A 143,859-nucleotide genomic window follows, 5' to 3' on the forward strand; every position below is an offset into this window, starting at 1 on the left:
GCGTATTGGTTGGAACACTTGCCTTGCAAGCGAAAGGACCTAGGTTCAACTCCCGCGTGCGCTGAAACCTTAGGCAAATTTCCTCACTCCACACACCTCTGTTTACCTGACAGTAAGTCAGAACCCAGTTATTAGTCGATTAGGGGATCGCTTTTCCGGGGGTAATAATCCCTTCGAAAAAAACATAATTAAATAACAACAACAAGATTGCATTTGTATAGCGCCTTTCACGTCGGGAGTCGTATAATAAATTGGGCACTCAATCCACGATTGTTTGTGGACGCTGCTGTGAGTAATTGGCTGTCACTTTTCGGTCACAAATACACAGTCAGTTCACCTTACAGTATATTTTGTGAAGTGCTTTGAGACATCTCAAAGATGTTTTATCGACTTATTTTCTTGACCTCAAATAGAATGTTTCAAACCACCCCACTGGATGTAAAATCTATTAATAACCATATTCAGTATTTTTACGGGCCTTTTTTTGAACTGACTATTTTTGTTGTGTAATTGGGAATGATGTGTTATTGTTAACAGGAGAGTTTGCAGTCTCGCACTTTTGTGGTTGAGCAGCCACTGCCGCCCCCTCCAGTTCCGAACGAAACTCAAGGTGAGGCCTGCTGCTTTGGTGTTTAATCTGTGTTGACATGTAAAGTGTCAGAGTGGTTTGGATGTCAATTTAGACCTAGCATTGTCACCACGTGACGGGTTCTAGGTCCAGCTCTGGATCATACTCTTAGCAGATAAGTGGACTGGTTTAATTGAGCTATTTTGCTGCATTTTTGTTCAGAAACAATGTTGTGAGAATCACCTGTTTTTGCTAACAGTGTCTGTGTAAAACCATTAATAGTGGACTGGCCGACCGGGGGAGGGTCTGTTTGTCTTGAAACATTCTGTGCAATGACTAGCTATTATTTTGCCCACAAAATACACAGTCCCTCCACGTTACAGTATATCCTGTGATGCGCTTTGAGACGTCTCAACTACGTGATAAGGCACTGGATAAAATGAAAGGATTATTATTATTAATTAATGACTGCTTTACTCTTCAGAGGTAACGAAAGTCAGAAGAAATCTGTTTAATCAGGAAATGCTGTCCCCACGGAAAAAATCCAAGATGCGGAGAACACAATCTGTGTCAGCGGTGGAGGGAAGGAATCATCAGCACAGGAAGGAGAAAGCTAGTAACGGTAACCTTTCTTAATGTAGGAGCTAGGGCTGTTAACCAAGGCAGGCTGAAGCTGCTGAATATATATCCACTGACAGCTGGACAGAAGGTGTATATGAATACAACAGCAGTCGCTACTTCAACATTATAGAATCATAGAGAATCATAGAATTATACAGCACGTAAGGAGGCCGTTCGGTCTATCGTGTCAATGCCGGCTTTTTGAAAGAGCTGTCCAAATTAATCTCATTCCCCCGCACTCTCCACAATACTCTGCAGATTTATCCTCCCCAAATATATATCTACTTTTCTCTTGAAAGTTGTTATTGAATTATAGATGCTGTCATCAAATGAAAAGATAATTATCTCATGAGGGAAATTCATCCCATTTCTGAAGACATTGGCCTAGGATTGGTTAAGGAACCACTTGGTCTTTTAAGCTAGAGGGTTGACTGCTCCCAAGTGTTGGTTCTAAAGCCGGGAGCTCTCAATGTACTCTGCTTAAACCCGCTATACTGTCAGGTTTTACAGTTGATTCCCACCATTGGCGGGAGAGCCTTCAGCCACTCTGCCCCCAACCTCTAGAACTCCATCCCCCAATCACTCCGCTTCGCCCCCTCCTTAGCCTCCTTCAAGTCCCACCTCAAAACCCTCCTTCAAGTCCCACCTCAAAACCCTCCTCTTCGACCATGCCATCGGTGACCCCCTTCCCCTCCCCTCCCTTCTCCCCCCTGATCCCAGCTCGGGTCTGAAATGCTGTATACTGTCCAGCATCTTGAGATGTGTCCTCCCGATGTGAAAAGCGCTATACAAATGTAACTTTGCTGTTGTGTTATTGAGCTCAAGTCCAGAGAGGGAAGAGGGTATAAATAATTATTTATACTCTCCAATAATTATTGTTATGTTTTGTTTCTTAGTTCATCGTAAGTTACTGACAAAGAAGGTGTGTGAAACACCTCTCCACAAACAAGTGTCGCATCGGCTCCTGCACAGGCAGATACGAGGGAGGTGAGCAACCACGTTTAACACTGAAACCAAATTACTCAACCTATAGCCGTGACATTAATCCAGGAAGAGATGGATATCCTGTGTGAGAGTAACCTCAAGCAACTGTTCCTCTGCAGGTGTTCTGAGTCGGGCTCTGATATCAGTGTAGTGGAGGAATCACCGGAAAAATCTCTGTCTACTGGTGAGTCTGCTGATGGCTTCTGTACTGTTGTTGCTTGTTTCAGTTTCATCTGCCAATGTATTTTCCTTTAACATTTCTGGGGACTAAGATTTTTAAATGTGTTTTCCCCACATATACTTTGAGGCTGAAGTTTTTTCTGATGCCACCTGGCAACTGAAGTACAAAGTAGGATTCATCGAGTTACTGCAGATGTCAACCAAACACCTTCTTTACCACTGTGCTGAATTTACTGATTGTTTTTTTTCCATAGAACCCATCCTGCGGAGGAGCCCACGCTTCCAAAAGGCGTCTCTCACAAAGAGACATTCCATTTCCTTCTATGGCGGGTCACAGCCGACTCCTCACTCGGGAGCAGAATCGCGCACACAGGGTGCCGAGGAGCCGGGTAAAGGAGTTTGATAAACGCTGCTCATTCCTGCTTGCATATTTATAGGATCATATAAAATGATAGCACAGAAGGAGGCCAGGCATTGAGGAAATCAATTTTGGATTGTTTTTGTTGAAATAATTGATATAAAAAAATGTGTCTGTGGATTTGAGTGGGCATGTTATTATATACAGTGTCTAGCCATGTGTTAGTAGCCTGAAGCTGCACAGGTATACCTCTGTTTCCGGTGCATTACAGGCCAGAGGCTGGTGAAGTATCATCCTGCATGCAGAGCCAGCACACACTGTGATTGTTGTGAGACTTGTACTCACTCAATAAATTTCTCTTTGCAGGTGGCCGAACACTCCGCTCCCCACGCCCGCTCTTTGACTCTGACCTTGTGCCTCCACCGGGGAGGCAGAGGCTGTGGAGAAGCTGCTCAGGCTCCGATTCATGTCAGGTGCGATGGTACATCCATTCATGTTTGATTGTAAAGTTAATATGAGGAATGTTTTAAGAAGAAGAAAACATGTTGATGTGTTGCTCAAACAAAAAGTAGTGCTAGTCACTCTGTACGCTGTTCTAGGGTTATTTCATATGAATCTTACTCTACAATTTAAAGAGGATTTTCCTTTGCGTGAATACAAAGCGTGAAAGGGATTTAATGCTAAAATGCTACTGTTTCTCTGGCATCTACAGTGATTTGGTCATTGTGTCCAACATGTCTGACTGGGATGAGGAGTAGCCAGACATTGGAACTCCATTTTACTAACCTCTCTTTCATACTTTCAGCCTGCGAAAACACTGAAACAGCTGAGATCTCCACCAAGGAGCAAAACTCCTCAAAAATCCCCTCGCGCCCTTCACAATTCACCTTTAACTCCAGGCAAGAGTGTGAAAGCCTCAAAGAGCCCAATGGTAGGAAAGGTTCCAGTCCGACGACTAGATAAACGGACCTCATCTTGGGAAACGGGAAGTGATTGCCAATTTCAGGCTCCTCAACGAAGAGAGCACATAAATACAGCGGCAGCTCCTAACCGAAAGAATTCAGTATTGCAACTTGGGATCTGCTCCCCGTCTAGCGCTGGGGGAAACGAGCACGTCAGTCTGGCATCTCCTCACAAGGTCCATTTCCTGCCCAGGCGCAGCCTGCGCCTTGCCTCTCCGTGCAGAGACAGCTCTGCTGTAGATATCTCTGCTGTGTCTTCAGAGACACTGAATTTTGCTTCCCCTGTAAAAACACAGAGGAAAGGCAGATTTGTGCTCAGTAGTCCAGCGCCCAAATCAAAAGAGATACCCAGCTCTGTCTCAATGGACAGTTCATTGAGTATCAGTCCAGCAATGCTTTCTACATCAGTTAAAGCGGGCCAATGGAAATCCAAATTGCAAGTGTCTTCAACACCTCACATGCCAGCTAACAGTTTCACATCTCCACAAAAAAGACCCTGTACTCCCAGAACATTGCAGAGCAGCCCCGAGGAGCTTGGAGTTTCACCAGAACGGAAGGAGATGCTTCAAATATCGCATGGTGTTCACGTGAAGAGCCTCTGGAACATCAGTCCTCCATCACTTAGGAAACTCCAGGTCAGAACAAGATCCATGCTCATGAAAACCTCGTGTAAAGCTAATGCAGAATCTCCAAAGCAGGTCAACCCACCCCAAACTAGATCTTCATCTCGCATTACCCCGTCAGAGGCTGCTATAAAGACACCATCTAAATTTAATACAACTCCATCTCAGAGCTCAGTGAGGACACTCTCTATATTTACTGTTACACCTTCAAAAGATGCCCCTAGGCCACCGCGATGCATAACAACCCCTCCGCAGCTGAAAGCGCCAGTCAGGACCAGGTCTTGGTGTGAGGTGGCTTCATCTTCTGAGGCTGATGTGAGGACTTGGGACAGAGCCAGGCCAACAGCTCGGGCTCCGTTGAGGCCAAAAGTTAGAATGTCGGGAAGTGAGAAGCTTGTCGTATCTGTGCAAGCGCCAGTGACACCTGCAGCCTATACATCTTCCAGGTCAGAGCAAAGCTTAGTGACCTCGTTACACAGGAGATGTGGGAAGTGTAATGTACAGAGCTCTCAAGAGCCCTCTGCCACAAGTGAAGTGAAAGCCGAGGGAGCCAGTGGAATTGTGAAAGACTCGTGTTTTGGGAACGTTGTACCGGGAGAAACGGCTGCAGAAAGTCTTCATTGTGGTGAAACCAAGCCAACAGCTTGTAAACGTTGGCCAAAGGAGATGAGTGGTCGCTCAAAGCATCTGGGTAAGAGTTGCTTTCATGCCGCTTCAGTCCTGGACACTTCCTACTCTGGGTTACTTTCTCAGACGGCAGTGGGTGACCTGATGTCTGATGTCAGTTTGGTATCTGAGAGGTTGGATTCCTCGTCCCTGGCCAGCACAACAGACTCTGGGGCTGCCAGCTCTCAGGCTGAAGAGAGCAGCGACATCTTAGATGCACAACTGGCGCTGGATGAATGCGCTGACTTGCAAATCAGATTTACTGAACTGCTCAACACAGACACTTCCGATTCTGTGCCGTCTGCACATCCGCACACACATACCTCACCAACACCCTACGAGTTCCGCTGGACTCCAGACAGGAGGCAGAGACTGGCCGCAGCAATGCAACGCACATCCGAAGTCCCCAGGAAAATCCATCCTTCTCAAACCCCCATGGCACAACATTTGCTGCCGATCCCTACGTATAAGGTTGAGCTGGAGATGCAGGACTCGGGGCTTCCTAAACTCCGCTTCAAGAGGACCAATAGTGTGTGTGTCCCACAGGAGGAGAGCTCCGTCCCCAAAGACAGTGAGACTGGGTTCTGTGTGAGGAAGAGTGGCTGTCAGAGCCCCCCAGCTGATGGCACTCCAGGGTGTGCCAAGCATGCTGGCCATATATCACCGTCAATCTGTTTGCACTCTTCACACAGCACTCCAGCAAAGGCCACGCCAGGAAAAGGTGGCGTGCAAACCTTTATCTGCCAGTCCTACACTCCCACCCGATGCTCATCCACCACATCCTCCCCTTCACAAGCTGAGCCTGGCACTGTCCCGTGGACACCTTCACCCACGCAGAAATCCAAACCTTCCCAGACACCAGATGCCATCAAGAATTGGCCGCGAAAGAAGAAAGCTGCCCACACGCCATGGAGTGGGGATAAAGGAGAGTACATTGCTTCTGAGAATGACGTCGAGAGCCATTCAGAGCATTACAGCAACAAGACAATGCCTTTGGAGGAGATTGGCATGGAAGGAGTGAGCAGGTTACCAGACCAGTCTCCAGGTGCAGAACGAGAGTGGAGGTCTCAGGAAGGTTCTTCACAGAGCTTTGGCCTTCGGTCTAGAAAGCGTGGGCGATCATCTCCTGGAGGAGAGCTGGACAGGCCAGCCAAAACACAGCGGGTAGACCTCACTGCCGTCTCCTCTATGGACGTGGGGAGTGTGTTACAGGGAAAAGCCAAGGAGCACGGTGCCAACGCTCCCTTCCCCAAGCCGTTCCTGAGGCAGGGTTCAGGTGAAGAGGAGGATTTCTTCCATAGTCCAGGTTATTCTTGTGTTTTACTTAATTTGTTGGAGGATCTTAGTGTAGATCTGGTACATGTCCCTTAACAATAAGGTAGAGCGTGAGATCTGCCAGTGTGGCTATTGGCTCTGATGGAGAATGGCTGTCAAGCTTGAAAAGAGGTGACTCATGAGGGGGGCATTAAAGGTGTGTAAGATGCTAAATGTGATTGAGACAGTAAACCAGTAACTGAGCAAAATATATTTGTATGCTGGCATGGCGTAGTAGTAGCACTCTCGTCTATGAGTCAGAAACCTGTGGGTTCAAGCCCCACGTCGGGATTTGTATAGTCTAAGATGACACTGCAATACAGTACTGGGTGGGTGGGTGGGTGGGTGGGGGAGTGCAATGTTGGAGGTGCCATCCTTCAGATGAGACCAAGTCCCGTCTACTTGTTCAGGTGCAAGTTAAAGATCTCATGGTGCTATTCGGAAAGAGAAGGGCTCTTCACTGAGTTTCTCCCAGTGTCCTGGCCAACAATTCCCCCAAATAAAATTAGTCATTCACTCCATGGTTGTTTGTGGGACATTGCTGTGCACAGCTGGCTGCCGAGTTTTGGCCGCACAATATAGTAAAACAACAACAAAATTACATTTGCGTGGTGCATCATTGAAGTGCTTTGAGACATCTCAAAAGTGTGATGAGGCGCTATATCAAATGCAAGGATTATTATTATATTCTGGCCGCTTGCTCTCAGCCTGCTGACAGGGCAGTAATTGAAGTATGAGGCTTGCTATTGCATCAGTTATTAGTGAGGTGGGGAAACACTAACAGCAGTGGGGTGGAGGGTGTGGACCTGCTGAAATCCTATTGCATTGTTTCTCAGCTGTAACACCACCTGCCGGCAAAGTGAGAACGGGGCTGTCTGTCTCCAGCCTGCTGGCACTGACTCAGTCTCCAATGCTGTATCAAGGAAGAACATCTTCAGCCAAGAAAAGGTCCTGTGCACCAGGTAACTTGTAGCCTTTTTATCGTTCTTTATTCTTTGCGTTGCTGACTAACGTGTAGAGGCAAGGATCAAAAATTGAGGTACCAATTATTTTACGCTGAGCTGCACATCTGTTGCACTCCGGCCAGCTGTTACGCACTGGGTTAGCTGTGCTGGGTAACTGTCTGATGGTGTGTTTCTTGAAAGAGAGATTTTATCTGGGAATCTTTTGCAGATGGCACAGGTGAAGAGTCTGATCCTGAGAACTGTCCAGGGAGGAGACCAGCTCTGACGGACTGTGCTTCCCCTTTCACTGAAATCTCTGCACGTCGTTGTATCACCAAAACCTACTCTCGTAAGAAACTGCTCCACTGACCCTGATCCAAGTGCACAGCCACAATCACAGACACATTGGGTTTAATAGTGGGGGACATAAAGACGCTGGTTTAATGGGAGGATTCGAGGGGAGGCAACCGAAAGGGTGGGTTTGTTAAGTCAGGTGCTTTTGTGATGTTTGCATTCAATAGAAGTGGCCACGTCAAACCGCATGATGCTTGATTCCAGGGATCTCAATGCTGCGAAACAGCGTGCCTCATCTCACAAAATAACCCTGGACAATGACATTTCGAACTAATGGAGCCAAATGCAAATGTTGCACTGCACTGAATGATGTTTACATGCATTAAGGATCAAGTTCTGTTACTATTTAAAGTTTGTTTATTGTGGATGTGCTTTCATTGCTGACCCTTTTTTCCACTTACCTCTCCCTCCATCTTAAATCTTCATTGTGATCCTTTTGTATATTACAAGTAGACAGGTAACTAGTTTTAGATGTTAGGAATGACCTTATTGGGGGGTAAGAAAATAGTTTCCTGAACCAATGTTATCCACAATATTTAAATTTTTTTTTTAAAGTCTAAGGTTCTGAACGAGGGTCTCTGGTTCACTGTTGCCATTTATCACTAGTTTCGTGTTTTGCTTAAAATTTTGGACTTTATTTATTTCAATTAGGAAAAGCTGTGGGATTTGGAAGTGGCTGTCGAGTCTGAGATAGCACAATCACAGACACATAGCTATCCACACAACATAGCTTCAGAAACTGGGGATTTAGAACTCGAGTGCTTAACTAACCCATTAGGTTATGTACTTTTGGAGCACAGGCAGTGTTGACCTTTTCATTGATTCTGGTTTTTCAGATTTCTAGTGTGTAAAGTGCATCACAGGAAGCTGTACCCTGACTGCTTTTATCTGTTTTTAGACTCTTCCCAGTGTGTGTGGCAAACAATGCAGCCTGGTGTAATGAAGTTCTACTACTTAGAACAGACCTGTGTAATGATTTGCCTTTACTTCGTGTTGTACAGCAAATTGTGTATAAACAGATTTAATAAAAATGTGTTTGTAGGGAGACAGAATAGGTGTAAATGCTATTTAATGTTCTTAAAATGAAAATTGTTGGGATTTTACCATTATTTAGTACAATAATAAACAGAAGAACCTAATTGTGTTGTGTAGCACATTATGTATCCTCACGCACCCCATTTCCCCTCCACCATAAATTTCTAAAAATAACCGACTTCAAATGTGACCCTGTCATTGCCAACAGCCACAGTTGACAATAATGGTGCTGTTTCTTTTTACCCTCTGCCCCTTTCCCCATTAACATCCTTACTTTCCCAAGTATTTATCTCCCAGTTTACAATCCTCCGCGGAATTTTTTTCCCCATCTCTTAATTATTACAAGGACTGCAGTAATCTTAGAAGACAACATCAAAAGATTCATGCACGCATTTACTGTAAAGTATTTCAACATGTTAGCTTTGCACCCTTCTGAATAAGGAAGCAGAGTATATGTTGCATGAATCCTTGTTCCAATGTGCACACCTCTAACGCGTCGCTTCTCCGATGCCAGCTTCATGCTTCGGACTTCATTTGATGTCATTCCCACTCTTGCCAGCAGATGGCACCACTTACCTATTGCTGCCAGTGCACTCGGCTTCGGCCTTTTTAAACTTTCCATTCATAAATATATCAGAAGCCAATCTGCAACTGTTCAAACAATTGCTTATGTCACATGCATCTTAGCTTTGAATTAATAATTTTAAGAGTTCAAGGTAGTAAATTGAATAGGATGAGGACAATGAGGGAGTCTGGAGCACTAAGTGCAAACTATTTTCTAAATAGTCTGACCAAGTAAAGTGCTGAACTTGTTTGTTGAGGCTTTGCTGTAAATGTTTGATTTCAAAATCAATCGCAAAGACTGCTACACTCAACAGACTAAACCTGTCTCCCAGTCCTCTGCTGATCAACCTCTACTGCAGCACCTGGATATTTGCCAGCTGGGTGGGCTGAGGTGCCCTGGATTTGGGAGGGGAAATCGGCCAGTATCCCCACTCTAGTGTGCAAACAATGCTGTGTGCTGAGTTTGTAGCTAAAGGGGGAAGACTACTCGGTAAATGAATGTCACAGTCCAGCCTGTCACTCAACACCTCCGCGTCCTCTGTATTAATGGACATTTATAGGAATGCTGGCATCCGAGGCGATAAGATAGAGTAAGATGGGGGTGGGGGGGCGGACTGACTGTCTGCACACTGTCACCGGTGATTAGTGAGGAGAGATCCTCCTGCTAGGTCTTTGCTTCAGAAATGGACAGACTGCCAGTCACTTGCTGAGTGGCATTCGCTGACATCCTAATGCACGGGAGCGCTGCATTGTCAGAAGTGCAATTCTTCAGATGAAAAATTAAACCCAGGTCCCGTCTGCCTGTTCAGGTGGATGTTAAAGATCTCATTGACACTATTGGAAAAGAGAAGAGTTTTGTCTGGTGATCTGGTCAACAATTCCCCCAAATAAAATTAGGCATTCACTTCACAGCTACCACACCCCTAATCTCTGGAACTCTGCCTCAATCCCTGTCTCGCCCCCTCCCTCCCCATCTTCAAATCACACCTGAAGAGTTTACTCTTCAACTCTCCCCCCCGCCACCCCGCCCCACCCCCCTACACACACACTCTTTGAGATATCTTGACAACGTAATAAGGTGCCATATCACAAGGGATGATGCAAGGATTGTTAATGACAGTTTCTGTCCCCGACACCAGCACATAAATCCCATTCCTGCTCCCTGAACTACCTCTCCACTTAGCGCCATCCCCTCTCCACCCATATTCCCATTATATATTTTGTCAAACATTTCTCCAATGCAAATAGATTAGATATAAAGAGGTGTGGGCAGTCTGCTATCATATTGGTCCTGACTGAAGCCTAAACCCGCACAAGTACCATGGTAATGCAGGCTGACAGCTGAGTTTTCACCGTCTCCAGCCACAAGGCTACCTCTCATTTTATAAATAAATCCTAAAATAAGGAGCGCTTGGGCAGTGGAGGGAGTGAATCAGCCCTTGTAGTGCCTGCTTTAGTTCACCTTCCTTCCCGTGGATGCTGGAATAACCCAGCTTTGTGTTCGCTTCAGCGGCTGGCTGGCATTACGCTTCCAGGAATGGTCGTTTTTACAGCTTGCTTGAATTTCCTCCCGAACAAAGTCAAAGCCTGGATTGTGTGTGAAATCAGTGAGTGCCGTGTAGAGCACAAGCCCCTCAGTGCAGCAGAGAGTGGATTCTCACAGCAATAACACGGCAAGCAGGTTAGCAGCGCGAGTTCTGCAACATCACAATTCGCAGGGGCTGGCTGGTGGGGGCTGGGTGGGTGGGATGGGGGAGATTACCCTTTGGCCGGTGATCGCTGCCTACTTTCGACCTGCTGTGAAACTTGGGTGTCCAGGTGAGGTTCAGCGGACTTGGAGTTAAGCTACAGAAAGTGCTAAGGGGCTCTAAGCACTGTGGGCGGACAGACAGTTCCTGCAGGATGTGAGCGTGTAATTTACTTGGGGACCCTATCACCCCCATCCTCAACTGACTCCACTGGTTTCCCATCACACAGCGGATACAGTTCAAGATCCTGGTCCTCACCTTCAAAACCCTCCATGGCCTTGCTCCCTCCTATGTCTGCGACCTCCTAATCCCCTACCATCCTGCTCGCTTCCTCTGCTCAGCGAGCTCCGGCATGCTTCACGTCCCCCACCTCGCCCGCCCCACCATTGGCGGGCAGGCCTTCTTCCACTCTGCCCCCATCCTGTGGAACTCCATCCCACAGTCCCTCCGCCATGTTCCCTCCCTTGCCTCCTTCAAGACCCATTTCAAGAACCTACTCTTCGACCATGATTTTGATCTCCCTGCTTTCCCCCTGCCCTCCATCCTCCTGAATCCCAACCCCCAGTTTGGGTCCGAAACACTGATTGTCAAGAAAAGGCTCCACTTTTTGTAGTCTGTTGGCTCAGCTTTTACCATCTGTGCCAGGAATCCTCTCCCCAGTCAAAATGTCAGCACCTAATCAGTTTCCACACTGCCATGTATTGTCTGCCCTTCCCTCCTGCAGGAGGTAACCAGAGCCCAGCGCTGAACACACTGAAGTTTGGGAAAGGTTTTCTTGCTAATAAAATAAGGGTAACGTTCTGAAATGTTTTTACTTTGGACAATAGTTAAATTGTGGCTGAGCAATAAGTGGAGAAAAGGGTGCCTGTGTCCACAGAAAGCTACTCACAGCCGTAAATCCACCCAGTGAATGGGTTGCCATTGTCCAGCAACTAAGCTGAGAGGCAGAACCTGAACTTCGACCAACACAAATACTGTATGCACCGGTAACACACTGACAGATGTGGCCGGAGGGATAAGCCCTCAGCTTTACCCTCAGCCTCAATGCTGTTATCAAACTCAGCTTGGCCGGTTCCTCACTCCGTCACTCTTTTATTCCTTTAACCCTTCCTGTGCTACAACAAATTACATTTGTATAGTGCCTTTCACGTCAGGACGTCCCAAGGCACTGGATAGTCAGGGATTTGGACCCAAGCAGAGGGTTGGGATCAGGAAGGATGGTGGGCAGGGATAAGAGGGTTGTAAGTGCAGTCAAAGAAGAGGGTCTTGAGACATGCCTTGGAGACAAGGGAGGGAGCCAGGTGGAGGAACTGTGGAACAGAATTCCAAAGGTTGGGTGCAGAGATGCTGAAGGCCCAATTGCTGATGATGGGGCGAGCTGAGCAAACGGTTCAATATGGTGTTAGCAGGTCAGAGGAGGAAGGAGCAAGGCCGTGAAGGGTTACAGGGGACTTCTCTCTGGCCAGGAAAGAGGTTGGGGGAGGGTGCTGTGGCTGAGAATGTAACAACTGATGGGGGAGCAAAAGGACTCGAGAGCCAGCAATAGTGGCCCCAGCACCTCACTCGAGTGTATGTTCACCTGTGATCTCAGATGCTGAGTGTTAATAGATTAAGAAAATCTTTAAAAGCAATTGTTTTCATGAGACACTTTAACAGTAACCTGTTTAAATAGTTCCCGTCACATGCGGTAGCATCTCGGAGCGCCATGCCCCACACGTCCTGGGAAACGCTGTGGATCGGAGGGAACAGTGAAGGATGGTTCTTACAGTGAAGCTTTGTCCTCACGCAGTGAAGTTGAAGCTTTGCTTTAGATGGTTAGATAGCTTGCTGCCCTCACTAATGAGCACGAGAGCTCCCTGCGGTATGATAATAGCTTATTGGGTGTAGCACAGAGCTCTTTTTGTGTGGCAGAGGGAAGTAACTGGCAGTTCAGTGGTGCCCCGAGGAAGAGCATTCTAAGGCTGGTGTGTGAGATGTTGCTGAACACTGCTTTGCTGCCGTGTTCGCCTGCATAACAATATTCACTTCATTTCTAATTAATCTCGTTCTGTGAAACGCTTTGAAAGGTTTCTTTTTAAACATGAAAAGCGCTGTATGAAGGAATGTTGCTGTCTGTGAATCACTTTGAGACGTCCTCTCAATGTGAAAAGCACTGCATAAATGTAAGTCATTGTGTGTACCAACTCAATTGCAAAGTTCTGTGAACATATTAGCCTTGCATTGTAGTGGGAGTTACAGCAGAAAAACTCACTTCCTGAGCCCCTGAACAAGCAACTGTGACCCACAGAATCACAGCTGAGAAACAGGCCATTCAGCCCATCTCACACACCTTGGCCTGGGGCTGTTGTACACTTTTGGCAGATATTATGCAATTCCTTACCAAGCTATTCCTTACCTCTCACCTACTTCACCTCATATCCAGTTGCTACTCAATTCATTATGTAAAACATGAATCTGAGATTTTCTTTTACTTTAGTAAGGTGCTTATCACTGCTAATCCAATCACAGGCAGGCCAAACTCTTGGCAGCCATCACCCAGTGTGAGGAGACATTCTGTCCATAACAACATGCCCTTAAATCACTGTCTATTAAGCAGGACTGGACTGGGCTGGGCCGGGCACTTGCTTGTGAACAGATGGCACAATTACAGGCACTGAGTATAATTAACGCACCCCATCAATGTGGCCTACTCCTTGTACTCTCATCCCCCCCTCCTCTCTCCCTTGGACTCTCCCCCTTTTTGCCCTTGTTTAACAATAACTCTGGTCAATGGCCTTCTTCTGTCTTCCTACATGTTCCTCCTCCCTGCATTAAAAACAACCCATTGAAACCTCACCTCCTCTAACTCATTCTTTCTCAGAGACTGGGGCACTCTTCCCTCACTCTACCAGACTCCTCACCTCGCTCTTCCGTCCTCCCTCACTCTTTCCTTCCTCCTCCTGGCATTGTTGTTGCTGAAACACACTTCCTGATGTATCGCATCTCTCCTACTCTTCAACCTTGGTACCCTGCCCTGTGGCCTTTGGCTGTTGGTATTGGGGATATTATTGATGAAAGAATCAATATTAGTTTTCCTGCACGAGGTGGCGAGTTGGCAGCCACAGGGCTGATGTGATTGTCAAGCCTGGGTCAGATATGACCTTCTGTGTTGGTAGCCCAGCCTGGAGTGGGTACAGTGGGCTGGTTGTGCTCTACCAGAGGCCAGTGTAACCAGGCACAGATTAAGACAATTCTGACACAATCTGTTTGCGGTGCATTTAAAGACTCGTCAAGTGGAGAAATGGATCCCTCTGGTTCTTAATGGCTTCCTTGTTCTCCTCGCTGGCCGAAGCCCCATGGAGTAACAGAGTGACAGCAGCTCAATGTGACTGAACGCTCAGTTCAAGAGGCCCCATTTCCCAGAACTTCGCTGAGTGCACTGAGGGTGAGAGCGAGTGTGTGTGCAGGCTTTCAGCAGTGCAGTGAGTTTTTGTCAGGAAACACGGCGGCCACTGGGCCAGCAGAGTCCTAAATGAAGCGTGAGGTGAATGGCTGATTTATATGGAGGATCTCTGGACCATATCCTGGGAAAACCTCCTCCCTTTTCCAATAATGTAGCAGATTCTGAAACATCTCCTTGAACACTGATCTGGTCTGGTTCACATGGCCTGGCACTGTCCACCCTGGAGGCTACGCCTGGACTCTGAGCTCAAAATCCTGAAGCGGAGTAAAGGTTTGGTTTATACATCATGAAACATATCTGAATCAGAGATTGGAGCTGTAATAATAATAAACATCATAATGATCCTTGCACTGATACAGCATCATCACATTGTTAACTGCTTCACAGAATATACTGTAAAGTGAATTGACAATATACTTTGTCTCCTCATATTCTGAACTCCTCACTGTCTCCTCACAAGCTCCTATTCAAGCACAGAATGAATCGCCCCTCTTCCCTGACCTTTTACCTCAGTGCTTATACAAACACTTGGCGCTCAGTGCCCCCAAAATAAGGCAATCTGCGAAGGATTCTTCCCATCAGAGAGTGCTCACAGCCCACCTACTTTTCTGTTTGCATTCAGTCAGATATTGCTGTGGTTTGTAACACTGTAACACGAGGAATGTGGTTAGGGTCATCTGAAGCGATGACTGGTTTCCCCCGGGTACACACAGGCTGCCAGGCAGGCGGGCAGGGTCCAACCTCTCTTTCTCTCTCATTCCCATTGTTGGTTACAAACTCTCAGCCCCCGAGTTGGCAGCAATGTTTGATAATAAGCCTTGGAATCTCTGACATAACATATAACCCCCTCCCCCTACTTGCAGCTCACTAATGGGGGACTTGCTATTTTATGCAAACTCAATTAAAATCTGCTGTGAGTAATGTCTTGTGACAGGCTAATCTACATCAACTGACCCTACAAAGCCTGGTGCTCTGCCTCCCTGCTTTCCACTTGTCTCTGACCTGCTCAAGTGATTGCAAAACCAGCTAACTGTTCCCTGTGGATCTCTGCTCACCTCAGGCCGGCTCCTGGACTATCCCGTCACGCTCCCCTCCGCCTGACACAGACGTTGCATCCAAGGTGAGGGAACTGGCCCAGCCTTACAGTTACCTGCTTTCAGAAAGTTGTGTAATACTCATTTTGCTGTCAGATCTTTTAATGCTTGACTTTAGTGCTGTTTGCTGCTGGCATCCTCTGCCCCTTACAGTCTGGCTCCCTTTAAGTGTTGCTAAAGTTTGAGCACTCGTGAAGTTCTTATCAGGATGAATTCCTGGCGGTAACTGTTGTAACTGCTGTTCTCCGTGGGTTTGATTCATTCTGGGGGTGAGACACAATTTACTAAGCTCATCAGTGGGATCGGCATTGCTCCGGGGTAATAAGCCCTTCAAAAATAAAAATAAAATTCATGACTGTTTGTGGGATGCTGCTGTGCGCAATTGGCTGCTGCATTTTGTCCACAAAATATACAGTCAATTCACTTTATAGTATATTTTGTGAAGCACTTTGAGACGTCTCGAAGATGTAATAAGGTGCTATATTACATGCAAGGATTATTATTATGTTTGATATGTCCTGTAGCTCAGAGGTTAGAGCACTCGCTTTGCAAGTGAGAGACCTGAGTTCAATCCCCGGGGGGTCAGGGCCAAACCTCGGGCAAGTTTCCTTACTCCACACAGAGCCTAATAATAATCCTCCAAAACAAAGCAATAATAAATTGGTCATTTTCAATCCATGACTGTTTGTGGGACATTGCTGTGCGCAATTGGCTGCCGCGTTCGCCCACAAATATACAGTCAATTCACTTTATAGCATATTTTGTGAAGCGCTTTGAGACGTCGAGAAGACGTGAAAAGCGCTATATAAAATGCAAGGATTATAATTATTATATTGGGATTAAAAGATCTGCTGACATCTAATGAACTGTTAGAATGGGCTCGATGGACTAAATGGCCTCCACCTATTCTTGTTTTCCTCTATTTCCTTTCTTGCCTTTGAGTCACAAAGTTGTGGTTTCAAGCCCCACATTGGGGACTTTGAGCTCCCAGTCCAGGCTGATGCTCCAGGGCAATGCTGGGTGGGGGGTGGGGGCTGACACGCAGGGCAGTGCACGATCAGTTCACATTGCAGTATCTAAATCTCTTCTGGTTTTGTTGCAGATTTTACAAGGAGACATCGAAGATGGATATGATAGTAAGTGACAGATCCAGTGCTCGATTTTATGTCATGTGATCATAGTTTGCGAGTTTCTCTGTGTCACCCCCCCCACACACACACACACACACACCCTTTGCTCCTGAAGTGCTTCTGGTTGACATTCCCCCCCTCCGATAAAATCAGCTGATGTCAGGGCTGTTTGCGGGACAGAGCTGTGCACAAATTGGCTGTTGCATTCACCCAGAAAATACACAATCACTGCACATCACAGTGTGTCCTGAGAAGTACTTTGAGACATCTTCTGATGTGAGAGGCGCCATATAAACACAAGGGTTTATAACTTGAGTACCCCTATGACGGGCTGTGTGTGTTTGGTCTCAGCCCGGAACCTTCCGTAATGTCTCGGAGGAGGAGCAGGCACTCCGCAACAAACTTGAGCACCTCACCACCAGTGACCACGGCCCCGTGTTTGGCAAGTGTCAGAGCCTCCCAGCACACACCGTGCAGAAGGTAGGTCGGGGAGGTGAGTGCGGTGGGAGATTGCGGGGGAGGAGAGTTTGGTGGTAGGGGTGGGGGTTAGCGTGGGAGGGAGGGGAGTTGACCACTCACAGTGTTTCACTGACAGGCAAAGGATGAGCTGAACGAGGTGGTGGAGATGCGGGCAAACTATGTGCAGGAGCTGCGCAATCTGGTGCAGGAGAGCGGTGACCCCGCAATGCAGAAAAGCCGAGACAAAGACGATGGCTTTTTCCTGCGCTTCATCAGAGCCCGGAAATTCGACGTGGGCCGAGCTTTCGACCTGTTGAAAGGTGAGGCCGTGGGGACACTGTGTACCGTAAGGCTTTGCACATTTGTGAGACCCCAACCTTCAGTTGAAATGTTAATCTGAGCTTCCCGTCTGTCTGCGCGCTGTTCAGGTGGATATTTAACAACAAAAAACAGCAAAATTACATTTGTAAAATGCCTTTCACGTTGGGAGGACGTCCCAAGGCGTTGGAGACCCCGCGTGGGAAGGAGTTGGTGGGCAGAGACAGACACACTAAGCCGCGGGCGGGGGGAGACACACTGAGCCAGGGGAGATGGGCACTCTCTGGACTGCCTGTGGCTGACGCGCTACCCTCGTTGACAGGCTACCTGCGGTTCCGTGACGTCTATCCCGAGCTGTTTGAGAAGCTGACGCCGGAGGCCGTGCGCAGCACTATCGAGGCGGGTTACCCTGGCGTGCTGACCAGCCGTGACAAGCATGGCCGTGTGGTGCTGCTCTTCAACATCGAGAACTGGGACTACGAGGAGATCACATTTGATGAGGTGAAAACCTGCCCCTCCCCAGCACAGCGAGTTACCAGCTCCCAACATTTGCCGGCTGCCCCTCAACACTCGCAGGCTGCCCCCCAGCAATATTCACCCACTGCCCCCCAGCAACGCAACTGCTGCCCCCTGCCTCTCGCCCTCTCACCCGCTCTGATCTGGACCAGAGTCTCCACATTAGATAAAGGAAGCGACAGTGTCTCTTACTGGGCTTTTGGTTTTGACCTGAGCCATTTCTTCCTTGGATCAGATCCTTCGTGCTTACTGCGTTATCCTGGAGAAGCTTCTAGAAAATGAGGAGACGCAGATCAATGGATTCTGTATCATTGAGAACTTTAAGGGATTCACAGTCCAGCAGGCGTCCGGCATCAAAGCTTCTGAGCTCAGGAAAATGGTGGATATGCTGCAGGTGGGTGTTGGGAGCCAATGAGAGACAAGGATCCATGGCTATTTGTGGGACGTTGCTGTGCGCATTATGGCTGCTGCATTTCGCCCACAAAACACACAATCAATCCTGTGAAGCGCTCTGAGATATCCTCTTGAGGTGAAAGGTGCTGAATCAAATGCCAGAATTCTTATTATCATTTTTCCCCCAGGACTCATTCCCAGCCCGCTTTAAAGCGGTTCATTTCATCCATCAACCATGGTACTTCACCACCACCTACAACATGGTCAAACCTTTCCTCAAGAGTAAGCTATTGGAGCGGGTGAGTGTGAGCTCTCTTGTACGAGGGGGAATAATAAGTGTGAGTACACGAGGGGAACAGCGAGTGTGAGAGGAGGCAGTGAATGTGAGAACTTGGCGTGAGATGACAGTGGAAGTGACTGTTATTGGGAACGGTGAATGTGTGAGTGAGTGTTATTGGGGATGGTGAGTGTGAGAGTGACTGTTGTAATATTATTATTGTGGCTGTTATTGGACACCACTGTTGCTGTAACCTGGCTTCTGTTAGGTCCACATTCACGGTGACGAGCTGGAGCCGTTCTTCACCGAGATTAGCTCCGACATCCTGCCCTCGGACTTCGGGGGCTCGCTCCCCAAATACAATGGCAAAGACATTGCCGACAAGCTCTTCGGCCCCAGCACGGACTCAGAAGACACAGCACTTTAACTGGAGGTGGAAGAGATAGCCTTATGTGGTGGTGGGGTGGGGGTGTTATTTAGAGATTAGCTTAATGTCAGTCAATGTCACACACTGGAGGTCACCAATTCCCGCGGCACTTTACTGGGTGGATTGGAATTGTCTGACGTCCCGAGTGCAGCCCCTGTGGTGACTGAGTTTCTGTGTTAGTATAAATATTGATGGTTTAGGTTGTCTATTGCCCACAGGCAATGTTTGCAGACTGCACTGAGCTAAAACAACAACTTGCATTTATATAGTGCCTCTCACACAGGGTCAGGTCCCAATTGTTTAAACTAATAGCGCACAACGTGTCCCCATGGACAGCATCGTTTAGAAGCCGTCAGAGCCGAGGGTGAGGGTAACTTTGTGTAACTGGGGCTGGTGTAGTCCAATCCAGCAGCGAACTCAGTGTGGAGGCTACTTCCTATTCGGGGCAGGTCAGTGAGAGGGTTGGACCCCATTCTGTGTCACCTCCGTCTGTGAAAGCGACTTCGGTCACCAATAAATGTTGGTTATTGGGAGAAAAGTGTTTGAGCGGCAAATTCTTTCCAGTCTTGATAATGACATGTTAGAGTCCGGCGGGGAGCTGGGACCCTGCTTTAAGGGGCATTTGAATTTGTGTTGGGTTTTCCTGGCAGCTGAGATTTCCAGTAAGAAAATTCACTGGATTGGTGACTGTCAGGGAATGACCGGGATGCCACTGACGTTATAATATTGGCAGCCACTTGGGGGCGCTGCAATGCTGCTCAGGGCGGCTGAGAGGCCAGTGAGCAGTTTATTGGGGAAACCTCTACATCTGCCCCCAGACAGCAGCAACCGCAACCCAGAGATGGAGGCAGTAAATACATCTGAATTGACCCCTCACTCACCATAAATCACTGCAGCAATCTCCAGCTCCAGTGCACTGAGTACTGCTGGTGTGGGAGCCGCAGGGGAGGAGAAACACCTGAGCTATCTCTGCCCTGAAAACAGACCAGGCTCGGCTGGTGAGATGTCCAGAGACGAATGAAAGATTTTTGTACATTTTCGGTTAGCATGGAGTGGGCGACGGCAGCAGAATAAACGGCTGTGACGGGTTAATGCCTGATGCAGATATCACCAGTATCTGGAGATCGTTATATATTATAATCACAGCAGCTGATACCATCAGAATGTCTCGAAACGCACGCAGGGAATACCTATAAAACGCAGTGGCAAAGGCAGTCGCTGATTAATAATAATACTGCACTTGATATAGCACTTTGTCACATCAGTTGAGACATCTCAAAGCGCTTCACAGATTTTACTGTAAAGTGGATTTACTGTGTATTTTGTGGGGGAATGCGGAAGCCAATTGCGCACAGCACACTCCCACAAACAGTGGTGGATTGAGTGATTTTTTTTGTTAGCACCGTGTTATCTTCAATATCTATCTGAACATAAATAAATCATCATAATTGCAACTCGAGAGAGAAAATACTTACATTTGGTACAGTGCCTTTTCACTTCAGAAGGACATCCCAAAGCACTTCACAGGGTTTGCAACAACATTTATATTGCGCCCCTCACGCAGGGTAGAATCCCAGAGCGCTTAAAGTTTACTGTAAAGTGGAGTAATTGTGTTTAGGCGAACGTTTTAGATTCACAACCTTTATTTCAACAATTCAAAACTTAATTCCATGAAGTCAGAAAACAAGTCCATAAAATATCACAACAGTTGTAATAATGCGACACAAAAAGAGTAAAACAAATTGCACAATTTCCACTCTGTAGGTCAACAACACCCAATTTTTTTTAAAAAAGAAAAAATTAAATTCAAAAAGGTAAACATTGTGATGTTCATTGCATTGCTAGTTGCTTTTCACTGCAATTTACTAACTGGAAACCTGTGAGACCCGCAGAGAGTGCGGCCTGGGACAGAGACCGGGAGGGGTGTCAGCAGACACCGGGAACTGAGCACAAGTGCAGACGTGGGGTGTGGTAAGTCAGTACCGTGTCCCAAACAACGTGAGGACCGATTGCAGCTTTCCCAGCCAGGCCCTGACATACAGTAGCATAGGGTCAATGCTCCGCAAACGTGTGTCCTGTCCAGCACGGACTTCGGCCTCATTGCACAGACGTGAATCTCGCTAACAGCAGCTCTGGCCCGTGCCGAGCACGTGTGCAGGACACTGACTGCTGGACACTAAGGTGAGGAAGGTTTACACGACAGCTACAGTAGCAAGTCTGATCCACACAAGTCTCGAAGAAAGAATTGTACAAACTGTGACAAAGACGAGGCAGCCTTTAAACAGCAGCCTTTCATCCAGATGATATGAATCTGCCAACTCACAGGAGCTGGTGTGAGCAGCACTGAGAGCACGACATGAACACAGCCAGGAGAATAGCTCAGCCTCTTCTTAACTATAGGTTGATGTGACAGGCTGGTATTGCAGCGCAGAATAACAGCGCTACAACACTTCACCTGAGTTAAGACCTTTCACTCTCCAAAGGCAGAGTGGGTTTTATTCTCGTTTTAAAAAAAACTAATCTCAGAAGGTATATAACTGGCAGCGATGTGCAAGGCTGCCTCACTGTCCCACCACACGCCGCCTGCAGAATCTGCTGTCAATAGGCTGGCTGAAGCTCCTGGTCTTATAACAAAGCGCTTCACAGGCAATTGCTGCCTCTTGTGGTGACTGTATTTGCAAGCCCACAAACAGCCTGGAGCTGAAGTGAGTTACTGGGGGACTGATAGCTACCATGAGCCAAATGGCCTTTGCTGTGCTGTTAACAATGTCTAGGACACTGGGAGAAACTGCTTTCTCTTTTCCAATAACATTGTGGTCAACAGTCTTCTCCTGAACAGGGAATGCTCCTCTCATTAATACCTCATCCAATTAGACTAAGAGCACACGGAGCGGGACTGGGTTTTGCCTTGAAAACACAACCAGGAAAAAGACTATGTTGGCACTGCCCAATGGCTGGGCCATTCGGGTCTCACACCAGCACCCCAGGCTGAGGCACTGCTGCTGGCCTCCAGGCTGATATGCAAGTGACCATTGGCTGAAGCAGCTGCACAAACCAGCCATGAGTTTATCCTGACCACGGCCACACTGACAAAATAAACACAAACAGTGAAAAGTGCAAAGGATAAAATATTCCAAAAGATCCTCATTCCCCTGAAGGCAATGAGCAGAGTTCAGGTTGATTTGATGTTGCTGAGAGTGAAGAGAATGAAGAGAGTGGAGGGAATATTTCATCAGAAGCTTCTCAGAGCAGCGTAACGCACTGCTCCACATCCAGCCTCTCAGGATAGGTACATTACATAGGGCTGCCTCGCCCACACCCGAGCGATCACCTCGCCCACACCCGAGCGATCACCTCGCCCACACCCGAGCGATCACCTCGCCCACACCCGAGCGATCACCTCGCCCACACCCGAGCGAGCACCAGTGGCAGGGTTCATGGGTCCACTCTTGCCAGAGTTTTCAGTGAACCTTTGCTCTTAGCTTGTCTGAGCCAAAAGGATATGGAATTTGAAAGGAAGCCACACTAATTATAGGAAAAAAACATTTTAAATACACATGGAAAAAGGCAAACTGGAATTATACGAAAATAAATTAGTTCACTGGAATTGTGTGTCTTTCATTTCAACTCAGCTACTGAACACAACACATATTTCTACAACAGTGTCAGGCTGTGCACAACTGCTGCACAAAAGCCAGCCAGGAGAACAACCATTTATTTGGTGATCAGTAAAAGCAGCCTGGCTAAATAACTAGTTATCAGTGTTCTTGACATTGAAGGCAACTGCTTTGGTCGACTGGGAATGTGAAAGGCTAAAGGACTTGTGGAGGTGAAGAGCCCCCCAGAGGGCAAATCCTGCCATGTTTTTCCTCCCTCAAAAACTCAAGTCAACTCCATGACCAAGTAACATGTATCCAACATGGTCCAACGTGATTTTGCTAGAAATCTTCCACAGCGGACACTAGCCTGGCACAGGCTTAGCACAACTGGCGACAGGAGGTAGACTAACGCTCCAGCCATGTGCCAGTGCCCAACACTGCTCCTGCTCACAACACAGAACACAGAAACCCTCCGCACAGCACTACTTGCTGCCCACGTGTCTGCATTACTCTACACTTAAGTATTTGAGCGGAACAGTCATACAGAACAATTGTTTTACAGAGTCTGACAGAAATTATTATAAAAATCATACCCACCCGCAAACACAAACACACTCGTTCTCCTCAATTAGGGACAGGTCTCCCCCAATTTGTTTGGGGAGTGGGGGGGGAGGCAATCACACTCTCCAGCAAGACTTGGTAGAAACGGGGGGAGGGGGAGCTGAAACAAGGTACAGTTGTTTTAGAAACTCAGAAAGTGGAAGCATTTTGAAATGTGATCGGCAAATAGTTTCAAGCATTATTCAGACCTCTCACCTAAAGTAGAATTAGGCAATCAGGAGTTTATTCTGATTCCATCCCGATCAGACAATCAGTGACAAAAAGCAAACGTCACAGAGTGCCAGGTGCCAGAAGTGCTTTCAGTCAGGAACCTCCTGGTGTTGTGACCAGTTAGTAAATTCATCTAAAAGTTCTGCCGAAGCCCTCAACCTGAGTAAGAGTAAAATTTGATGGTCACAACTTGAATGGGCAGCAGTAGCTTTGACAGCAGAGAAACCAGTAGCGCATTAAACATCTCAACAACCCCCTTCCATTTGGTTTTCACCTCCCAAGGACAAGGTTCCACTATCTCAGGCATCACCTCAGTCTGGCCGGCTACCTGTCCCTTTACACTAAAGCCACACACACACACGTTCCCAACTGCCAGCAGCTAGAAACAGCAGCCTGCCCTGCCCGGGAAGATAGAGAAGCAGAACCTTCAGCAAGAGCCCATTTCACAAACACACCCTCACTCCCCATGGTTTAATTCTCACTGCAATAACTACATCTCACCATCCAATAATCAAGTACATCTTTTCTTTGGTCTTCAAAGAGTAAGAGAAAGTGGGTGGGAATGGGCTAGGCCAGCCGGGAATGAGGCACCCAAAATAAAGCTGTGAAAATGAACAAGTGCAAAAGGAAATGAAGGGAAGATAGCAAAGCTCAGATAGAACAGGATTGAAGATAAATGGAGTCACGCACAATTACTCAACTCCACTCACTGACGACAACTGGAACAGTATGGTATGAGCACAAGTACACGGAAAAACAGCGGCTTCGAAACCATTTAAACACCAGACCATTTGTCAAAACTAAGTGCTTTCTGTGTGTGTCCGCTCTTCACACAGCTTTGCGATCAATGCATTAGTTACCTGAACAAAGCAAGGTTTACAGTGGGACAGAAATTAGAGTAACGCTTTAAACTGACCAAAAGTCGGTGGCTCTAGAAACACCTATTTACAGGTATCTGCTACCTGGTTTTGAAGTCACCTGGCAGCTGTGAGCAGCAACCCTAAACCCTTGTGTTAACATCTAGAGATGAATGAGGACTGGACATAGCCAATAATGTACTCTGCTCGGCCTCTCCAGACTCGCTCAGGCAGATTGCTGCCATTGCTACTCGGACACAAAGCACACACACACACACAGTCTGGCTCAATGTCAGGGACCCGCCGATCGCATGGCACAGTGTGAATGAGCTGTGCTCTGTTCTGTGCCTGGGTTACACAGCTGAAGCGTTTGTGATGAGCTGCACAGACCCGAAGATTTCAGCATCGTAATATTCACATTTCCAAATCAGTCAAAAAGCTGGCGAGCAGCCAGGCCGGTTACAAGGCTGAATGTGCTACAGCTCTGGGTTTGACGACAGATAGTTAAACTGCTGAAGCTCCGAACTGACCTGTGGTCCCACCCTGGCCTCACTGCCCAGTCACGAAGGCAGGAAGCATGGGAAACTGTGACATCTGCAACGTTTCATAACTATACAATTATCACAAGAAGAAGTTATGAAACGCTTCAAATTTCACAGTTTATTAGGTTCAGGCAGATGAGGAGAGAACATGAAGGATTTAATGGAGGTCAAATGCTTTTCTTTTAAGACTTGGGATGCGATAGAGGTTCTGACAGACAGAGCGTTGCTGGCGACAGGAGCCAACTGGTATGAATTGTCTGAAACCGTGGCTTTTATGTTACACCAATAAATCTATTCCTGGAGAGCCTCAACCAGTAATGCTTGCACTAGCCATTAAAGCGTGGGACTTGAAGCCACAAGAGCTCGCAAACTCTAAACCATCCTCAATTAAATAAAAATACTGGTGAAGACTGATCCATCACCTCTAGGCAGTACAGGGCAGAGATGTGAGAGTGGATTGGGGAGGTGTGGGGGAATAAGAGACCACACAACAGAATGTCAGAAAGTTTCAGAGATAGACAACATGTGAGCTCTTGCTTACTGAAAGGTGGTGTGGGCACCATCACTGGATGCCATGGCAACGGGCTGCAATTCCCACCACTCTTTCCGTGTGACCAGCATGAGCTTGTGCAAAGTGAGGCGAATGGTGGTGACGGTACGGTGCAATCAACAAGGAGGATTTGTGGCCAAGATCAGACCTTGTGATAATTAAGAGTTCGTCAGGCCTCCCAGTGGAATGCTGAAAGGGAATACTCACTGGGCAGCTCAACCTCTGTATAACCCAGTTTCCGTGGTCATTACTTTTGTGTTGATTAAACGTGACGTGAAAAACAAAATTAAATAAAAGCTTCCCTCTAATGTGATGGGTAAGGTTGATACTCAACAACTGCAGGAAAACACAAGGAGAGTTCTATGGGGCTGAGGTCAATGTGAATCCCATCAAAGAACCAAAGCTCAGACCCCCAGCGACAGGAGAGAGTATGGTGGGGGCTGGAAGCCACAGGGCGAGGCTTTGGTGAAGTGTTTTACATAATGTGTTGCCGACCTAACGCTGCAGTAAGTGCTGTTAAATATAAACACTGGAGCTCCGGAGAGATCGATCGCACAGGCCAGCTGTGGATAGGACAGATCAGTGAGCTCCAGTCTGAGAAAGGCCAAACACAAAGGAATCGGTTTGCCAGGTTCTTCCCTGGAGAGGCGGAGGGGCACATTCTGTCCCCCTCCCCGGTAAAGAGCCACGTCCGGCTCTTCACTGCTACAGTGTCTGCAGCCACTCGGGAACAGGGGTACCCGTCCGTCAGGAACACGGCGAGGATCTGCCTGGGAAAAACAGCTCACTTGCTCGCTTCATGTCCGACTGCTCCGCTCCAGCTTCTCGAACTTCTGGGAACAGCTTCTGGGAAGAGAGTTCTGCCGTACCAGGTCTTTGATTAGAGAAAGGCAAAGAGGGCTCAATAATTGTACTTAACTGGCTGCAGGCAGAGCACTTCTGCTGGTTCAACCACATTAATAGCAGGGAAAGAGTTTTTAAGGTCCAAACCCAGGCCAGGAATGTGCTAAAGGAAAGGGTGGTGAGCGAGGAGTTTGGCAATGGGCGGCGAGGGCTGGCTAATCGCTCTGGTCTGAGCACGACTGCTCTGCGGCTGCCGCACAGTGTGACTTGTTCTTCTGCCACTGGCAGACAGCGTTGGTGTACTCCACAATCAACTTATCCATCCACGTCAGCGGCTCTGGGAACAGCACCGCACCTTCAAAGAAGCCCAGGTGCCCTCCATGCAGAGTCAGCACAAACATAACGTTCTCCTTTTTCTCTGTGGAACAACAGAGAGAACAAGGTCAGAATCCCCCACACAGCTCAGCCTCCAGGGACATCAGGCACAACACTATCCCTAATCCTGGCAATTCATACAGTGCTGATATCACCAAAACATCTCAAAGCGCTTCACAGGGAATTGGTGTCCAGGGTCATGATGTTGGGTCAGATAAAAACATAAGAATTCGCTGGCCAAAGAAAACCAAGGTCTATCTAGTTCGCCTTCATGGCAGTCACTTGACATGTGTCCCAAACCATATACTGTATTCCCAGATATTATTTTCTAGCAGAAATCTATCTAATTTGATGTCGAGACAGGCCGGTTACTTCACTCATGGTTATAGAAAAGTCATCTTTCAACCACTTAGACTGCTGAAATTCTGGAGCAGTTTATGGGTGAAGAAGCAGGATTGTGAATGGAAACTCCCTGAATTTACACAACACATTTGTTTATCACCAACTATAAACCTTTTAAACAGTTAGCCTGCCTCAGGGTGACACTGCCCCTTCCTGGAATGTATCACACACAGCACCCAAACCAGGGTGCTGTGTGCGACACATTCCAGGGCTTAATTACAGGGTTCCAAAGCCATGAATACTCTTAGTTTAAAAGATGCAGATAAAGAACAATGATGTCCCTCAGGGCACTGTGTTTGTCCAGCACACTGTTTATCTGCAGCACCTGTGGCTCTGCTCATTAACCCCAACACATTTCATACTCAATCTCTGAACTGTGGCTGCAGGTGGAGGCACACGTTACAACAACATCAGAGCTGCTGAGCGGTTTCTCGCTCTAGACTCAGGGCAGCCTGTACGTAACAGGGAATCCAGCAAACAAGAGTGGCCGCTGCATTCACTCCACAGGCCCTGGGCTGAGGGCAGCTCTCTGGTTGCACACAAACATCGCCAGGTCAAGAGGAATAATACTTTTTAAACACAGAGATGAACTTGCAGATGTTTTAAATAATACGGTAACACTTGGAAAATGGGAACAACTTTCCCCTTTGTCAAATCACCATCCTGTCCTCCACTGAGCATCACCTATCTGGGATTGTCTGGATAGACAAGAAACATTGGACATAATAGTGTATGTATTGATGTATGTAATGCACCATGGCTGTTAGTTGGACATTGCTGTGGGCAAATTGGCTACTGTGTTCCTCTACAGTCGCTGCACCTGATGGTATTTACTGTGAAGCACTTTGAGAAGTTGGGGTGTGGGCTGTATCAAATGCCAGGGTTATTATTATTATTAATAATCTGTTAATTGCAATGGAAACTCATGACCCCTAAAACAGCCATGAATTGAATAACCAATTTTATTTAGCCACTACAGCTCAGGTCTCTCTCAGGCTACGTAATGTGAACACAGGTGTTCCAGAGGTCAACACTGGGGAGTGCGGTTGGCACATTGTGTCTCCAGATCAAAGCAAATCTCAGTGAGCACCTCCCAAGTCCCTAAGTTCCAACTTGGTCTTAGCCTGGAATTTGTTTTAAAAATGTCCAATTGTGCAGAATTGTGGAAGTTCAATTTGAAGCCGGATGGTTTTGTTTCAGCAGTTAAGACCTTGGCTTCCAAATTAATGCTGCATTTGAAGCATTTTCCACAATCCTGAATCATAATAATAATCCTTGCATTTGATATAGGACCTTATCATGTCTTCGAGATGTCCCAAAGCACTTCACAGAATATACTGCAAAGTGTATCTTAAACTTTTGGTCCCACAGGCTGAGACTGGGTGGAATTTTCCACCCACCGGTGCCTAAACGTGCCTAAAGCAAGAGCAAGCCCACCACCGGCACTCAGCAGCCCCCTACCCCCATTGACCACTGAGCGCCCCCACCACCAAGCCCCCGCCCCTGGGAGGGAGGCGAGTGATCTCTTACTGCTGAGATAAAAGAACTATCTACAAATTGAAGTGAAAGGATTAAAGCTGCTAAAAATGTCTGTGTAAAGTGAGTGTCGCGAGATAGGAGCCCAGGACTGAGCGAGCTTACGTACAAAGGGATTAGGCTGCAGCACTGTGAATTCTCCAAGACACAGGCAGCAAGAACGACAGGCTAACACTGTACAGTAAAGTAGAAGCACAGTGAGATGGCGGCTTCTGAGCTAATCCACCTCAATGTTCTTGCCTTACAACCTACACTCTGCTTGTGACAACCATAACCAGATCCATGATACTCCCTAACTCAAAGGTTCAGTTTGCTTATGAACCATCTCATGTCAGGCCTTGGGCCCCGCCTGACCTGCTGCCCATCACCCCACTTCTCGCCGCCATCCGACCCCCCCACCACATGAACGATAGGGAGGGATCTGCAGCTAGGCGATTCCTGCACAAACGCAGCTCGTTCACTGTGAATCGTCCCCTATTACAAACACATTTTCCCTCTCCCCGCACTGCCTCGCTCCAGGTACCACACAATATAATCCCTCCGCTCCCCCACCCACACAATTCAGGTCAGAGTTCACGGTTATGAGACGCTCACTCCCACGTGTGCAACCCATTTCAACTATGACAGAAGTGTTTCATCCCGATGTGAAGCTTCCCCAACACTCAGTTTAGGAACTAATCTGTTAAAAGCGATTGCTGTAACTTTATACTGTGCATCTTATATGTAACTGAACACAGCAGTGCTTAGTGTGTGGCAGTGCCTTACCTCATGCTCAGTGTGTGACAGTGCCAGCACAATGTGTACAAGTCTATCTTCAGAGAGTTTCTCAATCAGCTCACCTGCCAGCGACCGAGGAATAGTCAGTAAGCTTTCATGCACTAGAGGGTCATCCATAGCATTCACCAGCAGAAGAGGGACGTGGATCTGTGGCAACAGTTAACAACCAGTCATTATACAAGGTCCTGAGGCTGTGAGGAGACCCAAGCCCAGGCTACTTGCCTCCACCCATCAGCTTTTTATATAATCCCTTTGACCTGGTTTAGAAACCAGGGCGAATCAATGTAAACAGGTGCACGGGAGTGGAGCTGGACTGACAAGGGGAGGTTATAGAGTGGATGATATAAGAGACAGTGACACTAATTTACAAAACAGAGATGATACTTTACATGCTATCCTTTACAACAAGGACATTTCCTAAATTGTGAGCAAGGATCAGATTAGCAACCATTCCTTGCTTGAAGCGGGGGGTGGGTGGGTGAAGTGGGTGGAAGAGCAGGAAAGAGAAACAGGAACTCGGGAGATGGCACACAGAGTATGTGCTCCGACACTGTTGGCTATAACATGATCTGTGCTTTACGTGTGCTTTGTTGTGACAACTGGCACATCAGAGCGCTTTGATTGTATTACAGCTTTGGAACCCAATGCCACTCAATGGTCGTTTTATATTTACCCACGAACAGACAAAGAATTGATGTACATCCATTGTACGGGAATGACGACTGCTGATAAGCTATGTCCTTAAGCCATTCAAAGCCTCAGGGACTCTCTCGCTGATCTGTATCCTGTTGGTTCACATTCCAGGAACAGAAGGGCAGCTCACCTCACACACAGGCTGAATGACACTTCCTGCACTTTCAACCATTCCCGCTTCCACCAATGTGAAAAGGAACAAGTCCTAAACCGACGAGCATTGCTGCTGGGCCCTTTTACACCCAAATTAAATTTGTATGAACAACGTAGGGCTATGACAAGTCCGATCGGAGCAGTGAGAGATGGAAATGGGGGTTGATGCAGATATCACACACTGCAGCGGGGAGGGTAAGAGGAAAAACAGCAGTAGAGAGAAAAGAAGCCAGAGTCATCCATTTCCACATTTACTCCCCGACACCAGACAGATCTGAATGCTCACTGTCTGACCTCCAGCAAAACACCTTTCAGAAATAAAATTCAAAAATTCTTTTTAAAGCGATTTTTTTTGGGGGTCAGCCGGGTGTCTGACACATGTGGGAGCCCATCACCGTTGCTTAAGAGTATTCAAACCAAGCTGAGAATTCCATGCAGCCCATCTACACATGGAAATCCCAGAGATAGATTATTGTAAAGACACTAGAAGATAATGTAAGTATAAGACTTTGTTCAAAGGCACGGATCAGGTTACAATTGAAATCAAGACACTTACATTGTGAAGATAGCGCATACAGCTCTCTCTTTCATAATACTCCTTCAGCGTGCTATAGCCATGGAATTTTCTACAATGAAAATACAAAATAATTAGAAGGAAGCACGTTGTGACTGCACTCATGCGATTACAAGCAAAACCATTTAGCTGGCACTCTGTGATAGTGTTCAGTATTTACTATAAAACAAGGCAAAATAACTAGATTGGTATCAAATGTGGGGTAAAGGCTTTTAGCTATTTAATGCTCAGATAATTAGTCCATTGGGAAACAACACAAGAGCTTTGTGAAAATGGACTAGTCTCCAACACAGCCACTTACCTCATAATGTTATCATCAATGTGCATCAGGGAGGTCGCTGTGTACAGTCTGCTCAGGTCCACATCCGCCAAAGAGCTGCACGTTTTATAGCCATTTTCTCCAAACAAAATTTGTCTACAACGCACAAAAGGCATATTTAAGCACAAAATTTCTCAGCCAACACCCCGTCCACCCCCAACAGGCAACATCCCATCCCCCCAACAGGCAAGCCCCCCGCTCCCCCAACAGCAAACCCCCCTGTCCCCCCAACAGGCAAGCCCCCCTGTCCCCCGAACAGGCAAGGCCCCCGTCCCCCGAACAGGCAAAGCCCCCGTCCCCCGACAGGCAAGCCCCCCGTCCCCCGAACAGGCAAGCCCCCCGTCCCCCGACAGGCAAGCCCCCCGTCCCCCGACAGGCAACCCATCCCCCTACACAACAGGCAACCCAACCCCCCCCCCCACACAACAGGCAACCCCCCCCCACCCCACACAATAGGCAACACTCCCCCCCACACCCCCCAACAGGCAACACTCCCCCCCACCCCCCCAACAGGCAAAACTCCTCCCCTCCCAAGCTGCAACACACCAAATCGCAATTGGCAACACGGCACACACGTGACTGAAGATGTGAATGAGCGACACAATTAACATCACCTGTGAGACAAAATAATCTTTTTCATATTGTCTGCCATCAGGAAGTTGTAAAACCTCCGGCATTGGTCCCATTGTAGGAAGGTTTCCTGTGCCCTGAACAGAAACAGAACAAAAACAAGTTGATCTGGGTTTGTCACATGCCAGCACGATACCAGGTCTTCCTGCGAGGAGACAGACAACACACATAAATCAGTGCATTGACATTTCATCTGCACTTCACCTTAAAGGCAGAGCTAGCGTGTTTTCTACAGAGCTAAAAGTGATGTGCATTTAGGACTGAATTGTCACAAAGATCAATGGAAAAATCAAAGAAATTCTTTCGTAATCATATATCTACAGCTTCCAAATTCATACTGCATGCAACAGCTTCTAACTTCACATGGTCAAAAACACAGCATCACCCTTTAGTTTACTGCACAATAATACTAATAATAATCCTTGCATTTGATATTGCGCTTTATTAAGTCTTCAAGTCGCCTCAAAGCGCTTCACAGAATATACTCTAAAGTGGATTGACTGCATGTTTTGTAAGCAAAACAATCTCCTTTGTGAACAAGGTTAAATTGTCACGGTGACCACATCTCAGGACAGCTTCACTGCAAACAGCATCTTCTCAGGAACAGGCCCCATGAATGAATGAATGAACGAACGAACGACTGACTGACTGCAAGAAAGAAAGCTTTAGCAAGAGGCCCTTTGTTACACCACGATTCTAATCCAAGCTGAAATTTCCACTTAACATGACTATTTAGCCACAGCACTCCAACTTCATGATCCAACACAGATCAACTTGTTCCACTACTTAGGTCAGTTTTCAAAGTTCACACAACAGGATGTACATAGAAGCTAATCTCTGGGAGCGTGGCCCTCCGCCGACAGGAATGAAAATCCATTGTGTTTCCCCTCAGTCCTGCCTGTCACCCTGCCCCTCGCAGCCTCTCCTCCACATCCAACTAATTCACTACATAAGAGGCAAACTACACATGCCAGCATTCTGTGCAGTTAACCCACATCTAAACAATTTTAAATTAATCTTCAGACAGAGGCATGAAAGGGTTAATTTCCCCCATCTGTATTTTGTTGCAGCATCGACCTCAGTCTTTACCCCAATTTTAAACGGGCAATTTCCGCAGCTCGTATCTTCCTTGTGGCAATAAAGAGGATTTGAAAGCAACCAGATGTTTTTTTTCCTGTAAATAACTTCTGGCCGTTAATGATAGGAAGTGGAGTTACAAACCGGCTTGATAGCCGAGTATTTAGGCGACACAAGGTGCAGGTGGAGACAGCACTACAGCTCAGCAAACAAGGCAAATCTATTAGTTCCCAGAGCCTTGTTGAGACAAGGAAGAATCCAATCACTGCCGGTGTGGCTGTGATGCTTTCCTCTCCCTAACACAGGTGTGAGTGCTCCTTCACACACCTCTGCTGCTCACATTAGCTCTCCAATTACCTCTCAATCTCCTGCCACTTAAATCTCTCTCCCTAACATTCACCTGCTCACTCCAGCCATTCCCTCTAACCATTCCAACCTGTACAGCTTCAGAACTGGAGCAAAAGTAAAGCCACTGCTCTGCCCTCGATGTCAGTCTGAACCACTTCACACCAACTTGGCCCGGAACATCCTCCTGATCACAGGATGGCAAGAAGGGCACTGAGGGGTGGCAGGGAGGGCACCGAGGGGTGGCAGGGAGGGCACCGGGGGGTGGCAGGGAGGGCACCGAGGGGTGGCAGGGAGGGCACCGAGGGGTGGCAGGGAGGGCACCGAGGGGTGGCAGGGAGGGCACCGAGGGGTGGCAGGGAGGGCACCGAGGGGTGGCAGGGAGGGCACCGAGGGGTGGCAGGGAGGGCACTTTTGCCTCACATCCAGGCCAACCTCACAGCTCAATCCTCACTCAAACAGCACCAATAATTGTATTAAATGTAACTAAGCAGAACTCCAGAACTGAAACTTGCATAAAAACTGCTCACACAAGTTTTCTTTTTAAAAAAAAATCAGTTTGATTGTTGGCCGACTGTGTGGAGGCTCCTCTCCCCCGAGACTGGGGACGTCACACAGGCTGTTCCCTGGGTGGCCAGTAAGTGTAAGGTCAATGGCTACAAATGGGAGGCCATGCCATCTGTTTACAATGCATGACCTTTATTGTGTAAAACAAGGCTGCAGTCCCTCACAGGCAGCACGGAATTGCCGTCAGGACACACAAGGAACCAGCAAGGAGAATATAAGGAATGAGGGACTCACAAAAACAGTGCATGTTGCACATGGCCCAGAGGATTTAATTATCTTCCCCTACGGGGCAAGCTGACAAGTTGGACAGTCTGTTTATACAAGCAATTCCCCAGACTGGGGGGAGACAGACATCCGACCATGTTCTGGGATGAGGGTATGCAGTACCCACGAGCCACCACGAGAGGCCCATCTCAGACTTTGCCAGAGATGGGGTTTACGGTATCACATGTGGAGCTGAGCCTTACACCACAGAGGAGGCTCTCCTCCTGCACCTCAGCACAATCTACATGCAGTGATCACACACACTGGCACTCACAACTGCTCTTATTTATGGTCTAACAGCATATACCTTTAAGAGAATAACGTAAAGTTTTAGATAGCATTAGTTTTAGTTTAAGATTGCCACCGATACTGAATTTGTTGAATAACCCAATGTAAAGGACGCAGGTTATTGTTCAAGAAATGCCCATAACGACCGAGGTAGCGGGGATTAGGATCTGGTGCAAATTAAATTTGGAATTCTCAGCTAATTGAGCATCTCAGGCTGGTCTAATAAAGTGCTATTGTTAACGGAGAATGAAACCATGGAGTCCTGTAGCTCAGTAGTTAAGCACTCGCCTCACAAGCGAGAAGACCTGGGATTGAATCCTGGGCAGGGCAAAACTTTGGGCAAGTTTCCTTACTCTACACGCCTCTATTTACCAAGCAGCAAGTAGGAATCCGATTGTTAGTCAACTGGCAGATCACTTTTCCGGGGTAATAATCCGTTTAAAAAAAACAAATAATAATACATCTCATCACTCAATCCACCAGTTTGTGGGACACTGCTATGCACAATTCTCTGCTGCATTTCCTTTCATAAATATAGTCAATTCACTTGCATAAGGTATATTCTGTGAAGTGCTTTGAGACATTTCGAAGATGTGATAAGGCGCTATATCAAAAGCAAGAATTATTATTCCCTGGCCTTTATCAGACTTACCGTAATGCGCTGTAGCCTTGGCAAACGCTGACACAGCACAACACAGCTTCCTGGTTCACACGATTCTCCCCCAGATACTTGCAAACAATGTTTCCGCCCAGACTGAAACCCACCACGATCAGCTGGGTCTGAGGAAAGCTTTTCTTAATGTAGTTTACCATCGCTGCAAACTCCCACGTGCACCCTGGAAAACACAAGGCAGACATTGTTCCATGACAGGGGCATCGATACCCAGTGACAGCAGCGAGGCTTGTTCAGTCCCAGCACCGATCATCACCCCAGCGGGCAGCAGGGGCATTCTATTTCGGGCAGCAGGGGCTTCTACTCCGGGTATGATTAGCTTAACTGCTCTACCACAGCAGCACAGCACTTACTACGCGGAGGAGAAATGTGGGATCACTTGCAAAAGGAAACATTCCTTCAGCCGGCTACTCCCCCCCAACATGCAAACTTTAATGCAGCCGCACTGCCTCAGTCTGGCCCACAATGAGGGACAGACTGCTGTTGTCTCTTTACTGTTCATCACATTTACTGCTGTTCATGCAGAGCTTATTTTCACATTGCCATGTTAATAATGAATATAAGTGTGTATTGTTTTGATAGTGAATATAAGTGTGTATTGTTTTGATGGTGAATATGTGTGTATTGTTTTGATGGTGAATATAAGTGTGTATTGTTTTGATGGTGAATATAAGTGTGTATTGTTTTGATAGTGAATATAAGTGTGTATTGTTTTGATAGTGAACATAAGTGTGTATTGTTTTGATAGTGAACATAAGTGTGTATTGTGCTTACATTAATTTGTGTTAACACGAATCTCAGGACAATGTCAGTACAGAAAAAACATTTCAAAACACATTTTAACCGGAACATTTTTCGGAACATTTGCTCCCAATTTCACTGCCAGAATAAACGTCAGCAGCTGACTCAATGCTCCATCCGCATTGTATTGCAGTACAATAGAAGTGAGGAACATCACAGACACTTAGAAGTACAAACAGGGTGTTTGAGAGGGTTGGTTAACAGACCTACAACTAGTACAAAAATAATTTGCTTCATAACTCCAGATCTCACTCTCCCCACTCCCTCCTGCCTCCTGTCTCCTGCACCCCACCTCCTGCTCCCACAAATATCACCCACTATTGTACAGTGACAAAAGCATTCCCCCGTCATTAGAGAGAGTTCGTTAGCATTCCTTCAGTTGTTGTGGACAGAGTGGAAAGCCTATTGAAACGCAAAGCTTTTAAAAGAAAAAGAGTTGCGGAGCACGGGAACCTGCCGCCTTTGAAATGCGGAAGGATTAAAGAACAAAGTTGGAATTAATGATGTTGCAAACATAAAAGATATTCATGGCATTTTTCTTGCACCCAGACACTACATGTCTTTAGATTAGTTTGAAGGTCATTTCAGAGGCAGCAGTTAAAGGCTCATTAACTTACTAAACAGTAACACAGCTGAATTTTAATCTTAAGGGCTATATAATTACACAGGCATTCAGCAGTTTCAGGTGGTGTTTGAACATGCAGTGCCCGGCACACCTAAGCAAACACAAATATTGTTCCTCACAGTAACCTCTCAATTCAGAGCCAGGCGTGGGCCTGACTTCCCCTTCAGCCACCCTCTCAATCACACTGTGACCTCAGCACCACACACTGCAGCATAGCTGCAGCATTTTAGGGGTTTAAAATGTCATTTTCCAGGGTTTATTTTTTAGAGTTCTAAATCATTGGGGTTTTCAGGCTTTCAAATGAGAAGGTTCAGAATCACTTGCACACACTGAGGGGAGAGGGAGAGGCAGAGGAAGAGAGTAACACAGGCACAGCCGGCAACAGAACAGGTAACTGTTTATGGTGTTTTCCGGGGTTTATTGGATAAAATAATTTTTTTGTATTGGGATTTTTCGGTTAAAGCCGAAAGCCAAAAGGTCTATTTACACTGCTGTGTGACTTATTTCAACCTCACACCAAACGAGCATCCTGGCCAACAATCCTCTAGAAAACAACACTGGCTAGTCACCTCATGGCACATTATTGACGCAGAAAGGCTGCAGCGTTTGCATACTGAAGCAGTCACTGCACAAACCAGTAATGGCTTGGGAAGAGCTTTAGAAACACACTAGCCGACCCCCCCAGTACTCTCTCCAGTTCGGATGTGACCAGCCCCCGCCCCCCACCCAGGTGAAGGCTTGCTTACCATAGGTGAACATGCGAGGAGAGGTGAGCTCGATGTCCGGCAGAGCCCCCAGGTGGTTCAGCACCGCACACCGGTACCCGCGCCGCTGGGCACAGTCCACAAATGTGCGGATGTATTGCTTTTCACTGTGATTCGCGATGCCAGGGCAAATCACCATCGTCACATCCTCTGGTGGTGGTAAGAAAACATCAGTTAGTAAAGCCCTCAGTGAATCAGCCAGCAAACCAGCAGCTTCGCTGACTGACAGCCATTTCTAACCTATGCTCATGCTTTCACTTCCACTTTTTCAAAACAATCATACCTTATTACTTATGTCTTTGATTCAATAGTCATGTGAGTTTAATCTCCGCTTATAGTATTGTTAGTGTGTCTAACACAACTGTGGCTAACATTACAGGAAGCCGCTATTCGGTCAACGATCACGCCATCACCCAGTTTCCCAAACTCGCTCTGGGATTACCAGCCTCACACACACCATGAACCTGCTGGAAATTTAAATTAATTTGACTACAATCACTAATTTATGTAGAAATAATTCATAAACTTCACTATTTCTCAATGCACAATGGTTACAATTCACATTCCCACGCTTAGTTTTTTCGGAGCTCTGACACCAGTGACCTTTAAGCTTAAAGTTACAAGTTCCTTCACCCACTGCCTGCCACCCACCCACTCATCCCAGCCACGTCTCTTACCTCCGGTGCTGTGCTCTGATAAAGGCTCAAAGAGATCAAAGGAGGCGGTGGCCCCGTCAGGCATAGAGAGATACTTGCGCAGTCCGTACGGATGGGGGGAGCTGACTCGGCCCATTTTACCGTACAACGCTGTCTGAATGTGACCACTCTTCCCCCAGATCAAGGGCGGAATGTATCTATTCCAACAAAAACACAACATACACCCACATAATTAACACTTCATGAGCATCTCATTCCCCCCCTTGACCTCTGCAGCCGAGCGATGGAACAGCAAAGCTGCTTGCTGATGGACCATTAATACAGCTCGTCAACCACAGACCATGATCTAGCTTCTCCTTCTCCACCCTGTACCATGTGGCAGCGTAGCTCAGTTGGTAGCACTCTCGCAGAAGGTTGTTCAGTCAGAAGGTTTTGGGTTCAAACTACACATCGGGGACATTGCACTCACAGTCTAGGCTGTCCTTCGGATGAGACATTAAACCAGTCTCTGCCTGTTCAGATGGACTTTAAAATTCCTGTGGCACTAATCACAAAAAGGGAGTTTAAACCCCCCCAATAAAATTGGTCAGTCACTCCATGACTGTTTGTGGGACACTGCTGTGCAAATTGGATGCCGCGTTTGCCTACAAAACAGAGTTACTACATGTTACAGTGTATCCTGTGAAGCGTTCAGAGACATATTTTTTATGTGAAAGGTACTATATCAAATGCAAAATTATTATTATTCTACCCCCAGAAGGCAACTACAGTCAGAATACTCACAGCAGCAAGAAATAACAACTGACAGCGAGACTGAGTATTTAGCAGAGTGGTCTCAGCCTTCTCTTTAGTATTACAAGTTAGGTGGAGAATTAGCACTCAGTTCACATTTTTTCAGATATACTAGTCCACAATACGAGCAGTTAGATTTGCAACAGAAATCCTCATTTTAACAACTAAAAACCTACACGATGCTCATACATATACTCAATGTTTCTCCCATGTACACACACACACACACACACCAGGAAAAGGATGTTAAGAAACAACATTGAAACTGCAAAGGGAATTTGTTAAATCCTCAGAACTAAAATGCACCCAAAACCTGTCCTGCCTGAGTATCTGCCTCACTTGTCTTTATACTTGAAATGCTCCATTGATGCTCAGAGCGACTCTAAGAGGTGGATTGTACGCAGATTTGCTGTGTAAATGGAGCTGTGTATATCTCAAATTGAGCTATGGAAAGGGAATGAAAAGGTAGTTGGAGGGAGGTCAGGAGCTCTCTGTGCCCCGTGCCCCAGGCAGTCACACACGGGCAATGGTTAAGACGAGCGACAGCAGGAATGCAAACCACTGGGCTGGCTCTCACTTTCCTCATTTTTTCTTCTCTCGGAACGATTGATGTGCGAGACGCAGGAATTTTGGACACATGACAGGGCATTTCCCCCCCAGAACAGGATTCATTTCCCAATAACCTTGCTCTCAACAGGAATTCTCATTTATCTGGTTCAGTGGTGGCCACCCTTTTGTTCGGGCAACAAAATAAATTTTCTTGACTGAATATTTCTTGTTTTATGTCATAAATCAATCAAGAAAAAAAAGGAAATAAAACATTGATATAAAACAGTCTTGCCTAGACAGTCTCACGTGCAAATGTTCAGTGGGCTTAATGGATTGGCCACCACTGATCTAGGTAATAACACATTACTGGAGAAAAGCACCTGCACAGTCAGTTATATAAAACTAAACCTGGTTACAGGCCAGGAGCTGCACAAATCAACTGCAACCTAAATAAGGCAAAGATTGGGAGCTGGCAGATAGGTCAAGGTCTATCCCATTCCATGAAGTAATTGCACCGCCTATTTTACATCCTATAGGCTGGTCCTTCCATTTTTCTATATTGTATTTCATTGCCCATCATCAACCCTTGTGCACACCATCGAACGCCTTCCAATCCCATAGTCCTCCTCAACTTAGCGACATCTACAAATGTAACAACAACAAAATAGAGCCTTTCATGTCAGGAGGACGCCAACTGCTTTACACTGGGTGTGCAAATCCACGTCATCAATATATACAAGGAACACAATTAAGTCAAACCTGCTGCGGAAATCTAGACATCTTATTGGGGAAATACTAGCCACAAGAGCCAATAAAATACAGTGGATTACTTTACCATTAAGATACATCAGAATTGAACTGGTTTCCCCAGTGCAGGGCGCTAGGTCACTAACAATTCACAATGTTTGAGGGTAACACATTCCCTCACCTTTAATCATTGGGTGTAGTGCAGCTGAATGTAATGACAGCATTATTGTGGCCATCAATGGGGGTGGGAGGGTGGAGAGCTTTCTTTGTCGCTCAGATCAAAAAGACGTCAGAAGTTTGATGGACATTGAACAGCAACTTATGAACTGAATGGGTAGCCTGACAGAAGTAGAGGTACTGTTTGTGTGCTAATTACAGTGTCCCATAGGAGAGTTTACTCAGCCTGATGAGAATGCCAGAGTTATACCACGGGAAAAACACTAAGTACAAAACCCAAAGGTTTGACTTGAAAGAGAAATGCTTTGTGCGTAGTTAGGTTTCAGTAACTTCAGAGAAGCCTCTCCCTCATTACACAGGTCTCCACAGCCCCTCCCTCATCACACAGGTCTCCACGGCCCCCACTTCATCACACAGGTCTCTTCAGCTTGGGGTTGGAGCTGTAACCTACACGCTTGGCTAGCAGTAGGAAAGCTTGTGAGGCGGTGGAGCAGGAAAAGACAAAGCCTGTTCAGTGCGTTTCAAAAAGGGCAGCTGCTTAAACAAACCACCTTCATGTTCACACTAATACATTGTGAGTTTATAATTTAGCATATTTATTTAGTCTGTAAACTACTAGTAGGTGTGAAACCTGCTTTGTGAAGAGTTGGGTAGCGTGACCCAGAATTGTAATAAAACAGGCCTCGGAGTATGCAGCTCAAGAGCAGTGATTATGGAAGCTTCCGAGTGGCCAACAGGACTAATCTTCAGTGCTCCAGGGGAATGGTGTCTGAGGTTTGTTCAGCTTTACCTTCTGAAAGCTCAAACCTCAAGCAGAATCTGCACGGGAACAGCAGTTTTTTTTAAAGAATTGCCTATATTAGCTCGTCACCAATTCTTTCTTATTCAGATCCAGAATTACACAGAAAATCACTTACAGATGTTCGGTGAAAAGAATGTGCAGACTGAATCTTCAATGCTCCAAAGGTTAAGCACTCACAGCCTGAACATCAAGCGCGAGCCTGGAATTGCAGGCTACTTTGAAGAAAATGTTAAACGTTCAGATTTACTTTTCCTGCCCTATAATGGCAGATTAGCTGCTTTGAGTTTCCAAATGACACAGGGGCTGATTTAACATTTGGGAACTCACCGACCGAACAGTTCACATCTGTTTAAAAAAGGGCTGGAGTGGCCCTGCACGAAAGGTGCAGACACGTTTCATCTTCATCAATCTGATTAAAGGCAGAGGGCAAAAGCATTCTTATCTTGACACTTCACTTAGCAAGACAGCAATTTCATGCTTTCCAGTTAACATATAAAGGTATTTAGGACAGCTATCAAAAGCTTGTACAAGAACACCCAGATGGAGGGGAGTGAATGCAGAACTAGGGTCAGCCAGTCAAAACATAGGTTTTCTCTAACAACCCGGCCAAGGGTGAAACGACAAAATGGTCATTTTGTGCTAATGACAGGAAATAGTTTGCTGACACTGAAAAAAACATACAATTAACAAGAATAGAAAGCTAACAGGAAAGGATATTAAACACTCAGTCATGTGTGTGTGGCACTGTGGGGACAAGCCTCACAAAGCACTTTGACCTCTTTCCTCATACAGTATAAATAAAACGCTGGGGCGTGAAGAGAAGAGCACAATTTAAGAAGGTTTAATAAATTACAAGGTAACATAACCTTTACACAAAAACTGAAGTCGCTGGGAACGCTCAGCAAGTCAGGCAGCAAGTCAGGAAAGTGAGTCAACGTTTCGTGTCCACAACTCTTCGTCAGAACTGGGACATGTTGGGAGGGAGAGGCTTTTAAGGACTAACAGAGAGGGGAGAGGCAGAGCAAGGAAGACAAAGTAGAAACTGGGGTAGAGGACAGGGGATGATGGGTTAAAGAGTTGGGTTTTTGTTTCAGATTTCCAGCATTTGCAGTATTTTGCATTTTGTTTATAACCTTTACACAAACTGAGACCAAAGGCAATTTACAAGATGTCACAAGTGAGGATTTAACAGTGGTGAGGAGAAGGGGAAGGGAGCTGGTAAAAACGAGTTAGCTTTAGAAAACGATCACGTACATCCCTTTTTAAGAATGTCCAAGGCAAACCAAATTCTGTGCATTTAACTGTGATACAATCAGGAAGCATCAAGACTTGGAGACTCGAAAGAGTTCCTCATGCCACTACCCACCTCCTTCCTCTCAAACACACAAACATTCAGACATCAATCTGGCGGCTTGTGCGTTATGCTCTTGTCAATCAGTCATCTGTTTAGGGTGTCAGTGAGAGTAACCCTCTGCAGCCCCACTCTCCTCCAGTCCACCATGATCCCCAGTCTCCTCCAGTCCGCACTGATTCCTCTCCTGTTCTGGCTTCAGCTGCACAGACATTTGTGGTTCGCTGTCCCATATTCCAACAACCCTCAGTTTAAATTATTTTCTTCTAATCTTTTTTTCTCCTCTGGGAATAATCCTCAAATTAATGGCAGGAATGATTAGTTTGAGGTTATTAGTATTTAACATTCAGTGTCCTGTACTCACTATATCCTTTATTTAACAATTACAGTGACAAAAAAACTCCCAGCTGCAATTACAGTTACTCAGAGGGATTTTACTCAGGACATGGTGGGTTACACTCACTCCCTAATCTGTACCCAGTGAGGATTATGTATCAAACATGTCAAAACTGCAGCAAATTCAGATAACGGAATAGCCTGGGTACATGCGCCTCATTACCTTTGTGTTTCGTGCCTTTAGCCGTGAATCTAAGGCTCTGGTACTTCTCATAACAATACTGGTTTGTCTTTGTTCAGCCAACACCCTGCATTTCATTCGGCAAGAGGTTTCTGTAATTGCGTGTCCTAAATTCCACAACTCTCCCGTTATTTACATTGGAGTTTCTCTCCCTCTCCACCAACAACATCACCAGCTCAGTCGTTACATGAATAATTCTTCGCAAAGTCTCTCTTTACTGCAGCCTCCAGTACAGAACACCCTGTGGTGTCTATCTGGTGGCATCATTGCTTTTGCTATTGCCGATGAGCTAATTGTTTCATTCGGTGATTGCGAGGTGCGTGTGGCATTGCATACAGAATAGCTGGGTGGATGGTGGTGTGTTGCAAAACCAATACTGTGGATCCTAACCAATGGCTGATCTCCTAAACCAATACAGAAAAGTGTGTATGGTCCTTAATAATACACAACAGTGGATGTCATTTAAATTTAAATATCCTGGGCCACTTACTGCTAGATCCTAGACTCACTTGCATTGTGTACTTAAGCCTCTCAAAGAGCCAGACCAGTGGGAGAACACTGTTCCTCTTTGGAACCCTGGCTTTTCGGATGACCATGATTTCACCCACATGGTAATGCACCACGTTTGCTTTAGACAATGTTGATCGCTCGGCACAAAGCACTGGAACATGTGGCTAAGCTTGCAGGCAGCACTCCAGGACTACAGTTCCGAACACACACTGAAACGTGGAATCTAATCCAATGAAGTCCTGCCAGACTTCTCCTTCTAATGGAGTAGGCGAGTACTAAATATAGTACAGTATGAGCATCAATACATTTTTTTAAAAAAATCTTTACATTTCAACCTTTTAATGTTCTGTGGGGAGCCAGCATGCAGAGCTAAAGCACGAGAAATCCCAGCAAATAATCCCAAATAAAGAGCTGCCACAGAAGCATCCAGTCTGCCCACACAGATGCCAACTGCACTTTCGGAAGAAATGTGCCAAGTGGAAGGTAGAGCTGCAGCACAGGGAGGTGAGTGAGGGGACAACGGAGTGGCGCTTGGCCGCTTTCACACCCAGCACGGGCTGCTCAGTGTTGAGGACAGAGGGCAGAGGGAGCCGCTTCTCACGGTGGGAAGGAGCCCATGGCCCAAGAGTGGGTCAGAAAGTTAGAATGTTACATCTCCTCAGGAATTCAGGTTGTGAATAGATCAGTTTAAAGTAATCAGAGGAGCTGGGTGGGGTGGGGTGGAGAAAGATACCTAGAATTAAGGTTTGACTGTTTTTCAGCACCCGCTGACTAACAAAATGCTAAGTGATGGTTTAGACAAGCTTCAAAATTGTTACCAGAGATCTGCGCCCTGGGAGAAAGGACAGATCTCGCACCAAAGGGGAGCAAATATTTACAGCCGAGGAACACTATGCTGAGCAAGGTTGACTGACACCAGGGCGGCTGAGTCATCGAGGTAAAACCTTGTTTTCTGGCAAACAGGAAACAGCTGGGAGACAGCCCGGACCTGGGCAACATCTTCCTTCCACTCAGTTACTCATCACAAAGGCAGCTCCACAGCCAACACTCGGAGCCCCAGGGCATGCAGTTTCCGGAATCACATCTTGTGATGTGTTTAGCTCTCCCTAACCGCAGCAATTCTCTTTATCTGTATATTAATCCTATATCCTAACCCTAGTTCTCTTCACCTATATGTTAATCTATACTTAAAGCAGGACAGATCCAGCAACTCCTCGATGTGTTCCCCACACAGCAAGCACTGCACTAACCCCCACCCCCCCACAGCAACCAGGAGACAGACTCACAAGCGAGATTATACGCTGGCTGCAACTCAAATGCAACGCAAACAGCTCAGTGCAAGAGAAAAACAAGCTGGATGTAACTGTGCCAGCAGGCTTCGTAATACTGCATCAATAGCAAGTAGTGTCTAGGCTCTGTGGCAAGATTCCCCGAATGTGTATACAGCCATGCACACAACAAGGGAAAGGGCAGAATACAGACTAGGCTGATACTGTGGGAACACCGATTCTCAATAATAATAATCCTTGCTTTTGATATAGCGTTTTTCACGTCTTCTAGATGTCTCAAAGCGCTTCACAGAATATTGCCAAACAAGGCACAATTTTAGGTAGTAAAATATTCTGAAATCAAAGCCAAGGTTTTTTTTTGTTTTTACATTGTGGAAAATATTAGTGAAATCCCAAGCCCTGAAGCAAGGCAGCTCTTATAAAACTCACAACCTGGACCTTCCTTCGTCTTGCTTCTTCAGGAAACTATTTTCACTGTTTGAGATCAACAATTCTTCACTCCTGTGTTAGTGAGATTATAAGGCGTTTAAACCGCACTCCTGCTTCACTACAGAATCCACAGCCACTGAACAGAATCCCATTCAGATCATCTCGCCCACTGAGCCTCTGCTAGTCACCAGGACAGACCAAAATGGTCACATTGGCGTCAGTAGAAACTTAGCACTAAAGTTCATCCTGAAACCTTCAAACACTAAGCTCCAGACTGGGACATTTTCTAAACAAATCCTCATTTCTCAAAGTGATTTTGTGAATCTCAAAACATTTTATGCTAAAGGTAAAGCTATCTGTGTAGAGTCAGTTTCTTAAATTTCAGCCCAAAAAATTACTTAACTTCTGAAACCAAAAACCAGTTCTGGCCTCACTGATTATAAACAATGCACGAATCTCCAATTCGCTTGCCAGTCTTTGGAGAAATTCACTTGAACGTTAGTAGATAAATGGTTGATCTCACGCTAATCTATGCAAACACTGGATGTTTAGACATAGCCTGGTGTATTTCACAGGAGGTCAGTTTACAAGATGAAGCTTGCATTGGGAAAGGAGAGCTTGGTCAGAGTCCCAAAAGTTCAGTTGCTGAGGCAATAGATCTCATCTCACTAGTCACAACACTCCACAAGTGAAGGAGGTCCTGGTGTCTCAGGGTGGGGGGCCCGGGGGGCAGAGGGTGGATGCAACAATTTGGTTAATCATACTTGTAATGTGATAAAGTGCTTCCACATTACGGTCCTGTAGCTCAGTGGTTAGAGCACCCACCTTGCAAGTGAGAGACCTGGGTTTGATTTCCAGCAGGGCGAAACCTTGGGCAAGTTTTCTTACTCCACACGCCTGATAATAATCCCTCAAGAAAAAATAATAATTTGGTGACTTCAATCCATGACTGTTTGTGGGACGCTGCTGTGTGCAATTGGCTGCCGCTTTTCGCCCACAAATATATAGGGCGAAACCTTGGGCAAGTTTCCTTACTCCACACGCCTAATAATAATCCCTCCAAAAAACCAAAAACAATAATTAAATTGGTCATTTTCAATCTACGACTGTTTGTGGGACATTGCTGTGCGCAATTGGCTGCCGCGTTCGCCCACAAATATACAGTCAATTCACTTTACAGTGTGTTCTGTGAAGCGCTTTGGGACGTCCTCCCGATGTGAAAAGCGCTATATCAAATGCAAGGATTATTATTATTAGGACACATCGGTGCTTTTTGAAACAGGCCAGAGCCCGCTGAGCAGAGGGTTAGAATGTCATTTGTCACTTTGACCAGGGCGGTTTCTGTGCTGTGGGTGGCACGGAAGCCTGATTGGAGGGGCTCGAGAAGGGAGTGACGGGAGAGGAAGGAGCGAAGCTGAGAAGCAACAACTCGTTCCAGGATCTTGGAGAGGAAGGGGAGGCTGGAGATGGGGCGGTAGTTAGGGAGTAGAGAATGGTCCAGGGAGGGTTTTTTTAACAATAGGAATGATGACAGTAAAGTGAATTAACCGTATTTTGTGAGCGAAATTCAGTAGACAATTGCACACAGCAGTGTCCCACAAATAGTCATGGATTGAGTGACTAGATTTTCTTAAAAAATTAATTATTTATTTTTTAAAAAAGGAATTATTACCCCTGGAAAAACGATCTGCCAGTTGACTTAAAACCAGGTTCCTACTTGCTGCTAGGTAAAGAGAGGTAAACAGAGGCATGTGGAGTAAGGAAACTCGCCCAACGTTTCGCCTTGCCCAGGAATCGAACCCAGGTCCTCTCACTTGCGAGATGAGTGCTTTAACCACTAAGCTGCAAATCAACCCTTTAACACAAACGTTTAGCAGTCCCCAACGTTGCCCTTCCCACAGGAGAGCAGGGCTCGGCTAGCAAAGGTACAATCTTACATTCAAAAATAGTAATAGCTAGGAACTTTTATTTCTCTTCAAAACTAAACCAGATGTTTCACATGTGGCCTTTACTCAGTCCAATAGACATCCCCAAAACATTTTTTTAAAATTAAATTGTGATGAAAAGGTTTATATTCATTTAAAGCCAACAGTCTCTTTTCCCCTCCTCCCCACCCCAATCATTGCATAACATCTCAAACAGAATCATGACCATCACGTGTGCCTGTTCAGCCCTAAATACAGATGGAAAGCAATAGCTGTGTGGAGGGGAAACACCACAAAAGGTGCAATGGTTTCAAATGAATTTGGAAAGATTACAACAGCTGGCAAAGGAACAAATGCAATTTAATGTGATTATAACTAAGTACAATAAGCTAAAGGTAATGCCAGAGGTGTGCAAAGAAGAACTACCTCTCATCTGTCCACAGATGCTTTGCATCAACTTCATAACTGACGGCAAAATCTATCTTCAGTACAAACACAGGGAAGCCCACAGAAGCCTCCAGGTCTCATCAGTGCCTCATCCATGATTATAGCCAATTTTTAAATCAGCTCATTCAGTATTAATCCACCACCCATTATCTTTTATCAAAAAGTGTCATCCACTAACTGAAATACTCTTGTGAAGGCTTCCAGTGAACCAATAAGGAACCCCAGATATAAATATATACATTTAAGGATTGGCCGGAGTTGAACAAATTGGTATTTGATATAGCGACTTTCATGTCAGAAGGACGTCTCAAAACACTGCACAGGATTTTACTGTAAAGCGCTGTGTCTGTGTGTTTTGTAGCTGTTGGATCTTTTCCTGGACGAGAGACAACTTTATTCAGCTCAACGTGCGTAAAACTGAGGCCCTCCTGCGTGGCTCGCGTCAGTGCCTCCACACCTCAGGCGCTGACAGCATCAGGATCCAAGGCTGCACTCTCCACCTCTCAAAGGCAAAGGCAGTCAGGACCTCGGTGTTCTGTTCGACCCTGAGCTGTCCTTTCTCCCTCATATCCGCGCCACAACTGGCACCGCCTTCCATCACCTCCGGAACATCGCCAGACTACGGCACTACCTCACCCCTCACGCGGCTGAAACTCTGGTCCACACCTTTATCACCTCAAGGCTGGACTATGGGAACTCTCTCCTCGCCGGCCTTCCCGCCACCTCCCTCCACACTGCAGGTCATTCAGAACTCTGCAGCTCGTGTACTGTCCCGCACCAGGCTTCGGGAACACATCACTCCCACCCTCGCTCCCCTCCACTGGCTCCCCATCCCCCAGAGGATCGAATTCAAGATCCTCATCCTCACCTACAAGGCCATTCACGGCCTTGCTCCCTCCTACCTCTCTGACCTACTATCCCCCTACCTACCTGCCCGTACCCTCCGTTCCTCTGGCTCCGGTCTGCTCCACATCCCCCACCCCCCCTACCATCGGTGGCCTTCAGCCTCGAGGCTCTGGAACTCTATCCCTCAGTGCCTTCGCCGCTTCCTCCCTTTCCTCCTTCAAGGCCGGTCTCAAGACCTTTCTCTTTGACCGTGCCTTCAGCTCCCCTCTCGACTCTCTACCCCTCCTCGCTCCCTCCCTCCCCTCCCCCTGACCATTTCCCCCCCTCGGGTCCTGACCCAACTGTACAGCGCCTTGGGACGTCCTCCCGACGTGAAAGGCGCTCTATAAATGGAATCTTGTTGTTGTTGTTTAATGTTCTCCTGAACAGGCAGATGGGGCTTCGGTTTAATCTCTCATCACCTCCATCAATGAAGCGCTGCACTGGCAGACTATATTATGTGAGTTCAAAGTCCCGATATGGGGCTTGAATCTTCGGAATCAGAGGAGAGAGTGCTATCGACTGAATAAGGTCGAATATCAGGACTGCACTATTCACCTTTTGGTCCACACGCTCAGTTCTAGGAAAATGTTAAACTTTTACCATTTTCTTGAGAGTTCTAGCGTGCCTCCGTCATTCCCTCAGGTCACACTTTGAGTTTCTTCAAAACACAAAGTTTGAGTCCACGGCACAGTCCCAGTTTAACTGGGTCTGAAATTTGTTTGGGAGCTTTATTTTGGAAACTAGACCACCAATCAATCTAAAAGTGTATTAAAATAAAACTGGAGAAATCCAACAATTAACAATGTTGAGGACTGCCTATATCTATTGAACAATTCCTTCATTGCAACAAAAGTTCATCAGGATCAGAGCTCAAACTCAATTCTAATCTTGAAAATAACAGGATAATCCATTTAGTGTCGGCCGCGGTTGAGAGTGGCTGTGAAAACCAAAAAAAATCTGGAATTGATTGAATCCCTCAATTTCGATTGTGTAATCAGGGATGTGCAAGAGAAAAACTCGCGGCTAAAAGCAGTCAACCAAAGCTGAAGATTAGGTTACTGCCCTCCAGTCACTATTTCTGAGATATAGAATTTGAATTAGATTGTTGGGGGGGAGGGGGGAAGGGGAGAGGGGGCGGCTTCTATTACCAACCCTGATTAGTGAGGCACAGACTCCCTGTGCACATCACCCCATCAATGTTTTGCCCACAAATATACAGTCAATTCACTTTACAGTATATTCTGTGAAGCGCTTTGAGACGTCTAGAAGACGTGAAAAGCGCTATATCAAATGTAAGGATTATTATTATTATAATGTCATACTATCCCAATCGAACCTTAACCAGAGCGGTTTGGTTACCAGTTGACCGAATAAACTTAAATTCTATAGTCCGTGTGCACTCCAAAGCCTTTCCAGTGATTCTGCCTCTGAAAGCACAGAGGAATGCATAACAAACACACAGCCAGCGGGCGATTGTTCACTTACTCTTTGGTCAATAACGGACATGATTTCAGCAGGAATCGGGCGAGCGGGGTATCCTGGAAGGTCAGCTGTGGGGAAGCAGTAGGGCTTTTCAGGTTTAGGCACCGGACAATGATGTACAGAACTGCAGCCACCGCAGCCAGCTTCATGCCATCAAACATAGCTGGCATTTCAGGAGCGATCCTGACACTCTCAGAGTCCGCCATGGTTACCTATAGGCATTGAAAGAAAAGTTATAATAATAATCCTTGTATCTGATACAGTGCCTTATCATCTTATTGAGACGTTTCAAAGTTTTTCACAGAATATACTGTAAAGTTGAGTGACTATATTTTGTGGGCAAAACAGTTGTGGGTCAAGTACAAAGAAATAGGACGAAAAGTAACAGAGATGAACCCACTGGTTGCTCAAGCAACACATGCGCAGTGTCACATGTAATACTAATAATAATAATCCTTGCATTTGATATAGCACTTTTCACGTCTTCTCGACCTCTCAAAGCGCTTCACAGGATAGACTGTAAAGTGAATTGACTGTACATTTGTGGATGAAATGAGGCAGCCAATTGCGCACAGCAGTGTCCCACAAACAGTCGTGCATTGAAATTACCAATTTATTATTATTTTTTTCTTGAGGGATTATTATCAGGTGTGTGGAGTAAGGAAACTTGCCCAAGGTTTCACCCTGCCGGGAATCGAACCCAGGTCTCTCAGGTGCAAAGCGAGTGCTCTAACCACTGAGCTACAGGATCCTGTAAGGCTAAACTACACACGACTGTACAGAATATACAGTGGGACCCCTTTTGGAACATGCTTATTTACGTGTTGTGGAAGCAGATACCAACATTCACTCAGTATAAATTTCAAAATGCTCATAGAAAGCAGCTTCAAAACACTGACCCATTTCTCTTGCGTTAAAAACTGGCCGCCTTCTGGATCATCAAGTTCATGTGCAACACTCAGAAAGTGACGGCATGATGACCCAATGGTTGCCGAACTGGACACCAGCTGCTCACTGGGATTTTATGGATCCCAATTACCTTGTTATACTGTATACTATATACACACACACATGCACAGAGAGACACAGAGAAAGACAAAGAAACACAGAGAGAGACACCGAAACACACTGTCAATCACAGACACGATATAGAAATAGAAATGGAGCTCGGCCACGATGCCCCCAACAACAAGCTGGATGCCAATATGCACCATCTCCTCACAACTTTTTGTTTGAGGTAATTTAGCAATCCATTTTGAAATTTATGCTTTAAGAGAAACGGGAAGTGAACAACTTACCGATTTGGGTTTTCAGCTAGCAGAATGAAAACTTCAGTCAGTCATCAGACGAGAGGAGAAAAGTCTGGGCAACCAGACTGAACTCACGGCCCTACCGCTCTGAAAGGAAATCAATGAAATAACTTAGGAACATTAAAACCTTATATAAAAAGACGTTTCGGCCAGTTTAAAACAGAGCAACAATGCCAATTAACAGAGTCCTGCGGCACCATACGTGCATAACAGTCCCACACAGCCTCGCCTCCCTCCCTACATATCAGGTTCTCAATCTGAACCCAGTGTCAGAGGGAGATGGAAAATAAGTGTAAAGTGCAATCACGCCACCACCCTTGGCACACACAGTGCCCTGGGAATGCCGTCGGCAATCAGAGCAGTTTACCTCACTCAACATCAACTGCTTTTAAAAATCTGCCCCAAAGCGCCCATACAATTCCAGTCGTGCAGTTTAAGAGAGGCGCAAACTATCACATGTATCACATCAAACCTGCATTAGCTAATAAACAGGGAGTTAAGAAATCAGACACATCACTGGTTAAAATATTCTTAAAATAAACTATCCAAAGTATCATAATGGTGTCCAATGTAAAATAAAATTAAGGAACCCCATGTGATAATTACAATGTGCAAAACGTCACTTGGTCCACGTCTGAACAAGTTGGAGAGTCACATCTGATGCCTCTGCGCTCCCTGAGTTGCTGTTTTGAAAACAAGTCTGCAAACAGCTGGGTCACTCCAACATTCAGCAACTTACATCCCTGATCTTTTAAAAAGCTATTGTAACTTCCATGAACAGATACTGTTGCTGGGAAATTCAAAGGGCAAACATTTCAAACACTTTTCATCTGGAAGCTAGAATTCTGCCAATCTTATCACTCATTTCCAAGCCAAATGTAATTAATAAGCAAATATTTCCAGTTCAGATTCCAACTCAGCAAATTCAAAGAATCTTGTATTTACAGATATGTACTCAACTGTAAATAGGGGAAGTGGGGGCGAGGAACATAAAACCCAGAAAATTTTACCACAGCTGGTAAAACTAAAGCTTACTAGTTCAAGCTGTAAATAATACATGAAAAATACTGGAGCAAGTGTATATTACAGCAGTCAGGGTGCGCAAGCGTGCGTGAGAGAGTTTTAGCTTTTTGCATGTCTTTGTGCCTTGTGTTTCATCATTCTCCAGGCTGGGGAACTCGGATTACACCAGACTACAGGAGGTTCACTCCTGCAGCTTATCGAAGGGATGAGTTACACCCTTGAAGCACTCCAACATGTGAGTTTCAAAACAGACTGGTAAAGAAACACACACCATAAACAATGCACATTTGTATGTGCATTGCATTATATATATATATATACACACACACAGTAAACTGATGAACCTGAGCAGAAGAGAGAAGCGTTTACTGTATAGCAAGCTGTCACTGTTTCTTGCCGCTGGCCGGTGACAAGAAGCCATAATCAAATCATGTAACTTGAATGGAGTATTGCAATAGTGAACGGCAGCACATCTTACACTGCACATGACATGGAACTGAACTCCCCGCAAAAGTATTATACAAACACCATCATTTACACATTTAAGATGCATACCATCTATTCTGAAAACTGCACAGAAACCAGCCTCAAAACAATCTGCAATATTTTCTCTGCCCAGAAAAATCCACAAGTCACACAAACCTCCTCTAAACATTTAGACAAGCCATTACAGAGCATTTCATGGCAATTTACAGCATAGAGGGAGGCCATTTGGGCCATCGAATCTGCACTTGCCTGCGCCCCCAGCACATCAGGATATCATCCTGTTCCACACCACCACATCGGCTCTTGTTTTATAAAAAGGCAATAACCAACAGTATTGACTGTTTTCCCGACATCCTTTGCACATGTCGATTAGTCCATGGCGGGATATACGTGTCCTCATCTCAAGCCTTTCTTGAAGCAGCAGCACCAGGCCATGAACCACATTGACAGCTCCAATCGGCTTTATTAAAGTTAGACCAATCCCGGAGGAGGCTGCGAATGATTGGAATCTACAACCAATGAAAGTCAGACCACAAGGGCAACAAGGTTTTTATTTGGCTACTGGACACAGGCCTATTGGCCGGGGAGGGGGTTGTTGTGTGCCTCCATTGTGCTCTGGGAGCTGCAGTGTTATTCACAACTGGCAATACCCACGGGAATCCGAAGCTAAAATAGTCCTGTGAACAGACACTACCCGTGTGCCACAACTCCCAAAGTGCACACGTGATCCAAGGCAACACCACACCATCACAAGAGGCAGCTCCATTACAGCAGCTGCACCTTCACAATACGCACAAACGCACCTCTGCACTGCCAACACATCTCCCTCCATTTATTCTGATCAACTCCAGGCTCGTTAGTTAACTGTTTACATTTTATTTAATCAAATGAAAATGGAGTGCGGAGGGGTTAAGCTGAGGAATGCTTCTTCACTAACAGATCCTCAGATTACCTAAAGTCAAAACTTAGTTACTGAATATCCATAAATCATTAAAGATAAATAGTACCACAGAAACCTACTGAAACCCGCACCTCCACCCAGTCAATCCTACACTCAGAGAGAGCTTCAGTGGTCAAAATGGTAATAGTCAGGGAAGAGAAGCTTCCTGGTGTATTAATGTATTTGAGGATCTAGCACTCATGTTGAGAAGGTCTGTCCAAATCAAAACTTCTATTTCACAATTTATAACATGATTCATTACTAGACATCTTGCAGGATCTTGCAACATTATTCAGATAATACTCCACGTAATAAATGGAGGCCAATAAATGGAGCTCGTTATCAGAATGTTTTTCAAATAAACTTGCAGTAACAAAGATGAACAATTCTAATTCTAGAGCAAATGCAGTCAGACAACCACATTAGCACAAAAAGACACAAATTAATAAAGCTAGCCCAAAACTTTTACAGAATATATCCTGGATAATGCTGAAGTTACAGACTTTATCGTTGCTTCCACACTTTAAGAATTTCCAGAGCTTCTTTAATCTGAATCCACGCCCTGTGCTGTATATTTCCAAGTACAATTCTTAGATAAAACTTACAGTAAACAAGTCATGCTCACAAGCAACACAGAAGACATGGAATGACGTGCTAATGGTAAACACGGGAAAAATACTGAAAACAGACACCAGTGATCCATTACATGACTGAAACCTAATCTCCAGGGTCACACAACCATTCTGAACTGCTCTGGCTGTATTTTATCAGACCAGCAGAACTGATCGTCTGACAGGAAAAACTCAAATGATACCCAAGCAAAAGGTTTTTAAACAAAGAGTTGAGGCCGAATCTATGAAGTAAATTGAGTACATGAGTGTAAAATTAACGAGCGAGGCCAGCGATGAATAAAGACATTCTTCCCTTCTCCTCTCCTGAAACATCATGAAGACTGGAAGAAGGAAGCAAGGGAGGGGGCAAGTTGGAGGAACTACAGAATGAAGTTCCAGAATGACTACTGATGTTTTGCAATGTTAACAAGCACAAAAGCAAATATCAGGGCAGGACGCGTGTCAAGGTTCGAAAGACACTGACAACTAACTGCAAGAGCAAAGTCCAAGCGTTTCTCTCATCACCTGAGAGGATTACTGCCTTCCAAGCTGCACTAACACTCTGCCCTTGAAGGCCAAGGACAACCCAAGTCCCCTCTTCTCCATCACCAACCGGCTCATCAGCCCATCCTCTCACGCCTTGCTCATCCACTCCTCCAACGCCAACTGCGAGGAGATGCTGGACTTCCTTGAAAACAAAGTTGAGGGGATCCACCCTTCTGACCTCCGCCCATCCGACCTCTCGCCCTCCTGACCATCGCCCCCTCCCCAACTCCCCGGCCCCTACACGTCCCTCCATCCACACCTCAAAACTGTCTCCCCCTCCTCTCTCATCACCACCACAACTCACATGAAACCGGCCACCTTCTCCAGCGACCCCATCCCTACCCCTCTCCTTATCTTCCAGCTTCACCTCCTTGCCCCTCTACTCTACTCATAAACCTCTCCCTGTCTACAGGCACCGTTTCCACCCCTCTAAAAATGAGTGTCTTCATGCCTATTCTTAAAAAAATGTCCCTGGACCCATCCCTACTCTCAAACTACCGCCTCATCTCCAACCTCCCTTTCCAAGTTCCTGGAATGAGTCATTGCTTCCTGGCTTCGCTCCTTCGTCTCCCACAACTCCCTTCACGAAACCCCTCGAATCGGGTTTTGGTGCAGCCCACAGCACAGAAATAGCTTTGGTCAAAGTGACAACTTTGTCCATCTGCAAACAGGGCTTCCTTGTCCTCTCTGCTGCCTTCAATTCCATTAACAACTCTATCCTCCTCTACCGCCTCTCCTCTCACCTCAACCTTCATGGTTCTGTCCATGAATGGTTCAGATCCTAACTCTCACACCGTCTCCACTTCATTTCCACAAACAGCTTCTCCTCTAGTCCCATCTCGTGTGGAGTTCCTCAGGGCTCTGTCCTTGGTCCCCTCCTTTTCTATAAGCTCACTCTTGGTGGCATCATCTGCAGACATTGGGTCAATTTTCACACGTACGCAGATGACATCCAACTCTATCTCTCTTGCCTCTACCCTTGACTCCAGGACCACTGTTGTCCTGACAGAATGCCTGTCAGACATCAAGTCCTGGATAAGAGCTAACTTTATACAGTTGAACGTCAACAAGACCGAGGCTCTCCTGATTGGCTCCCATCGGCACCTCCATACCTCAGGCGCCGACAGCATCACCATACAAGGATGCACACTCCCCCTCACTAAGCTCCATGTCTCCCACCCTACCATCGGTGGCCGGGCTTTCAGTCTCTCTGCCCCCACACTCTGGAACTCCATCCCACGGTCCCTTCGCCTCGCTTCCTCCCTCGCCTCCTTCAAGGCCGGTCTCAAGACCCTTCTCTTCGACCGTGTCTTTGGTCTCCCTCCCATCTCTCTGCCTTCCCTCACCCCTACACCACCCATCCCCCATGCTCGGGCCCCGACACCTGACTGTTCAGCGCTTTGGGATGTCCTCCCGATGTGAAAGGCGCTCTATAAATGTAATTTTGTTGTTGTTGTAGGGAATCATGGCATCTTGTTTGACCCTCAACTATCCTTTCTACCCCACATCCATACCATGTCCTGCCCTAACTTCCCCCACCTCTCCCAGGTTCGCTACTGTCTCACACCACAGGCCGCCGAGATACTCATACACACATTCATAATATCCAGGCTTGACTACGCAAACTCCCTGCTTATTGGCCTCGCCAACTCCTCCTTCCATAGGCTACAGATCATCCAGAACTCTATAGCCCCTGTCCTCTCCCACACCAGACTCCGCGACTCCATCACCCCCATCCTCGCCCGACTCTACTGGCTTCCCAACACACAGAGGATGCAGCTCAAGATCCTGGTCCTCACCTTCAAAGCCCTCCATGGGCTCGCTCGCCCCCTACCTCTGCGACCTTCTAGCCCCCTACCAACCTGCCTGCTCCCTCCGCTCAGCGGGCTCCGACCTGCTTCACTTCACCATTGGCGGGCGGGCGGGCCTTCTGCCACTCTGGAACTCCATCCCATAGCTCCTCCGACTCGCCCCCTCCCATGGCTCTTTCCAAGACCCGTCTCAAGAGCCTCCTCTTCGACGGTGGCTTCAGCCACCCTCCTTCCCTCCCCTCCCCCCTCTGCTCTCCACGCTCCTCGGTGCCGACCCCCAGCTCGGGGTCGGATTGCCCCAGCGCCGCCCGATGTGAGAGGCGCATCCATAAAACGTAATGTCGTGGTTGTCGCCCTACTGACCGCACCGGAATTCCTTAGGTACCGCGGGAGCCACAGCACATCCGCTAAATGGCGGCAGATCCTGAATTGGCTTCGCAAAACTTTTCGAGGTGTGGGGGGTGGGGGGGGGAGGGGGGGGACAAAAAACAAGTCAAGAACGGGGTCCCTCCCTCCATTGAAGTTTTATGCCCCATTCTTCACTGGAATGTGGCATCGGGTGAGTCCCTAACGTGGCACCATCCGAGGCCGACTTGGCGCTGCCTTGACCTGTACACGAGCACCGGCTGTGTGGGTGTGTTTAGGTCAAGGCGGCGTCCAGACAGGGAAGGGGTTGGGGGGGACACAGGAGGAGGTGATGGTCGGGGTTCAGGGCCGGAGCCGTGGGAGGGGCCGGGCAGTGGCTTCAGGGACGACTCCCTGCCCTCAGAGCGGACCTGAGGCCGCGGCCAGAGAGGAGAAGCTCCAGCCTCACCTGCGAGAGAAGCGGCGGCGCGTCAGCTCCAAACCCACCTGAGGGCGATGCTCGCGGGTCGGCCTCACGCTCAGGGCCGCGCTCCTGCCCAGGCAACCACTCGCTCTGCCAACGCTCGCAGCCCATTGGCCGGCGCCCGCCCCTCGCTGCTCGAATGCGCACTCCTATTGGTCTCCTGACGCGTCAATCCGCTGCGATCACCCTGGCAACAGCCCGCCCTCTCAGCCTATTGGTCAGGGGATGAGAGATGTACTGCGCCCACCGCTTCAACTCCGCACTCCTATTGGTCTCCTCCCGCATCAATCATCACACCGCGCCACGTCACAGACCGACATCCCGCCCTCACCGCCCAGATACTGGCGCTGATTCGCCCGCCTGTCGCCAGGGAGACAGTGATGATTGACAGCCTTTCTAACCATTGAGATGCCTGCTAACGGGCAACCTCTCTGCCCAAGCTGTGAGCCCACCATGAGGACCACAGACTGTCACCAGGGCTCAGGCTGGGGATGAGATGCCATTCCTGAGCCTTTTATGCATAGTCATTACAACAGCAACTTGCATTTGTACAGGGCCCGGAGCGCTTCAAAGTGAATGGCCAATTTTATCTGGAGCATTGTCCATAGCCTCGGGGCGTCCCCCCGACGTGAAAGGCCCTTATATACGAATATAATTTGTTGTTGTTGAGCTTCCATCTGTGCTTCCAAGCAGTTATTAAAGATCTCGTGACACTCTTGGTAAAGAGAAGGGAGTTTGTCTTTGTCAACAATGCTCCAGATAACATTGGTCATGCACAATGACTATGCACAAATAGCTGCCCTGTTTGCCTTCAAATACTCGGTCACTACACTTGACATCAATTACCTATGAAATGTTTTTGAGATGTTTCAACGGTATCAACTGCAAGGATTATTATTATTATTGTAACGAGCGCTTGTGTTCTGAAGCAGATTGTGTCTGGCTGAATTTCTGGGATTTAGGCAAAGGATTAACTGTCACAGGAAAGTAATGCCACAAAGAGCATTTTAACTGCGGTTGATGCAAATGAACGTAAAGCTGATCGAAAATTGTTTGAAGCCAAGAATAATAATTGCTAAAAAACGGAATTGTTTTCTAGCAGTGCAAAGTATTCGGAACAGATTGCAATCTGGAGCTGAGGAAAGCTTTAGGCAGGCTGGTGTTAATGATAATGAACCTTATATTTGATAATAGAGCCTTATCACATCATTGTAACATCTCAAAGCACTTCACAGAATTTTAACTGTGAAGTGTAGTGATCATGTATTTATAAACAAACACAGCAACCAATTTTTGTACAGGAGGTTGTGTCTGGTGTAATGTAACTAACGATTTATTATGGAATACAGGTTGGCATCTATTTATTCAGCTTTATCAACTTGTGACCGTATTTTCTGCCAATTCTCAGGGAATCATTGTGTTAGTGCAGTGCAGAGCATTGGGATCCATGAGCTGAATTCCATGTTTGGGCCACAGATCAAAAACCTAATATCCTGTGACCCACCAGAGAAATACATCTTTGAATTTCGGAGATCACTGGGGGAGAGTGGGGTGATAATGTGATCAGTCGCATGTTGATTGGTGTTTGGCTTCAATAGGACTGTTGGACTGTTCGCTTTCAAATTCCCATGAAATTACCCAGATTTATTTCACACAAAGCCTTACAGCTCGAGACAATATTTCCTTTAACCTTCTCTCTTTGTTTCCAAATGCTTGTATAATAATCACCACTTTGAAGTCAAGGGTGGCGGGGAGAATAAGAATGTGTTCTCAGTCTCAGTAACAGGGATTGCTCGGATCAAATGATCAGATGTTTGTCTGTGCTAGGCATAAACAGAAACCAAAATAAAAGATAAAAGAGACACCTAATTAATATACAAAGGCACAAACCTGAGAGAATGTGAACCGGCAGCTGCCAGAGTTACTGAGCAAAGAGCTGGAGTGAGGCAGCGATGACTGCACTGACGGGGCTCTGCACAAGGTGTCAGTCAGGGGCTAAGCAATCTCCCAGGACAAATAGCCATTTATATTTAATAAGGGACTTGCTACCAAGCAAACCTGAAGATATATTACAGCAAAGATCAGGCAGCATCTGTGGAGAGAGGAAAGTGAGTTAACATTTCAGGTCAATGACATTTTGTCAGAACTTTTTATTACACACACACAGTTATAGACACAGACAGACAGTCACAGGCGCACACAGTCACAGACACACACAGATCAAGAAGACAGGAGTAGATATTCAAAATCAATTGTAAACTGTTTCATTGTAAAAGATAAAAAGAAAATGATGAAATAATTGGATTCTCACCAGAGGGAGAGGAAATACTCCGAGCGATGGGAACTGGTGCTGGAATGCGTACAGGAGTGATTATATAAACAGTGCCTTTCCCAACATTCAGCGGGGGAAGCAGCACGGGGAGAATCTAATCATGGTTGTTACCATACAAATTACAAGGAAGCCTGGCTTTCGGCATTTTAGTTACGGCACTGAAAATAACCATCCCGTCAGAAAAGAAAGGACTCACATACAGCGCCTTACAGCAAAGGCACTATATCAATGAAATTTGATGTTGTTCTTGCTGTCTCCACAATTATTATTGCCAAGTGTAGCAACTGCATGATAAGGTGCTATATCAAATACAAGTACTATTACTAGTATTATTAACTAGGCAAAGTTCCTCTACAGCAGCATCATCATAGACATATTGTCTTTAGGAGAGAATTATTCTGACAAATTGGGGAAAAGCTGTGGCCCAGGTCAGTCCTCTGTCTGCTGGGTATGGGTGGGGGATTGGGGGGTGAGAGCCCCAGCGAGTGAGACCCTGAGCAATGTGCCTTGTGATGCTGGCTCAGTACAAATCAATAAAGGCAACTTGTAAGTCACCACCGAGCAAAATAGATCCAATGTTACTGTCTAGCTGAAGCTATGTTTAGTTTTTGGCAGGACACAGGAAGCATAAACAGGAAGATGACTACAGCTGTACCGCAACAGTTTGGTAAAAAAAATCAGGAGATTCCAGCTTGTTCCTCCCTCTCAATCACTGCTCACTCCACGTGTAATTAGCAAGATTAATAGGTGGCACCAGTAATAATTACCAGCACTATGTAGTTCTGACATGTTTAGCAGCCTCGCTAACACTGGCCAGCGTGCAGGCCTGGGCAGAGCCACCTCAATCTCCTCTTAAGCCATTGACTGCTGGCTGTGAGCTATTTGCCCACTGTAAGTTTGAACAATAATTACAGTAAAAAGAGACAGTGTAGAGCTGACCCTTACTGAAAGATTATCACAGAGCCAACTGTGCAGGGTTGCAGCTATAATCAACCTCATATAGACCTACAGCTTATGGGTATTATTTGAGAATATTTTATCTCAGTTGGTAATACGCTCGCCTCATAGAAAGCCAATGTGATGAGGGAACTCGATGAGATTGATCACCCTGTACCTTGCCTTGGAGACTCTTAAGCATGTTGATGGGTTTCATCATGTGTCAGACAGCTGGCTGACCAAAAAGAATAAAATAACATGTCTTTATCATGAATAAAGGAATCTGTAAGTGGTACAAGGACCAAGCTGGGAATCTGGTTACCTGGGCCGACAGGCATGTAATCAACTCCCACAAGAAACCAGCGATAGTGATCAGGTGCCCAGCAGGAGGTGGTCAAGTGCCCAGTGGGTGGAGATCAGGTGGCCAGTGGGTGGAGGTCAGGTGCTCAGTGGGTAGAGATCAGATGCTCAGTGGGTGGTAGCTTTGGAACATGGGTTAAAAGGGAAAAGTGCCCAGAGAGCAGGGAATGGTTTTGCCACCCAATCACTTTCAGGCTGTGTTAGTGTGGAGCAGAGGGCAGGTCAGGGCCTGGGTCAGCTGGTTTGCACACTGTGTCCTTTTCTCTCTATGTAGAAGCTGAAAGACGGTTTGTTCCTCTTGGAATTGGTGCTTCATTGTGAGCTCAGCATCTCGGCCCCAGGGAACAGGCTTTCACAGCCTCTCTGTAAGCTCATACACTCCAGCAGGAAGGCTCTCTCCAGTGAAGCCCTTTCATTTTATAGCAAGCTTTCCATTGCTTTGGACAGCCTGACTTTATTGTCTTCTTTTTTTAGCTCTTTAACAAGTAACTTTAATGTCCTCTTTGCCAGCAGGAGATGGTGGGTGAGAGCAGACGCCATCCTGTAGTGGTTACTGTGCTTACAGAAGCCACAGTCAGTGTGGGCTAAATAGACGGTTAGTTCAGGGGAGCGGTGGACAGCATTCACGGAGGGAGGGAGGGAGGGAGGGCGTGAGTGAGTGAGGGAGGGAGTTAACGACTGACAGCAGCTCCACACTGCCTGGAGACCAGTGATTGATCAATAATCAATACCAGATGCTTTTCCACCCTCACTCTGGTCCAGGGCTGACCTTCACTATGACACACACAGACACACAAACATACTATAAATATTGTGCTACAGTTACTGTAGTTGCTATAAATGTCCAGGCAGGAAGCACAGCCGATGATGCGAGCTCGCCTGCCACGGATGGGGGAAAGATGGTTGAAACTGTTACTCTGCTCCTCCATCAGCCTCAGAAAGTCAGCTAGAAGCGAGAGGGGTGGGAAGCGTGCTTTGCTCGTTCTCTGTTTTTGTTTGGCTGTGCAAAATAAATGTAATATATTAAATTATATTATTGATAAAAGAACAGAGTGTGTCTGTCTGTGCAATCTTCCCCAGAGACAGACTGTTCTCCATGCCTGAGGCAGATAACAGTGAGATACTGCTCGTCACCCACATCATTATACTGTACGCTGATGCCTTTGTGAGTATTTTGGGACTTTGAGTAATTTTCATGTAATAAGTTTCTATAAAAGTGCAAGTTCTGTTCTTCTCTTGGCAAAGAGGTCGGAATCACAGGAGCAGAGTCATATTGGGCCCATCTTCCTCTCTCACACACAAACACAGCACTTTCAGCTGTTATTCACCAGCTCTCTCTCCCCTCCCTCCATATCACTTACACTCTCACAGCGGCCATATTACCAATATACAATTGTTTAAGATCCTGGTCTGAATGTCCAGGTTTTGCTTCTGTGTATGTTTGTCAGGTATCATGCTGGGCCACTCAGCCCTCGCTTATACCCAAACCCCTCATCAAATCCTTGGCTTCTGCCTGTTAACAACAACAACTTGCATTTATTTAGCGCCCCTCCCACAAGGGAGCGCCCCAACATTGATGGGCTAAGGCTCTTTCCAGTAGACACCCCATCGGACCAAACCCTCATCTGTGATCAGACCAAACCCTCGATCAATCATCCTGTACCAGGAGGCCACAGGCAATGATCCCACAGCGAGTGTATAATAACACAGATTGGCCTGATGTCACAAGGCACAGTGTTACAACACACAGTAATGAGGGAAGGCTGAAAACCCAATGTCTTACACAAATCAGGAATTGAGGCCTTTGTGACCGCTTTCATTTCGCTTATTAAATGAGGGAATGTGTATCGGAATTCGCTAAAGATCAGGCAACAGCTGTGATCCCGAGAGTTGACCAAGCTCGATCGCTCACTGATGTTTCCTCATTTGGACTTGTCATGCCTTTTCCCGCCTCAGAACAAATTGACAGCCACAGTGACCACCTCATGGTTTGCAAACAGCGCATTCCTACCTGGAGCTACCCTTCCTCAAACCAGTATCTGTCAGGCTTCAGCTGGGGTTACAGACTATTACAGTGTCACGCAGCTCCATCCCTCCCGCTTAGCCAGCTCTCTACAATCACACGCAATGTTTTCACAATTAGTGGAAGGAACTTAGATATTATAACTTTGGTTTGGAACTCTGGCTGGAAAGTCCTGGTATTTTGGAGTGGGAAATGACTGTGTATTACTGCTCACTCAGGATAACACTCTCACCGCAGACCTGAGCAGACCACATGAATCACTCCCCACTGTCACGTAGCAAACTTTCTCTGTCTCCTCCTTTCTTTCTTTCCGCTCGTACTTTCTCTCCTCATTCTCTCTCTGTTCCTTTTATTTCTCTTATTCTTACATTCTCACTTGCTCTCTCTCTCTTTTCTACAAGCAAAATCCCTAACAGATTGGAGTGTGGGGCCCTATCACTCTCTCTCACTCACAATGACAGCAGCCTGTTTCACCATTCAATTTTATCATGGCTGAGGTACCTCAACCCCATTTACCTGCCTTTTCTCCATATTCCTTGATATCCTTACCTTGCAAACATCCATGGCTGTCGGCCACCAGTAGAGAAACTGCCTCCGTTTTTGAATATTGTCACAGGATCCTTTAACGTCCACCTAAACAGGGCAGAGAGAGGACCTTCGTTTAGCATCTCATCCAATGGACATTGTTTCTGACAATGTGGTGCTCCCCCAGCACTGCACTGGAGCATCAGCCTGGACTGTCTTAGATTCCCTAAAGTGGGGCTCAAACCCTCCTGACTCAAAGGCCAGAGAGTGCTATTCACTGACTGAGCCAGGCTGACACCTAAATGGGTAATGGGGTGCACTGAAGAGGGGAATCCACCGCCACAACACTCACTCCCAGGGACAAAAGAAGCCTCCACTGTGTACTGTGTGAGCGCGGAAAGCTTGCAGAGGGAGGGGAACTGTGGGCAGGGTGAGGTGCCATGGGCTCAGGCAGTGCTGACTCAGGGAGCGCTGAGCTGGGCTGGAGCCAGAGACAGAGCCACAGGCAGTGATGTGAGTCAGGCTGATTGTGTAATTGGACACAGGGCAGAGCACGTGTGCTCTCAGCGTCTCTCTGACAGCACAGCCCAGTCTGTTACACACAGCGCTTCTCTGACAGCATAGCCTGGCTGTTATGCACAAACCTGCTCTGAGCAAACATGAGGAACTTCATCGCGACTCTTCTCCTCACTTCCTCGCTGGCCTTGGTAACACAAGGTAAGAGCTGTCAATATTCCTGGGTCCAGTAGCTCCTCTCTGTGTGTCTGCTCTGAGAGACGGGCTGTGATTTTACTGGGAGGAGGGGGAGGGGGGGCAGGTTCTCCCTTTCAGATCTGAGTTACTCCCAAACATACCATTTCTATTAAGATTTCCTCCATTCTGTCTCTCCCTCACTCTCCGCTCCTTTACAGTCTTATCCCAACAGCAAGAGACAGATTAGATCATTTGACAAACTGCTGATGAAAACAAGCTGAAAATAGCAGCCGAGAGAGATAGAAAAAGAAAAAGAGACTGAGGGAGTGAGTGAGAGACTGAGAGTGAGGCAGAGAGAGAGACTGAGAGAGAAAGAGAGAGTCAAGGAGAATTAGAGAAAGAGAGACAAAGTGAGACTGAGAAAGAGACAGAAAGAGTGACAATTATTATTGTCTCTCGTTTTGTGTTGAGTTTTCCAATGCAGCACACACACACGCAAGCACACAGAGACAACATACACACACACACACACACACACACAAGCACACAAAGACAACACACACACACAAGCACACAAGACAACACACACACAAGCACACAAGACAACACACACGCGCACACAAGACAACACACACGCGCACACAAGACAACACACACACACACACAAGCACACAAGACAACACACAAGTGCACACAAGACAACACACAAGTGCACACAAGACAACACACACACACACACAAGACAACACACCACACACACACAAGCACACAGAGACAACATACACACACACAAGCACACAGAGACAACATACACACACACACACACACAAGCACACAGAGACAACACACACACACAAGCACACAGAGACAACATACACACACACACACACAAGCACACAGAGACAACATACACACACACACACAAGCACACAGAGACAACACACACACACAAGCACACAGAGACAACACACACACACACACACACACAAGCACACAGAGACAACACACACACACACAAGCACACAGAGACAACATACACACACACAAGCACACAGAGACAACACACACACACAAGTACACAGAGACAACACACACACACACACACAAGCACACAGAGACAACATACACACACACACACAAGCACACAGAGACAACACACACACACAAGTACACAGAGACAACACACACACACACACACACAAGCACACAGAGACAACACACACAAGCACACACACAAGCACACAGAGACAACACACACACACAAGCACACAGAGACAACACACACACACAAGCACACAGAGACAACACACACACACACACACAGACACACAAGCACACAGAGACAACACACACCCACAGACATCACACACAGCAACAAAACACAGGCAGACAGAGAGAGCCACACATGCAGAGATACACAAGCCGTTGCTGTGAAGTGATTATGTGTAAGGATTTAGTCTATATAAAGTTGTTAAGCTGCAAATACAGCTCTGCCCTTTGCCAGTTGACGGCACATAGAGAGCTTTGAGGAGCCGGGGATCAGGGATTTGTGGAACCCAAAGCTTCCAGTTGTCTCTGAAATCTTACAGGTTTAACTAGTATAACTGGCTAGGGTATGAACTTAGTTGATGAATGGAGTTTGTTGCTATATTGAAAATAATGTTGTGTTAGGATTGTACACCTATACACACACCCGGGGTGTGTCTGGGTGTGTGGTTGTGAATGGATGTGCGGTGGGAGAGATCCGTAGCCTCTTGGGAACTGGATCAGGCACTTTAAAGGGTTATGTTCTGTGCAGTGAGGTTCTGTATTTCATTAGGAATCTGCATTGACCACATGAAATGCAGTCAGCGAATTGCCGCAAGCGAGACCATTGTTAACCCTACATTACCAGCTGGGAGCGGGTACAACTTGCCCATTGACAGGCCAGTGTGGGGGGGGTACCTATTAAAGCCCAGGTGTGACCTAATGTTCAGTGCATCTCTGGTGCCAGCCCATCGCCACCGTGACGGGTGGGTCAGGTCCTGGGGGAAGATCCGTGCTGCAGCATAAGGGGATTAGTTATAAAACGTGAGTGAAGCTTGTGACTAAATACTGCCGATCCATTTTGCCTACAAATACGGTTCTGGCTGGAGTCCTGTACCGTAGTGGTTAGAGCGCTCGCCTCACAAGTGAGAGGACCAAGGTTCAATTCCCCTGCAGGGCGAAACCTTAGGCAAGTTTCCTTACTCCACACACCTCTGTTTATCTAGGGGGAAGGAGGAACCCGGTTGTAAGTCGATTGGCTGGGCACTTTTCCGAGGTTCATAATCCATATATTTATAATAATATATCCCTATTATTATTATAATAATAATAATTTGGTGATTCAATCCACAACTGTTTGTGGGACACCTCTGTGTGCAATTGGCTGCCGCGTTTTGCCCACAAAATATACAGTCAATTCACTTTACAGTATATTCTGTGAAGCGCTTTGAGATGTCTCAAAGATGTGATAAAATGCTATATCAAATACAAGGATTATTATATAACGCAAGGCTACCTATACGGACACACACGGACCCACGTCCTCAAGTTAGTTATTGTGCAGCTCGGTGCTTGGCCCTGCTACGGCTCAGGAATTAGATAAAAACAAACCAGTTTCCCAATGCTGCTGCTGCTGCCTTCCTCTGCAGTGGTGCATGTGTGTGTCTCCTGGCTCCAGGGTGTCTGTGCTCCAACACACTCGAATGAGACGCTCCAGCGGAGTGCTGGGGGGAGCGCTGTTTCTGTTCGGGTGGACAGTTAAGATCGTATGGGACAAACTGAAAAAGGAAGAGGGTTTCTCTTCCCCCTGTGTCCTGGCCGACAAATCCCAGACAACATCGGTAATCACTTCAAGGTTGTTTGCGTGCAAATTAGCTGCGGTGTCTACCTACAAATTACTCAGTCACTACACAATGCATTCTGTGTGGGAAACGGGGCGCACTTTACATGTGCTGGGCACACGCCTTCCTTTGTTTGCAGTAGGTCCTGAGCCACATGTGGGATTTGGGGCGAGCGTGTGTCTCACGGTTCATGCTGACTGATGTCTCAGGCATTCCTTATCGTGGTGTTCAGTTTCCAGCTATTAACTCCGAGAAATTCAGTGTCTTCAGGCCATTTCATTCTCAAATTGAAAAAATAAATAACAATTCTGACATCTGATCACAGCGCTGGTCACAAGGGGAGGTGTCTCTAACTGTGAAGTGTTTGCTATGAAGTGCAGTGACTGTGTATTTTGAAGACAAACACGGCAGCCAACTTTCGCACAGCAACGTGCCCGCAAACAGCTCAAGTCCTATTTATAATAATAATAATAATCCTTGCATTTGATATAGCGCTTTTCACGTCGGGAGGACGTCCCACAGCGCTTCACAGAACACACTGTAAAGTGAATTGACTGTATATTTGTGGGTGAACGCAGCAGCCAATTGCGCACAGCAATGTCCCACAAACAGTCGTTGATTGAAAATGACCAATTTATTATTGTTTTTGGTTTTGGAGGGATTATTATTAGGCTCTGTGTGGAGTAAGGAAACTTGCCCGAGGTTTCGCCCTCTGCCTGGAATTCAACCCAGGTCTCTCGTTTGCAAAGCGAGTGCTCTAACCACTGAGCTACAGGACTCCATTGCGAGATTGCGGACTACATTCCGTATGAGGGAAGACTTGCTTTACAGTGCTCTGAGGCGCCATCCTGTGTGAAGGGCGCTAGATAACTACAAGTCGTTGTTGTCACTGATTTCACCTCTTACCTGTTGCTACAGGTGAACCCTGTCACTCTGAACCCTGCCAGAACGGAGGGACGTGTCTGACGGGAGTCACGACTGACCCCTATTATTGTGTGTGTCCCGAAGGATTCACCGGCAGCCAATGCAACGAAACAGAAGAAGGTAGGAGTTCACCCCCCGCCAATGCCACCCCACCAAAACACATCAACTCCAAACCCCTCTCCCCCCCACACACATCAAATCCAACCCCATCTCCCAGCCACCACCCACACACACACATCAACTCCAACCCCCTCTCCCCCGCCCCCCTCACACACACACACACACACACACACACAATCTCCCCACTTTTAGGAGTGAGTGAGACTGTGTGGAGTGTGTTGCCGACAGTGGTCTCTGGTCTCTGGCTGACAGGCCGGTGACCATGACGGTGTGTGTATCAGAGAAGCTCTGATCTTGGTCGGGGGCGGAGCCAGGCATGTGATCCACCATCTTGTTCTTCGAGACTTTCGCAGGAAGTTCCTTTGCACCACTTCCTACGGTGACTAAAATGAGTGAGCGTCTGTGACCCCCCAACACCCCCGACCCCACCTGTTCTCTTAACATCGTGTATTGATGCAATCACAACAGGAAGTGGTTCAGAGGAACAGCCCTGGTACAACGTGGAAGACACAAGGTATAACGATGGCAGGCGTGGCTCTGCGTCCACAGGTAAGCGTTGACTCATGGATGGGGGGGTGAGGCTGTGGGTCTCAGACCTCTCACTGATTTTCCTGCGGCTCCTGGGGTTCACAGACAGTCCGGAGACCCTGGAAAATTGGACTTTTTTTAGTGTCACTGAAAAGAGTTGTTTGCCCCACACACACCCCGACTGCTTCCCACTGACAGTGATGACCGGTGTGTTCCGCTGCCACCTCTAACCCCGGCTACTGGCAGCAAAACATGCTTTCAAAATGGCCTCCAGTCACGTGACTGTGCTCGACTTAGAGTAACTCAATCGCATGGCAATGCAATGGCTTCCTGCAGCTTGAGCTCTGGGATATTCCGGCACAATGCGTCTTTCACACACATCCATAGCCTGAGACCTGCCTCACACACACACACACACAGCCTGGGGCCTGCTCACACACACAGCCTGGGGCCTGCTCACACACACACACAGCCTGGGGCCTGCTCACACACACACACAGCCTGGGGCCTGCTCACACACACACACACAGCCTGGGGCCTGCTCATACACACACACACAGCGTGGGGCCTGCTCACACACACACACAGCCTGGGGCCTGCTCACACACACGCACAGCCTGGGGCCTGCTCACACACACACACAGCCTGGGGCCTGCTCACACACACACACAGCCTGGGGCCTGCTCATACACACACACACAGCCTGGGGCCTGCTCACACACACACAAACACACACACAGCCTGGGGCCTGCTCACACACAGCCTGGGGCTCACACACACACACACACACACACACACACACAGCCTGGGGCCTGCTCACACACACAGCCTGGGGCCTGCTCACACACACACACACCCACAGCCTGGGGCCTGCTCACACACAGCCTGGGGCCTGCCTTACACACACAGCCTGGGGCCTGCTCACGCACACACACAGCCTGGGGTCTGCCTTACACACACACATACACACAGCCTGGGGTCTGCCTTACTCACACAGACTCACACATTGAAATGCATGTGCACACAGGCTGCCCAATGCCCTCACGGGCCTCACTCCTCAGTTGCTTGTGTTGCAGGACCTTGTGTCCCAAACCCGTGTGAAAATGGCGGCGTGTGTGATGTGATCTCACTTCAGCGCAGGGGAGATGTCTTCAGTGAATACACCTGCAAATGTCCCGCTGGCTTCCAGGGTGTTCACTGTCAGACCAGTAAGTACTCACTTCGGGGGACAGGACACACAACATGCACACACACACAAATAGGCGAGTGGCTGTGGGGTAAGTCCTGGATGTGGTATCAGGAGGAAGGAAAGGTCCTGAGCCCTAAATGGGCAGCTGCCAAGCTGGTCCTCTGCACCTCGTGCTGGCTGGCAACAACAACAACTTGCATTTATAAAGTGCTCTTCACGCGGGGTAGCGTCCCGCAGCAGGGGCAGGGCTGAGGAGGGGGCTATGAGGAGGAGGATTATAGTAGGGGATTAGCAAAGCTTTGAATGGTGCGATGGAGTGTGTGAGGCCAACCCGGCTGGGGATGAAGTGCCCCAAGCTGACAACAGCAGCTCTCGTGTTGGTTTCTGGTGTTGGTTGCGAGCCGTGTCATTGTGAAGGCAGCACATGGGGCTCAGCAGTTCGAGGGTTTGCTTCTTGGTTGCCAGCTGGTGTTAGTGTATGGGATGGGGGGGTGTGGGGGAGCGAGGACCTGGGCAGCCTAACGAGATCTCAGGATCACTCAGTAGAAACCGCACAATGCAAATGTTCCTGGCATGCAGAGACCAATGTATTGACTAAAACCTCTCTCTTCAGATGTTAATGAGTGCTCCTCAGGGCCCTGCAGGAACGGCGGGATGTGCCTGGACCTGGAGGGCGATTACACCTGTAACTGCCCCTCCCCTTACTTGGGCAAAAGCTGCCACCTGAGTGAGTAGTCACTGTGTCTCACACACACCATCCCACTGACACTTACACAAAGCAGGACATCACATCATCTGTGGCCACCAAAGGCACCTTTCCCCCAAAACCCAGCCCCCCCCACCACCCTACCGAAAACATATTAAACCAGCCCCGCAACACTGGTCAACACAACCTGAACCTCTAAACATTGCACACCTCCCTCTCCGTGTGTGCCTCCTCTCTCCCATGCTCATGTACCGTAGTGACGTTGCTCCTGTTACAGAGTGCGACTCGGTGCTGGGGATGGAAGGAGGCTCCATCGAGGACACTCAGATCACCGCCTCCTCCGCACACCTGGGCTTCCTGGGACTGAAGCGCTGGCGGCCGGAACTGGCTCGACTCAACAACCAGGGCATGGTCAACGCCTGGAGCAAGGCCACCTTCGACCAGCAGCCCTGGATTCAGGTATTAACAGCAACTCAACAAACCAACCACCATCTCCTCATCGTTTTCACAAAGGGAAAGGCAAGAGGACAGGGAGAGGGTGTGGGTAAGGGGGTGTGGGGAGAGGGTGTGGGTAAGGGGTTGCGGGGAGACGGTGTGGCTATAGGCAGATGGTTGGGTGGACCTGACAGGGAATTGGTCCACATGATCGCTCAGGAGTGTTTCCACAGTGACTGGCTGTTAGCAGAACAATTGTGTATGCGTAATTATAGCAACAAACCAGCAATCATCTCTTCATCCACAGTCAGCCACAGTGTGAGTGGAGAAACAAGGGAGCAATGTGGCGTTCGGCTCAATTGGCAATCTCCCGGGTGGGGCGGTGGGGATCTGCTATTCCTTCGATGAAGGAAGCTGCCAACCACAGCATTGTTTGAAAAGAGAAGGAAGTTTCTCCCTCCCGGTGTCCTGCCTGAAAGGGTGGTGGAAGCCGATCCGATAACAGTTTTTAAGAGAGAAGTAGATAATTATTTGGAGAGGACAAGTTTGCAGGGCTATGGGGAGAGAGAGGGGGGAGTGGGGTTGAATTGGATAATCTTTTCAAAGAGCCAGCACAGACACTATGGGCCAAACGGCCTCCTTCTATGCTGTATAATTCTATGATTCTATGAATCCCGCAAAAGAAACTTGGTCACTCACTCCATGGCTGTTCGTGGGGCACTGCTGTGTGCAACTGGCTGCCACATTTCCCCCACAAAATACACAGTCTATCCCGTGAAGCATTGAGATGCCTTAACAACGTGATAAGGTACTGTATCAAATGCAAGGATTATTATTATTACTAACCACTCGCTGTATTTTCAGGTGGATTTGCTGAGGAAGATGCGTCTGACGGGGATAGTAACACAGGGCGCCTCGTGTGTGGGGACTCCCGAGTTTATCAAAATGTTCAAGATCGCTTATAGCTTGAACGGGGTCAAATTCACCATCTTCAAAGGCAGCAGCAAAAGCAAAGACAAAGTGAGCTCGGAGTTCGGGGCTTCATCTGCGAGTGGAGGTGGAGGGGGGTGGGAGCGGTGGGTGTGGGGGAGTGGGGAGGGTATAACGAGCCAATGAATCTAAAGGCAACTGGAGAGGTTTGGGATAGATACCCTCACTCGTGCTGAATCCAGCATTCTGTAACCAGTGCCCATCACGGGTTATATCATGAGATATATGTGCAACAACAACAACAACAAAATTACATTTGTAAAGCGCCTTTCACATCGGGAGGACGTCCCAAGGGCAGCACCATCAGTGCCTCTCAGTGATTGGGATTTTCCCCTTTTCCTCCTGCAGCTATTCACTGGGAACTGGGATAACAACCACCAGAAGAAGAACCTGTTTGACCCTCCCATCCTGGCTCAGTATATACGGCTGCTGCCTGTGATTTGCCAGCAAGCCTGCACCCTGCGCATGGAGCTCCTGGGCTGTGAGCTCAATGGTAAATCACACTGCAAGCACCTAGCTCGAGGGCCGGGGGGGTGGTCAGTGTGGAAAGGGGGGCCATGCTGGGGTGGGGCAGTGTTCGGGGGGGTGGGGGGGCGATAGTGGCAGGCGTGGTCAGTGACGGGGGTCAGTGTCTGGGGGGGGTCAGTGCTGGGGGAATCAGTGCTGGGGGGCTCAGTGCTGGGGGGCTCAGTGTCGGGGGGGCAGTGTCAGGGGGAGTGAGCCCTGGGGAGGTCAGTGCTGGGAGGGGGTTCAGTTTCGGTGGGACGGAACAGTGCTGGGGGCGGGGGGGGTTAGTGCTGGAGACATCAATCCAGGGGCGGATCAGTGCTGGAGGGGTCAGTGCCGGAGGGGTCAGTGCTGGGGGTGTCAGTGCTGGTGTGTGTTTGGATGGATTCAATGAGTGTGCACCTTGTGGGCATGGTGTCACATTGCCATTTGCCACTCTCTGCTTTAAACTCTGTGTTTACAGTTGATTTAAACGTGACAGGTTGTTCGGAGACTCTGGGCATGAAGTCGCGGATGATAAAGGACGAGCAGGTGACGGCCTCCAGCACTGACAGCCTGTGGGGTATGGATTGCTTTACCTGGCGGCCCAGCCTGGCCCGGCTCGATAACAACGGCAAGACCAACGCCTGGACCTCGCGGTTCAGCAACCGCGATCAGTGGTTGCAGGTACCGCCCTGCGCCTCGCTTCCCATCTGGCTCCGTGGGGTGGGGGAGAAATTGGGGAAACCGCAGGCGAATGGGGTGGGGGCAGGTAAATGGGACTGAAAGGATTGCTCTCGAGGAAGTGGCACAGACATGATGGGCCGAATGACTGCCTTTTGTGTGTAAATGCCTCTGGTGCCCGTCACTGCCTTTACTCCTGATGTTAGGGTGCAGTTTGGGGAGGCAGAGACTCTGAAAGTGACCAGCACAGGGGGAACAGCCCACAATCAGACAAATCACACCCGATGAGTGTCCATAACACTGACCACTTGCTCTGTGATCCTCAGGTTGACCTGTTGACTCCAAAGAAGATTAGTGGGATCATCACCCAGGGAGCCAAGGACTTTGGGAAGGTTCAGTATGTGCAATCCTTCAAAATCGCCCACAGCCTCGATGGCAAGTCATGGAACGTTTACAAAGATAATTCCACCAACACTGACCAGGTGAGCAAGCCAGAGGATGCATAATGTAGAGGAAGCTTTAATGTGTCTCTAACCCTGACCTGGGAGTGTGGACGCACAGTGTAGACGGAGCTTTACTGTGTCTCTAACCCTGACCTGGGAGTGTGGACGCACAGTGTAGACGGAGCTTTACTGTGTCTCTAACCCTGACCTGGGAGTGTGGACACACAGTGTAGACAGAGCTTTACTGTGTCTCTAACCCTGACCTGGGAGTGTGGACGCACAGTGTAGAGGAGCTTTACTGTGTCACTAACACTGACCTCGAATCAACTCTTTGCTTTTGTAAACTTTCCCCTCAGATTTTCGAAGGAAACTACGACAACAGCAGCCACAAAAGGAATGTGTTTGAGCGGTCGTTCTATGCACGCTTCCTGCGTGTGCTGCCATGGACCTGGCACAAGAGGATCACCCTGCGCATGGAACTGTTGGGATGTAACGAATAGAGAGCGTCTCCCGCACCCGTGTGTCACAGTGACACACATGTGTCATGTCACACTGGGCACGTGGTGCTCACTCACTATTTTATACATGTTTATAAACAGTGGGATTCCAGCTTTTCTCCACAACTAACCTCTTCCCCAACTCCAGCCTCTTGCCTCCCCACTCCCCCAAACCCCACCTCAGGGGCTCAGCGACCCTATTGGATACTCTCCCCCCCATCCCCGAAGGGAACTCCATTGTTACGAAAACCAATAGGGTTTATATCCCCCCCACCAGCCACCAGGAATCCCGAGCCCATTCTGCCTGCGCTGGAGTCTGGTGAGCATGAGGCTGACCTTGTGCTCCCTCCCATCACTGCCGGACCCTGTGCCTCCCCTCCTGCACTGACTTGACCGTGTGCCCCCCCTCAGCACTGCTGGACCCTGCGCCCCCCACCCACACTGACTGATCCTGTGACCTCCCGGCACTGACTGACCCTGGGACCCCACCCCCCGCACTGATTGACCTCCCACATGACGCTCTCCTGCTCTCTTTCTGCCACATCACATACAACAGCTGGCCGCACCCCGGCCTCACAGTTTCGCTTTGGCCATTTGGCCGGGGGGGGGGGCAGGGGTGAGTGTCAGGTGGGGGGGTTAACGCCGAAGTGGGTGGGGGGTGGTTTTAGGATAAAAGAGTAAAATCTGAAAGCTAAGCAGATTTTTTACCTGAAACAGACGGATGTTATTATTAATCTCCCAATCAGTGACAGGAAAGGTCAAGGGATTAGCAAAACAACATGGGATACATATCCTCACACGTTACTGACACGTCTCTTCTCCAAACATGCTCACTGACCCCCCGCCCCCACACGCTCACTGACACACACACACATTCGCTGACACACACACAAGCTTACTGTCTGTCAGGTTAAATCCATGCAATACCTGTGGAGGTTGTGCGGGGTGGGGGGGGGGTGGTGGAATGTGGCTCCGACCTACAGCACAGGATGTAGCTTTGAAATTCCAGTGTGCCCCTGCCTGCAGGAATATCACACGTGAACGTACCTGCCTGTGGCATGCAGCATGGTCTGAGGCAGCTACATCAGATACACACAGCAGGTGCCGGTGTGTCGCTCTGTGTGTGAGTCAGGAATTGATCCAGATTAACACAGTGTCTGGGCAAGATGAGAGCAGGAGGGACCAGGACTGAATGTGGGATTCAGGGTCAGAGGCCAGGGGGCGTGGGGTGGGTTTGTGGGGTGAACGTTGGGGCACGCTGTGCGCAGATTGGCTGCCGTGCTCACTTACAATATACACAGTCACTACACTTCACAGTGCAATCCTGTGGAATGCTTTCATATGTCTTGACGACCAGATGAGTTAAGGCTTGGTATCAGAAGCGAGGGTTATATCAGTATTTGACGCCGGGTTGTTGTCAAAGCGATTGCTGAGAGCGCAACAGCAGCAGCGAGCGCTCACACAGAGCCTGCCAGGGGGTAAAGGTTCCACAGACAGTCTGTGGAGGATATCACACAGCGAGTGTTCCTGGTCCGAGTAGCAGGTGCAGCGCTGCACTCAGGTGTTTCAGACACTAATCGGGAGTAAACGCGGCTCCTTCCCCCCACTGACGGAGAGCGTCCTCAGCCGCTGGCAGTGCACAGTGACAGGCTGGTTATTCACACTCCTTGCACGCTTACAAGCTGCTAACACAGGCAAAGAACCATTGTATTGGTGTAAAGCTGCCTATTAACCTGTATTGTAACAGCATGTAACTCACAGCACCATCCTGGGCTGGGATCCAGGGCACTGAGCTGCTGAATATTTTTCTGTGGGGCAATGATTAAAAGATTAAAAATCTGCCTTCTGTGTCTGAAGCCGAATTATATTGTTTGACTCAAACCTGTTCCATAGATTCCATTACACCATCTAAGGCATCTTCCATTGATTCAGTGCAACAGGTACATACACAAACAATCACATGCATGTGCAGATGTACACACAGTCACACACGTACACAATCACAGGCATGTACCCATGCACATAATTATGCATGTACACGTGCACACACAAGACACACACACACACCATCACACTGACAGGCTGTAGCTTAGGACAGGACAGAGAAGCTGGAATCAGATACAGCAATTCCCTCTCAGGAGCTTCTCATCTCTTTCATAAACAGGATACTGAGCTCTTCCGGGGCTGACACACACATCCAGAGATAGTTTCATTAACCGGGAACCAAATCAGGACAAATAGAGACAATTAAATCAAGTCCGAGATCAGTGATGTCCGTGGAAGCGGCAAACCACAGACACTGCGACTTTATGCAGACTTTATGCACTGAAATCAAACAATGTAATATAATAATATTATATTTCCCCAACCCTAACCACTGTAGCATAGTGGTTAGCGAGCTCAACTTGCAAGCAAGAGGACCCGGGTTTGATTCCTGGATGGCGTGAATCCTTATGCACCTCTGTTTACCGAGCAATAAGTTGGAACCTGGTTGTTAGTTGACTGTTGGATCGTTTTCCGGGGGTAATAATCCTTAAGAAAACGCGCTTCCTATAAAGCACTTTCACACGTCACAACAACGTGATAAAGTTCTATATCAAATGCAATTATTATAATAACACTGAGCCTTGCATTTGATATAGTGCCTTATCACACCATTAGAGACATCTCAAACTCTTCAAACATACACCACTGAAACATACCCACAAACACTGAAGTGTACCCACCCTGTGGTGCATGGCTCGGGCTCAGGGATCGCTTCCACACAAAGGGCAGCAGTCCCGGCGCTGAGCACAGCGGAGAGTGAGTGCAGGTACTTGTTAAAGGAGGGGCTGCCGAGGGGAGTGGGGCCCACGGTGGTGGGATGGGAATTGCACCATCATCACCCGCGGTCTGAGAGAGAGAGAGAGAGAGAGAGGAGTCCCCCTGTGGGGGCAGAGGAGACCTGGTTGCGCTGTGTGTGGAGAGCAGTCAGGACGTGGCGTCACACTGCAGAGGGGGTTCGCCATCCTGAGGTCCCGGTGACGCACAGACAGATGCCTCGTCTTGTTTTATAAAGTACAATTATTAGGTGCCAGGAGTTTACTGCAGACTCCGGGATACAAAGGGACAAGAGCATTGCCAAAGCTGCTTCTGGTGCAATCTGACCTGCGACTGGACTGAAAACAAGGGGCAACTTTGCTTAACTTTTTGTGAGTAACGAAAACTTTTGGAAATCATTTCTGTACCAAAAAAAAGTGTACATTTGATGAAGTTGTAATTTGAATCAATTCATCTTTTTTTTTGCTTGTATTGAAAAGTCTTGTTTTTTTTCAAAGAAACATTTTTTTCACACTCCTGGAGTTTTAAAACGTTTCTGTAAACCTTAGGAACTGGGGAAGTGGTAACAGTTTAATGGGAAAGGAATAGTTTTAATGGGTAAAAAAAGGAAAACAATCCAAAAAGTGGAATTATGGACATCGAAAGCTCTGTTTGCTTTATCGATTTAATCGCAGCACAGTGTGAGGTAAGACAATTTAATGTAACATTTGCTTTTGGGGGGAAAATAATAACAATTCGCTACCTGGCGGTAAGTAAACTAATTAAAATTAAACCAATTAAAATATTACACACACATATCTATTACAAAAAACCAAAGCGGAAAATTACACAATTTCTAGAGGGAAAAAAAGTGTATAACTGACAGATTGTTATGTCATAAAAGTGAGTTTTTGAATCGTTTGTCGCCTCTTATCATAACGTTGTGAATCAAAGGTGGAGGGAAGGGAAGAGTGTAAATATCCACAAAGGGACATGAGGTTGGATTTTATTCGAAGTGCATTAGGCAAAAAAAAGGAATTTCGAATGAAAATGCGCCGAGCAGGAGGGGGGGTCTTGTCTGAGCGGTTTGCAGTGTTAGTTGCTGTCTCCGGGGATGCGCTGAAGTCACAATTTTGGAGTTTCAGCGATTCCAAAAATGTCAAAACTTTTCACTTTCTGAGTGAGGAAAGTTGCTGCGCGCACAGCGCCCTCTGTCGGCCGCCGCCGCCCTGACAGGTCCGGCCACAGCTTCCAGGGATGGAAGAGGCCACTCGGTGGGTTAGTTACTCCCAGCGCCAAACCTCACAGTTCAGCAGATGTGTGGGCAAACCACCACTTACACATTAATCACATGGCCCCACGGTAGGAATTGTGGGATAATATAAATGAGGTTTGTATTGTGGACATGTGGGAGAGTTTGAGTTGAGTGCGGGAGAATGTGTGGGACAGTTGGCCAGGGTTAGGCACGGGTTGGCTATGTGCGGCTGATGCTGGGAGCCTGTGGTCGTCGCTTTTGGGGGGTTGAGCGGGAGAGTGTGAATCGCTCTCTGGCCACCACCTGAAAGTCTGGCCACAAAACAAGGCAGCAGAGTCGCCCACAAATCACCTTGAAGTCAACCCCCGCCCCCATGAATTAAACAATGGGGGCCGGTAATAAATGGGAAGCGGTCAGTGTTGTAACTGGACCGAAGTAAACATTAAAGCAACAAGTGCGGTGCAGGTAACGGGAAGTGGAGATCGAAAGGGTTAATGCCAATGCGAGAGGCTTCACCTGGTCTGTGCTGCCCCCTGTAGTGCATCAGCGGGCGATTAATTCTGTCTTTCTGCTCAATGTAGGGGTCAATTTGCCTTTCTCAGTACAGGAGCACTCTTGCCCCTGGGTCAGAAAAGTGTGGGTTCAAGTCCCACGTCAGGACGTTAAGCTCATAGTTGATGCTCTGGCTCAGTGCGGGGGTGGACGCTGCATTGTTGGAGGTGCCATTAAACATTAATTGAGACATTAAACCAAGAACCCATTCTCTTCAACCGTGCCTTCAGCTCCCCTCTCGACTTTCTACCCCCTCCTCGTTCCCTCCCTTCCCTCACCCTGACCATTTCCCCCCTGCATGGGTTTTGACGCAACTGTCCAGCGCCTTGAGACGTCCTCCCGACGTGAAAGGCGCTCTATAAATGCAATCTTGTTGTTGTTGTTGTTGCTTACTCGGGTGGATGTTAAAGATTCCATCACACTACAGTATCGGAAAAGGTAAGGGAGTTTCTCCCGGTGTGTTGGCTAATAATCCCCCAGATAAATGTGGTCATTCATTTCATGGTTATTTGTGGGGCATTGCTAGGTGCAAATTATCTGCCTTGTTTGCCAACACATTACCATACTTTACAGAAAACTCTGGTGCTTTGATATGATAAGATACTTATCCAATACAAGGATTATTAGTAATAATAATTATTCCTACATTTGATATGGTGCCTTTCACATAGGGAGAATGTCTCAATTTGGGAGAAACTCCCTTCTTTTCAAACTTATTTTTGGTGAGTTTGGTGTCTGACACATGTGGAAACCCATCACCATGACTTAGGAGTATCCAAACCAGACTGAGAGCTCATTAATGCCACTTACACATGGCAATTCCAATGTTTGTAGGATTCTGCACTCTCCCCTCGTGTTACTTAACTACTGAGACCCTCACAGAGGGTTGACTTGTTTCCAGCACTCTGCTGCCCAGCACGTCACCCTGGAGCTACTTCAGCTCCAAAGAGAACCCACTTACCTCTCCCCCGAGGAGCTATGTTGAGGAGAGTCACGGGACGAACCATTCGCTGAGGCTGAGATTGGAGGTCTGGTCAGCAAACAGTTCCAGTGAAACCGGTTTGTCAATGAAGCTGCATTACCAATACCAAACGCTGGATGGCGCCTGTGCTCCGGTTCCTCTTTGACTCGAACCGAATTCAACAAAAGTTTCGTCAGAGCGCCGCCTCCTGGGCACAACTGGTTACTGCAGAGCTAAACTTGGTCCAGTGATGGATGCCTTCAGAGGATGAGGATGAGTTCTGTGCAGAGATAGGAGCACAGTCACATTGTCACAGGATCACTGGGAATATTACAGCGAGAAAGTAACTGCTTGTTTTAATTCCAATCAAAGCTGCAGCAATCTGGAACTTTATTAAGTAATTAAATGAATCACTCGCCCTCCCTCCCACACTTCACTGGAAGGAGTGTTGGAGCAGGGTCTCCCCACGGCTTGATGGATTGACCTCTTATCCCTGAGCAGGCCTGACCCTGCGATGCTCTTGTTCTGTTGCAGGAGAGAGATTGGTGACACAATGTTGGCTGTGATGGTGGCCATGCTTCCCCTATTGTGCCTGTCTCAGTGTCGGGAACAAAACGGTGCTTTTTACTTCAATGGGAATGGCAATGGAGAGTGTGAGTATTGAGGGTGTGTGTCTGAGTAATACAGCCTGTCCCCACCCCCAGGAACCAGCTCCTCTGTCCCAGCACCAGCCCAGCTCTCCTTGACCTACCCACACCCAGGGCAGGACTGCACCTCTTGCTGCACACAATGGGATTCCCTCCCTCTCACTGCTCTGAGGCCTCACATGGCTGTGTGAGGAGTTCTGTTCTGTGTCTGATGTGAAGACCTTCCCTTGTGGCAGTTCTAGCAGCAGTGGCCAGCTGTCTAGCATACGGTCTGATCACAACCAGAGGGACGTTAGAAAGACCACTCGCCCTTTCTATCACCTTACACCTGCCCTTGCCCCGGGGCAATAAGGCCAATTGTATTGACTATTCCTGATGCTCTTCCTGCTGCCCCGGCTGGAAGCAAAGCTGTGGAGTGCTCTGTGGGTGTGCAGCTTAGTTCTGTCCCAGCTCCCCCCCCACCCCCCACACTGAATGTCCATCTTGATTTAACCTTAATCGTGTGAGTGAGGAGCCAGTGAAAAGCTTTGGGTTTGAGTTGTGTTTATGACCCTCAGATTTTAATGGGGTGAAACTGCACATTGAGGCCCCGAGGGACAGAATCTTCGCTTATCGCGGCGAGAACGTGACGCTGACCTGCCGCTTCCACTACCAGCCCGAGCTCAACGCCACCCGCAAGGTGCGAGTGAAATGGACCAAACTGAACCTGGATTTCACCAAGGAGAGCGACGTGATGGTGGCCATCGGCCTGCGGCACCGCAGCTTCGGGGAGTTTAAGGGCCGTGTGTACCTGAGGCAGCGGCAGCCGCGGGAGGTCTCGCTGGTCATCGCCGACGTCAGGCTGGAGGATTACGGGAAATACAAGTGTGAGGTCATCGACGGCCTGGAGGACGAGAGCAGCATCGTGGAGCTGGAATTACGAGGTGGGGGGTGGGGGAGGGAGGGAGGGAGCAAGGAGGGAACGTGAGGGGCTCTGAGGGCGAGGGCTATTTCGTATATATTATATATTATACATATATATTATATATTATATTTATATTATAATATTGACTATTTTGCGGAGTGTTTTGAGACGTCTCAAAACCTGATAAGACGTTGTATCAAATGCAAGATTATTAATATCTGGCGATACTGTACATAATTTGGGACACGACGTGTCAAGCGACTGCCAGGACCGGTAGGAGGTGAACTAGATGGACCTTGGTCTTTCTCTTAGCAAATTCTTATGTTCTTGTTCGTGTTCCTCGTGCCTTCCAGGTGTGGTGTTCCCCTACCAGCCCAGGCACGGCCGTTACCAGTTGAACTTCCATGAGGCGAAGCGGGCATGTGAGCAGCAGGACGCGATGGCAGCCTCCTTCGAGCAGCTGTTCCAGGCCTGGGAGGAGGGTCTGGACTGGTGTAACGCGGGCTGGCTGGCTGACGGCTCGGTGCAGTACCCCATCACCGCGCCGAGGGAACCCTGTGGTGGCAAAGACATCTCGCCCGGCGTACGGAGCTACGGGCAAAGGCACAAGGACCTGCACCGATTCGATGTGTTCTGCTTCGCTTCCACTCTGAAAGGTGAGGTTGGGGTGAGGAGGGGCATGAGGGGATGGCTTGGGGGGGTGGTGGGGGAGGGAAAACCTCTCGCCTGGGGACATTGATTGTCAAATCTTTTTAGGGCCCCTGCTCCCCCCTGCCCGGTCTCGTTCCTCAATCCTCCTGCTCTGTAACTCTCTCCCCGGTTCCTGTCAGCCTCCTCTCCCGGTCAGGCAGTGCCCGGCTCTGGCTCTGTCTGTGTGAAGTGTTGCTCCCCCCTCCTCCCCCCGCTAGACACGGAAACATCTGGGGCTGGAATAACACTGGGTATTTGGTGGTCTCTCTCAGGGACGCTGTACTTGCTGCAGAGGCCGGGGGGCATGAGCTTCTCCGCCGCGGTGACGATGTGCGAGGAGGATGGCGGGCAGATCGCCAAGGTGGGACAGCTGTTCGCTGCCTGGAAGTTCCTGAGCTTCGACCGTTGCCAGGCGGGCTGGCTGGCGGACGGCAGTGTCCGTTACCCCATCGCCTTCCCCCGACCCAACTGTGGCCCCTCGGAGCCCGGGGTCCGCACCTTCGGCTTCCCGGGGAAAGAGCACGGCCGCTTTGGCGTTTTCTGCCACAAAACCAGCTAAAGCCGAGCGGCGGGAGCCAAGCCCAGGAGCCCGACCCTCCGCGGGTCAAACGTAGAAACAAATTATTATTGTTAAGAGTTTAAAGTCCTGTCTGCCCCGTCCTGGTGTAGTGGAGAGCAGAGTCCCTGCCCCTGGCCCTCACCCCCTCCTTAACCCCAACCCCCTCCCTGCCCTCTCCCCCCACCCCCCCCACCTCACCCCTGGGGCAAGTCGTGGCAAACTTGGGCCAAATTTCCAAATAAAGTTTGAAGATGAGTTACAAGCGGGTAATGGTAAGAACGCTGATTATTTCTCTGTTTGGCAGCTTCGCTGATCTCTGTGTCGCGGCCTCGCTGTTACTGCGGTGCTGTCTGTCGCCATGTTGTATTTTTTGTATTAATGTTACTGTTTAGAATATGCGGACTGATTGAGAAAGCAGGAAAGTCTGGGTGAGCTTTTAGTGCCTTATACATGTCGAGGTAATTACTGCCAAGTGTAGTTGAGCGACTGTTTTGTATGTTTATTGACTCTTTACACCCATTGCTTTTGATCTCAGCCAGTTAGCTCACCTGTTGGGCCGGGGGGGGGTGAGGGGGGAGTCTTGTAATGAGACCAGTTAACCAGGTTTGGGACAAGAATTGAGGCCGTGACGATGATCTCTACTGGCTGTGTTATTGGGACATTGACCCCTGTAGCACACGCAGGGCTGTATTAAGAATTTAAGCTGTTTTTCTTGATGCTGAGACATTGACTTTTCAACTGTGGCCAATTATTCTTTAAACCAAAGACCAGCACCCGGTCCTCTGCCGCCCCACCACGTCCAATGTCTTGGGTTTATATTTTATCAACTGGGTTAAAACTGGGATTAAGGGAGGAGGGGAACAAATATACAGACATAGAGGTTTATAAAATATGAAATAACTAGTTAATGGAATGGAGACAGGAGATGGGCTAGGTTAGATGGACGAGTTTATTTACAGTGACTGGGCACTGGATGACAAAGAGGTAACTGGAGGGGCAATGTGTCACTGATTTCTAAAGGATGATAAAAGGGTTAACTTCTAATGTGACGGAAATGCTCTAATGGCAGGTTTCCCTCAATGAGCCAAAATAATCCATATCATATTTCTACATATTATTACAAATAAACGTTGACTTGTGTGTACGAGTGTTGTACTGTGTCCTGTGTGAGTTGAGTTGGACGTCAACAATGAACGGCCGCATGTCCCCCATGGTGGTGGAGCCATGGGGGTTCATGGAGCAATGGCAATACAGGCAAGATCCTGAACCACAAGATACAAGACCCGCTTTCCACATTGCAATTACTATCACTCAGCTCTCGCTCCATGTTGTGTGCTTTGTTGAGCTCTGTGTCTGGCGATTATTGGGGTTTCAGTGGTAGTTTGCAGTCGGGGCTGGGTACCCATCGCCCGTCTCTGCAGTGACGGAGGGACTTGTAGTTACTGCAATCATTGCAATGCTCTAACCGTCATCAGTCTCTAACCTGCGCTCTGACTGCAAAATGCGCCATCTCGTGGACGATCCAAGAACTGACCACTCGCCCAAGTGAGTGGATCTGAATGGCACTCAGTGGATGGCACTCAGTCCATTGCCAGCCTGGACCAACGTTTGACTCTCACACCAGCCACCAACGAGGGAGATTCCACTATGTTTATTGATAGACTCCAGCTCTGTGTTAGTGTCAGTTTATGATTATGAACAGAAAGCTTGAAGGCACAGATCACACTTGCCCACTTCAGTGAGAGACACAGTGAAGGGAACAACAACTTGCATTTATACAGCACCCTTCACGCAGAGGAAGTGCCTCAGAGCTCTTAGGAACAAACGTGCATTGCAAAACACAGTCCGCAGTTTCAAATGTGGGGAGGAGGGGGTTGAAAAAAAATGCCACACTAAAAGATCTAGGCTAATAAAGAGCCTTTGGCACCAAGATAATGTCGATGTTGATGAATATAATAATAATAATCCTTGCATTTGATATAGCGCTTTTCACATCGGGAGGACGTCCCAAAGCGCTTCACAGAACACACTGTAAAGTGAATTGACTGTATATTTGTGGGCGAACGCGGCAGCCAATCGCGCACAGCAATGTCCCACAAACAGTCGTGGATTGAAAATGACCAATTTATTATTGTTTTTTGTTTTGGAGGATTATTATTAGGCTCTGTGTGGAGTAAGGAAACTTGCCCAAGGTTTGGCCCTGACCCCCCGGGGATTGAACTCCGGTCTCTCGCATGCAAAGCGAGTACTCTAACCACTGAGCTACAGGACTCCAGATATTGCATATATAGTATTACACAGCAACATAATTGGTGTACAGGTTTTAGCGCATTTTCTGTTAAAATCTCGGTTAATCAACCAGCACGTGACCAAAGCCTCTAACTTGTTCTTTCCTCTCATTGCTCTGGTTTGAAGTAACTGAAAGCATCAATACTACCGGGATACAATGACACCTTTCAATGCTGCTTCTAACACTATCACCACACAAGCTCTCTGTGTAGTCCGTACAGCTATGGCAAACACAGAACTGCAAATTTACCTTCATTTGTTCCACTGCAATTTGCCAACTCCTAGTTTCTTTCCAAAGTGTCTGAAGCCAACAACAACAACTTGCATTTATATACCTCCCTTCACACAGTGCAGCGTCTTAGAGCCTGACAGTGGTGGTGCCGGATGCCAAGACCAGGGGAGGGAGGAAGTGACCATAAGCACAGTCAAAGAGGAAGGACTTCTGGCGTGATTTGAGGAAGAAGAGGACGAGGCGGAAGGATTGAGGGAGAGAGATCCAAAGCATGTCACATGATTTTGTTTCCAGTGGAACTTCAAGCATTAGAATGAGGGCATTCTGAGATTACAGTCTGACATGTTTGTGGTTTTACTTTCAAACGCACTTGCAATCTACAATTTCTTTTCTTACATAAAATATTTTAATAATAATCCTTGCATTTTATGTAGCACTTTATCCCGTCGTGAAGACATCTCAAAGAGCTTCACAGGATATACTGTAAAGTGGAGTAAGTGATAAGCGCATTTAAAGAAGGAAGTGTAGTCTCACTGTTGTTCGCTATAAAGAACTTTCAGATGATCCTGGGGCCACAGTGATGGTTAGTTTATTGTATACAATTCACTTTATGCAGAAATAGAACGCAGTTCTTGTCTTTAATACATAACCATGCTTCAATTAAACTCTTTTTTAAAAAAAACTTTCCCGCAGCAACAATCATGGCCACAAATGTTATAGGTACAGAGTCTGGAATCATCCTATAACGCAGGCCGTACAGTCAATTCCTCCACAGCAAATACAGTTCAACAAAAAGATTTCCTCCTGATGGATATTCCACCTTGCTCCGTTAAATTTTATCTGTAAAAATAACTGCAGATAGGTTTGTAAAGGAACGCGCACTAACCCATTTCCGTTAAGCACGCTCTGGAGAACAGTTGACATTTAGTTATAAAACTTGTATCTAGTGTTGCTGGGCATTTAAATAGTTAATAATATTATTCACAAAGTGAATGGGGTAACCTCCCTCTAACTCGGTCTTCTCTCCCTCCCTTCCTGCCCTCATCACAAATGCAGGGGCCGTGTAACCCATTGGCTGATGAAGTTTGCGACATTTCGTAAACGTATCCCTTGTGATGATTGTCTATGAAACGCCACAATCTCACCCCTACCCATTTATCACATTTAAACAGACTTAGTTCGTCACCTAGTGCAAAGCTATGGAGGCCATGAGGCCAAGTTCAAGAAGGGCAGTGGAAAACTCACAAGGATTTCTGTAATGAGCCCCCCCAAGATGAACATGTTATGCTGAATGAAGGATGAACCCAGAAGGTTTGATACTAGTCTCCAGATATCATTTTATTCCATTCCAAACCTGCAGTGAATGCAAACAGCTCTCCCCAGGCTGTGGTAAACAGTCTGAGGGACTGAGCATGCTGAAAGTTACAGCAAATTCTCTGTGCAGATTTGCACTGTTTTCACTCTGGAACAAAGCTTGCAATGTAAACCCTCCCAAATGTGACAGCTTCGCAGGACAGCTGAGAATGAAAATGAACTCTATGCCCATGACCTGTGTCCTGGAAACAAGCATTGTTGTTTAAACGCTGCCAATGGCATGTGGGCCTGTTAAGGTACGATTCCTATGAATTATCCATTGACTCCATTATTTTTAAGGTGTAGGATTCAGGCCTGGCGCATTCCTCACAATCCAGACTCATTGTGCCTGCAGATATCACTGGGACTGGGACCACATTGGCCTCTTTGACAACTGCAGGCTGGGCTCCCTGTTAAGGAACCAGTATTAGATTTAGCAAGCAGTGTTCAATGGGGCTTGAATTTCAACTTTTGGTTATCATGTGGAGATGGCTAGGCAGGCCGCGGGGGACATTTAAAGTAGTAAAAGTTGCAGAAATATAGGGGAAAGATTCACATCTTTACGATGAGGTAAACAAATTATAATATTTTGCCCATTGTTTCTGTGCTCTTCATGATGAGGGACGTTAGCGCTGGTGATTGGAGCATTTTTCCATTTTAGGTTTCCCAGATTGACAATATCAAGGGGTTTAAACCTATTGGATGACAGATCTACACCACCCAAGCCCTGGGGTAGATTCAATCCCAGGCACCGGAGGTGAATGGGTACCGTCACTTTCTCTTCAAAAAACACCAGGAAAAAAGGTTCCAGACATCCATGTGCACCAACATCCCACCAAGCCACAAACATGAATGAAATATCAGAGATTCAGGGAAATGTCAGCAATTGCTTTTGAGCAAAGAGAGTCTAAGAACACAGAGTTTCACAGCTGCGATTGAATGAGATTTCCCTTTCAAAATAAAGAAATTCATTGTGGTTTTAAAAGTACAGGTTTATAAGTAAATCTTGGCTCCAGAAAGCAGGAGACGTCTCACATTCATACATTTTCTTTGAAAAGAATGTAAACTATATAATTGTTTTCTACAAATTGTAAAATATGTTTACATTTCCAGTCGTCCCTTTACTTGTCTAAAATGTATTGAAAGTAATAATTCAGATGTATTAACATAATTGCAAACCTTTCGTACCTGCATTCAATTCTGCTGTACACACTCATTCTCTCTCTCCACATTCAGCCACACGATAACACATGCAGACGTACACATTCACGCTTTCAAATAATCATTAAAGCTGTTTCCCTACTAAGAATAAAATATAAAGGTTCATATTTTATTTGACATGTTTCAGGATGCTTTGGTTGGAGCGAGTTTGCACTCAGTTCTGGTAAAACAGGTGTCCATTTTGCTTGGTCCTCAATGTTTCAATGGTTTCTATACAACACAGATTGTGGAGAGAAGCTTTCTCTGCTTACGCAGACAGCTCCGGCCTTGATAATGAGTTAGCGCTCCAGTTTCTAATATACCCTCAAACATAAAACCTACCCAAACATCACGCACTGCACGATCCCGGGTGAGGAGTATCAAAGCATCCATTGTGTGGGCTCTGGGGGACATAGGAGGGACGAGACAATTTTTTTTGCAATTTTCTTTTTAAAAAATATAAATCTGTGATTGTTGCTGCTTCTCAATGGTTTGGTTTGTATATTTATATATCTGTATATTCCAGCAATGTTTAAACTATGTTGATGTCACCTTTGTAAGCAGTGTGGAGATAGTAGGTGGGTTGGATCCAGCTTTTATGACTTTACATCAGTGTAGCTTAATGGAAACAAAATCTTCAGCACCTTACCACAAAGGCTTAGCGAGGGCTGAATGATGCCCAGAGAATAAACCTTGATTGAAATTTGAAAAAAAATAAAAGGCGTTGGATTTACGGCTGCTTTGGGCATTTTGTATATTGGCTTGGATTTTTTTTTGGGGGTGTGGGTCATTAAAATCAAATCTTTCATCTGACAAATTAATCTTTGTTAATATAAATGTTCTGGAATAGAATTCTATACTTTTTTTTCCCACTTAAGGCTCAGAGCTGTGTGAGGCCCCAGGGTCAGGCTGCACGTGTGGCCTACTTGCGTCACTCCTCCTTTGAGGTCGGCGATTATATGTGGAGACTGTAAAAGGAAATAGAAAGTTGGAAAGGGTTTTAGGAACAAGTCACAAAGTGTTATTCTATATGAAAGCATTTGCTTATTCAAATCCAAGTGTTCCACTCCCCCTTTTCCCCCTTGTATCCTTCAGGGCCAGACTCATATTGAGGTCTGTTTCCATGGAAACTGGCAGCTCTCAACCGCCTCCCTCCAGTGACTGTTCTCTATGTATGGACAGAGCTATAGGGCGGCTGTTTGGCCACGGGAGAGGGGTGCAATTATGGCTGACCAAATCGGATTTCTTTTTTGGGGTGGAACGGGGCAATATTTCCCTATTCTTAGGCTTAAAACCATGTCTTAAACTTAAAATTGTGTGAAATTGTGGAAAACATTCTTCAGTTTAGGTTTAATTTAGAAGCAGATTTTCCAGTTCCATTTTGGCACTGAAGAAAATGAATTTAAGATGGTTTTCCAAAGTAAAATGGCCTTAAGCCTGATAATATTGAAGGGTGTTATAGAACCTTTCAATATAGTGCCTCCTTGCTTATAACATGAGTCTACTGTGGATCTGAGCACACCACAGCTCTTCCACAGCTAACTAGCTGGCTTCTTGCACTAAAAATGTTATCTGTAAAATGCAACCAGTCAGCACAGCTAACGTCATTTACTGTGCACGCACTCAGGAAATGCCACCAACATCATTGCTCTTCTACCTCCAAGTGCATGTCCACCTCATCTCAGAGTAAAGCCAGGACTGTTAATGTTCCTGGCTGAAGGATATTGAATTCCAGGCTTCCATTGCTGGACATAGCTCAGAATAATGGAGGGAAGAGAGCTTTACTTACTGTCTATGCACGTAATCTTTGGCTGGTCCCACTGTCCGTCTGACTGACATCTGATGATGGGAATATGCCGTTGTAGGAACCCATCATTACATTGGTACCGTACTAAGGAGCCAATTTCAAAACGATCCTTCTTTTTCCCCAAACTTCTGGTATTTTCTATCACAGGAGGTGGCCCACAAGCAACTGATGAATGAAATAAGAAACTAAGCAATAAAAATGCACAAAGACACGATATCTTACTGAGGAAAATGGAATAGGGTGGTACTGGGTTAGTGTGTGCCAGGTTAGAGTGATATTGAGTTGGACTTGGGATGTGTGTTGGGTTGGGTGATGGGGTTGGAACTGGTGAATCAGATTTCCTGGAGATCAGTATTACTCATAAGTTATTGATCACTCACCTGTTCCTTTCTTGCATGTGTAAGGCAGGTGGTAATTGCAAGGCACATCATTCCATTGACCATTTTCGTGCCAAATCATGACCACACAATCTTCTCCGGTGCTAAAGAAACTGTCGGGTTGATTGGGACGCCAGTTTTCATACAGCTGGGTGAGAAAAGATCAAAGTTTAAATCATGAGATTAAACCTGCTATGCGAACAACCGCACAATCTATACAATTCATGACTCCTACAACCCTATTCCTTGGCATATTGGCAGCAATAACAAAGTCTGATTGAAGCCCATGTAAATCTCTTAGATCTTGGATGTTGACCGTTGCTGGGAATCCAAAACTATGGAGACAAATTGCACTGAGACTCGATGACAGAAAAGTCACAGGCTTCCCAGAGCCTCCAATGCCTGAACCAACAATTATGTAGCTTAGAATCAAGTGCCCTCAAGGTCCATCTCTTGTTAAGTTTTCTATAAAGAATATGTTTTTGCATGGGGAAGGGGGTTGAGATGGATGATTTGGAATTACCGAGGAGTTTTCTCAGTCCAGAAAAGGCTAAATGTTGGGAGTGTCATTAGTCAAAAGTCATGCAATTTATTTGGGATTGATTTCATTAGCAGATCTTTGTATTCTCACTTCATCCTGGCTAACTAGTTCAAGATAAATCACATTTATGTTTGAAAAGAGTAGCAAACACTGTGAAGAAAGAGATGTGCAGTTTTATTTTAGGCCAAAACTCACCAGCGGGGTGGCATCAGACCAATGGAAATCCCCTTCTATTGCCTTGTCATTTAGTCCGATCCACTGATAATCCTGTGCATTGCCTGGACACAAAAACAATGTCAATATCATTCTCAGCACTGGTTCAGCACAAAGACAGCATCAACATCAGACCGCAGTATGGCTCCAACTCCTGCTTCCACTCCATAGTTTAGAAACAAGATTTATTTTTAACACTTAAACAGGGAGCATGCAGAAAACGGAGAACATAGCAACATGAATGTATGGTAGGACCAACATACGGGGCTGTACCCCAACATAATTCAGAAGAGGATGGGAAAAAATGGGAGAAATATAGCCAAATATTTTTGTTGTAAGTCTATTTGGGTTTGGAATTGTACAAATATCACATTAGACCATTGCTTCTGGGTTGTATTGATTATAAATTATTGAACCTTTGCAGAGTCAGCATTTATTGTCTATCTCTTGCTGTCCTGAGAAGGTGATGTTTGGGATTTCTCTTATAATGTCTGCTCTTTTTGTGGCACTAGTGTGCTCACAGACATATTATGTAGGGAGTTCTTGAATTTTGACCCAGCGACAATGAAGGAATTTCAATGTGTAAAAGATTTTTGTTTGCTATTTATTTGATTCTGAAAGTACTGTTTTCACCTAAGCGAAGCTGTAAAATGATCTAATCGTGGAGAATTTTACACTTTGGACTTAATTCATGCCATTAAAAGGAGGATGATAAGTGGGGTTGACCTAGGCTGATCTTTCTGGGCAGGGTTGATGGGTGACCTGCCTGGCACATCAATAAGATTTGGAGGTGCACATGTCTCCTCAGCCACACAAACCAATGCTCTAACAGACTGGACAGCACTAGCTTGTCAAGTAGAGTGCTGCTTGGTCAATATTCATACTAAGGTTTGACAGATTGATGAAATGGATAGTGCCATAAGTTATGATTCAACATGGTCTCTACTTTAGCAGCAAAACTCACCATTGACAAACTCTTGTTCCTCAGGGGAAACAATGCTGGCGAGGTGAGCTTTGTGCTCCCTGCACTGGTGCTCCGCATCCTCCCAGGTCTGTCGGTCGCTGAAGTGTCGGTAACAATGACTCTCAAACTTTTTCCAACCAATCTCGCATGTCTCCACATCTACAGAAGAAACAGAACCCCTTATTGAACAGACTGCAAAATGTCCAGTCTGGAACTCAAGAGCCCCTGGAGTGCCTATGTTTGAATGTGACTGCTGACTTGAATTCACATTTATAAACTTCTGTCACAGGCCACAAAAATCATCTTATATTAAAACATCACAAACAATCAATGTCAACGTCTCATTCTGGCCAGAATATCTTGAAATTACTAGCTTCGGTTGCATCCCGTCATCTACTTCACTGCACACCTGTAAGCTTCAGTGATTGAGGTTTAGTTTTTGATAATAATCTGCGTGATGAACATTGAGAACATTTTGATGCACTTTCAGCATGCTACATATATACTTCCTTTAAAGCTGGTTTAAGTGAAGGAATAGTGTATATGAAGCCGCCACCTGCTCCCACCACATACACACACCTCATATACACCCCAACACCCCCCACATACACACACCCCAGTGTTGGGGTGTGTATAAGGTGTCTGTATGTGTGTGTGTGGGGATGGGGGGGCTGTTGAGGTGTATATGTGGTATGTGTATGGGAGGGGGTGTTAGGGTGTATATGTGGTGTGTGTATGGTGGGGGGGTGTTGTTGGGGTGTATATGTGGTGTGTGTACATGAGGATCAAATACCACTGGCTTCACGCACATGTGCAATTAAGAGCCGGTGGGAGCAGGTGGCGGTTAATTTTGGCGGGAGCGGCACGCAGGGCAGCAGGTGGTGAGGCTGGTGGGGGGAGTGGGGAATGGCAGGTGGTGAGGCTGGCGGGGGGCATGGCAGGTGGTGAGTTTGGCGGGGGGCGTGGCAGGTGGTGAGGCTGGCGGGGGGGTGGCAGGTGGTGAGGCTGGCGGGGGGGTGGCAGGTGGTGAGGCTGGTGGGGGGGGTGGCAGGTGGTGAGGCTGGTGGGGGGGGTGGCAGGTGGTGAGGCTGGCAGGGGGGGTGGCAGGTGGTGAGGTTGGCGGGGGGGGCAGGTGGTGAGGCTGGCGGGCCGGTCGGCCGTGGTGCGGCACTGAAGTCAGTCTCTGAGCAACACCAACAAACTAATGGAAAAGACTGAAATGAATAAAAGTGAAGATTTTCTGTGAATATCACATTTGTGAAACCGTGTGACACCCTCAGTAATAACAGCAGCGCATCACTGACAGCGAATACCACCAGCCACCCAGAGTCCAGGGCTGGAGCCCACAACATGGACAAGAGGCTGAGATGGTTCCAGCAAATCACCATTGAAGGATTCCCTGGACCAATACCAGAGGAACAATACTGTAGCTAATACATCACCTGTCATCAAAACAATAATAGAACCACAAAAATGTACAGCAAAGAAGAAAGTCATTCAGACGACCGTATTTGTGCTGAATTGTTGAAAGAACAATGAACTAGATAGCCAAGTTCCTGTCACTTCTACATTAATGCTAACACAACAACAACAACAACTTGCACTTATATAGTGCCCTCCATCAGGGTAGCATCTCAGAGCACTTAAATAGGCAGTTATGCAAGTGTTTTCTCTATGGAAGAGTGTAGAGAGGCACTAAGTCTCAAGAAAAACTTTATCAAAATAGAAACTTTTTATTGCCATGTCTGGAGAGGTAAGCTTGACTCTTAACGGTCAGAATGGTTTGGTACAAATGTCCTTGCTGGTCCTTAAAGACCAGGAGAAAGAATGGTTCCAGGCTGGCTGTTCACAAACTATTACTATGATAAATAATTATAATTCTTGTATTTGATATAGTGCCTTATTACGTCAAACAAAGCACTTCACAGAGTTTTTCTGCAAAATGTATTTGTAGGTGAACATTGTATAGCAATGTCCCTCAAATAACCTTGAGGTGAATGACCCTTTATCTGGGAGATTGTTGGCCAGGACACCAGGAGAATTTCTTTTCTCTTTTTGAACAGTGCCATGGGATCTTTAACGTCCAACTGAATAACCAGGCACAACCTTGGTTTAATGTCTCATCTAAAAGACGATACCTCGGACAATGCAGGGCACCCCGAGAACTACATTGGAGTGAACTCAGATTCCTGAGAATAAAGGACAAGGTTAGTTTAAGATACAGTTGTGAGATTCAGAGTATGTTGCCCAACCTAAACCGGGCTGCTGTTTTGTTAGCTGTTAGTAAAATTAGCTGAAGCCACCTTCTCGTACCAATTTCACAGAGGTTCCCTCCATAGCTGGGTAGGCACAAGCATTTGAATGAGTCGTTGCCATCGATGCAGGTAGCTCCATTCAGACAAGGGCTCGAGTGGCACTCGTCAATCTCTGCAAGAAATCAAGTTTCCGCCATTAGGATTCCAAGCAGAGAATTCTTTGACTAGGGCGAGTGTTGGACGAGGGGTAAGAGACCCTTTCTGCATTTATTCTGGAGGCATCCATATTGTGCTGCATTTCACTGGTCGTGGTTGGCTCATAAAGACATGTAATCAAACTCTCCCTGAATGAACCCCTTAGGGCTAACTGATCATTATGGCTATAATTGGCTGCTTTATTCAATAGTAAATTGTTGAAATTACAAAAAACAACTCTTTTACTAACCTTCCCTGTTTTTGTTATTTCCTGTTACGATATCCAACTAGCCGTTCTCTTTAGGATTCTCAACTCTAACTATCTGCTTTCTCGCTATGATTTTCCATAATGTGTGTGTCCAGAAGTACACCTGGTCTGTTGAAACCATTCATGATATGGATTAGAAACAATGTCATTTACTGCAAAGACTTGCAGTTGCGATGGTGGCATCAGATTGGTGCCTCTGCTCTAACTATGGTCTAACCATCAAGTATTTTCACAGCAAGGGGGTTGGAGAATAAGTACAGAAACAGACCATTTGGCCCATCAGGTCTGCAAGTGTTCTTCTCCACAAGAGCCACCTAGTCTAATCCCACTTTACTGCTCACTCCCCTTATCCTGTAATAGCCTTCTTCCATCTCCTCTCTATCTGGTTGCCTCTTAAATCCATTTGGGTAATTTGTATCCACTTTGTACCATGGTTTACTCTGATAAAAAAATTTAATAATTTATTCACTTAATCCCTGACTGTTTGTGGGACGCTGCTGTGCGCAATTGACTGCCACATTTCGCCCACAAATGTACAGTCAATTCACTTTACACTATATTCTGTGAAGCACTTTGAGACGTCTTGAAGACGTGAAAAGCGCTATATCAAATGCAAGTATTATTACTATATAATTTGCACAAATCTCTCCCTTGTGTTAAAAAAGGTTATTCATTGCTTCTGTATTTACTGTTAATTTCCCATTATTAAGCTTGTACTGCTGGTACGTGAATTTTTACCATAGCGAACAATTTGCTTGGAACAGCCTTGTTAATCCCCCTTATATTTTTTTAACAGGCTGATTGGTTTAGCTTGAAGTCCTCTGAAAACCACACCCAATTTCCTTAAACTTTCCTTCAAATTTAAATACACTGATATGCAGAACTACTCCGAATTCTAGGGACAATACCTTTAGATTATGTTGTTGGGAGGTGCTTGAGCATGGGAAGGGCTAATATGCCCTTTTTATGTAGATACCCTTAGTTCCTTGCTGGACTAGGTGAAAAAGATTGCACAGTAAGAAGAAGTAGGAAATAAAATAATGTCTACCACACTAAGAAACAGGGTGTCAGAGTGCTTAGTCATTAGGGGGCATTCTCAACCTAACTAGTTACTCTCCTTGCCTTACTTGCACCATTCAAGCAAAAGTATTTACAATATACATTCTTTCCTCAGCAACATTACACATGTTTCAAAATGGAAGCCCACAGAACAAGCATATGAGGGCTCTCCTCATCATTAGTACTTATTGGAAGGACACTGTTAATCTGTTTTGCAAGAGTATAGAAATAAGGAAGATATGGCCAAAGCATTTTGGCAATAAAACAGCAGCTAGAATGCTTAGTTATTTGAGCTCTGGCTTTGGGTGTGAAGAAGCAGGAGTTACAGCACAGCAAGATACTTTTGAAAGATAGGCTACTACAAGTTGCTTTCCACAATCTGACACATGTTTAAAGGAGATATAAAACAAAGGCATCGGTTCTAAACAGGATGATGAACAGCAATGAGCAAAATGATGGATTTATCTTCATAAATCATCTAAACTATTCCTCCATCTTCACAAATGAAACCTGGATCAAGTGATTCTCTTTGCATTGTTTTTACTAATGATTCAACACAGGTTTTCTTTAAATTGAAATATACATTTGATTGAAAAAACTCACAAAAATATTTGCATTGATCCTAGCAACCAATTACCATTACATTTATTATTGAATATAAAAGCAGTAAAGATACATCAACTCTACCAAAGAGAATTTGGTACATCTTCTAGACTGCTAACCAAATGTTCTTATTCTAAGCCGAGTAGTTTGGATATTACTGTTGTCATTTGTTTAGGTTTGCATTGTGGTAAAAGGGCAGAATATTACCAAATTAATTAGTGTTGGCCTATCATTGGTTTGACAAATTATTTACAGAGGTAATTCACATTGGACACCCCACTGCATCATCCCAAGTGACTTCTTGTTTGTGAGAACCTTCCCAAACCTAAAATCAAAAAGTTGGCCAAATACAAATTAATGAAGAGGTAAGTATAAAAATCAACACTGTTGCTCGTCAGCCTCACCAGGGTTACAAAATGAGTCAAAATTGTGCATCCAATTGTTGTATAAAGTGAAGGTTGAGTAATTTTAATGCATGATATGCTATTGTACTGACTTATAAATAATAATAATAATCCCTAAATTTGGTATAGTGCCTTTTACAGAAGTAAGTCTAAAAGTGCTTCACAGGATTCACTGTAAAGTGTAATGACTGTGTAATTTGTAGATGATTTCCCTAATTTGTAGTAATTTGTTGAAACTTTCAGTTTTTCCATTCTCCACTGGGTTGCAGGAGAATTGATGGCCTTGCAGTGAAGATTTCAACAGTGAAGAAAATCCACAGAAAAGACAGCACCAATCCAACACACAAAGTTGGAGTGAGTAAATTCCAAAAAGACTGCATACATTTGATAGAAAATATAGCTGCAATGGGATAAAATACCATAACCCATTTAATTTCATCCGTTACGGAGAGAAGTTCCTAATATAAGTACATTTTCACTATATCTTGCTTCCTGTTCAGGCAGTTCTGACATAAACATTCTATTACAGACACATTTCAATGCAAGCAAGTTTTCAAATAATGGTACTTACTAATCTGTAGAAGCAGCGAGTATCCACACAACAAAATTGCTGCAAGTCAGTTGAAATGCATGCAGGACATAATGACTGTAATTTCAAGTGATGAATATAAATGGATGCAGCAACACTAATACCCTCTACTAAACAGTGGACATGTTATTCCATCGGACAGTGTAGTACCATCATATTATAGCATTGATAAAAGCAAGGCAAAATGCATCATGTATTGTACTATTGAGGGTGGGAGAATTGCAATGTGGTCTCTTATTAATTTGAGATTTGTGAAGATACTAGTCCAACCTGTGAACATATTAGCACAATCTGTGAATATATTGGCCCAATCTGTGAACAAATTGGTTAATCAGGAAAATACTCAACTTGAAACTACATACTTGTCTGAGGCACCAATACATACCTGTTCTGGATTCTTTCTTGTCTATCACCTGTATGGGTTCTGTTTGTTATCTTACATGGAGAGAAATGTTTGCTGTCAGGTGAATATTGTACATTATATTTGCTTGGAGAAGATTTACAGTTCTGGAATATACTAACAAGCATTCTTTGTTCCCTGTATGGAGTTTTACAAACTATGCCCCTTATATTATAAGTTCATGTTTGCCTAAATTACTTTTGGACTTGTATATTTCACTGTGGAAGTGCTGAATTTCCAGTTGTTGTAGGTGTATTGCATTGAATGCACTTTGTTCTGACTTTGAATGCACTATCTCAAAGAGACTTATGTGGATATTTGGTTGTAACTACAATTGACTCAGCACTCACCAGTCAACATGCCATCGAAAAGGGAGAAAGAAAATAAAAATTAAACACAGATCGATTCAAAGGCATCATCAACCAATCATTAAGTGGAAATATGTTTTTTTTTAGATTTCTGTTGAACTGAATTGGTGTGTCTACCATAACCACAACATAACTTACCTATTTCACAGTTTTCTCCTGAAAATCCAGCAGGACATTCACAATGGAAGGTTCCATCTATCACTAAACAGACTCCTGCACCACAGGGGCTGCCTTGACATGGGCCTGGGACAACTGTGGGAAAAACAGTAAGGCAATGAAGGAGTTATTAACGATTTAACAAACAAGCCCAACAGGCTCTCTTTGAATAGACTAATTATTATTTGAATATAAACACTGCGGCATGGCCCACGACCACCACCAACAACAACCTGCATTTATATAGCACCTCTCACGCGGGGCAGCGTCCCAGAGCAACCCTCACGCGGGGCAGAGTCCCAGAGCACCCCTCACACAGGGCAGGATCCCAAAGCACCCCTCACGCAGGGCAGGGTCCCAGAGCACCCTCATGCGGGGCAGCGCCAGAGCACCCCTCACGCAGGGCAGCGTCCCAGACCAACCCTCACGCGGGGCAGCGTCCCAGAGCAACCCTCACGCGGGGCAGCATCCCAGAGCAACCTTTCAACAATAGTTGAAGCACCATTCAATTCACCGCAACATTGTACGTAGGGTACTCCATCTTCAATTGTAGTCATATTCCCCTTTAATTTTTTATTCCATGAACTAAAGGGCTGGAAGTCGCGGTGCTTTGTAGCGTGTGCCTTGCATAACAAATACATTATGAAGCACCACAAATCTCCCCCAAAATTGACACATTATTAGAAAAATGTTCACATAGCATTTTGAATTATGACCCGGGGGAAAGGAGTGCCTCTTAGCACGGAACTGTTCACCACCTGCAAAAGATAATTAAATGCAATATATTTTGGCCATCCATACCTTCAACTTCCATAGGTTCGACCACAATGTTTGGTGAGACTTGAGGTGGAACAGCTGTAATTGATATTGGTGTAGAAGGGGTAACACCTACTTCTTTGTGAGGTGTCATAATAATAGGTGTCTCTGTTTCACTCAACGTCACACCATCTATCGGGGATAAAGAAGTTTCATCCACTTCATGCAGGATGTCTTCTGGGACAATTGGTACAATCCCTGTTATCTCAATTTCTGATTGTCCAGTGCTCAGTAGTGCAGTGTCAAGTAAAGAGGTGTCCCCAGAAATGGTAGGAATTATATGAAGTGGTGTTCCTGAAGAATCTTCACCAACAATAAATGCTCCTGAAAGTTCTCCACTAATTTCAGGAGCTCCAGAAAGTTCTCCACTAATTTCAGGTGCTCCCAAGGATTCTCCACTTATGTCAATAATCCCAGAAAGTTCTCCACTTAGGTCTTAGGAATTCCAGAATATTCACTGCTGCTTTCAATTATATGAGGGAATTCTTCAATAAGTCCTTTACCTGCTTCCACTTCTGTAATAGTCATTTTGATTTCTTCCAGTTCTGTAGGGACCAGAGTAATGATAGGCAATCCAGAAGATTCCCCACTAATATCAAGCATTCCAGAAGATTCCCCACTAATATCAAGCATTCCAGAAGATTCTCCACTAATATCAGGCATTCCAGAAGATTCCCCAATGATATCAGGCATTCCAGAAGATTCCCCACTGATATCAGGCATTCCAGAAGATGCCCCACTAACATCAGGCATTCCAGAAAGGCTGCCACTAAAATCAATGATTCCAGATGATTCTCCACTAACATCAGGCATTCCAGAAGGTTCTCCACTAACATCAGGCATTCCAGAAGGTTCTCCACTAACATCAGGCATTCCAGAAGGCTCTCCACTAACATCAGGCATTCCAGAAGGCTCTCCACTAACATCAGGCATTCCAGAAGGTTCTCCACTAACATCAGGTATTCCGGAAGGTTCTCCACTAAGATCAGGTATTCCAGAAGGTTCTCCACTAGCATCAGGCATTCCAGAAGGTTCTCCACTTATATCAGGTATTCCAGAAGGTTCTCCACTAACATCAGGCATTCCAGAAGGTTCTCCACTTATATCAGGTATTCCAGAAGGTTCTCCACTAACAGCAGGCATTCCAGAAGGTTCTCCACTTATATCTGGTATTCCAGAAGGTTCTCCACTAATATCAGGTATTCCAGAAGGTTCTCCACTAACTTCAGGTATTCCAGAAGGTTCTCCACTAACATCCGGTATCCCAGAAGGTTCTCCACTAACATCAGGTATTCCAGAAGGTTCTCCACTAACATCTGGTATTCCAGAAGGTTCTCCACTAACATCAGGTATTCCAGAAGGTTCTCCACTTATATCAGGCATTCCAGAAGGTTCTCCACTAACATCAGGTATTCCAGAAGGTTCTCCACTAACATCAGGTATTCCAGAAGGTTCTCCACTTATATCAGGCATTCCAGAAGGTTCTCCACTAACATCAGGTATTCCAGAAGGTTCTCCACTTATATCAGGCATTCCAGTAGGTTCTCCACTAACATCTGGTATTCCGGAAGCTTCTCCACTTATATCGGGCATTCCAGAAGGTTCTCCACTAACATCTGGTGTTCCAGAAGGTTCTCCACTAACATCAGGTATTCCAGAAGGTTCTCCACTAACATCAGGTATTCCAGAAGGTTCTCCACTAACATCAGGTATTCCAGAAGGTTCTCCACTAACATCAGGTATTCCAGAAGGTTCTCCACTAACATCAGGTATTCCAGAAGGCTCTCCACTAACATCAGGTATTCCAGAAGGTTCTCCACTAACATCAGGTATTCCAGAAGGCTCTCCACTAACATCAGGTATTCCAGAAGGTTCTCCACTAACATCAGGTATTCCAGAAGGTTCTCCACTAACATCAGGCATTCCAGAAGGTTCTCCACTAACATCTGGTATTCCAGAAGATTCTCCGCTAACATCAGGTGTTCCAGAAGATTCTCCACTAACATCTGGTGTTCCAGAAGGTTCTCCACTGACATCTGCCTCTGGGAGAGATGTTATCTCAGTAGGGCCTGCTAGAAAACAAAGGGTTACAATGTCAAATAATAAAATAGAGAAGCATTTAGCATTCATTAATTATAGAGCCCGTAATCCTCTTGTATATACTGCATCTTTTGATATCTGGAAATTCCTCCAATTGTTCACCTAGTGTTCCAGCTCTAATAGGATATCATAAAATCATCGAACCATAGAATCATTCAGCACAGGAAGAGGCCATTCGGCACATCTTGTCTGCACCGGCTCCGAAAAGAGCAATCCAACTCAATCCCACTGGCCCGCTGTCTCTCCATAGCCCTGCAATCCTGTCCTCCCCAAATACCCATCTACTTCGCTCTTAAAAGTTGTTATTGAATCGGCTTCCACTACCCTTTCAGGTAATGCATTCCAGATCTGACAACTTGCTGGGGTGAAAATGTTTTCCTAACCTCCCCTCTGTTTCTTTTAACAGCTATTTTAAATCGGTGTCCTCGGGTTACTGACCCACATGCCAGTGGAAACAGTTTTTCCCGGTTCAACCTATTAAATCCTCTCATGATCTTGAAAACCTCTATTAAATCCCCTCTTAATCTTCTCTGCTCCAGGGAGAATAATACTAGTTTCGCTAACCTCTCCTCATAACTAAGGTCCTTCATTCCTGGTTCCATCCTGGTAAACCTCCTTTGCACCCTCTCCAATGCTCTAACATCTTTCCTAAAGTGCGGTGCGCAGAATTGAACACAGTCTCCAACTGAGGCCAAACAGCATTTTATAAATATTCAACATAACCTCCTGACTTGTGTATTCTGTGCCCCTATTTATAAAGCCGAGTATCCCGGATGCTTTTTGAACAGCTTTATCTACCTGTCCTGCCACCTTCAGAGATTTGCTGATGTGGACCCCCAGGTCTCTCTGTTCATTTGCCCCCTTTAAGATTGTACCATCAGCTTATATTGCCTCTCCTCATTCTTCCTACCAAAATGTAGCACTTCGTATTTCTCCACATTAAACCTCATCTGCCACATTTCTGCCCATTTTACCAATTTGTCTAAGTCCTCTTGGAGGCTGGTGCTGTCCTCCTCACCATCAACTACTTTTCCTAGCTTAGTATCATCTGCAAATTTGGAAATTGTGCTCCCTATATCCAGATCCGATCATTAATGTAGATCAGAAAGAACAATGGTCCCAATACTGACCCCTGAGGGACACTACTACACATCTCCCTATGTCATTGAATCAAACATCTAGAAATTGATTATCTTTTAAAAGAAAGATGTTATTATAGCACCAGAATTTCAGGCTCATTATCTCATTTCAGTTTTGATTGGCTGGTTATCTACATGTGTCACAACACATTGTGTGTGAAATACCCTGCCCTGGCTAACACCTGATAAATGGCTGTTTGAGAGTTAAAGGCAAAGCAACCAGTGCCATGGAACTGTAGCTCAAGTTAAATGATACAGAGAGTAAGTTGAGATGTTCTGAGTGTTATAGAAAAAAAACTTTTAGTTATTTCATAATTTCTTATTATTCTTTGTGCTCTGAAATAAATCATATACTCACTGAATTCTGCTGTGGGTGTTAGTGTGACAATGGGCTTCTCCACCTCTTCTACTGTGATATCCTCAATTAAGCTTGCTTCAGTGCTGAACTCAGGAAGCAGAGAAACTGTTGCGTTGACAGGAGGCAACATGTCCACAACTGGTACCAGATGGGTAGCTATCATTTCTTCGGTCACGCCCAGTGTAGCATTGGGCTGCTCTGAAGTGTCCAAGACAAGAACTTCAGACACTCCCCTTTCCACTTCTTCTGGTCTTGATGTCTTTGTTGCTTGGAGCTCAAACTCAGGGGTTGCAGACACTCTGTCCAGCAGAATCACAGGTACAGTGAAGTTCTCAATGACTGTGTCTTCCGTGATCCCATCTACCACAGGAGTGATGACTTGAGCTGAAACAGAAGAGGAAGGCATTGTTTGTATTTGGACAGCTGGGGGAAGTAGATTACGTAAGGTTTGAAGATCCAAAGTTTGGAAGTTACAAACTCATGAGGCTCTGTGATACAATAAGCTAGAGAAGGAGATATAGTGAGTTTTCTTACAAAATATTTTCAATTTTGTCATAAGATGTGAGTGGTTTTGTGCTGTGTGCATTTACATAAACTCATATTAAGTTGAGCTAGATTTGGACTCAATTCTGGACCCAAAAGGACTTCACAAGCCAATAATTGAAATAGAACACCCATGAAGATTTTCACAATCCGCTCTCCAATTCATTCTGTACTTACCTCTAAAGCAATAGACATCATAACGCGACTCAGGAGCAGGATACCCTGTTTGATTGAGATTCAAATAAACAGTTCGGACTCCAATGCGGCCACTACCGCATAAGTGTCTAGGGATCCTGACGGGGTACCTAACGCTGCCATCAGCAAGCCAGCCTGCTCGGCATTTATCCATTCCAAGTTTCCAGGCTGCATACAATTGTCCAGTGCTGGCCATCACTGCGTCATGATCAAGGCAGTAATCACTTGCTTCCTGGTAAGTCAGTCCCCCAGCCACTGCTCCATGAAACACCACCCCTGAAACAAAGCAAAAAATATACTGAAACCTATTCATCATACTATCCCAGTGCCCCCAAAAAGAGTTCAGCTGGGGCATTTTAACCATCAGAAGTGGTTTCCTCATTGATGCTGAGCTTCTTTGAGCAGTGGACTGGTGCTTCTTCAGGGATCAACAAGAAAACTTTGCTTGCAATATTTGATAGTATTTTTCAAATCCTCTTTTAGAGGTTCAAAATGCAATCTAGTCTTCATCTGTAACATTGTTTTGATTTAAAAATTTAAGATCACACAGAATTGTGAAAAAAATGAAGAATGTTTCAATTTTCTAATTTTGGGTGATCTTAAATTTTAAGATAAGGTGATCTTACAACCTAAGATGAGATAAAATTTCAGACCTCTCAGGATAAACCACAGTAATACACTTAAATAGGATCCCAGAGCAGGTCTTCCTTGTTATGATGTTTCTAGATATCTTTTCATACTTACCGTTTAGATTGTCGATGTAGCAGTACACATCATAAGCTTCATCTGGATTTCGGATGCCATAGTTTCTTACCCCGGGGAAACCATCCTTATCACCAAAACACCGGGTCCTTGGGTTCACTATTGGGTATCTAGGAAAGAGAAAATCAGTAGTTTGAGAAAAGAGAAAAAAAATCAGAACAGATACCTTTAAACAGTAGCATTTTGAGGGTTACAATTCCTCAGAATATTACATTATTCAAGAGATTTTTATAGTTTATTTTAAACAAAGCTGATGTTACTGTTTGGTTTACCTGACTGACTGGTCAGAGAGCCAGCCTGCGTCACATTGATTGTATCCTTCATTGTAGGCTGCCTGGAGCTGCTCAGGAGTGGCAATGATGGCATTATTTTCCAAGCAGGCAATTTTGGCCTCGGTGAAGTTCAGGGTGTACCTGCTTGAGACAGCACGGTAATGGAAAACAATTCCTGTTAAGGAACAAATATACTGGTGATTGATCTGTACTACAGGATTGGTAGCAGAAAAAATAGGGGAAAGGTTAGTTGGAATTTTTTTCACTTAGAGGGTTGTTAGGGAGACAAATTCACTACCACATGTTGAGGCCGGATCAATGGAATCATCCAGAAGTGAACTATATAACTACCTATAAAATATAACGACCCATAAACTACCTAGAGTATAAAATATTAAGGTAACTATGACTCTCCCAGTCTCTTACATTAAAATGATATTGATAAAAAAGGGTGATTTAGAAAAACGGGAGCAGTCGAACAGACTGGATGAGTTGAACGCCATTATGGTGTGCTGACTTAATATCAGATATGAAGCATACAATGTGGAATGGGCCCTTCACTGTACACCACTACAATTGTCTTAATGGAAATAAATCACATAAAACAATGTATAACTAAAGGATCACATTATAGAAAAGACTAGGGTGATGGTAAAGACATGGGATTGACCTGATGGAAAACAAATTCAAAGAAAATGGGCAGACTAATAGGAGAGAAGTTATCTGTGCCTAGTTTGGCAATGATCGTGAAACATAATCTAAGGATATGATCCAACCCCAGCAATAGCACTGTATGCAGAATATCTTTCTGAAAGATTGTTCCCGGTGCTAAGAATCAGACATTACAATCAGAATTTCTGTTTTGTGTAAGCAGTGCCTGGCTCATAACAGTTATAATCATAGTTGTAATAATCCTTACATTTGAAACCAAACACCCATAACATTGAAACGTTTCAAAGGGCTGTACAGGGAATTGCTGGGAATTATAGTGACTGTATTAAATCACAATACTTTAACAAAATCTCTGACTATGAATTGTTAGTGGAAGTTGATTGCTGTGTGGAAAATAACGACTCTTGTTTACAATATGATAATAATAATCCTTGTATTTGCTACAGGGTTTTTTATCATGCCATTGAGAAGTCTCAAAGCACTTCTCAGGATTTATTGTAAAATTATGTTGCTGTGTGCATTTTTATAGGTGAATGTGAAGCCAATTTGAGCACAGCAATGTTGCACAAATAGTTAAGGCATCAGGTTTGGCTAATTTTGTTCGGGGGATTGTTGGCCAAGACACGATAATAAACTCCCTTCTCTTTTAAATAGTGCCATTGGATCTTTAACATCCAACTGGGCAGGCAGACATTAGCAACAGCTTGCAAGCAAGAGACCCAGGTTTGGTTCCTTGTAGTACGAAACGTTGGGCAAGTTTCCTTACTCCACACACCTCTGTTTGTCTAGAAATAAGTAAAAAATTGGTTGCTAGTTGATTGGCGGATCGCTTTTCCGGGGGTAATAATTCCTTCCAAAAAAAATTATAATGACAAATTCATGACTGTTTGTGGGACACTGCTGTACACAATTGGCTGCCACGTTTTGCCCACAAAATATACAGTCAATTCATTTTACAGTATATTCTGTGAAGCACTTTGAGACGTCTCAAAGATGTGATAAGGCGCTATATCAAATGCAAGGATTATTATTATCATTATAATGTTTTGTGCTCCTGTTTGTAAGTAACAGAATTGATTATATGATGGTCTACTGCAAGGATGGGACCATTGGTTATTTGTTATTTTACGCATGCAACCCAACATTACTGTGCTAATTTCTAACTGCTTGTAAACTGTTCTGTACGTTTCTTTGCTTTCTCCTTGGAATCTCTCACTTCATAAATCTTGTTAAGAGACCTTTAATGTAGCAGCTTTCACATATATAGCATCAGTAGGTTTCCCTTGTTTACACTGGCCCTCAAGAGATAAACAGTTTTAAGAAGTACTTATATTCTTCACAACATCACCACTTACCAGTTGGAGATATTGGGCTAAGAGAAATGCTTGATTCTGATGTTGAGCTTTCTTCCATAACATCTGGGGTTATTGTCACTTCTGCAGAACTTGTTGTTAATCCCTCAATGGTGCCTGCAGTTGGCACTAAAGCCTCCGTTGTTACTTCTACAGAGGTTCCGAGTCCTGTGACCATGAGTTCTTCGGTGACTGGTGCTATTGTTCCAGGTGTACTGATTTCCTGAATAACTGTTATGTTTTCGGGGATTATTGAGACTTCAGTAACAATAATTTCTGCAGTGACAGATGGCATAGAAAACTCAGAATCGGTAACATTCATAAAGTCTTCTTCAGTCTTTGGTGTGAGGCCTTCTGGGAACAGCGTGGCATTGAGAACCTCCGTTTCGGCCTGCTCAGTGAGCGAGGGAGTTACTGTAATAATGTCAAAAGGGCTGAGAGTAATAATTTTGCCTAGGGCTTCACTGTCTGTGGTGATTTTTGGGAAGAAGGGCTCTACCTTTTCAGTTATGGTTTGGACTGTGAAGAGTGCACTGCCTTCGTCACTAAATGCCTCGTCTGGTTCTGTAGCTGGGTATATTTCAGTAAACGCTTCCACATCAGGAGTTGCTATTGAAAAATAAACATACTGAAAAGGTTACCAACCAAAAGAAGACTAAATATCCGTACAGTTCACTTGCTTGGGGCTCTACTGCAAGGTTCTTTCAAGGTTACGGTTACAGGTTACTGCATAACAAAGCAGCATAAATGCTAAACTACATAAAACTTAAAAGATTATTACAATATCATAATACTCCTGCATGTAATATTGTACCTACGATGTCCAAATAATCTCAGAGGTAATATCAAGTGTAGTAAGTGTAGGCTCAGCTCCAAGGCACCCCGTGGTTGAATAACCCACTGAAATCACTGAAACGCTTCAAACTTGAAGAATATCCAGTTGGGTGAGATACTGAAAGGTGCCCATCATCCATGGAAGTGTCCTCCAATACTGGGACAAGGTCAATATTTCCTAGTAGAGGAGGTATCCAGAACTCTCTCTAATTTTGATTGGATGAGAGAATACACCTTTATAAACAGTTATCTCCACAATAATCCAACACAATACTATGGTTGACCATCTTGCCTGACTCTTCAATGAAATTTAGAGATATAGATCATGGAGTCCTGTAGCTCAGTGGTTAGAGCACTCGCTTTGCAAGTGAGAGACCTGAGTTCAATTCCAGGCAGAGGGCGAAACCCAATAGAGTTCTTAAGATGTACCAGGATTCTTACAACAAACTATTTCCAAATAATTTCTCCAATATCCCAACTTCAATGTTTCTGAAAGCGATTGTAAGCATTCTCTTATATGTTGAGATTGGAGTGAAATTTGCCAAGTTTCATAACACGTTCCTTGTGGATAATTTCACAAGGAATACTTTATGAAATATCACAAGCTTCACCCTATCTTCTTTCATTGTAAATTATTTTAGCGAAGCATAATGAGGGGAGGGGATTCTAGTATTCCTAAACATAACTGAATTACATAACTTAATTATCCTCCATGATCATTAAGGAATATAATGTGTTTAACAATAGCTCATTATTTCAATTTGTGTTGAAAGTTGATACCACTTACCAGAGAAGCAGTAGGCATCATGCCGGGAAAGGGAGTTAGGGTAACCAGTCTGGTTGGCGTACTGGTAGACAGTTCTCACACCTATCAGGTTCCCGCCACAATTCGGTCTTCGCTTAGAAATTGGGTAACGAACACTGGCATCGGCAAGCCAACCTGTGTTGCACTGATCCATGCCGTCCTTCCATGCCAAATATAGCTGCCCTGTGGTGGCCAAGCGGGCTTCTTGTTGAAGACAGGCATCAGCAGCTTCCTTAAAGGTAAACTTTTCAGGGCTTGTTACATAGAAGACAATACCTAGAGACAGGAAAGAGAATGACATTACTTATTAAACAGCCTTGAATTAAAAAATCCTTTCTGCAACATATATGCAATTTCCAGTGCTAGATTAGGTTCTCTCTTTTTTCCATTATAATTTTGAATGAACTTCTTACCAGTTATTTCTTTTGCAAAACAATAAACATCATAAGTTTCATTTGTGTCTCTAATTCCATATGATCTGACTCCTGGATGCATATACAAGTTGCCGAAACAACCCTCTCGTGGTTCATGAATTGGGTACCTAGAAAAATAATTTGAGGAATACATTCAGCTGTTGTTAACAAACTTATAATTTTCTATAATTACTAAGTTCTGTTGTAAAGATTTAGGATGAGAAAATTGTGAATCCGCTATATTCCTTTCTTCTTTTCTATCTAGAGGCTCGGAAGGGCTCAGCTGTTATGTCCTCAAATACCTTCTCTGTCTAATCTCACACATAAGAATGGCTCTTTGGGTGAGTGTCAGAACAGCCTGAGGATGTGGAACTATACCCCAACATGAGTCGTCATTTTCAAGACTGGGGTGAGGAAAGTACAGCAGGATTCTGTTACTTTATGTTGAAAACCTGGTTGTATACGTTACATTCTTGTTTAGTCTTCCAAGGTTTACTTGCCACAGACCATAAAATAAAGAACTTGCAAAATCTTGTGGGCAAAATGTAGAATTGATCCAGACCTTACTGTTTGATCAGCCAACCAGCCAGCATCGCACTGATCATAGCCATCTTCATACGCTGCCAGCAGTTGTTCTGGGGTTGCGATTGTCGCAGTGTTGTCAATGCAAGCCTGCTGGGCTTTGTAGAAGTTCAGAGTGTATCTGCTGGAGATCGCACGATAATGGAAGACAACACCTAAAGTCAAAAGTACAAAGGTACGATTGCCAAACATTAATTAGGGTTAACTTAGATTTATATAGGGTTCAAGCTAATATTGCGTCTGGGTAGGAATTCACATTGAACAAACCTATAAAATTACATAATAATCATAATAAAAATTGTATTTGACATAGCGCCTTATCTCATTGTTCGCTTCACAGGATTTCACTATAGAGTGATCGTGTATTTTGCATGTGAACCTGGCAACCAAGTTGCACAATAATGATCCACAAGCTGTCATAAATTGTCTGACTAATTTTTATTTGCTGGTTGATGGCCAGGAGACAAGGAGAAACTCGCTTTTCTTTTCAAATAGTGTCATGGGATCTTTAACGTCCAGCTGAACAGGCAGGAATACTGGGAAATTTCTATGCTCTTCTTCCAAACAGTTCCATGGAATCTTTAAAGTCACCATAACAAGCAAATATGACTTATTTATTGTCTAATCTAATGCTGTACAGCAATCCATCACTGGAGTGTCACTGTATATTATGAATTCAAGTCATAGTGTGGGATAAAATTATGGCACATTCCACTGCTGATAAGAGGAAATATTTTGGTAAACTAAGAAACTTAATTTAGTAGATGGTGGGAAGATGGTGGGATGGATATTCTGGAAGGATGAGATCAAATGGCCCAAAGGGCATTCTTTACTCAAACCTCTCTTATGATACATTGATTGCAAACTCGAGGATAAATCCATTATCACCTGAAAATTTACCTTTAACATCCAGCTCCACAGTATCCTGGCTGTCTTCGATGCCATACATTACTTCACAGCGGTAGATTCCTGAATCACTTGACTTGAGCGTATCCAGCTCCAATGTGGCATCACTGGGGATTTCTTGGTAGCTTAACAGCTTAACTCGTCCTTTGTATTCTTGGCTAGTCTTTACTTTCCCAGAAGTGGCAACTAAAATGACTGTTTCTTTCCCTTTACTTGAGATTTTGGTCCATTTGATTCTCGGAGTTAGCAGAGATGCCAACTGGATATCTGGTGAGAGTGGTGTTGAATTGATGAAGTAGCAGGGAATAGTCACAGAGCTTGCTATAACAGCCTTCACTGGAGAGTGGGCAGCAATCTTCACACTCAGTGCCTTATCATTATCTGTCAAAAAGGAAAAACATATTTAATCTCAATTTATCCCTTGGACGTCAAAGGTATGAATTAATTTTGTTCCTCCCTTTTATAACCAATAGGTTTTTTAAATCCAAGCTTAGTGTAACCAAACACTACTCATCCATTTGTCTATGTTTTTCTCCTACTCTTTACTACTTTGCTGTGGGACTCAGACCCTTCATATACGAGTACTAAAGAACAAAAAAAAACAAAGACCAACTTGACTGTGAAAGATCTTACCAGAAACTTCAACAGAAATAGTTGCTGCAATGACACGCAGACACACAAGTACCAAAAGCAGAGTGGTCATAGTTTACCTGCAAAACAGAAAACAAGAAAGAAGTATATCTTGTTAAAACGAGTGCTAATAAAATATAGCGCCTACAAGGTCTAAAGACCTGAAAGTGCTTCACAAGTTATTATTATCAAATATAGTGACTGTATTTGCAGGCCAATGCAGCTCACAGTTTTGCAGACAGCAGGATTACACAAACAGCAATGAAGTGAGTGTCCAATTTATCTGGAGGATTTTGGCCAGGGCTCCAGAAGAAACTCCTTTTTCTTTTCAAATAGTATCATAAGATCTTTAACATCCTCGTGAATAACTAGTTGGTTACCTCAGATCAATGTCACATCCAAAAGACAGTACTTCTGACAGTGCAGCACTCTGCCAGTCTACTTGAAGTAAAATTATTATTTTAAAAATGTAACCTCCCCATTTACTTTCTTGTTAACTATCTTAAATTAGGTACTCTATTCACTGACTCACGAACCAGTGGAAATAATTTCTCCTTATTGATTCTATCAAAACCCCTCATAATTTTTTGGGGTTAGCTCAGTGTCACATATGTGGAAACCCATCACCATGTTTAAGAGTATCCAAACCAAATCAAGAGTTCCATGCATCTCATGTACACATGAGAATTCAGGGTGTTATTTATTGGAATGTAATTGTACTCTTTTCCTGGAGGGAAGCATCCTGCTTACCCAATTCTAGAAAGTATTAGGTGCAGGTTGGCAAGATCCAAGGCTCATATTTTAAAGACCTTCAGCCTTCTTTGTTCCAAATCTGTACTAGTTAGTGTTTATCTTGTAAATATGATGACCTGTACAAAATCATTTTTTTGTGTGGAATATATAAAATACAAATTTACATTTATATGGTGAACTTGATGCTCGTGGTGTGAACCAATTTTTTCTGGTTTGTTAGCACGGTTAGCTCAGGCTGAGATGGTTTGGTGTTAAGCTCCAAATGAGCAGTTTAATAGTGAAGAGACTGCACTGAAAATGTGTTCACCCTTATAAATAGGCAACAGACTTATTTCAACAAATGGGATAAAGAACATTCTGAGCAATGAATACTTTCCTAGAGTGAATGTTTGTGCTGTAATGGAATTATAGATAACACAGCTCTGAGCAAATATAGTGACTAGTATATTTATACAGTTCCTAACAGGAGATTCTTTCAAGATCCCGGAGATGTTTGCCACTCTTTGGCATGCCAGCGCTCCAAAGAAACATGCTGGGAAGTGTATACATTTCCAAAAAATCTTCAGTGTCCTTAATAACCTCTTTCACAGTGGGGGAAAAGATTGCAGATGTCAAAGACCTATTTGCAGAACGTGTTAGAGAAAATAGAAACTCTGTAAAAGGAGCCTTGGTGGGACAATTCTGGGCTACATTACCTTTCACATCTCCTCTGACCTCTTTCAATGTAATTTTATCAGAATCTCAACTCTGAATGGATCATAGTGAACTTGTTGGAGGGTGAAGACTGGGGTTTAGCTTCAATGCCATTTTAGTAATAATAATATAATAATAATTTTGTACGTGTTGAGATCACATGGACCTCACTTTATTTTTGCCTACTCTCCCGACAATCTATGGAGGTAGCAGAGGATATTTGGTTATATGTTCAGAAACACTCAGTCTGTGATGGCGAGTCAGCCCCTGATCTGTCAGATGTGCAAAGGCATTGTTACACACATAAATAGGCACAGATGCAAACAAACAGTCGTGTATACAACAGCCGCAAATTTCATAACATACAATATTTCCATCACAACTAGAAACAAAACCTTTTTTTTAACCTGTCACGGTACTTTGAAACCTTGTTTTACCATAAGGTTTCGTTTTGCGAATAACTCTGTTTAATGTAGTAATTACTGGTGTGCGATAGCGATTGACATAGAGACACACAACTGGAGTCAAGCAGGTCTACTTCTGCACGAAGGTCTGGCTTCTCCACTCACTCCTCAGCACTGCTGGAACAAGATCTCGCACTCACTGTCTCGAGTCAGTGCCATCCTGTTATATACAGTACAATACGGCCAACACATTTGCGTACACATCGGCATTTAGGAACACATAACAAACTGCATTATGAGCTGAAAATACCACTTCTCTCAAAGCTGAACACTGCTGGGACATTGTGTGTCGGCAGACTTGTTGATGATGTTTGGAGTCATAGCTGACCGTTCTGCCAACCTGCTCTGCTATTTTATTAGATTGTGGCAAATTTTAAAATCTGATTTCACCACTTTTTCCTCATACTCTTAATAGTCTACGGTCAATTTTAAACATCCTAAATGATTCTGCTTCTTCAGCCCGTTTGAAGAAATGTTTCCTCATCTCACTCGTAACTATCAGCTCTAATTAGAAAACACACAGCACGGGTTAATTGCTGCCATACACCCAGGACCCTCCAGCCTGTGCCTCTGAGGCTGGTGGTGATGCCCGGAGTCTACAATGCTACAGACAAGACCTATGGATTAGGTCGTGCAGTGAAACAGGAGAGTGCTATGACCACTGGGGCGGGGATCAAGTCAGCTTGCACTTTCCTTTAGAATCTTACATCCACATAAGAAGGCTTTCTATACTGAGCCCAATGAGCCGAGTGTGACAGCCCCAATTGTAGAATAAATATTTGAAGGTTTCAGTGCGGAGGTGCAGTGAGCACAGCTTCCGCTGCTCTGTGCTGAGCAATACAGAGACTCGGTGCGGTGAGGCTTGGCGTGAAGTTCAAGTAAATAAATACTTCTGTGTATTTCATGTTTTTCCAGCTGCTCCAGTCAAAAAATTACACTGACTCTTTGCTCATTTTGTGGGAACTTATGGATGTGTTTTAAATACTGGTTCTTTATGCAATTTATTTATTGTTCGAAGCCACAGCCAGGAACATAAAACAAGAATTTAATGCTAAATGGTTGCAATTCACAAGGAAGCTCTGTAGAAATTGAACCCAGTTAAATCTAACAGTGCTTCATCGATACCATACTTTGCCACTATTATCAGTTCTATTCTTGAGTAAATTCAGCAATGCTCTTCCGTCGTTTTAAATGAAATTAACATAGTTAGGAAATTAAATATCAAGCTTGCTATTGAGCAGTATTCCATCCTCTTTTAGCTCATATATTTAATGATAGCCATTATTTTTAACGTTGAAAAGTTATTATAATTCTCTACTCCCTCCTCCAATTTGTGCTCCCCTCTCCTTGAATTGCTGGCTAGTACTGCAAGGTTTATTCTAGTACCAGGGTGTAGGTCGGCAGTCACCAGCCGCCCTCCAGCACTTTTTCCACACGTTCCTTCAGCACAAGTTCAAAGCAGTCTATGAAGCAGTGGAGGCCAATAATATCTTAATCGTAAATCGATGCGTGTATACCTTCCATTGGGGTTTATTGGATAGTGAACAATTATTTCCCTGGTTGATTATCCCCCCAGCTAACCAGCAGTGCAGAAAGAGCATATGAATGCTTATGTTGAAAACAGGATCACAATTAGTTGCCCCCTACTGTCAGTTGACACTCTGGTTTCACACATGAAATGTGCCCATGAAACGTTTACGTCCTATGCTCAGGGAACCATACCGAAATATAAGCCAGTGCCTATCAGAGAGGTGTAGGGTAAAAAAAATTATCCACGGAAACCAGGAAACATAGGGACAGTCTGAGTCTGGTTATTAATAATAATCCCTCCAAAACCAAAAACAATAAATAATTGGTCATTTTCAATCTACGACTGTTTGTGGGACATTGCTGTGCGCAATTGGCTGCCGCGTTCGCCCACAAATATACAGTCAATTCACTTTACAGTGTGTTCTGTGAAGCGCTTTGGGACGTCCTCCCGACGTGAAAAGCGCTATATCAAATGCAAGGATTATTATTATTATTATTATTATTATTGCACAGTGTAAAACGTGATACTTAGCTTTTATAATGATCATAGAAGGTTCGTAGAAATAATTTAACTTTAATCTTGCCCAGATGTGATCAGAATTCCTGCTCCCATGGTAAAAGCAAATACAAATAAGAGGATTGTTCATGTTGCAAAGATTCCGAACTCAGAAAACTATTATTTAATTTTTCATGAACAGAAATGTTGGGCAAACTTATTTTTTTTGTTTGCAAACAGGGTGTCATTGAAACACACGTGTCACAACATGATAGAAATAACACATGGCTCTTTTCCAAACAAAAACACTGTTTGGTGAGCGCATAGCCTTTTCAACTGGGACTCTAAAATTGCTAGAGATTACCATGGACACCCCTTTTCACCACTGATCAAATGAACTATTCAAAAGCATTTTATGTAAGAAGTCAATCTGGCTATGCCCCGCACAGTTCAGGAAGCCGCCCTTCGGGGAGAAAGTGCGCATTCCATTCCAATAAATACCTCTGGAATTTCCATGTATCTGTGGGATCCATAGAACTCTGTTTGGTTTGGATACTCTTAAGCATGGTGATGGGTTTCCACATGTGTCAGACATCTGGCTGACCAAAAGCAATCTGTAATATCCACCTGAATGGGCAGGTGGAACTTTGGTTTAAAAGTTTCATCCAAAACATAAATTATGAATGCAAAATCAGTAACTATATCTGATGGACCAATGTGAGATTCTCCTCTTTGAAAAGAGGAGTGATTATCTTTTGAAATCTTTAAATACCAAAAGAGAAAACTGATGTCTGTAAATGCAGAATATTCAAGGCTTTGCCAGCACAGCAGCGACTAATTCTATAATAATTCTTGCATTTGATCTAACACCTTATCACGTCTTCGAGACATCTCAAAGCGTTTCACAGAATATCCTTAAAGTGAATTGACTATACAGTTTGTGAGAGAAACGTGGCAGACAATTGTACACAGTAGTGTTGCACAAACAGTCATGGATTGAGTGACTAAATTATTTTTATCTATTTGAAAGGAACTATTACCCCCAAAAAAGCTATCCACCTATCGACTGACAACCGGGTTCCTACTTACTGCTAGGTAAACAGAGGCATATGGAGTAAGGAAACTTGCCCAATGTTTCTCCCTGCGGGAATTGAATCCAGGTCCTCTTGTTTGCGAGGTGAATGCTCTAACCAGTAAACTACAGAACTCTACATATTACATGAAAGAGAAAAGTTGCGATGAGAATGAGGCAGCCATGTTAGAATAGCTCACTTCAGTGTGACTCTTGATCAATAGGAATAGACGGCGGTGATCTGCTTAGGCCAGGGAGAATAAATGAAAGATAACTGGGAGCAGTGCTCATGGACTGAAGTTCAGACACTTTCTGTCCAGTTAACATGGGATTGATTCATTGATGTGCTCGTTATATTTGAAAATAGGAACAATGTGGAACCTTATGGGTAAAAATATAGTCGAGTGCTATATCCAGTATGTGTGATTATAATGGGAAATCCCATTAGTAGCCAACATTGCCAAAGGCAATATGAGTAATCCTCACTGGAATTGTTCCCCATTAGACTGGCCAGAAAAGTGACGATCTCCACGCATTAGTTTAGATCTCGAGAGGAAAGAAAACGGTGAGTGCATTGTTCCTCTTGGGGAATTTTGGGCTAACTCATTGCGTGGAACAGAAATCCTGGATGCATGGCTGGGTTACATGATTCTTTGCATAAATTGGTTGTGCTACACACACAATTGTTCGAATCTGAGGGAATACACAAGCAAGCCACACTCTTGACCAGGAACCCCCTGAAGCATATTAGCCAATTCATCCAATGGTGATTTTTTTTGCAGATGGGAGGGAGGGAGGAGGGGGCAGGACAATGAGGTCCTGCAGATGAACAAACCCTATCTTTGCTCACAGGTAAATGCAAATCCTGCTCACTGGTAAACACAAGCCCCACTTACAGGTAAACACATGACCTGCTCAGAGGTAAATGCAAGTCCTGTGTACAGGTAACGCAGGCTCTACTCACAGCTTTAGTTGCCATTCTGGGTTCAGTTTCATGGCACCAACTGCTTATTATTTATGCATGAGCAGGATGAGGGCTACCCTTATGATTCACTCATAAGCGTAGCTCTCATCCTGTTTTTCATCGAGCTCCATTTACACACATCTTCAAAAAGGTGGGTGGAGGACTCATTAGATATTGTTTAGGAATAGGAACCTTTGCTGATGGCTTGCTATGAATGGGTTAATCATGGAATTAATACATTAATTCAGTGAGTGAGGAAGACCTTTAACATGGTAGATTCTCTTTTACTGAAGATCACATTAATTTGAGGAAATGTTGGGTTAGCAGATTTGAAACAGAACTCGTAGTAAACCCCAAAACTCATGAAAAAAATTCACCCATTAAATGTGCAACAGAGTGCTAACAACAACAACAGCTTGCATTTATATAGCACTCTGCACACAAGGCGGTGTCCCAGAGCACTTGACACCAAGCCGGGGGGGATAGGGAAGGTGACCGTAGGCAAAGTCTTCAGAAAGGTTTTAAGGAATTAAATAAAATTCTTAAGGCGGAAGGAGAGAGGTAGAATATTCCAGAGTTTCGGAGTGTTGTGGCTGAAAGTGCTGCCTGAGTTCACTGAATGCTCCACCCTCTCCAACATACACACATACACCGAGTATCCTTAGTGCACTAATGCTCACCAACCTATTCAAGAAAGCTTCTAGCTAAGATCAGAGTCAGTGTAACATTTCAAAAGATGTCCAGTCTTTTCAGGTCACAATTTTTTTTCACTCAAAATGTCCACTTAATAACAGAGCAAATGGATATATTCAACCCTCAGCAATTTTAATCAAACTAGCAATGCTAGACATCTGTGCCAGAATGTGCAATCAGTCAAATTGATACAGAGCCTTACTGACACCAACTCACACCAGCACTCAACTCTACCCACACTAACACTCAGCTATACCTACTCCAGCAATGACCTATGTCCATACTAACAGTGAGCTACAAACCTAATGATACTGAACTCTACCCACACCAGTGCTCAGATGTACCCACATTGACTGGCTTGGCATTTCATCTACCAGTGTGTCAGAGTTAATCAATTAAAATTGACTTACCAATTAACTAGGTGTAGTGTAATAATAATCCTTGCATTTGATATAGCACCTATAACTTTGAGATGTCTCAAATGGCTTCACAGATAAGTGAAGTGTAATTAAGTGACTGTGCATTTGTAGATGAATGTGGCAGCCATTTTGCACACAGCAAGGTCCCACAAAAAGCTCTCAAGTGAATCACCATTGTTTCTATGGAGTATTGTTGGGCAGAATACTGGGGGAAACTACACTTTCAAATAGTGCCATAGGATTTTAAACATACACCTCAACTAGCAGATAGGATCTTGGTTTAACATCTTATCTGAAGGACAGCACCTCCAGCAATGCGGCACGCCCCCAGCATTCGAGTTTCAGTGTTCAAAATCCCAATATGGGTCTTGCTTGTACCACATTCTTCTTCCTGCCCCTTTTGCCCAGCCTGATGCTTCCTCCAATCCCTTGGACACACCATTGGTGGTCAAACTTTCAGACTCTTTGCCCCTAACCTCTGAAACATCCTGTCTCTATTTCTCTGCATCGCCCTTTATCTATCTTTAAATCCCATCAGAAAACCTACCTGTTCAGCTAGTTACCTCCTCTTCAACCTTGCTTGGCGACCAACTGCCCCTCCCCACTGTACGGGACTCCCAAGACATTATCCTATGTGAAGGCTTTTATTATAAATGCAAATTAATGTTGTTGTTGAAACTACAATCTTCTGACTTAGAGGTGAGAGTGCCATCAATTGAACCAGGCTGCAACTGGAATAATGCAGCCCTCCCCAGTAATTCAATGGAGTATCAGCTTGAACTATAGAACCTCTTTCTGCTCTTTGTGGCTCCTACTATATGTAAAGACATTCATTGTTAGAGACACTATTGCAAGTGAAAGTTGTTGCCATTGCAGTAAAGGTAAATGCCAGCCACAATCACATTTGTTTATGAAACACTACCGTAGCAAATTGGTTGCCAATTACACAGTGACTACTCCATTTCTCCCATAAAATATACAGTCAATTAACATTACAGTATATTCTGTGAAGTGCTTTGAAATGTCTCGATAAGGCCTGTATTAAATGCAAAGATTATTATTATTAAGCACTTTGAGATGTCTCAATGACATGATGAGGCACTAAATCAAATGTGGGGATTATAATCACAATTAAGAGTTCAAATGCAGTCCTTACTCCATAATACAGTGAAGTAGATTATTTTATGTGGCTATAGTTCTTAATCGTCCATTACTCTTCCTGTTCTCTGTTGCATTCAAGTGACAGTTTGAGGAAACATGCATCGACTTAAACGATGATATAGTTACTTGTTTTAAAACATCTAAAGTGAACTGAATCCGTGATAGAATCCTTCTCTTTGGCTATTCATTCGCCCAACAAAAAGCTCATTTAGGTTCAGTTCTGTTGGTTTGAGACTGTGCAAAGAGACAGACTGTGTGGCAAAGGGGGGAAGAGAAAAAAGGTCTACTGATTATTTTAAAAAAAGTAAACTTAAGGCTTCCGTTGTTGCATTGGGGCTCGGATTGGGTTTAACAGTCCTCTTTTTCTTAACATTCATTTTCCTGGCTTTACTCTCGGCCCTGGTAGAGCGATGTCACTGTATGTGGTCCAAATCTGACATGAAAACTCCTTTTGTTGCTCCTGTAAAAGTTTTGCCCCGAGTCGCACAGAACTTTGCCTGTTTCTCGAGCCGGTTCTGGCGCCGCCTGCGGGGACAGTGCGGGAAAAACAGGGAACCCGCAAACTCCACTCAAACAGTGATTGAACCACTTGTCTGGGGAAGCAGCAGCCGCGCTGCTTTTATCTGGAAGCTTCGACCCGGGGGGGAATAAGTTGGTTTGAAGCATTGAAATATACAGCGTTAGTATAGAATTAGAACAGAATCCGACTTCATTTGCTTAAACGTAGCAACATGTTGTGAGAATATTCGGAGGCTTTCCGACACGAGGCGGGTTTCTGTGGGGTTTTTACATACCCTCGAAACAGTTTCCGACCCGCTTTCCGCTCCCGTTTCAAATTAATTCAGACATGTCTAATATTTAAAATATTTTAAAATAAAATAAATCAGCAGCTGCTTCGTGTGCGGTATTCGAGCATTGACACTCACTGCAGCAAACTCCGCATCTTCTATCACTTCAAACCTCATCCCCGGACATCCAGTTACGCTCAGGTACAGTTACAAGAAGAATATCCCGAATATAATTTCATGACCTGATTTATATTCTTCATAGGATTTTAAAATAACTGCGAACTCAGCCACAGCTAAAGTTTTCGGAGTTGCAAACAATCCATTTAAAGTTTGTTAAGTTTCAGCATTACTCAGAGATCCCGTTGAGGTTTAACTGAGCAGCGAACGGGTCGATGCTGCATGTTTTACGCACAACAGAAACACAACAGGACACAGACTTAAACTGTCACTGTTATACTCGAAACACCTGCTATTCTAGAAAAAGCAGAAAATACGACAGATATACTTATTTTTTTTACCTTGTATAATTCAGTGCAGTTGATCAGATATGTAAAAAGTCCCATACAACTTGCAACGAAAATAATTGCGTCTTAATTCTCGGATTCCTTTTTCTTTTCTCCTTTGAGCTGGCAGCTGTTTTTGGGTGCTGTTTGTTTGGTGATGTTATTGCTTGGTTAGCTATCCGTTGCCCTGTTAAGAGTGGGTCCTGGAGAGAAGCGGACAGGGTGCTGGAGCAATGCTGGTGTAGACTTGACAGTGGCCACAAAACAGGGAGAGAGCTCAGGGTTTATCCACACCTCCTGCCAACTCGTGAGTATCTCCCTATGCCAGTGGATTACCAGATTTGTAGATCCACCTCTTCAGATCTCTCCGAGAATTCAGGCTGTCACTAAAACCCGAGATCAGAGAGCGGAGGTGGAGCATTTACCACCATTATGAGGGGTGTACCCTTTAACACAAGGAGGAGACAGTGGTCAGAACTGAAGAAATTGACCATTTTTGTTGGTTTCAAGATACAATCCATCCATCACTACAGTTAGTTAGAAAGGAAAATAACTGGAATACATTCATACACCTTTAGAAACAATATTTCAATAAATTTTGGGGCAACTTTTAAGTGCAGTATTTATTCAATTATTTGAGCAGGGGCAAGTCAACATTGAGTAGGAAGCACTTTGGTTGGCACTGTAGCTTGGGGAAAAGACATAAGTAGATGAAATGTTAAAAAAAAAGAAGAGAATAAAGAAAAACAGGATTGGGTGAGAAAGGAAAATAAAAAAATTCAGGGCTAAGAAAGTAACGTGGGAATTGACTGCGTTTGCAGCAATTGGAGGGGAATCAGTTTTTTGTGCTCTAAAGCACCACTCAGTCTGACATTTAACTTGTAGAATCAGTGAAGCACCGAACAGTAATTCATAAAATGCAGCAACTGCCTCAACAACAACAACAACTTGCCTTTACCCAGTGGTTAGTGTCCCAGAGCCCTTGACAGTGGCAGAGCAAGTCCTGAGCCAGGAGAAGGGGAAGTGGGGAGGTGACAGTAGGCAGAGGAAGGTCTTCAGGCACAGCCTGAAGAGGGGCAAGGCGGAGGGATAGAAGAAGAGTGGTCCAGACTCTCGGGAGCTTGTATCCTCATCCTACAATTTTGTGGCATTTGAGTACATCTGGATATGCATCCAGATAGACAAGGGATTTTAATTTCTGAAAGGAAGATGGTAGAGTGCAACTGAGGTAGTTATAAACCTACAAGCCTGCCTTTTGTTCTGCGTGGGCTGATTTCAAAGCAAATCGAGGTTTATTACTACATTTCAATTTGTTTCCTGACCATTCATCCGAATCATCTCATTCCATGCCTTATTTTCAGAACTTTGTGTTTTCAGTGCCATGTCCTGGCGAGTCGAGTTTACTGTAATGTTGAAATGTTTCAAAGCACTTTAAGGGAGTTGCTATCAATTGGAATGACTGCATTTCTTGACAAAAGCTGCAGCCACTGTGAACACAAGAAATTTCCACAAACCATGAAGCGAATGATCAATTTCCTTAGAGGATTGTTGGCCAGGATACTGAGAGAAACTCCCTTTTATTTTCGAATAGTGCCATGAGATCTTTAATGTCCACCTCAACAGGCAGACAGGATCTCTGTTTAATGTTTCATCTGATGGACAGCACCCCAGACAGTGCAGTTCTCCCCCAGTACTACCCAGACAGGTTTTATCACTGCTTTATGCTAAGTTATTGATTTCAGAGTTCAAACAACAGTTAGCCTACAGTTAGCCTCAGCTTCCTTAGGTTGTGGGTGGAGGGGGGGAGGGTGTGTGGCAGAAATCATTTAGAATCTTGATCACTATCTAATGTCTTCTTGTTTGACAGTGCGCGTATGCCTATGACTATCTAGTGAGTATAGGATTGAATTTGGCTGGGACATGATGCAATTGTGTAAGCTGCCAACACTCAATGTGTTAGCTTACCTCAAGGCACCAGAGGGCTGATGCCAACAGGAGTCAACACTTTCAGGAGAGGTGGAGAGGAAACGAGGATACAGCTTCACTTCTTCCTGTCACAATTCACTCCTTTGGGCATTGTTCCCCTCCTGTGTTGTGAATACATCCATTGCTCACTTGCTCTTGCTAAAATTATAATGTGAGTTATTATAAACCAAGCAAGACACAAGGAACTTTCTATCCCCAGAATTAATGAAAAAACCTGAGGTTTCTCTGAAAGGGAAATTGTGGGGTTATGTGTTAAATACTGGACTTGTATTGACTGAATTCCTCACCTGGCCTACTGCAGTGAGAATAACTCTCTTCTCCAATAGCCACTGAGCTCTCAAAGCAAGTACGTTTGGTAAAAGGTAATCCATTCCTTACCCCATTGAAAAATAATCTTTGCACTTGATACACCGTCTATAAAACTGAAATGTCTCAAATCACTTCACAGAGAATCACTGTCATGTGTAGTGACTGTTTGTAGGCAAATACGCCGGACAATTTTCATTTGTGCACAGCAAAGTCCCGCAAACAGGCATGAAGTGAACGATCAATTTATCAGGATTCTTAATCAGGAGGACTCTGGGTGGAAGTTCCTTCTCTTTTCTAATAGTGTCTCGTGGGAAAGAAAGCACCTCTTACAATTGCAACTCTCTCTCCAGTACTGCACCAGAGTGCCAGCCTGATCTAAGAGCTCAAATTTTGATGCTGAGCTTCAACCCACAACTTCACAATCCAAAGGCAAAGTGTTACTAACTGAATCAAATTAAAGGATTACAGAGGACAGATCCTGTATGTCAAGCTGACCAATTCAAGTGAATCACCAACCAATATAAGACTCCACTACAAGGTTATGCAGTGTAAATAGAGTTTGCTTGACAACACTTGAATATATTTGGAAATCATTATGGGGGCAGGGAGAGGAAAGGTTGGGTAGAAAACCTTTTGAATAGTTTACGGTTTTATGTGAATCAGTTTTCCATCTGTTACTCAGAGTTCCATGTAAAAGGTGAAAGCACAGTCTTTCAGGACAGAGTTAGTGGTTGACACAGCAGTAAATATAAATAGGTACTTTCAGAAAAGAACATGACTTGGAATGGAAAGACTGAAGCTGTAGTCAGGTAGCTTACGCAAGCAAGATGTCAGGAGATTGGCTTGTTCATGGAATTATCTGAAGCCAATACTTTCAGCTCAATTCTCAGCAAATATTTCCACTTTTTTTTCAATGTGACTTGAGATTTTCACCATTAAATATTAATGGGATGGAGTTTTCTTTGTTTAAGTGTGAGCCTCTTATAGATTGACTTGAAAGTTTAGAGTTCTTTCCAGGTTTTAGATTTAGTTGCACTAATATTTCACACCTTATAACCCTTGACTGTCCAGCACCTTGGGACATCCTCCTGATGTGAAAGGCACTATATAAATACTGTTTGTTGTTATTATTATCTCTCTCTCTACCACTTCAAGTTTTCCTAAACTTTCCACTGATGGTGATTCAAAATCCATAAATGCCCTTCACCTCCTCTGGGTGTGCATATTTGTAACATTAGCAGAACTCTTTTTCTTTGTATTGATTTGCCAGTGCTTCTGCATTGGGTTCCTTCAAACCAAGTATCATTCTGATTTTAACTTTCTCTCTCTCTTGGAAAAGGAATAACCTGCACTGAATTACAAGCACTCATGTTTTTTTTATTTTTATTTTCACTTCACCCAATCAACAAACTAATTTTTTAATCAAAGCAACTCAAATTACGTCATAGATAATTATTGTCCAGTGTTATGACTGCGTATTCATAGGTGAACATGGTGGCCAATATTTGTGCACAGCAATATCCCACAAATTGCCAGATAATGAATAACCAATTTATTTAGAGGATTGACATTCAGGACACTGGGAGAAACCCCCTTCTCTTTTCCAATGGCGTTATGGGATCTTTAACAAACAGGTCATGTGTCAACTGAAGGATAGTTTCTCTGACAGTGCAGTGCTCATCCCAGTACTTTGTTAGAGCTCCCACACTTCTGTTTTTAGCCTCTGCACCTACACACCTCAATCAAACCTCATCAAAGGCTATTGATTGCAACATATAAACCAATTCTGAGCATATCAGTGTCTGGAAGACTCAAACCACAGCCCCAAACACTCAATGATAGCCTTATTCTCAAGTTGCCTTTCAAAACCATAACCCTACAGAGTAAATATTTTTAAAAACTAATTACAAGGAAATGGACTTCCCTTTGATTATCCTTCCAACCTTATTTACTGCTCCAATTTCAAAGTCCTGGGCCAATTAACACTGAGCTTACCATCCTGCTCAGCGAGTCAAATTCACCAGCATTAAAAGATATTGTTTAAATTCCACCCTTGATTAATGGGTTCTATTGCCATGGCATCGTAGTCCCACTCTACAGATCAGCGTTTCCTGACAACTACTTATGGAATAATATTTTGACAACATGCCAGGTTGAAATTTGCAATATAGATCTTCCTGCAAGGCTGACAACATCGAGACCTAGATAGTTATCAGTAATAAGAAAGCGATTAAGTCAACATATAGGCCCCCTTTCCCTCTGAGTTCAGTGTTGCATGATCTACCTTATGTACTAGAGCTGCTCTCCTGGAAGTCACACTCTTGTACACCTATTGGTTCCATGGCACATTACCAGCCCACAGAGAGGCCCACTGATATATAGAACTGAGAAATGAATGTGGGAACACGAAATAATTTAGTCTTAAAATGGAGAAACCTATTGCTTTGATCCTATTGTGCAGTGTCACAACTGTTTGATTAACTTCTAAACTGTCTGTGTCAAGTTCTTTGACTTTTCCTGGTCTAGGTGAACCAAATGGCTGGACTGTGGTAAGAGATGTTTTCGTTACCCGCTTTGCTGGCAAATGTCATAAAAGGACAGTAATTGAATTTGCAGTCTGGTGCCCAAACAATTACCTTGTCCCAGTTACCAACTGAGCATGGTGAATTTTTAGCCCTCTGGGACCTAACCAGTGGAATAAGGTATCTGGCCTTTTCAGTGAAACATAACAGCTCCAGCTGATACTCAAACAGAATACGGTATTTAACACAGTCAATATGTATCAGATTCTATTAATCTTCTATATCATCTGTTCAATTACAATGTCTGTGATTTAAGCAGATTATTGGTGGGAGGGGCGGATTACCCGGAATCAATTGTGTGCTATAGCTGATCAGCGAGTTTGCCATAAGGACGTGGCTGTCCAAAGTGAATACTGGTCCCTTGTCTGATGAGCTCAACAGTGACCCGTGGCAGAGAGCACAGTGAAACAGTGCAGGTTTGTGTAGGTGGAAAAAAAAACAGATAGATTCAAAATGAACTTTTGCAAATGTTTAAGCATTGATTTTAGTTAATAACACACTTAGAAGCTAATAATCATAGTGGTCAAAACAAATCAGAAAGTTATGGAGATTGAATTCCCTTGCGCACAACACCAGCGCACAGATGTTAACATTGCATTGAATGTAATGTTCTCCTGGGAACAAATCAATCAATTAAATACATTTGTAGTGGTAGGCTGCTGAATATAACAAGCTGAATTGTGCTTGGTCCAATCTGTGAGCTGGCACTCGCTAATGTGAGATTTGGGTTGGAGACTTGTGCTATGGTAGAGAACATTCAAAAATGCCAGGATGAAACAGTGAATAAGAGCAGGAAATTTACTTATTTTCTGACTGATTCAGACTTTTTATTCTCCACCGTCCAAGAATTGCAAGCTTGAATTGCAAACGAGGAAGGCATTCAGGTGAAGATATGAGTCAGGGGCTCGCTCTTCCTCAATCAAGCCTGCTCTTCTCTGGTTGGTCACATAAAGGCAGCACAGTGCTTTTCTCAGAGACAATATCCCATTCAGCACAGTCCAAATCTATATTCCCATAACTAGTATAAATCATGTGAGTGCGTAAGAGTTACAAAAACAAAGTGCAAAGAATAACATTACCCCTTGTTTCAAATAGCTGATGGCTTTGCCACTGTAAACCTTTTATTAATGCCCTTAATTCACCTGAAACAGGCCATAACCATGGAGCCACTGCAGAATCTCAATCTCTTTGCTTCTATTTGCACTTTTAAAGATCTAGTCATATAATGTATGAATAGATTTCACTTTGGCATCACTCATTAAAGTAACATTGAGTTTTCAAAAAAATTACACAGTCTTAAATTTGAAGTCTTAAGGTGGAGCGCATGAGAAATTTCAGCTCTAAAATCCGTATAGAATCTCACCCTCATGTGACTGTTCATAATTTGATACTTAGATAGTTAGTAAACGAGCAAATTGGGGAGGTTAGAATTTTTTTTCAATCACAGAGTAGTTAACTCCTTGGGATGTCCTTCCGACATGATGGGCACTATGCAAATGTAATTTGTTGTTGTTGTTAGGTTATTGGCATGTTCTGCTGGGAGCAGTGGTTGAGACAGAATCCATATTGACCTTCAAGAGTCAGCTACAGGGGTATGGGGAAAGTGCACGGATCCAACACAGACATGATGGGCCAAATGACCTTCTTCTGTGTCATCAATTCCTATGGTTCTATGGCTCTATTGTCTATGTATGTACCGTATCAAATGCAAGAATTATTATTACATTATTACTAAATTATGTTCTTGGGGAGATTTATGAAATTTGCTAAAATGTCCTTGTTCTGGTCTATGTATTTACTTGGACCGGATGTCTGTGTTACAGGCACTATAAGAAATGTAAGGAATATTATTATCATTATATAAAAAGATTTGGACAGCCAGTTAGGACATGTTAGACCACAAGGTCTAACATCCTGCTATCACTCAATTTCTGTACTTCTTATAAAGAATGGCCCTGAGAGAGAGGCAAAGTATAGTATAGTATAGTATAGTATACCAGCATAGAGGTCAAATTTCGACTTTGATCTTAGGATAAAGTTACATCCATACCTCAAATTATGTGAAGCTCTCTCTACTGTGACCCAACATTGCAGCGAATTGACATTGTTTGGGAATGTTTGAGACTCCCCAAACTTAACCCATCTCCTTACAGTTAACAGGGAACTGGAGGAAACATTCATCTCATTAGTCTGGACTGACTTCCAAACATCAAAGGCCACAGCGCTAACCCCACCCCTACAGACAACAGTGATCCTGCCCAACACAAGCATATTTCAATCAGTCTTTTCTAACAGCATTTCCAAAATGTCATATCCCACATGTTCAAAACTTTTTTTAAAGATATATGTTGATGGCTATTTTTGTGAAAATGAAGTAACTTATTTATAATAAAAGCTGAATTTCTTCTATGAAGGTTTTTCTGATTTCTGAGATTGATGTGCTCCTGATTACAGGACGCTCAAGGATTGTGTGTAACTAGATTTATACAAACCCTTTCTGTGGCTTTCCTTTTGATTCAAGAATACAAGGTTAACTAAAGAATTGCCACATCTGAGTCCTTACCACATTTAAAGATTCCTTTCCAACGCATTCTTCTCTTTCTTTCTGGGACACACATACTTATGCTACGGGACAGTTCAGTAGGTGCCCTTCTTTGCCTCTCTCTCAGGGCCATTCTTTATAAGAAGTACAGAAATTGAGTGATAGCAGGATGTTTGGCCAAAGAAGTATCGAAAAGAGCATAATCTCACCCCAGCAAAGACTGACACAGCAAAAGGTATCAGGATGGGAAACGCTTCATTTTCATGCTAATGATCTGATTGATCGACCTGGGTTTGTCATAGATTTTGACAGATCACCCTCTTCAGAAATCCACTTTGATTTCTTCAGAATTAGAGTCAATTCCCCTAACTCTGCAATGAAACATCAGCTTGGATTGTGAATTCAAAGTCCTGATATGGGGCTTAAACCCACAATCTTCTAACTCAGAGGCGAGTGTTACCAACTGAGGCAGAGAGTAGTTATATCACTGGGGCCCATGGAAATTTTAATAGTTTGCTAAGAGGTAACTTCAAACAGTAGGTTAGCCCTAGCTTGACTTGTGAAAGAATGCTTACCCACAATAAATATCCCCTGTCTGACCCATCATTCAAAAGAAATTATATCCCCAATACAAAGTGTGGAGAAACCCAGAGAAGCCAAACTCACCCCATCAAAATCAAACTTCTTATTGTCAACTGCAAAGTGGCATTGAGAAGATACAAAAATCCTGCAGCCGCCCTTACTCAGAGGGGAGTAAATGGACAGAACCAGAATAAAGATGCATGGATACAACATCAGAACGCTACTTGGTTTAATGTGGCAAGCGAAAAACACAGACTGTAAACTTGTAATTCCATGACATATAGAATTAAAAGCTCATTGAAACTAATTTCTATTAATTTTTTGTAACAGAATATCAGAGGCTGCCAAAACCTCACACAATTGAATCAATTGTAATACTTGTGTATTTGCAGCAGTTTTAGGGAGAAATGTGAAATTCAGTAATGATGAATTGCACGAATCATAAATTCCACTTTTTATATACGTTCATCAAGTGCTGTTCCCTCTCAATTTCCCACCTTAGTGTCCAGACTGTATATAAACAGTGGGTCTTAAGCCAGTCAGTTTTGGGAAAAGATTCAAAATACCTGGGAAATAAGGAGCCAGTGTCTGGTGTGTGCGTGTGCGCCAAGGGATTTTTTTTCCTCTCCATAAAACTGTTAACCATTTGCTGTTCCTATTAAATGTAAATTTTTCTCTGATAAGAGCTGAATGCATCAGGATGTCTTTACGAGACTTGCGTGGCTTAACACTCCTTTTTATAATGCCATTTTCCAACCTGGGCATTTCCAATTTCCAGCACGCTCTAGTGTAAAATTGATAGGGTAATCAGTGCCACCAGACCCCGCACGCAGGATAGTCAGTATGTTAATAAAACAGTAACATAGATCAGTCCTAAGTGGGCAGTTTATCTTAGAGTAGTGGAAAATGTTTGCACAAGACCAAACCTGATAGAAATAAAGACTAAGTCATGCCCTATCTCTTCTTCTATATCTTTACCTGTAAAGTTATGTTGGTTCAACAACTTGCCTTTCAAACTGTGTGACGCTCACACCACTGATATTTAACAAAAACAACTTGCATTTATATAGCGCCCTTCATGTGGGTAGTGCCTCAGAACGCTAAACAGCAGTTTGGCTTGATGTCGAGGCGGAGAGATAGGGGAGGTGACTGAAGGAGCTCGATTGAAGAGAAAAATCTTGAGGTGTAATACGAGGGTGCAATTTCAATTCTATTTGAGGAAATTTTGAATTTCACTCCATACAGCTGTACCCTTTCTCTTGGGTAAGGAAATGTTAGCTGGTGTCTGGACCTCTTTGTGTGAGGAGGTTAGGTCTGGAAACATAACATGAGGCAGTGGCCACTCTAGCTATAAGCAAACTAGGCAGTTCGAGTTCTAGAGAGCAGGGGCTAATAAAGCAACCTGAGGTGGGTGGCAGGTATCATGAACTCATTGAGAGCTTTCTGGTGAGCAGCACAGCTCAGAATGAAATGTGTGAGAGCATTGTCACACAGAGCTTGGGCTAACACTGCAAAGCCTATGCTAAGACTGTGCAGAGCGTGGGCTAAGACTGTGCAGAGCGTGGGCTAACACTGTGCAGAGTATGAGCTAACATTGGGTATATTGTGGACTAACACTGTGCAAAGCGTGGGCTAACACTGTGCAGATCATGGGCTAACACTGTGCAAAGCGTGGACTAACACTGTGCAGATCGTAGGCTAACACTGTGCAGAGCGTGGGCTAACACTGTGGAGAGCGTGGGCTAACACTGTGGAGAGCGTGGGCTAACACTGTGGAGAGCGTGGGCTAACACTGTGCAGAGCGTGGGCTAACAAACTCAGCTTTCTAACATCAGCCTAGGACATGATAGCTGTGCAAGTGATTTGCTGGGGAGTACACCAAGGGTCAATTCTGGGCTCAGCTCCAGACTTTGCAAAGTTAGATTTAAAAGTTCTGCTTATTCGCAGAGCAAAGCATTTCGCTCTCTGATTTTCAGCCTTGCTCGGCACACGCCAATTTTAAATGCAGCCGTGAGCTCTGCATTTGATTTCCGTTAAACAGTGAGCGCAGTGAGGGCGCGCTGAATATCTTCGTGACCAGCAGAGCCATTCAGAGCAAGGAGGACTAGGCTGTGATTTCAAACCCCTTTACCCTGCCACAATCCTTCCATTTGATAAAATGCCTGGAGGGTTGAAACGTCTGACAGCGCTCCTGGCACAGTGCTCCAGAGAACTGCTGACAGTATAGTGACTGTGTATGTGTAGGCAAACACGGAGTAGGAGTCTTGCCTGGAATGGTTGCTGGTGTCTCTTACCAGCTGCTTACAGGACCAAAGAAACACATGTGTCTATCCTCTCTTCTGCAGTAAAACAGCACAAAGATTTCAGAACAAAATGTAGGGAACAGCCAGGAAGCATTCAACCACTACGCCCCAAAACTCTGGAACACTTTCCTTCAATCCCTCCGCCCTGCCCCCTCTTTCAAGTCCTGACTGAAAACCTTGCTTTCTACCGTGCTTACGGTCACCTCCCCCGGCCACCCCCGACTTGGAGCCAGGCTCCGCCACTGTTACGCGATGCTACGCTGTGTGGAGGGTGCTATATAAGTGCAAGTTGTTGTTGTTTTTGTTGTTGAATCAGGCCTGTAAAGGCCTCTGTTCACTGGCCATCCTGCTGACCAGCCAGAAGTGAACTATCAAGGATTGGATTGGTGTTTAGTAAATATTCTGCCAAGCCACTTAGTTACCAGCAACTCTCCCCAAACACAAATTTTGTCCACATATCAACAAGTTGCATTTTAAACCCCCACAAAAATCCCCAAAATATAGCTGAGCAACTTTACAATACTGACTCCTTTCACATGTCAGTGTAAGCTGAACCTAGAGGCTCGCTGGAGACATTCTGCCTGCAATGTTCTTACAGCTCTTGCTAACAGGGACTATTCTGCTGAGTGCAGGGACTGTCTATCTGGTTCTTGCATTTCACCAGTATTCTCAACCACCCCTGAAAGGTGAAACGCAGAAACAAAAATATGCATCACGCTACATGCTAAGCACATGCACTGGAAATTCCTTCCAATTACTGGAAGGAATTCCCACTTAGATTTCTTAATTAAAATAGTACAAAATTGAGCCCCTGATCTCTGAAGCACACAGCCTTTCATCAGCCCAGTCTGTTTAATTGTGTAAAACATAATCTGTGTTTTATAGTTATCAACCTACATAAATAAAGTCACTACACTTTGCAACAAATCCCATGAGACGCTTTGAGCTGTTCCCTTGATATGAAAGGAGCTTTGTCAAATGCAATAGTTATTATTATGACCTCTCTCTCTCCAGCTTCCTTCTTTTTCTGTAACAATATCCCTTCAATTTCCACCTTTCTTTTAGTCCAGGTCTAATTTTATGGTTTGGCAAAACCTTTATTATCGTCTAACTATTGGCTCAACGTAGTTGATCAAAAGCAAAAGTTAACCTCCCTATCTTACATAAGGAGCTCTGACAGCTGCCCGTGCAGAGATCAATAATTCAGCCCAAAAAACTTTGAAACCTGTGAACGTCTGGACTGAACACTGCAGTGGAGTGCAGCCCTGAGTGAGCAACTTGCCTGACTCACTTGGTCTGGTTGCTCTCTCTCGTTTCCACCACTAGCTGTCACCAGACAGCCATTGTCTTGTAACTCACTTTATTCTTTAAAAGCACTCTTCAGGCCACGTTGTGTAAAACAAGTTACTTATTTAGGGATTTCAAGTACAATGTGAAACAAAAAGCAGCTGCAATCTGCTTGTGATTGCTCTCAGGGAATCATGGCGTCTTTAAGTTCAGTTGACATTGGAGGGACCACAGGAATCCAGCAGACTCCAATGGCATAAGGATACAATTTTAGGATAATGGAAATTTGAGACTCTCCTAACTGTATACCAGATTCGTATTCATACAGAAGCTCCTTCTGTTTATCTTCAGGCAATAAATTAGAAGCTTGGAGACTTTTTGCTGCTTTTAGTTTCTTTAAAAATCCTGAAAGGCAGCACAGGCCTGTACTTTCCTTTAAAAACAGAAACTGCCTTTAACATTCAAAACTAAACAGCACCAACTTTTTGCGCATAATTCCTGCTGATCAGTCCACAAACGAAAAAAACTGAAGCAATGAAAGAAATCTGGACATTGAGGAACAAAATCTAAACATTTATAATAGAAAGGGGCAGAATTGAAATGGACTACGGACAAAATCTGAGTCCCCCAACTCTTGGCTGATTGAACTAGGAGTGAAATAATTGCCCAAAATAATATACTAATGGATATTCAATGCATTCATGAGAGTGTAACAGGAAGCCTTGTACACTCAGGGGATGATGTTAAAGGAATATTAAGGGTGTCATTAATAGAGAGGAACACAAGGCTCCATTCATAAAGCTCTTAACATTCCATTGCTTTTGACCCCGAGAGGTCATTCCAACATCTTGTTTGGGGCATATAAACATGGGTAGTGTATGACTGAGTGCAAGCGCTGCTCCAGAATAGGGGCTCAGCTCTCATTAAACACTAGGCTGTTGCCTTGGGATTTAATCAAATCAGTCGGCAGTTAATGTGTGGAGCTGGCTGTGTTAGGTGTCAGAGATCTGTCAATGGTCTTTCAAAGTTCATTACTAAGTGAACAAACAGTAGAGCACAGAGAATGGATGAGTGCTTGATGGGATTCAAGTCTTAACTCCTGAATTGGTGTGAGAATCTACACTCGCTGGACTGTCCTATTCAAAATCCCACTGGAAATGTTAAGGCTTTGTTTCAAAAATTTAATGGTCGAGACCTTATGGTTCTCTCACACCACATGGAGCACAAATGTCCAAATTTCGTCATTGCCCAGACACACAACCAGCTTGGCTTGGTTCATACACTGGCACGGCTGAGCAGATTCTGCTGCCCACTCTTCTTTAAAGAAATACTACATTCATGGATAGACATATATTCAATTCAGGAGTAGACTCTCCCTAGTTCATTGTCTTCGCTAGAGTGGAATACAAACATCTGATGCACCTAAAACTCTTTATAATGTCCAGCCCATCCAGTCCGGACCACTGATTTTCTGCACACAAAACATCTATGTCCATTCCACTCTCTTGTTCACTCCCCCTTTTAATATTCCTCAATGGATTTTTCAAATTAAATAATCAGTACAAACTAGAACTTTTCCCTTCACTCCGCTAAATATTATATACTATGATATAATAATAGTAATAATGGTATTTTGATATTAGTCAGTCTGTAAGTCAACCATATTTCCAGCCAGCCAGTCGCTTCAGGAGAGGAGAGAAGAACGTGGAGTGCAGTACGGGAGGTTTGGGGAGGAATGAGACATAAATCGTCCTATTATATTATATTAAGCTGGTTGTCCTCACCAGTAGCTTTCCGCAGATCATGTCCAATAACTGAACCATTGAAGGTAAACCCAAAAACAAGCCTTAGTGGTTAGAGAGGAATTAATCACAGTTTTTAGGCGCCAGGAACTTGACTAAAAACTGTGGTGGTTAGGGTGAAGAGGGACTGGCCCAGCTAGAGGGCGACTTTGGATTGGTGCCAGTGCAATGTGTGAGCTGATTTGTTCACCTTTGCTTGTGTGGCAGGGTCTGGCTGTGCTGTGGTGATTTTATTGTGGTTCAGTGTGGCAGCGCCCTGCTGTGCTGGGAATAACTGTACTCTGAGTCAGTGTTAGCTAAGCCTTGAACGAGCTGATTCTCTGCTGAGAGAGATTTCTGTCTGACATAACCCATCCATGTGTTTGATGTTGGACGTTTCTATCACGTTATTGAAATCATAATTTTTCTTAGTTATCTCAGCAAACTTTGGACCAGCACAAACCTGATCCGTTCTGATCTTTGACACAAGATCTTTTGTTATGTTAAGTGTTTCATGAAGTGTTGGAAAAGATGTGTCTTTTTTAAGTGTAAATTACAAATCTTTCCCTATCCTCCTAAATAAGCTTTAAAACGTAGGTTGTGTTGAAAAGAAAAAATCTTACATTTTTATAGCATTGTATCGCAAAATTGCTTTAAGGTAACTACTGTTAAGTGTGTGACTGATTTTGTAGACCAAAGTCCCGCACAAAGCCATGAGGTGAATGACTTTCTTCTGTTTTCCAATGAAGTCATAAGATATTTAATGTCCACATGAATAAGCAGACCTCGGTTTAATGTCTCATTTGAAGGAAGGCACCTCTGACAAGGTGGCGCTCCCCTAATATTGCCCTGGAGCATCAGCCTGGGCTGTGAACTTAAAGTCCCTGAAATTGGTTTTTAATTCATAACCTTCAGAAATAAAGTTGTTAGCCTGACTGACTGAGCCAGGCATGTGTTATTCACTGGTGCCTCTTTCTTCATTCTTTGGTAACTGCAACCTAATGTCAACAGAATGCTTGGGATCATAATTTGCCAAATTCACAATGTCAGACATTTGAACATGGTGCTGGTGGGAATTGCCAAGAGCAATGTCAAAATCTACAAAAAAGAGGAACACAATGGCTCTTTGTCTGCTCTGAACTTTACCTGTTTTTGCTGAACATTAATTTTACATTTTACCATTGTTCCTTGTAGTTTCTGTGGGTGATGCTAAAACATTAATCCATTCACTCCTCTGCCTGGCGTCTCTTTCCTGACACATACACAATTCCATTTATCCTTTGTGACCTGAATGCTGGCTTCACTGGGGCAAACCAGCCGAGCTGTATTTTATAATAATTATAATCCTTGTATTTGATCCTTCTTCCCTTTGCCTTTTCACATCAAAGCACCCCACAACCTTCACAGGGTTTTCTGTAAAGTGTAGTGGCAGCCAATTTGCACAGAGGAAGTAAGCAGCCATAGAAATAGGGAAATATAGAAATCCACAGCACAGGTGGAGGCCATTCAGACCGTTGACTGTGCACCGGCTCACAGAACCAAGAGATCACTTCAATCCCACCTCCAGCCTTATCCCCACACACCTTTAAGACCCTCTCTCTCATATGTCTGTCCATTTCCCTCTAAACCTACAATGGACACCACCCACACCAGCCTATTCAGCAGCAAATTCAACATCCCAACCAACCATTCTCTGGGTGAAAAAAAGCCTACTAAGTTCTTTTGTTGTTCTTGTGGCAATCTTAGAACCTAATCACTAACTCCCCTATCAATGAAATAACTTCTCCCTATTTGCCCTGTCAAAAACGCTCATAATTCTGTACACCTCATTGTTACCTAGTTTCTCTTATCCTTTCTTTTCAAAACTGTGAAAGAAACAAAATTGTAATAGACTGATTGGATGGACCACAGTCCGCGGTTCCGGATGGCTGTTTGGATATCAATTTATACCAAACTTTTACCGGAGGCTTTTGGCTGGAATCCAGCTTTGCAGAAATTTGAATTTTGCTCAATGTCCGAGCGAACTCCGAGGGTCAGTCATAAACACGTTCAGTTTCTTACCAGATTCTCTGGTTACAAATCCTTTTTCCAAATATGCAAACTGGCCCTAGTGGGAGGCATAACTGTCACCTGGAGTGGGATATCCTGATGTCACTTTCTGCGAGAGGCACTGGTGCCGGCGTTGCACACAAACTGATACACTCAAACATTGTACACACTCAACCTCGCATAGACAACAGTTTGTATTTATATAGAGCCCTTCACACAGGACAGCATCTGCAAATATAGACACTGAAACCTCACACAGTCCATACACTACATGCGTATCACAGACGCATACACACTAATCATCACATTCACACATCTGTACGCATTCGCACAAGCTCACTCATTGTCTTCACTTTTTCCAGGACTAAAGTTAAGGAGCTTTATGCAACCTTGACAGCTGATTCCAGGGGTGACCTTTTGTTGCTGGTTTTGTGACCTGTTAATCAATGGCTGCCAGTTTGCTCACTGACACTGAATGAAACATTCAGAGGGCAGACTGACGCCAGGCGGGACCCAGAGCTGGGCTGAACCTGAAGAAAGATAGAGTTAACTGAAGCTTGGCCTGTGTTTGCTGGTTCCCTGAAGTAAAGCATAGAGCTGCATTTAACAAACTGAAGTGCAATGAATCTGACCATTCTCCCTGTCTGTTTGTGTTGGAAGCTAGTCAGCTTCTTTGCTGACCTGAATGCCCAGAACTCAGGAGACAGGCTCCTACTTGTGTGGCACCATCTGCACCCAGCAGCACTGTGCTGCCTCTCACAACCCATTTGAGTTCTGTACAGAAATTCTGAGAAGTTGGGAATCTGACTTGAGGAATGTCCCACCAGTATTCACACTTGATTTAAAACAACGCAAAATAATATTCAAGCAAATTTGATCCGGGACACTAATTATTTCCAATTAGCTCCCACACTGAGACTTTTGCACTGAGATATATGCCTGCACGGCTACTAACGTAACATAAAGAAATTCTTCTTCAGGGCAAATCTACAAGTAGCATCTTTCTTATCTGGATCGCTCTTTTAAGATGTAAAATCAGAACTTTCTCCCTGCCTTCTCCTCTCGAGAGTGCTGACTCGCGCTGAGTGCTGTTACACACGTGCCACTCAATTCACTTTCCGGGAGTAATAATCACTGAAAAAGAATACATAATAATAATAATTTAATCACTCAATCCACAACACTTTGTGGGACACTGCTGTGCGCAATTGGCTGCACATTTTGCCCACAAAATGTACAGTCAATCCACTTTACTGTACATTCTGTAAAGCGCTTTGAGACGTCTCAAAGACATGATAAGGCACTATATCAAATGCAAGGATTATTGTTATTATTACATCCTGGAAACAGCCTGCTCAGCCGTTTGTAGGCCTGACTCTGATTCAGGAGCTTGTAGCTTCAAGCCCACATCAGGCATTTAAAGCTCACAGTCCAGGCTGACGCACAATTGTAGTGCAATGCTGGGAGCGCTGCATTGTTGGAGGTACCATCCATTGGATGAAACATTACAGAGCTTCTGTGGTTCTGTTTGCGTGTTCAGGTGGACGTTGAAGATTGCAGAGCATTATTTGAAAAGAGGAGGGAGTTTCTCCTGGTGTCCTGGCTGACAATCCTTCAGATACATAGTGTTTCAATTCATAGTTGTATGTAGGAAACTCACTGTGTGCAAAATGACTGTCGCATTTGCCTAATAATACAGTCACTACAGATGACAGAAGCTTTCTGCAACTGAGAGGGAATAAGCTGTGGAGTGAGGGATATGAACCTATGTGTAGCAATTTTTCTTTGGGACTTTTAACAAATCATCATCTAATTTATTTCCATTATTAATATTTCCAGACAAAATATGTGAGTCATGTCTTTCTCTTTTTCCACACTTTGTCAGCTGGCTTTAGCTCCAGTCTGTGGCATTTTCCATTTGGATTTTCTGTGACAAATTTCCTGAATTTAGTTCAATTCAATTCACCCCCAACCTCCTGATTCCCCCCACACAACTTCCTTAAACACTGTGTGCAGCAACCTATGAACAGACAGCATCTGGGTCAGGCTTGCTCTATAGTTCCAAAGAAGAGGCCATTCACTGGGTTCATGAAAAAACATGTGAGGAACGGGAATCGGCTATTCAACCCCTCAAGCCTGTTCTGCCATTCTACTAAACTAGATCATGGATAATAATAATAATAATCCTTGAATTTGATATAGTGCCTTATCACGTATTCAAGACGTCTCAACCCACTTCACGGAATTTACTGTAAAGTGAATTGACTGTATATTTTGTGAGCAAAATGTGGCAGCCAATTGCACACAGCAGTGTCCCACAAACAGTTGTGGTTTGAGTGATCAAATCGTTATTATTTTTTTTGAAGGAATTATTACCCCGGGAAAAGCGATCCTCCAATCGACTAACAACCCAGTTCCTACTTACTGCTCGGTAAACAGAACCATGTGGAGTAAGGAAACTTGCCCAACGTTTCACCCTACCGGGAATTGAACCCAGATCTCTTGCTTGCGAGGCGAGTGCTCTAACCACTGAGCAACAGGACTCTACATGGATGATCTGTACCTCAACTCCATTTACCAACCTTTGCTCCATATCCCTTGATACCTGAAGGCTGTGAAGAAAGTTAAAGGGTTCATTTTTATATACATAGAATATGTTGCTTGATTGATTGATGGATTGATTGAGCAACTAAGTGAGTAGTAGATCAGCCACAGATCCTGATGGAGCAGCAGCTCAATGTTTCAGATCAACAACAACAACTTGCCCCCTCACGCAGAGCAGAGTCCCAGTCCTCCACAATTCAGGAGTTAACAGTTTGGGTAGAGTCCACATGTATTAAGATTCCCAGAGGGAATCTACCTTTGATAGGGGAGCATGGAGTTAAGCCAAGGCCTATCAGTGTACCATTGTTTGCACTGAGTAATTTCTATGGCAGATGAATGACTGTGAGGGCCTCAGCAGGGCATCATGTCAATGGCTTACTTCACGGAGCAACTCTTCAGTTTTGTTTCTCTTCCAAACCCACGCCAGATGCTGAAACTGATTCAGAACATTAACAGCCAGGTTTATTGAGGCACCACAAAGCCCTGAGGTAGGAAGCAAATGAGAACCAGAAACCCACTCAAATTGCTTTCCTTTTTAACACCTCGTATGCACACGCACAACAACCACTTTCCAACTGCTCTGGGCCCATCACTTCAACTGAAGAATTGTAACTCGGGCTCTCAGAGCACCTTTGCTGAGGCATTACCTATTAATCTTTTATTATTATATTATTATTTAATCTGGCTTTGTTCACTTTGCATATTTATGTGTCTGAAAGCTGCTGTGGTAATTCAGCTTCCTGGGTGGAGTTCAGAAGGGAGTTGAGAATTGTTTTTAAGTGATTGAATGGAGTAAAGGCATAGGATAATGTCATCATGTTTGTGGGGAAGGATTGACAGAACCAGGACATGCTATTGTTATAGGTGCTATAGGTTATAGGTGGATATTAAAGATCCTGCAATGTTATTGGGAAAAAGAAAGGAGTTTCTTACTGATGTCATGGCCAACAATCCTCCAGATAAATTAATATTTTCATGTCTGTCTGTGGGACATTGTCTACTGCAGTCAGGATACTTGTTATCAATTAGCAGTGAATCTGGAGGCTTGTACTGTTTGGCCTGTCACTGGAGGAACAATTGTGCTAAATCCGCAATCCACAACTCAGGCGGGAGAGGTGAGTAGCTGACGGGCAGCTCTTGTGAGATGGAGGGAGGGGATGCATCATGGAATGTTCAGGAATGTTGCTGTTAGAAAGTGGTTATACCTGGAAATGTTTCTCAAAAGTCTCTTGCAAAACCAGCGAGTATTTGAACAGCGGGATGGGCGGGACAGGGTGGGGAGGCACCAGCACTGAGCTGCCACTGTGTGGCACCGATGACACAGGCTTGAGTTTGCGTGAATAGCTCTGATTCATGGCTCTCCTTTCTTTACGTTAAGAAAAAGAAGCCAAGTACCAAATGGACTGGAGAAGATTCTAAAAGAGTGGCAGCGTTGTCCAGGGTATAAGAGGCGACTGTTTGGATTATCAGTAAATCTGGCCAGTGATAGCAAAACCCTCGATTATGTAATGTCTACCGAATGGTTGGGATTCATTCATTAACTCACTGACTATCATTAGCACCAGCCTGCCTGCAGCTTCCTGGTGCCTCGTTTGCTACTAAGCAGGGGCTGCTCTCCCTGTATCAGGGCTGAGCAAAGAAAAGCCCTATTGTGTGCAGGCGTGTGTACAATGACCTGTGTGTGCTGTGTACACCGTGTGAGCTTGTGTGTGCTGTGTACACAGTGTGAGGTAGGTGCACACTGGCCTGTGTGTGCTGTGTACACAGTGTGAGGCGTGTAGACACTGGCCTGTGTGTGCTGTGTACACAGTGTGTTGATGTGGACACAGAGTGAGGGTATGGACACTGGCCTGTGTGTGCTGTGGAGTTGGGGGTGGGACAGAGACTGACGTATGCAGATTGTAGAGACAACCCCTCAGTCCTCTATTTCAATTAAAAAAATGCTAATATTTTACATTTGATACAGCACCAATAATATCAAAATGCCAGCTCCTTACCTCACTGCTGCATCGCTCATCTGGAATCCAACAAAAAAACATAACTAAATTGGCAGGATTGGTTTGATTTGGTGTTGGCGTCAGCACGTAGAGGCCCTGCTCTGGAACTGGCTGACATTGGTGGCCACAAGGCATTTACTTTGGACTTTGCTTCTCACTTTTGGGTTTGTACATTCCTGGCTGTGTGGCATCTCCTCATGATACAAATCCCAAATCCCACACTGAGGGAGTCTGGAGTGAGTGCGTTGGACACAGAAGCCTCACACTTTACATGAGCTGTTAGTAATGGCTGAGGGCTTTTCTCAAACTTTGAGGCCAAGCCTCATCTAATGGATGTAAAGAGCTGAGCGGTCCTCATCCTGGGTCTGCGTTGGACTGCTTTTGGAAGTATCTTGCAATCATAACCACAATGTAATGCCATTATAGTTTATTTCAGGTGCTGCAGGTTCTCTCTCCAGGTCCTTCCATGTTTGTTTGTGGTCTTGGTGATCAGCTGGTGCTCCTGCCTCTCAGTAGGCCTCTGAGGAGGTGTGAGGAGCCACACACTGACCCTGATTCCTCTCCATGCCTGCACCGAGGGCCCTGGCAGCTTGGTGAGCAAAGCAATACCTCTTCTGGTGGAAATACAGCTGTGACCATGTGGACTTAGCAAAATGGCAGCCCGAGCTTTCCAATCCAGCTCCCAGCACCTTTGATAGTACCCAGCTCCCAAATCTTCGGGGTAAACCAGGAGTGATTGGCATTGGAAATCCACACCCAGCACCTGTGCACCTTAAAGCAGGAAGGCTTACACATGGATCAGAAACAGGTGCCCTGGCTGATGTGTTTCCTCACCCTGTAGCACAGTGCACTGAGGTCAACTGTTGTTAAGTCAACACAGAGCAAAGATGTGATTTACCATCTCTCTCATGAGAGAGTTCTGCTTTAAATCTGAAATGAATAGTGATGGAACTTTGTAATAGGTAGAAAATAATATATTGCTAATAGTCATTATAGAGAAGGTTGCTTAATGTACTGGAGAAATTTAATTTAGCCCACAGTTCCATTCCGAAAACAGTCAGGATAAAGCAGCGACGGACTCCTGAGCCAGACCAACATCTCAAATAATATTTAATCTTCAACACATCACTCCGGCATTTATTTGTCCACATTTTTCCAACCCTTCCATTTCCTCAAATCCTTCCCTGTTTCCAGAAATACCGCTGATGTGAGATGACTCTCTCAGTGTGTTGTTTTTGTAGCTATTTTAATGTCTCAGACTGGATGCCACATCTTCCTCGAGCCTCCACCCAGATCTGCCATCGAGAGCGAGAGACACATTGGCCTAATGCAGTGCACATTCCCTCCTCGCCCAGGCCTGATTTCCTGTGAGTGAGACAAGCTACGTGTGCAGTAACAAAGAGCTCTATGTCTTACAGCTCATTAAGATTTATTCACACAGAGCATTCTCAGAGCAAGTAATTAACAGCTAAAGCCAGTGTCCCATCTCAGAGGTGCCTCGATTCCAGCTCGGAACTCACTCCCACTATATATACACATATAAACCCCAAACCGCTCGGTTCGATTCCAGCCTGTAACTCACACTTGGGATTAGATATTCTGTATATACAATCTCCTGAACCTCATGGATGCATTCTGGCTTCATTTGTGGGATCCATTATTTTATATATAAATCTTCAAACTCTTAAATTAGATTCCAGCCTGTGACACACTCCCTGTTGTGCATTATTCGATATATAACCTCCCAGATAAACCACCCACTCACACTTGCATCTAATGATCGATTTTAAAGGTTTTCGTTTGAAGCTGGCAGGTAACTGGCACTCAGAGATTGAGGGCTGAATGACTTGATGTTTGGGACATGAATAAAACCAGAGGCACTAGAGAGTGTTCTCTTCAAACACGGGACTGGCTGAGATTTGGTAATCGAGATGCTTTCAGCACAGAAGGAGACCATTCAGTCCCTCATCATTGTGCTCCCTGTAATGCAAGTTGCCTTTTATTATTAGCCACTGTCCAGTTCTAACTGACATCCCCTAAAAACTTTCTTCGTTAAATAAAACTGGGAGAAATTTTACTTCTGATCAGCGGTTTGAGAACAAACCCACAAACTGTGGCAATTTTTGCTGTCACTGCAACTTTACACGGCGACATCTTCAGTTTATGAAATCCCTGTTTCATTCTCAATGAACAGATGTGCAGACATGAATGGCGCAGTCTACACAGGCAGCGAGTGTCAGTCTCAGTGTGCTTGATGCTCCCAAGAGCACATCTGGGCAAAGCAGCTGGAGTTGAATGGCACCAGCCGAGTTGACCAATGGAGCTTTGGAATTCTGTAAATTAAAGGACTGGGTTCAGACAGCTGCTTGCCCGTCAGCCAATGCTCTGAGCCAGTCTGTTCCTAACGTAGAGGGATATTTCAGTCCAAAAATAATAATAAATTGGTCATTTTCAATCCACGACTGTTTGTGGGACATTGCTGTGCGCAATTAGCTGCCGCGTTCGCCCACAAATATACAGTCAATTCACTTTACAGTTTGTTCTGTGAAGCGCTTTGGGACGTCCTCCCGACGTGAAAAGCGCTATATCAAATGCAAGGATTATTATTATTATTATTATGTAGTAAGAGCCCATCAGCACCAGCATGGAGCAGAGAGCTATCCTAGTTCAAATCAATGCTGACTTTACGAGTAATTATAATTATGATTAAAGTGTTTTGAGGCATGTATTTTATGTGAAGGGCGCTATATAAATGCAGCGGAGGGGAGTGAACTGGAATAAAACAGAATTTTATTGCATTTTTGATAAAGTAATGATGTCAGTGACTGGATATAATATTATCCAGTGACTGGGATACAACGTTACCCAGTGACTGGGATACAACGTTACCCAGTGACTGGGATACAACGTTACCCAGTGACTGGGATACAACGTTACCCAGTGACTGGGATACAACGTTACCCAGTGACTGGGATACAACGTTACCCAGTGACTGGGATACAACGTTACCCAGTGACTGGGATACAACGTTACTCAGTGACTGGGATACAACGTTACCCAGTGACTGGGATACAACGTTACCCAGTGACTGGGATACACCGTTACCCAGTGACTGGGATACACCGTTACCCAGTGACTGGGATACACCGTTACCCAGTGACTGGGATACACCGTTACCCAGTGACTGGGATACAACGTTACCCAGTGACTGGGATACAACGTTACCCAGTGACTGGGATACACCGTTACCCAGTGACTGGGATACACCGTTACCCAGTGACTGGGATACACCGTTACCCAGTGACTGGGATACACCGTTACCCAGTGACTGGGATACACCGTTACCCAGTGACTGGGATACACCGTTACCCAGTGACTGGGATACAACGTTACACAGTGACTGGGATACAACGTTACTCAGTGACTGGGATACACCAGTGACTGGGATACAACGTTACTCAGTGACTGGGATACAACGTTACCCAGTGACTGGGATACAACGTTACCCAGTGACTGGGATACAATGTTACACAGTGACTGGGATACAACGTTACCCAGTGACTGGGATACAATGTTACACAGTCAGTGGGATGAAATTTTCTGATCTGTTTATACTTCAACCTGTCACTGCCATCCTGTGGCAAAGGTATAAATAGCAGCTGATCTCTTGGCCTCAATTTCTGATTTAGGGGTTGAGACCTTCCTTGCATATGAAAAATATTAGGAATAATTCTTGCATTTGATACAGCGACCTTACCACTAAGCTACAGGACTCCGCATCCCACATTTTATGACAGGAATGGTGTCCCAAGCCAAGACTGGGGGTAGGGGTGATAATTTCCTGGCATAATGTGTCAGAATGAAAATGGATGAGGCTGGGATGGTTAAATGTGAGTTAGAGAGTGAGGGGCACATTGAAATCCCCTGCCTATTGGGAATAATGTAATTTAATGTACATTAATCGAAGCATCTTCAGATAAGTTAGTCAGAGAAAGACATCACAGAATCAGTGAATATTACAGCACAGAAGCCAGCGGGTCAATACACCCACGCTGGTGCTGTTCTGCGCATGAGCCACCCAGTGAAATGTGCTCTCCCATTTGCTCTAAACACCCTTTAATACTTCTCCTTTTCAAGCAGTTATCAAATTCCCTTTTGTAGAATTGACAGACTCTGCCTCACAGTTTGTGGCAGAGAATTTGCCCCTCACGGTAAAGTCATTTGCATGGCTTGCAATCAATGCTTGCACTGTTAATGGTCTCCGGGCTGATTCCCTCCTCTGAGCCGTGCTGTTGGACTGCTTAG

General features: G+C 45.0%; 6 protein-coding genes across 11 annotated transcripts in view; 4 read left to right on the forward strand and 2 right to left on the reverse strand.

Annotated features, from left to right (window-relative positions):
- The window catches only part of ticrr (TopBP1-interacting, checkpoint, and replication regulator), a 17,681-nt gene extending 8,968 nt beyond the window's left edge, over positions 1-8,713 (forward strand). The window contains exons 14-22 of the mRNA XM_042343128.1: positions 538-610; positions 1,053-1,190; positions 2,086-2,176; positions 2,293-2,357; positions 2,608-2,742; positions 3,078-3,184; positions 3,517-6,268; positions 7,113-7,238; positions 7,450-8,713. Coding sequence (XP_042199062.1) covers positions 538-610; positions 1,053-1,190; positions 2,086-2,176; positions 2,293-2,357; positions 2,608-2,742; positions 3,078-3,184; positions 3,517-6,268; positions 7,113-7,238; positions 7,450-7,589 — 3,627 coding nt within the window. The 3' untranslated portion in view covers positions 7,590-8,713. The remainder of the gene's footprint in view (positions 1-537; positions 611-1,052; positions 1,191-2,085; positions 2,177-2,292; positions 2,358-2,607; positions 2,743-3,077; positions 3,185-3,516; positions 6,269-7,112; positions 7,239-7,449) is intronic.
- A 6,588-nt stretch (positions 8,714-15,301) lies between these two features.
- Positions 15,302-20,093, forward strand: rlbp1a (retinaldehyde binding protein 1a). The gene is made up of 8 exons (XM_007908361.2): positions 15,302-15,483; positions 16,560-16,593; positions 16,939-17,067; positions 17,183-17,366; positions 17,687-17,865; positions 18,116-18,274; positions 18,462-18,572; positions 18,819-20,093. Exons 2-8 carry the CDS (start codon positions 16,582-16,584, stop codon positions 18,975-18,977), a joined length of 933 nt encoding a protein of 310 aa, XP_007906552.1. The 5' UTR covers positions 15,302-15,483; positions 16,560-16,581; the 3' UTR covers positions 18,978-20,093.
- Positions 20,094-20,602: 509 nt separating this feature from the next.
- Positions 20,603-57,329, reverse strand: abhd2a (abhydrolase domain containing 2, acylglycerol lipase a). 3 transcript variants are annotated; one of them, XR_006085666.1, is made up of 12 exons: positions 57,263-57,329; positions 50,982-51,080; positions 49,687-49,895; positions 37,740-37,915; positions 37,045-37,212; positions 34,852-35,035; positions 31,643-31,735; positions 31,011-31,124; positions 30,692-30,761; positions 29,352-29,436; positions 22,332-26,617; positions 20,603-22,285 (listed from the first exon to the last, which is right to left on the reverse strand). XR_006085666.1 is itself a non-coding variant. In XM_007908358.2 (11 exons), the coding sequence occupies exons 3-11, from the start codon at positions 49,887-49,889 to the stop codon at positions 26,415-26,417; spliced, it is 1,296 nt and encodes a 431-aa protein (XP_007906549.1). In that variant the 5' UTR covers positions 49,890-49,895; positions 50,982-51,080; positions 57,263-57,329; the 3' UTR covers positions 20,603-26,414. The 3 variants fall into 3 exon arrangements, 2 of the variants coding, with proteins under 2 accessions (XP_007906549.1, XP_007906550.1); XM_007908358.2 differs by having other exon boundaries at positions 20,603-26,617; XM_007908359.2 differs by having other exon boundaries at positions 20,603-26,617; positions 57,225-57,329.
- A 6,642-nt stretch (positions 57,330-63,971) lies between these two features.
- On the forward strand, positions 63,972-75,819 carry LOC103188379 (milk fat globule EGF and factor V/VIII domain containing). Of its 4 annotated transcripts, none has more exons than XM_042342976.1 (11): positions 63,972-64,132; positions 67,894-68,019; positions 68,488-68,568; positions 69,624-69,755; positions 70,350-70,463; positions 70,720-70,901; positions 71,742-71,897; positions 72,216-72,360; positions 72,838-73,040; positions 73,364-73,519; positions 73,837-75,819. In XM_042342976.1, the coding sequence occupies exons 1-11, from the start codon at positions 64,075-64,077 to the stop codon at positions 73,978-73,980; spliced, it is 1,497 nt and encodes a 498-aa protein (XP_042198910.1). In that variant the 5' UTR covers positions 63,972-64,074; the 3' UTR covers positions 73,981-75,819. The 4 variants fall into 4 exon arrangements, with proteins under 4 accessions (XP_042198910.1, XP_042198911.1, XP_042198912.1 ...); XM_042342977.1 differs by having other exon boundaries at positions 63,973-64,132; positions 72,856-73,040; XM_042342978.1 differs by lacking the exon at positions 68,488-68,568 and having other exon boundaries at positions 63,973-64,132.
- A 963-nt stretch (positions 75,820-76,782) lies between these two features.
- Positions 76,783-82,519, forward strand: LOC103188378 (hyaluronan and proteoglycan link protein 3). Its single transcript, XM_007908356.2, has 5 exons — positions 76,783-77,168; positions 80,079-80,197; positions 80,749-81,114; positions 81,449-81,751; positions 82,058-82,519. The coding sequence occupies exons 2-5, from the start codon at positions 80,098-80,100 to the stop codon at positions 82,342-82,344; spliced, it is 1,056 nt and encodes a 351-aa protein (XP_007906547.1). The 5' UTR covers positions 76,783-77,168; positions 80,079-80,097; the 3' UTR covers positions 82,345-82,519.
- Positions 82,520-88,232: 5,713 nt separating this feature from the next.
- Positions 88,233-110,069, reverse strand: LOC103188388 (aggrecan core protein). The gene is made up of 19 exons (XM_042343130.1): positions 110,000-110,069; positions 109,361-109,747; positions 108,441-108,615; positions 107,879-108,006; positions 107,448-107,741; positions 105,830-106,435; positions 103,803-103,977; positions 103,513-103,640; positions 102,751-103,044; positions 102,031-102,414; positions 98,937-100,505; positions 98,419-98,472; positions 97,600-97,713; positions 93,634-93,747; positions 91,321-91,479; positions 90,339-90,421; positions 89,606-89,750; positions 89,208-89,390; positions 88,233-88,386 (listed from the first exon to the last, which is right to left on the reverse strand). The coding sequence occupies exons 1-19, from the start codon at positions 110,067-110,069 to the stop codon at positions 88,292-88,294; spliced, it is 5,157 nt and encodes a 1,718-aa protein (XP_042199064.1). The 3' UTR covers positions 88,233-88,291.
- Between the last annotated feature and the right edge of the window lie 33,790 nt (positions 110,070-143,859).

Source organism: Callorhinchus milii, unplaced genomic scaffold (genome assembly GCF_018977255.1).
Source record: "Callorhinchus milii isolate IMCB2004 unplaced genomic scaffold, IMCB_Cmil_1.0 Scaffold22, whole genome shotgun sequence".
Lineage (NCBI taxonomy): Eukaryota > Metazoa > Chordata > Chondrichthyes > Chimaeriformes > Callorhinchidae > Callorhinchus > Callorhinchus milii.

What these genes read in the sequence shown, in the direction of transcription:
- rlbp1a (XM_007908361.2), top strand. An exon ending in CAGCACACACCGTGCAGAAG is followed by an intron (nt 17,068 to 17,182) that starts GTAGGTCGGGGA and finishes TTTCACTGACAG; the next exon opens with GCAAAGGATGAGCTGAACGA. An exon ending in AGGAGATCACATTTGATGAG is followed by an intron (nt 17,866 to 18,115) that starts GTGAAAACCTGC and finishes TCCTTGGATCAG; the next exon opens with ATCCTTCGTGCTTACTGCGT.
- abhd2a (XM_007908358.2), bottom strand. Translation starts at nt 49,889, where the DNA reads ATGGCGGACTCTGAGAGTGTCAGGATCGCTCCTGAAATGCCAGCTATG. An exon ending in ATCAGAGCACAGCACCGGAG is followed by an intron (nt 37,213 to 37,739) that starts GTAAGAGACGTG and finishes TACCACCACCAG; the next exon opens with AGGATGTGACGATGGTGATT. An exon ending in TCCTCGCATGTTCACCTATG is followed by an intron (nt 35,036 to 37,044) that starts GTAAGCAAGCCT and finishes TGTGTTTTCCAG; the next exon opens with GGTGCACGTGGGAGTTTGCA.
- LOC103188379 (XM_042342976.1), top strand. Translation starts at nt 64,075, where the DNA reads ATGAGGAACTTCATCGCGACTCTTCTCCTCACTTCCTCGCTGGCCTTG. An exon ending in GCTGGCCTTGGTAACACAAG is followed by an intron (nt 64,133 to 67,893) that starts GTAAGAGCTGTC and finishes CTGTTGCTACAG; the next exon opens with GTGAACCCTGTCACTCTGAA. An exon ending in GGGTGTTCACTGTCAGACCA is followed by an intron (nt 69,756 to 70,349) that starts GTAAGTACTCAC and finishes CTCTCTCTTCAG; the next exon opens with ATGTTAATGAGTGCTCCTCA.
- LOC103188378 (XM_007908356.2), top strand. Translation starts at nt 80,098, where the DNA reads ATGTTGGCTGTGATGGTGGCCATGCTTCCCCTATTGTGCCTGTCTCAG. An exon ending in TGGGAATGGCAATGGAGAGT is followed by an intron (nt 80,198 to 80,748) that starts GTGAGTATTGAG and finishes TATGACCCTCAG; the next exon opens with ATTTTAATGGGGTGAAACTG. An exon ending in CTTCGCTTCCACTCTGAAAG is followed by an intron (nt 81,752 to 82,057) that starts GTGAGGTTGGGG and finishes GGTCTCTCTCAG; the next exon opens with GGACGCTGTACTTGCTGCAG.
- LOC103188388 (XM_042343130.1), bottom strand. Translation starts at nt 110,069, where the DNA reads ATGACCACTCTGCTTTTGGTACTTGTGTGTCTGCGTGTCATTGCAGCA. An exon ending in TATTTCTGTTGAAGTTTCTG is followed by an intron (nt 109,748 to 109,999) that starts GTAAGATCTTTC and finishes CCTTTTTGACAG; the next exon opens with ATAATGATAAGGCACTGAGT. An exon ending in AACACCCACAGCAGAATTCA is followed by an intron (nt 100,506 to 102,030) that starts GTGAGTATATGA and finishes TTTGTTTTCTAG; the next exon opens with CAGGCCCTACTGAGATAACA.